General features: G+C 41.1%; 2 protein-coding genes across 3 annotated transcripts; one reads left to right on the top strand and one right to left on the bottom strand.

Annotated features, from left to right (window-relative positions):
* Nucleotides 1-4,916: 4,916 nt before the first annotated feature.
* rb1cc1 (RB1 inducible coiled-coil 1) lies at nucleotides 4,917-20,074 on the bottom strand. 2 transcript variants are annotated; one of them, XM_022757939.1, is made up of 23 exons: nucleotides 19,748-20,074; nucleotides 18,594-18,726; nucleotides 18,375-18,501; nucleotides 18,102-18,272; nucleotides 17,626-17,828; nucleotides 16,932-17,346; nucleotides 16,640-16,810; nucleotides 16,368-16,552; nucleotides 16,036-16,222; nucleotides 14,718-14,799; nucleotides 14,538-14,602; nucleotides 14,326-14,429; nucleotides 13,401-13,527; nucleotides 11,240-13,173; nucleotides 10,775-10,961; nucleotides 9,507-9,615; nucleotides 8,895-9,195; nucleotides 7,294-7,345; nucleotides 7,148-7,195; nucleotides 6,632-6,690; nucleotides 6,298-6,425; nucleotides 6,052-6,122; nucleotides 4,917-5,813 (listed from the first exon to the last, which is right to left on the bottom strand). In XM_022757939.1, exons 2-23 carry the CDS (start codon nucleotides 18,662-18,664, stop codon nucleotides 5,736-5,738), a joined length of 4,875 nt encoding a protein of 1,624 aa, XP_022613660.1. In that variant the 5' UTR covers nucleotides 18,665-18,726; nucleotides 19,748-20,074; the 3' UTR covers nucleotides 4,917-5,735. The 2 variants fall into 2 exon arrangements, with proteins under 2 accessions (XP_022613660.1, XP_022613661.1); XM_022757940.1 differs by lacking the exon at nucleotides 7,148-7,195.
* Nucleotides 20,075-27,728: 7,654 nt separating this feature from the next.
* agap3 (ArfGAP with GTPase domain, ankyrin repeat and PH domain 3) lies at nucleotides 27,729-143,635 on the top strand. Its single transcript, XM_022757857.1, has 18 exons — nucleotides 27,729-28,098; nucleotides 78,127-78,185; nucleotides 80,916-81,003; nucleotides 84,445-84,530; nucleotides 87,121-87,262; nucleotides 87,922-88,056; nucleotides 90,845-90,972; nucleotides 91,249-91,404; nucleotides 96,700-96,783; nucleotides 101,372-101,476; nucleotides 103,226-103,397; nucleotides 109,572-109,721; nucleotides 115,852-116,007; nucleotides 125,647-125,801; nucleotides 126,292-126,382; nucleotides 132,310-132,532; nucleotides 142,145-142,400; nucleotides 143,381-143,635. The coding sequence occupies exons 1-18, from the start codon at nucleotides 27,729-27,731 to the stop codon at nucleotides 143,615-143,617; spliced, it is 2,793 nt and encodes a 930-aa protein (XP_022613578.1). The 3' UTR covers nucleotides 143,618-143,635.
* Nucleotides 143,636-144,179: the final 544 nt, after the last annotated feature.

The raw sequence follows: 144,179 nt of genomic DNA, 5'->3' as shown, positions 1-144,179 counted from the left end.
TTAGCTTTGAAAAGCAGTTTGCACATTACTTTATCTTGTCAATCAGATTCCTGGAATGGAAGAGGTGACTGATAACTTGAATTAATTATTTTCTTATTGCATGCATGTGTTAATTCATGTTAATTTATGTCCCTTACAGGCCCAAGCCAGAATATCCAGAGTAAAGCGCCACCTCTGGCACCCAGATCACCACACCACTCTCTTTGCATATATTTATATCAAATGAAAGACTTTTTTTTAATCCTGTTGGAACAAGGACTGACTGCCAAATTTGATTTTTAAATGTACTTTTAAGCTGTTCATGGTTTACGTTTGCATTTTTTCTTAACAACTGAACAACACGGAGCAGTGTTTACGGCTATGATGGGATTTGAAAGTTACAGATTATTTTTTATAAGCAAATCCTACCTCTTAAAACATACCCCCTTTCTCAAAGAACACAGCTAAATAATGTAGCACAAGGTCAACACTCAGAAGGCATACCTCTTCATTCTCTAATATTGTATGTAGTAAATATAATTCAATTAGTAGTTCATCATCCAGAGGAAGGTTTGCATTCATAAATAGCTTTTCTACTGAATTTCATCACAAACAAGACGGGCAGCAATTCTGTAGAATGCACACAGCATTCTTTAAACAATTGCATTTCACTAAACATCTTTAAACATTTTGACAAATTTAACTTCCTCTGAACACAGAGGATAAGAGGAAAAACATTTCTCTGATGAGAACAGAAACAGCAAGAAGTTCTAACAAGGAAAAGCCTGCCAGGTGGCGAACTGGCTGCACCAACAGAACGCACAATCTGTCTGCTTCTCCTTCCAAACCATTGACAGCTGCCATCACCAGCCTTGCACACTCGCACTCAGTGGCTCCTCAGCTCCCTGCCCATCCCTCTTTAGTGTTTCCTGCTAACCTCAGAGACAGGGTCACCTGGCCCCCTAGTTGCCCGTCTGTGGGGCCCTGCTGGCCCCCTGGAGACCTGCCTGCATGGGGATGCATGGCTAACAGAGGTCTAGCAAAGCCTCTTTAATATGCAAACCAAGGGGCTATTCCTTTGACCCGAGACCATAGCTTTTCTAACAGTGAAATCCAAAAATATTCAAGTGATGTACAACGATGAGATCTGATTAACAGTTTTTGATCTCCTGGTTATTTGATACTGAATATTATGACAGACAGACAGTACCATATTCAGGTATTTTCTTCAACCAGGTAGGTCATTTTCAGCTTAATTAAAGTGATATGTAGCATGATTGAATCTGATCATATTCTCTTCTCTTCATCTGAAAAAATAGTCATCTACAGCTTTAACATTTTTGTTAAATTGGAACAGCATTTCTCCACTGAGTAAAACCTAAGCACACAGATGCACAGAGGCTAAACTGAGGAGTGTTCCACAAAGCTAGCATTGCAACTGGGCTAAAAATAAAACCTGGCAAAGTTATTCTGATCCCTTATTGGTCCCATAGTTTGATTTCACATTTAGCATTTGCATTCCCCTCCGCATAAACATTTCATTCTTCCCCTCCTGCAGTACAATGAGACTTGAGTGACTTTGGCAGCAGATTTTGGATCGGTGCTCCTGAATCCACCAGTGTATGTTATCAGCAGGTAAACAAGCTTTCGAACAAAGCCATAATGGAACTGCAAGCGGCATAAAGAGGCTCATCTCAAAAGCTATACAACCCATCAAAGCTGGTGTCATTTCCTCAACACTGCACTGCAGCTGGAAAATGCATGGCTGTTAGTTACAGTTTAAATCGCCTGTCTATTTTCAGACACTTCAGAACTATTTGTATTGATTATTTACTTGTCAGTAAGCAGCCAGATTACCAAAATAAGACAACAGATTTTAATGTTTACTGGATTCTTTTCCGTTTTGTTTTGTGGTAGAAAATCAAAAACTGTGTCATGCACTAAATTAATGGGATTTGCACTATAGGGTATTTGAATAATTATTTTCTACTGAAAATGAAATACTTCTATCTATATTTGGAAGGATTACTGATGGCATTGAACTTAATGTGAAAATAATTTGCCCTTTAAATACGTAGTTAAGCTATATCCTACACTTTCTGCTCACCAGATGCAATCTTGTTAACCACACGCCTGGATGCTTGTCACCAAACTTTCCACATATTTGCCTTTTGGGCACAGCTCAGATGCACAACTAAACCTACGCACTCTCCTCCCAGTGAGTGGAGAAGCCTCAAAGCTTTCCTTTCATATGCTGCATTATCTCTATGGCGGTAATTATCCATAAAACTATGCCATCAGATGTTGATGATTTCCAATATGAACCCAATAAATGTGTTTAAATTTTGAATTATCATATTTATGTGGATATGTGTTACTAATAGTGATTATGTTCGTCATGTGGGTAGAAAATCAACCATCCTTATATTGCGCATTCTCACATATTTCTCAGACATTTCATCACACATTTAATCTGCCCCTGTCTAAGATTTTCTACTGAACCTGTAGTCAAGGCAGAGAGAGGACAATAACGGATGAGATTATGAAGCATGTCTGTTAAAGCATGTCTGTTTGATCATCATTCTGTTTAGGTGAAGTTCTCCACTTGGTCTCTTCAGTCCCTGACAGCAGATATATAACCTAATCTCTTTCCCTAACCCTTTTCTTAGGCATGAATAGGGTGGAAATGTGATGGCATTAAGTCGATTTACTCCTTGGTTTGCAGTTTCAGCCTTAATGCCTCTTGGCTCTTCTTCAACACACTCGTCCCATTTAGATTTTGAAAATATAAATGTTATGTTAAGGCTTTCCTATTTATTTTCATTTATCCATCATTTGAAGTTCATGCATATATTTCCTCTACAAATAATGCTTGTTTATTTGCAGCTCCATCTATCTGGTATAGTGTCAGAGATATTGGAAAATCAAATACAACTTGTGTATTATCTTCAAATGCAGGAGATATCAGTAACAAAGGGCAAGATCTGAGACTGTATGACATGTTTGTGAGTCTTCTCTGACATCATTTTGATATTTCACATTTACTCATCTAAACCTTAATTTAGTGCCTCCAGCATATGTTGACATGCAAAGAAAAGCTATTATATTGTGTCTTTGAATTTCAGCTGATGGCATTTGAAAGCTGCATTAATGTACCTGTCCTTATACAATTACTGGAGTATATTTGTGATGAATTTATGCTTTTGTACATAAAAAAGTTCAAGTTAGTTTTTAAACTAATAGCAATAAAAGATGATAGCAATAAAAGATTTGAATTTGAATCAGCGTGTGCATGATGATATATTGTTAATGAAGTCAGTATGATGTGTTAAATTTTAAGAAGGTCTTTTCCTCATGAAACTGTTTATTCCAAGGGTTCAACGGATAGTAACAGCACTTCATTATTAAGTAATAAACATTTGTCCAAAATAAACATCAAGTCTTACAACCCTCTGCATTATCAACTCTATATATTAAAGGGGTATTTTAGTTTTTCTGTATAATTTGTTGTTGTGTTGTCCATGAGAGGAGGTTTTCATTGTAATACTGTATTGTTAGTGCACGTCAGCTCAACTCTTACGAAATGAGTTTCCTCTTTTATATCACCTTTAAAAACTAATTTTTAACTAAACAATTTTTTCTTTTTATTTAAATTTTGATAATATGTTTCCAAGTGTGTGCATATGTATGTAATACATACTGTATGTAACATATATGTTTGGATATATGACCTGATCTCGGATTTTTTTTGGCTTAGTATTTTTTGTACCTAATTGTGACGCAATTTGTAATCTTTGGATTTGAAGTGTTATATGAAAAAAACTTTATTTACTCGAAAATAGTGTTGTTAGGTTACTTTTCCTGTTGAATTAAATAAATTTCAGTTGAAATAAATATTTCAAATCAAAAACAAAAATGCAGACCACATTGTAAGTTGCTATGCTTACTGCTTAACAACAGCAAATTTTAAGCCATAGTACTGAAGATAAGTAGTCATGTGTTATAGAAATAAGTTTGACAGCAAGTCAAAGGCAGTTTTAATGATGGAACTAGCAAGAGACTGCACATGGCAATGTTAAATCCCATTCAGCCTGATGAGAGTGACTCCCAGCAGCACTGAGCTCAGTGGGGGGTTGTAAACATTTACACTAAGAGCCTGTCCAGTGCACATGGTTGGTGCTTGCCAGCCACCTCGGTATCGAATGTTGTGTTGCATATTTTGTCATTCAGGCCTGTCCCGAAATTGTAGGAATCACACCATCAATTTATGAAGGAGCCATCCAAATGTGACAACAGGCTTATGCTAAATGGAGAAAATAGAGCTAAACATTGTTAAAACACCCCTAGACCCACATGGTAGAGAGTGCTCGGCGGAGAGCTGCTATGCTCCCCGCTGTGAACTGGGAAAGTGATGTTGGTGGGCTTCCTTCTCCATGAGGGCCGCATCGTTCTTGGGCCCCGATTTGAAGCCTTTTTGAAGTCTGTTTCCTGCAGCAGTGTGCCAACATTAATGTTTCCACAAAAGCAAAAATGATAAATCAAATGAATACACTATACTGTGCTATTCCACATTGACTCCTGAATCCCCCAGAAAATTTTAAAGGCATCATTAAAAAGATATTTACTATTTACACTATGTGTATTTTGTTTCAAAATAACAAGGTATAATAAAATGGTTTTTCATTAGTTAAGTGAGAAATCTTAATTTCCAGCAGGTAAGCAATTCTTTCCAAAAATGAACAATTGTCTATTGGTGTAACTAGTGTAAATTAGTATTGTCCATGAACCGGGAAAACTTTTCACTCCCTAATGGACATTATAACGGTGATTGAAATAGACTCATTTACATTTCTTAGCATCAATTATAATATAAATAAATATAATCGCCAAATATGGAGAAGAATTGGCCATCATGAAAAAGCAGATTATGTTTGGGATCAATCCTTTATTGTTTCAAAACTCTATCTTTTACAATACAGTCATTTATTGTTACATGTGTGATTTGATGGGTAATGTACAATGTCTTCCGATAATGAAACACAGTCACAAAGTATTCCTTTCTACATATCAATATTCTATGATAGTGAGAAGTTTGTGCTGATATATTTACTTAGTTCTGACAGCTCAATTACTTCCCTTTTCAAATCAACAAAAGCATTGTTTTTGAAAGTGCATTTCAAGGATTGCAAAGCCGACTGTTTCCATCAGTCAGCCGTAATGTACATTTCAGTATTGACAGAGGGCCATACTGCTTTGTGAGTAACAAACAGCATTAACTACATTTCCAACTACAACATTTATCTGGATAAGTAAATCAAAGAAAATATATCAATATGCATGCCATGAACATTCCTCCATAAACATTTATAATAAATGTATATTTTCATTTAATTATGTTGATAATGACACAGTATTTTCCACAAAAGGACAAATGCTGATAATGAGAACTAATATTTAACATCCAAATTTTGTTCAATTTTACACACAGGTCAAATGGCATAATGCCACAGTGTATAGGGCAATGCCCTAATAAGGTTAATAGCATTTGGTCCACAATAACAAATCTGGGTTTAAAAGAAAACAAAAATGTGGTAGCAGGTGGGATTTTGAACTGAAACTCAAAATAGTATGATGATGATCTCTTAATTCTCTCCATTTTTAAAGGTCTTTCAATTTTCAAGTTATGAATTATGATGTGAAGTTTCTGTTCAAAAATTAAGCAATATAAATATACATTTTAGCTCATTACTTGGCTATTATACTTTTCTGTTCCATGGAACAGCTTTCACTCTGTAGAACTTGGTTCCTAATGGAACCTTGAACCTGTTCTGGGCCTGGTGAAGGAACAGAGACAGGGAAAAAGAGCTTTGTAAGAAGGAAGGTATAGACTGTGTATACATCAATATAACAGCATTACTGACATGGATCAAATCAACACATAAAAAAAACCCAGTGTGAAAACTGTTACTAAAAAATAAAACAAGATTTCCAGGACCACACTTCATCTATGCAAATATATTGTTTCTTAAATATTCATTAAAAACATTTCATATCTTGAGATAAATTCAATACCTTTTTTGCCTGGCAATATTCCTTCTCCATCACCTTTCCAAGTACCCACGGCCGTCTTGAGGTCCCCGATGCTAAACAACAAAACAAATCAAACGCGTTAAACAAATACCATGTACATAAAGTATACACAGTCATTGTTATATATCTATCCATTCTTGACACATATTCATTGTATTAGTAAATCACAAAATAAATTCCAACTGTACAGTTCTCATCACAATCACAAAAGGTTTGGGCGAAGCTGACCTGGTTTGAGGTCCAGTGCAGTGAGAGACTCTGAGTGGAGGAAGTAGAGGGTGGGACCGACTGTGAACAGCACGTAGTTATCATGCCTTTCATCCAGGATGATGAGAACCAAATCGCCTACCTGGAAGCTGAAACATAAAAAGATGGACAAAGAGACAAAAGGATGATGACACACACAGTTCTGCAAACTGCGAACAAAAACACAACACATTAATGGTAATTGTATAATAATATGTATAATTATACTGCACGTAATGATGGTCAGAGTTTTAGTTAAAAAAAATCACACCAGCAAGCACATGTTAAGGCCATGTGTTATGTTCTATTCACTTACTCTCTGATGGCGATTTTGTCTGAATGCCGTGACGACACAGACGACATGCTTTGAGACATCTACAAAGAAAAGGATTAGGGCGACATTACACATGTTACAGAGAAGTGTTAACAATATTGGCTGCAAATGACTTCCAAGAGGAACATCTGTCTGACTAGAGATTTGCAAGAAATAGGCTTAGCAATTAGTATCTGTACTTTTACCTCATTGACAGAATTATACAAAAACTAATCTCAGTTGTGTCCTTTTGAATCAGGTAGTGTCAGGGCTGACTAAAAAAAACTTTTCTAACCACACAAGTATATTTTTAACACTTGTATATAGAATATGTTTGTGTTTCAAGCATGCAATTTAAATACAATTCATCCCTCTACACATTCTAATGACACTCTTCCTAAAAATTCATTTGTCTTCACTGAGCTCTTTAACCTCCTAGGTCAGGATTTTATGCTTTGATGCTACTGCCACCTAGTGGAGCAGGTGTTACATAGCCCATAATGATGATAATCAACTGACCAGTCTTTGACTGAGGCGCTTGTTTTCTTCTTCCTTCATGTGTAAAGTCTGCAACATATATTATATTGATTAAACAGATAGAGTGAACGAGAAACACAGCGTCTTGCGCTTAAAATACAACGTGAAAGATAAAGGTGTCTACTTACCCTCTCAAGTAAAAGTATCCGCTGTTTCTCCTCTGACATCAGGATATTATCACTACAAAAAGAAAACATCATTATTGACAATCATCCTGTGAAAAATGTCAACAAAACTGTTTTATGTTGAAATGTAAAGAGATTAAAGTGTGAAGAAAAATCTATCATTTTCAAACTTCTAAATAGTTCTCAATCTCTATAGTGATAAATAAAACACTTACACTGTCTGATCCTAGCCTGCCTCCCTTCCACTGTCAAATGTCCTCTCTGTCCATCCACTTTTGGCTATTGTACACAATGTCATGGTCCTCTGAAATTCCTTAGTAATGCAAAGGCTTCTGTCTGTGGCTAGCAACCAGTTTCATATCATCACAACATAAAAGACTCTCTACTCTGTGTAATTGCAGCCTCCTTCAGGTCTGCTGTAACTTTGCCATGGGTATGTTGTAGAAGACTAACATGTTGAGAAAACATTAGATGAAATTAGGTTTTTCAAAATTATGTCCTTGGCAAAAAACAAAGAGCAGCTTAGTAAACAAAAAGTACAAACACATATATAAAGTACATAAAAAAGTACTGCAAACTAACTAATGTTATGTCACAAATAGGAAAAAAGTAAAATAGCTGGAACATAAATTTGTATGAAAAGTATCTGTCCAATATTTACTACTAAATACACTCGCTCTTGAGAAAGCGTTTAAAAAACAAACAAACAAAAAAAAACACAAGATATCCTGTACTCATAAAATCTTATGGGTTAAAATGAAAGGTGAGAGAATGGAATGATACTCTTACCATTATAGGAAAACTACTCTTCACTGAAGATAAAGACTGAATGATTGACTGTGATTCAGTGCCATTCATGTTTGATTGCACAAGACTAGGTTTGCACACACTTCAGTAACCTGGTAAACATCAGCTTTCTGCAGTAACTTGATCTCTTGTAGATCATGTAAACCAGGAACACGGTTTCCTCTGTCAGGCTCAGAGAAAAAGAAAAACCTAGTGCTATATTTCTACAGAAGACACTTGACATCCTGACTATGTATAGCTGTATAGTATATGTACTGAATATAATATATATAGTTCTAAAGAGATGTGCACAAAGAGGGCAACCAAGGAACTGGGAAAGTACTATAGTAACAGCAGCGCATACAAATAGAAAGAGATGAGGGATGAAGTGAATACTAGGCTATTTGTAAAATTCAGGCAAGCGCGTGCACACACGCACACAGACACACACACACAGTAAGGTAAAATTGTGCTTCCCCTCGAGACAGATTGTCCTTTCAGTGAGCTGTCAAAAACACTCCAACCTATAAAAAAAAAATCTCCTTTGGCTTCAGCATCACATAGTACTAAACAGGTTTCTTATATAGCATTTAATACACTTGTAATTCATCAATCTTGGTTCAAAAATAAGGTGTGGGGGGGGGGATGTACTGACTGGCCAAATGCATGTCATCACAGGCCTTAATCTGGTTAACAAAATGCATGTGAATGTGTTGCCTTGACCTGATTTCTTCCCAGTTACCAGGTGAGATTAACAATCATTACAATACATCTCTAACCGTCAACAGCACAATGTTTATTGGAGAGAAGATGCTTACTGGACTGTCACCATGCTGGCTTCCACTGCTGGATCCACATGTTCATCATCTCGAATGGCCGCCACAGAGGCCAGTCTGTCACATTCCGCCATGGACTCAGAAGAGCAGGCCCCAGCCACAGGCAGAGCTCTGGCTGCTGCTGCTGCTGCTCCAGCCTCTGTGACCTCCTGAGCTGACGGGTTAGAAGTGAAAAAGGCAGAGGAGACTAGTGCAGTGCTGCGCAGGCGGTTAAGCTCTTCTTCCAAGTGTTTCTTCTCCTGCATGACACTAGCCCGGTCCTCAGACAGCGTCTCTATCAGAGCTGCAATAAGAGAAGATAAATAAAATACTGACAGGCACTAATGTATAACCTAAAACTTCAAAGACTGGCTGTTCTTAAAATATGGCAGTAAGTAAAAGAGAAAAAGCTTTGTGACTATTTATTAGGTATAATAATAGCAAGATTAAATTCCCATCTTGTGTTCCATGAAAACCTCTAATTAAGAAAAACTGTTATAAATGTTAGCAGCATATCTAAAGACACATTTTGCAGCAATGAGTTTTTTTATTAGACAAATAAAAATTATTACTTATTAGCCTCCACTCAAAGCACTCAGGAAGCACAGCACTCACCTTTGTCCTTCTCCTGCTGTTGGGTAACGTTCCGCAACTTCTCTGTGAGCTCATTGATGATCTGCTCCTTCTTCAGCTTCTCTCGGGTTAGAACAGTGTTGAAATTAGTCTAGAAAAAAAAAAAAAAATCATTTAGAGTTTAAACAAGCTTAACAGCTATTTTGGTCACAAGGGAGAATTCATATCAAAGCACAAATGATTTCAAACGATGCCTTTTAATTGCAAAATTTTAAGGATTCAGCTCAGCTTGCAGCCATGGGAGTTACAGTTGTTTTGTTGATTTTTACTAATCTGTTTGAATTTCTGTATTGTTCCAAATCTGATCTTTTCTCCATTTATTATACCCGGTGAAAAACAAAATGGAATCATGCAAGCTCAACTGTTTTTTTTAAATACTTGGTAACAATGGGTGACTTACGTAATATTTTGTGCAAGACAAAAGTCCTATCAGCTTGAAGTATGGAGTGGGATGAAACATAGAGGGGTCTGATATCTCTATAACAGGGTTGCCATATATTTGTGTAACCAGTAGGCCACAAAATATATTTAAATAATAAAAAAAAAAAAAACAGAAGAGTTCAAGAGTAAAAACATCTTTCTGCTGCCCCTTTGATGTCAAGCAACCAGACAGCCCAAGATAAGCGCCAGCAAAGTAAAAGTGGATTTGCTGGACGAATGAATAAAAGCTTGATGTCAATATGTGTGAGGCTTAACTTGAAATTAAGTGCAACCTGCTGAGACTGACAGTGCCAATAACTATTCAAAATTAAAGGTTTCAGAAAGTAAGTACTAACGGCTGTATTAAAGTGTATTAGTATGTAAATGGCCACTCAGTGTAAAGTTGACAAAGCAGCCCATAAACATTGTTACGAGAGCATCAACTCTACACTTCATACATTCAGTTTATTATGAACACCTAGCTAAAACAAGTGCAGTCTTTTACAGAGAGGTTGTGATTACACTTGATTATCATTTTGGAGGCTACAGTTTGTGGCACTGCTGAACTGTATTGCATTATAACTAAAGGTTTTCAAATATTTAGTCTAACTTCATTCATATAATTTGGATGTACACAATATTTGTATCCCTGTTTTGTTTTGTTTTTAAAGTGGATCTCAGTGCATTTCAGAGTGACCAACATACATATTACATGTTTGCCATTATTAGAAATGGTACATCATCAATCATAGATGATCTATCTCATAAATTACCACTAAACATAACAAGACACAGTACTTTTCAGACCTATTAATAGCCCAAATGCAAACCTGCTGCTCTGCGATAAGTGATGTCTTGAGGTTCTGCATCTCCTCATTCTTTTTCTTCTCCAGGAGCTCCATCTGGGACTGCAGGGAGGCCCTCTCCTGCTGCAGCCGCTCTTGTAGTGCTGAGTCCAGAGACAGGGGTGCTCCGGCATCTGCACGCCCCTCGGCATGCAGTGACAACCCCTCATCACTGAAAGGCACACAGTAAACTTTCATTCTGACAGGTTAATTACATAATGTGGACATGCAAACACAACACAAAGACAAAGAATAGTTAACAGTTCGCTCTTAATCAACAGAACAGTAGCTTGTTTACATAGCTGCTCCCAGATTTTCTTTCGGTGTGTCATTTTAAATGTAAGCAGATTAAATTTAGGCAAACTAATCAGGTTTTATGACATGAAAAACACACAAAACAAAGTTAAATTTCTGTATGTGGTGTGTCTGTTTTTGTGATCAGACTTTTACCTTTTTAAGGATCGTCTCTCATGAAGCTCATTCTCAAGTTGTTTAATTTTCTCTAACAGTCTCTTTTCCATGTCTTCCTTCTCCTGCTCTAACTCTTTAAAGGCATCTGGTGATGCAACCTTGGTGGCCTCTTCTTTTTCTAAATCTTTCTCGACTGCTTGTCTGTCCTGCTCTAGTTTTTTAGAGAGCAGGTCATTTTCTGCCTGCAATTTGTTGATGACTGTCCTCAGCTCTTGCTCCAGTTCGTGGAAGCTCCTCAACTGCTTTTCTTTTTCTTCACTTAGATCCACTTGCTGGTCTAATTCCTGCTTAAGTTTCTGCTGCTGCTCAGCATGGTTCCTCTCAGCATCCTGGGCTTGCTGCTGCAGGGATGAGAGCTCGTTGCGCAACAAAATAGTCTCCTCCTCATGTCTGTCCACCAGCTCTGAGATGCAGTGGTCCTTCTCGATCCTCATGAGAGTCCTGAGCTCAGCTAGGTCCACTTCATACTCCTCATTTTTTACCTGAAGCTGTTTTTTGATACCTGCCAGCTCTTCGCTAAGGACTTTTGTCTCAGCCTCTACCTGAGACTTCACGGCCTCAGCCTGCTGAATCTTGGCCTCCTCAAATAGGAGCCTCACCTCTTCTGTCTCTGATTCTTTGAGGGCTAGCTCCACCTCTACTTTGCAGCGGAGTTCTGCGAGCTCAGTAATACGAGCCACCAAGTCCTTGATTTGGTTGTCCTTCTCTCTAAGAGCGGTGGTATGGTGATCAGCTGCCTCACTTAACTTTGCACTATTTTCAGCAGCCAGATTTGCCAGAGTGTCCTGGTTATCCTTGGTAAGGGTCTCCAGTTCAGCTTTGTGTTCCTGTTTCAGTCTGTCCTCCAGCTCCTTCAGGTGAGATTGCTCAGCAACTTCCAACTCCTGTCGAATCTTCTGCTGGCCACGTTCAATCTCAAAGTGCAGATTCTCCAGCTGGCTGGTCAGGGAGTCTTTTGAAGCTGTGAGTGTCTTGATCTCTTCAGCTTGATCGCTCATCATCTGCTCCATGTTTTTGATCCTATCCGTCTGGCTACTCTCTGTTTCAACCCATCGCTCTCTCTCGTTCTCAAGATGAGTAAGTTCTTTCTCTTTGCGCTCCATAAGACCCTCCAGCTCCAGCATTGCGCGCTGGACGTCTCTGACAATATTCTGGTTCACTTGATTTTCCTCCGTTAGTGTCTGAACCTGCTTCTCAAGCTCTTGCCGAACAGAGAGAAGCTCGCTTTGATGCTGCTCCTTCAACTCCAGTTCGTGGGTCTGGGAGAAGTTGTCAACAATGTTGCGCACCTCTGTACACATTCCCCTCAGGACAAAGCCAAAGTCATGTTGTTCTTTTAACACTAGACCTCGCAAGTGATAGAGGTCATCCTTCACACTTCTTAAGTTGGAATGGGACTCCTCTGCAGCAGACTGGTACTTGTCGATTACTTGTTTGAGGACAGTGATCCTTAAGTTCTCTCTCTCTAGTGTTGTGGTATCCTGCATTCGCTTGTTGTCAATAGCGTTGATCACTGAAGAGTACAGAGACTCCACCATCATATCAGGGCTCGTGGGGTCACTGATAGGGTTCGGAGAGTTCATGTTCTCTTCAATCACAAACTCATTGACAGCAGACATGAAGTCAGACTCAGGGCTCTCTGCTAGAGAATCCAGGTCAAGGGAGCCCTGCTGCAGGACTGGATCCATGTTCGGATGGCCAATGGTCTCGAAGTCAAATGTTTGTGCGTCAATGCTGTCTGGGGACAGGTCCTCTAGAGGGGCTGGGACAGGAACATGTAGAGGCTGGCAGCTGGGTCCCTGAAGGCTAAGAGAGGAAGGGGTTTTGGAGGACATCGGTGTGGTGGTCCCAAGTATACTTTCAGACTGTGGGGTCAGCACGGTTGATCTCTGAGCGCTCTGAGAACAGGATGCCTTAAAAATACAGACAGAAGAGAGGAAGAGAAGATACTTACTATCTAAACAAATGAGAAAAGCAAAAGTAAAATCATACTCTGTATAAAAATGATTGTGTATTGTTATACTGTGTACTGTGTAAGAACTATGTTGAAGAACTTCTTTAAATTTTAAAAAGTAACCAATCTTAATTTTTTCTAACTAAATAACACAAACAAAAAGTTGCAGATGAAGCAGGTCATTACCCTTTGTTCGCTTAACAGGTCGGTGATAGTTCGAGACATCTCATCCACACTCTGTGCCGCTTGGACCAGCTGGTGAAGCGTCTCTACGTGGTGATTTAAAGGCTCAAAGTCGCACATTGTGGGAACCCTGAGGAAAAAAATATGAGGAATAAATTTCAGGACAGAACGATAACAACCACACTGAGATTTTTCAAGGGCAGAGGTCTGCAGGTTAATGCTATAATGGCTGGGTTTCAGGCCAATTTTCACACTAGAAGATGGCCACACCAGGCTGCAAAACGATCAATAAAATTTTATATATAATTGACTTCATTTAGAGCTTCAACATCAACTTGAACGAGCCTGTATATCCTAAAGCTGTGCAGCACAGCCCTTCCTAACCCAACATATCTAGTATGATTTTACAAAATATGATATCAGACACTGGGTGTGCTAAATTGTAGTGTTCATCTAATTTGGTTTGCACATTGGTTTAACTGATTATCTACTTTGAAGATATAGTGTGGAAAAAAGGCAGGAATTAGAAATGCATTTTAAAAGGTTTTAAAATTAGCTGGATAACTCCTGCGTCAAACCTTGCGCCCCTCACAAATGAGTTGCGATTACACAGTCTTTTCTTTCACAGAAATTGATTATTTGTGAGACAGTTCATTACATAATCAGAAGTCACAACAAGTTATTTGTTCTGTTCACTGTTAAAACAAATTTGATTATTCTAAAAAAACAAACAAAAAAAACAAAAACAAACAAAAAAAAACACATTAATTTGCATTAAAGATCTCCGACCAAATTCATTTGATTTAGAAATGGACACTTCTAAATGTACCTGTTTTTATTGCCCATATCCTTGGAAAATTCTAGTAGGGTTATATAACTGACACGGTTATACCTAAAACCATTTCAATGACTGAGGACAGTGACTTACATAAGGAATGGCTGCACCTCTACAGGACAGCATGATTTCAAGTACTGCAGGTCCTCAAGTGAGATGTCTGGAAGTTCATCGTCAAACCTTCTGGGCTTTCGTGTCTGTAAACAATAACAAACAAAGCAGAAGAAGAGACCCCTTAAATTGCAGCGGAAATAATATAATTGATAATGCAAACATGGTCAAAAGACAAACACTTTCACACTTACACAGAATGATGTTGGAGGCCATGAATCGAGTCCTCTAAACAAACGATTTCTGAGGAAAGACTTCCCTGAAAAGACAAAGAATTTGATTAGATCAATGCTGACCTTGGTTCTTTCAAAAGCAAATACTGTGCTGTAAAGTGTCAACACAAATGTCATCAGTTGAGTTTTCAAGACACTTACTGAAGAGTTTCCCAAAGGATTCCCTTTTGAACTTCTCCGCCTCATACAGTCGTTTCCCATCCTTCACAAGTGCATAAGCCCACTGAAAAGATTAATTGTAAAGACTTTACTACAACAAAACAATAATTGTGTTTCTCTCTGTCCACTTCCAGGGCTTGGTGACATTCCTTCACATGGTCTTTAATATTACTGAGCTGCTATAAATAATGGAAAAGTAACACACACCATGGGTTGTAGTGAGGTGCTGATTACTGGATACAGACTTGAAAGCAGGAAAAAAAAGAGTCGCACTAGCACCTTTCAGCCCTCAGGCCTTCTTAACAATCTTTAAGAAGATCAAGATGAAAATCTTGAAGAAGGCCTCGGGGCTGAAACTTCATCTGTCTTAATAAAGGAAAATGCATACGGAGCCAGAGTGTGTGACACAGAGCTCCTGTAAAGCAACAGGTTTAATTGTCTATATTATCAGTCTTATTATCTCAATAATTCAAAAGAAAGTACCCAGGCTCTCAGGAGGAAACTTAACATACTTTCAGAAAAACAGAAAGAGAAATCAAAAAGAAATGCAATACATGTGGCTTCCGGTTGCATTAACCACTGTCAAAAACAAAATAAACAATAAAAGAGACGACAAATGTGAGCAAAATCAAGTCCCTGATTCCAACTATTTCCCTCTCTTACAGTGCATCTGGACACAGCAATAAAAACAGGAAGGATTACAGTCATTATCAGTTGAGGCTTAATATATACAAAAGTGTCAGCTCTTTAAGTTTTAGCATTACGCTAATGCCATGGGAGCAGCCGCCATCAGTATAACTCCAACACCAAAATGACACAAAAGGTCTGTCATGAGGCCGCTGAATAGCATGTGCCACATGACATGGCATGGTTCCATTTTCAGTGATCATACAGGACCAATATGCTAGCTTATCTTGCCAGCTCAGGCGTGTTTTATCATTATCATACTCAGTTACGTTCTACTATTTCAGGAATGTTACACATAGGAAGGTAAAAACATAGCAAAGTAAGTACTCCCTCCATGACATAAAAACAAACAATAAAAGACTGAAAAATAAAGTTTTAAATGAACATAATTTTCAAGCACCAGTAAACATCATAATAGGGTAGTTCTCTCTTCATCATAATAGCAAAAACAGAGAAGAAGTACCCAATTAGAGCTGAATACCGTATATAAATTATATGCTCAGCGTTAAACACCCCCAAAAGCTACAGATTCAGTGAGGCAAAAGAGCTCGCCTCTTCATATCAATATGTCTGGACACACAATTAGTGTCTAATAATGGCATTTAGCACTGACCTCTCTGTAGTGGCGCATAAACATTTTTCTCCTGACGACTTCCACCACTGCCAAGCAGTACATCTGGGGCACAGTACTGAGGGCCTCCACCACTCGCACTCTTTCGATCAGCTCTGTCAGAAGTCTAAGCAGAGCCTGAAGCTTCTCGCCATCCTGGTCTGCATGAAGCATCACGTAGCAGCACCATCTAATTCAAAATCAAGTCGCAAACACGATTCCCTTGAATTTAGCATTTTGAAAGAATAAGCCAAAATCACTAAACACACAATGTAGTGAATTATGAAACAAGAACAGGAAATAAACATTGGGGAAGAAGTGATTTTCAGTTTTACTTGAGTCGGACTTGAAGGTTGTTTGCAAGTTCTTGTTTGGCAGTGGTGCACTTCTTTTTGATGTCTAGCAGCTTTCTGTGGTTGTTCAGCATGATCATCAGCTGGTTGGTGTGACTCAGACACAAGTCAGGCAGAACAGATGTATCCTTCAGGTTTTCAGCCCGCTTCTGATTGGCCAAAAATCCCTGAAAGAGACAACATGTAAGCACAATTAATGAAAACTGGAGGACGGAGAAATTAATTAAATAGTGTTTATCTTTTACTTCTCATACCTGAGCAAGTTCTTTCTGTTCATTTACCAACTTCTTACAGCTCGCAATCATTTGGTCTAGAGCATACAACCTGTCCTCAAGCCCCTTGATGGCTTTCATGTTTTGATTATCGAGCTTGGCAATTGTGTCACGACAATCTGCCAGGAAAGGTTGAATGATCCGTGGGTCAAGCTGAAAGACATAACATTTGAATGAAGACTTCCACATACCCCCCCCACACACACACACACAATTTATAACTATATATTTATAATACTACTTTGACATGTCTATTCATGCATCACTGACTCACCCTATTGATGGAGTCAAAGCATTTCCTCACAACCGATTCCACATCATTGGGTCTGTCTTGCACATTGATCCAGTCTAATAGTGTGACATTGAAGGAGGACGGGTTGGCGAAGTCTGGAGTGTCGTCATCTAATAGCGCTGCTCTCAGTCCACCACTGTCAGTCATTTCATTTGTTTCCTGGTCAGCAGTTGGCTCACATGTGGCTGTCCCCGAAGCAGAGATGGATGCTGATAAATTGGAGGGCTTCTTTGCATCGGTAGTGCAGGGCATGGAGTCAGTGGATTTTTCTTCTTCTGTCTCATCTGAATCCTTTTCTGGGGTGGAAGTGGACTTCTCTACGCTCTCTCTGTAACTGTGTCTTGTCAAACTTTCCAGAAGAGGTATCCTAGCCATTACGGAAACCGCTGTCCCTAACCTGCAATCATAAAAAAATGTGCATTAAGAGGGAAAGTTGATCAAACTTATTTCCTTTTAGTAGAAATATATCATTGCTTGCAGTTTTTTTTTTTTTTTTTACTGTTTTTTCAGTCTTTAGATTGAACTAAGGTTGTGATTATATCGTTCAAATTTTCCAGCAAAAGCATATGCAGACATTAGTTACTAATAACTAAACAGTAGATTATATATTGATATATTTCAAATCTACTGGATAAGATTATCAAAGTACAACAAAGTTCTCCTTGGTAACACTTACTTTGTGAGTTTCACCTTAATTTCTTCCAAGTCATGTTGATAATTTGCATATGAGGTGTCAAATTTCACAAGCAACTTCTGATAAGACAGAGTGCAGTCGTCCAGATTAGCCATAATAGCAGCCCAGCCTTGGTGTTGAAGGTGTTCATCATGAACCAAACGTTCACAGAAAGAGCAAAGTTTCTTGGCAACTTCAAACATTTCCTGAAAGAGTATGAAAATAATGTCAGGCCAAATTAGGAGCATTCCACAGTTAATGGAATAGTTACAATAACTGAAACAATTCAATAGATATACATAATTTTACAAAACAAATTTAGATAATTATGAAACAATCTGATAAAGGTGGTACACAAATGACAGGCAAACATTTTAAAGCAATTCTTAGGCCTGAGATGTCCCAATGAAAGGCAACTTTAAAAAAAAAAAACAAACAACCGACCAACCACACACACAAACAAAAAAGTAGGCAATTACCAGAGCAAGTTGTGTTCGTGAGGCAACGGTGTGAAAGACAGCTGGCATCAGTAGAGACTCCTCCACCTTGACCTGAATCTCACTCTCAATGGAGAAGGTGGTTTTGGGGATCGTTGGATCCCGGTCACACAAAATCATCTCTTTGTTGAATAGGAATATGGGGTTGGTTTCCTACAATTCAAGAGTAAGACATCAGTAATCAGAACTTTGATTATGCTTCCTTTACACCTTCAAGGCAAATAAGAAAAACACTGACAAACTGTATAGACTTACAGTGCCAGCACTGTAACTGCAGACTCGTCTCTCTGCAGCCATACATTCCCCTCCATTGACAACAAGGACTTGATGTTGAATTGCAATCTTATATTTGGCTTGGATGGCATGTTTAAGCTCCAATACACTAAAACAAGGGAAGAATTTATTTAGGTCACAACAGCCAAGAAATACTGACCACAATTTCTAACTATTACTGGTAAAATGCCAATTTCTTACGTTTGGACAGCAAGATCGGTGTCAAATGTCAATGTGCTGCCATTGTTGACCTGGAACACATACAACTTCATGTTGAATCTCCCAGACTTCTTCGTAGTTGCCTATCTTGCTCATTTAGTCATTCAAGGCCACCCTGCGAAAAAGCACAAACATGAAAATGAGCTCGCTGATAATTTCAGCTTTTACATTTTATCAAGTCTCCCTTACTATCAATAAATGAGTGATGCTGCCACTCAAAGCACAAAGCCATAAAGCTACTTGAATAATACCCATGTATGGTGTTTTCTGGGCTGCAACACAGCTATAATTATGTGCAAGGATATTATTATCACTGTCTGTCTCTTTAGATAATTTATATCCTTGACGTTAAGGGCCACCATGTCACTATCATCCTTCCATGTAAACTTGTAAGGCTCTTGTAATTTATTGTCTCCTGAATAATTTAGTAGCGTAGTCACCATGTCGTCGGTTACCGGCTTCTGTCAAGTGTGTGATCTGTTCAAAGACACCTGACATGTTGGTCTAATGTGAAGTGTAGAACTGCCTTAAGAAATAGATAACGCTACTTCACATTTGTTGACGTTCATCTGTAGAGAGGCCAGTCAGGGGGCTTAACTGAAAAGCTGAGTTAAAGATATTAAAAAACAGAGTTAGCGCTACCTAACGACTCACTTTATTAGCGTGAAAATAAAAAACCCCTTATCAACTAAGTTGATATCAGAGACACAGACAATGTGAACGTTGGTTAACGTCAGTTAATTGCCATTAATAGCGGTTTGCACTTCTGCGGGCCTCATATTGTTCAGGGTTACCCGGGTACAAATGATTATGTTTGCTGTTTTTAGAACAGGGAGCACTTAACCGTTGTTATTAACCTCGAGGCCTCCAATCAACCGTGGTTACTGTGCCAAAGAAGGAGCCACCAGCAGCTGCTAGCAAGCTAACTAGTCAATAATAAACCGCTGACTGCGCTAACTGGCTATTAGCTAACACAGCTGTCAGGCTAGCGTAGGACAGCTATTTCTAACGTCGATGATTTTGACAAATGTAATAAGATTAAGCAGAATTGCTCACACCATCCACCTAGACTTATATTGGTATCAGGATGATATTCCACATTGAATTAATTAAATAAACGATTTCGCTGGCCTTACCTCACTTTGCTCGCATCTCCCTGTTCTTGGTCTCCACCTCGCCTAGGCGAGCTGGCCAGCTAACAAGCTAGCACCTAAGCTAGCTAGCTAACCTGTTTTAGCTTGGCATACATAGAGCTAGCTTAGCAAGCCACTTAGCGAACGTTAGCTAGACTAAACAACACTAGAATAACTGACAACCATGGTTAGTTGTACAGATTGACCATACTGTTGTAAAACAATTTTCTGATTTGGCAAACCCCAGCCGAGATTGTGTAACACACGGGCTGAACTACCAGTTGTTTATCTCAGGTAGCTAACTACGCTAACACCCTCTCAGTAGCTCTGTCTGTTTTGTTGTTGTCATCTGCTGATGTGCGGTCTGTGAACGATCCGTACAGCTGAGCCTCAACTCATAGACAGCTTAACAGAGCTGTTTTACAAGCTAGGTTAACTCACTGCTTCAACATTTTGTGAAGGTAAATTAGTGCTGTAAAATGTATGCTTATTTTATATGAGTAAATTAGCATATGATTTATATATATATATATGTATTAAACTAACAAATATATATCATTTTTTAAAAATTCAGAATTTCATGTTTCATGTGTTTAAATTATAATTTTAACATTTGAATGTAGCTGTCATGAATGTATTGTTAATCTTTTACTTTACTGCATCAGTCACTGTCTTCATTAAAGCTAACATGAGTCTGTTGCCATTTATTTATTTTGTTTATCTAAAATTCTTCTATTCATCCAGTTAGTCTTTTGGCTTGCCATAACTATTTTCAGCATAAAACCAAGTCCATTTCATCAGTCTCAAAAATTAAGAAAAATTTTGTCAGTCTCAAATATAATTTATACTATAACATTTTTGTTCCATATTTTGATTATTACAGTTTTACTCTTTGATTATTACATTTTGTATTGCCTACATAACCTATAAGCCCACTAGGATCAATAAAATAAACTGATTAATAAATATGTGCTTTCCACTGAATAGGTTCAAAAGATACGGCTCTGAAAACTGTCTCAAATTTCCCATCAGTGTATGCGTTCGTCACTGTACTTTTCCAGGTGTATTATGGGAAACTAAGTCGACTGTTTTGCTGCAACATGAGAAGGGGTGTGGTTAATGTAAGGCTGCAGTGTGTGGATGATCCTATTTTGCTGCAAAGAGGAGGTAGTTTGGGGTTGTCGTAAACTGTAGTGGGATTTTATTAAACGAAAACTTTTAATTGTATACTATATAGGCCTATTTTTTATTGGGCATCATTTTAGTGAGTTAATACATGGAATCCGAAGAAAAAGACTATACTCTAAAAAATGAAAATAAAAAAGCTAATAAAATAGGCCTAACTGTGTAAAGTTACAACAACTGTTTATAACTTGCCTTGGTTGATTTGTTGTTTTGTAATCTGAAAAAAAATGCGAAAATTGACGCAACTGAAAAATCTAAAAAAAAAAAAAAAAATCAGTAACCTACTGTTGATTTTTAGTGTGCAGCGCAATCAATGGTCTTGGGTTGCTGTCACTTATCCCATTTTGCATCCCAATCTGAATGTTTTTGAGAAAGACCAAATATCAACTACTGAAGAGTTGATAGATGAATACATGCCAGAGTCTCAGACTATCTCTAAGACATAAATGAAATTGGTACAGTCATAAATGTTATTATTTCAGATTGTCTACTGTGCTAACTGTACTGTGCTAAATTCAATTTATGCTTGTAAGAGGGCACAGTTTGTGTTTGCCAAACTCTAAAACAGAAATGTGTTTGGCATAGCCATGAGGTAATAAAACTGCAGGATTCTGTCAATGCTTAGTTTATTTATTAATTGTCATTTAGGTGAACTGATCCTTTAATCCATGTAACGTTTTAATAGGCCAAATTCCCTCTAGAGGTCACTGTGGCACCATAATTTGTTTCACCCAAAGACATCAAATGGAAATAAATGGGTGTTTTCTTTTTCTTTCACCCTTTATTACCTCTTGCACCATCATATATCAATTCAGTAAAAATTTTTGAAACAAAAACCTCAGATTTGCCAGCCTCAGTGACCCCTTGTACAGTATATGAAGTCACTGCACAAGAGGTCACTGTAGCTCTTAGAAAATGTTCACTCTCAAGTTGACATCTTGAGCAGCAGTGCAACAGAGTAAATAGCAAACAGATCATTAAACAGAGGATCAGGGTTGAAATCCCAGTGGTATTCCTGTTACCTAGTGTTCCGATAAACAAATACACAAATAATTTCCATGAGGGAACAATTTAACCTTTACAAACTGAGTTTGCACATTTGATGAAGGTGACAAAATACGAAAATGACCGTAAGAATTGTTATCATGCAAAAAGAAACAAATGTTTCATATATTACATGGTCAATAGGCTATGCAAGAAAAGATATTTTGCTTTGGTTGTCAAAAGCAATTCCCAGACAAAGACATGTACATTATGTCCTATATTATGATATTAGTTATAATGTTTGACATTGATTAGATCCTAGAGAGGCCTAACTCCCTGTTAGGCTTCTTCTAAATAAAGTGTTATAAGTCTCCAGATCCAAACCCCCAGACTAAAGCATCGTTTTCTGTTGTGGATCTCTGAAACAAACTCAAAAATATATTTGTACGCAATTAGATTACTATCAGTCATAACTTATCAATGCAATAAAACAAAATTATGTACATATGTGTGTATGTATGTATATATGTATGTATATATATATATATGTGTGTATATACTGTATATATATATATATATATATATATGTATATAGAACATCAGAGGTTACAATAACTTGTTTGATTTCCACCTGCATATCCATTAATGTCTCCAACCCACAGGACTTTTTTAAATTTTAAATTCTGGTTTAGACAAAGAGATTTCCAAAGGTAACAGCTTTTGCAAAAACAGGCAGAAAGGCTTCTGTAAACTGTATGTGAGACTTTGGTCATATGGAAATTGTATTTGTATTGCTACCATTTTTGTGTTGTTTTTATGTGCTGTTATATTCCCCAAATGTCCTCCCACCTCATGTTTTAGAATTCAACTGAGGACTGTTTTGAGTTTCAAAATATCAACGTGAGCTGGGAGGAAGGTCAGAGACTGGGATGGGGGGGGGGGGATGAATCAAATGGAAATGTTGAGCCAATTCTGAGTCTAAACAGCAGAGCAATAACAATTAGCTTCTTGTTCCCAAGTCTGATGAAATTACATGTTTTTCTTGCTGAAAATAAACTTCATTAAAGTGTATGGTAAAAGGATGACCTTGGAGTTTTGTTTGAAATGGTTTGACAACTTGAACCTTAACAATAGAAAAGGAGAGAGGAGCTCTGCCAAAACAACCAGAAAGGTCACTGGCCTGATCCAGGCACAGCTATCTGAAATCTCTGAGAGGCCTGTGTTCACTGTGCTGCACTAGCTACACCCTTAGATGGTAGTTTAAACTGGTGTGTCTGGATGCCACCCAAGAGTGCCTAAACATAGCTGAGAATCATATCTTCCCTCTGCAATTAGTTCAGTTTGCTCATGAAATGATGCTTCCTCTTGTGGATGCTAATATGTCAGATTTTGCCCTGAGAAACAAGTGTAGTTTTGCCCTTTATTAAGCTACTGGTTCCCTCTTTTCTCCCGCATACTCAAGTTTGAAAGGTTTATGATGTTTGTATCAAGTCAGGCACAAGCGGCACAGAGCATATTCAGGGTTTTAATTGGCTAGACTTCAATGTCTATGGGAGACAAGGGATTTTAAGGTGTGTGTGGTCGCATTTGACAGAAGCAGATAGGACAAAATAATGCTGTTCATTCTTACCTTCTGTAAAACTGAAGTTGAAATAAGAAACTGAGCTATAGCTATGTACCCTGGTATTACATTAAAGAGTATAACAGTAAAGAGGATGATATTAACATTAGCTTTGGATATTTTATCAGTATAACTAGCAAAATTACTTTGCCCTGTGTTCTGTAAAACAGACAGAACTAATTTCAATCACATACATTAAGTTATGAATATGTGTTGCTCCTGACCAATTATTAGTTAGTTAGAGACCTTTGTTTAAGAAAGAGCATGCACAGTGTAAAAGCTTAGACAGACAAAATCGATTAAAACACACATTTTACATACAAAATAGACAAATTAGATCCACATGAAACCAAATTAACTGAGCGAAAACAGATGAATAATTCGTATTTAATAATTCCTTCTCAGCTAGTGGGATGATAAATCTTCCTTTTATTTCCATTGCTCAGCTGCCTGTGTGCATTATGTGCAACTGTGGGTATATTATATAATGAATAATAATATAAGTTAATTCCATTCTGTATGTATGGTACATTGCCAGCAGATGGAGTTATCTGTGGTTGGTGGATAAATATGCCATGGTTTTCGAGTGGCTCAATCTTATCTTCAGTCAAGTAATGTCATCAGAGTTCAAGTGCAACACATCCTTCATTTGAAATGGTTTTATAGTGAGGCCTTTGTAAAGATTCACATTAAGGGTTTGGCCATTAGGACTCATGAAGACAGGAGAAATTTCTCCAGAAGATGGTGTATTCATCTCTGCAAGTTAAACTGACAACCAGTAGGACTACTTCAGACAGATTTCATCACTGAGGCTTTTTCACAGATTTTCTCCCAGAAAATGAAATGAAACTCGACTATTCTTGTATGCATGACAACTTCCAGTGTCCTGGGGCAGCTCTCTGAGGCTCTTGCAGATCACATGGAGCAAGAAGCTCAATTACTCAGCTGTGAGATAAAACACTTTACTTGCTGATGCCATTGCGCTCTGGATCAGACCTGAACTTATTATTCAACTGAAAAAAATAGAACTGTTGATCATAATTAAACGCAAACTCTTCTCTCTTTTTTTCCTATTTGTATGTATGTGTACATTTGCACTTTCACACGTATAAATGAAAATGGATTTTGTGCATATGAATAAAATGTAAAAGTCATACGATTTAATGGCCTAATAGGTATTAATAAATTATCTTTCAAGACACAACATGTATGAATATTCCACATATTCTGATATACAGTACTATGGGAAATATACATGACATACATTACATGACACTGACTCTACATTGTACAGAATAGTTGCTGTAATTACAACCTGTAAGGTTAAACATTTGTCAATAAGGAGATTCTTGTGTGTGTCATATTCCCTATAAAACAAGGTGTCTGCATGAACGATGGCCCACGATAGCAGGGCCAACATTATCATGTGCCAATACATACCGACAGAGCCAGAGAATTAACTGCATAATTCATGTAATTGCAGCAAGCATGAAGCACTACTGAATATAATCAGAAGCAGGAAGTTACTCCATAGGGTAGGAAGTCAATCATCTATGTGAATATTAAGATATTTTCAGATCCACCAAGTTTAACTTGCAGCACCCAGGCGGGACAGGTAACTGTCATTGTTATGCAAATGAGCCACAAATGGAACATTGCTATAAAATGAACTGAAGGATGACAAAATCTTTATAGCCAAAGTAAACAAACAGTGCTGCTAAAATTGTTGTTCACACTTGGAGTGTGCAACAGGATGAGCATAGTAAAGTGTTTGTAAGGAGGAGTTCCAAATTTGGTCAACAGATGGTGGCAGAAGGCTGAAGATAACACACACACACACACACACACACACATACACACACACACATACACACACACGCACATTGCAACACAAACAGAATGCGAGGTGCAGTATGTTGCAGAAGTGGTTCATTGTTACGTAAATAAAAGTATACATGTCTGCTGCTTCAGATTCTGACAATGTGTTGTAAACAGTGAGTTTACAGAAAATAATAGCTATTTAAAAAAAAGCATTGCTGATTCAGCCATATCTGTTGAGGTATCCTTCAGATTTGGTTCAGTCCCGCTCATTAGGAAGCACAATGTGACAACTCAGTCATGAAGCAAGTTGGTGACTTGGAGCAACATCATCCATCATGATATAATGACCATGAATAATGATCCTAATCTTCAAAGCAGCAGGTTCCACTGGCTGCTGAATTCACATTTGCTCAGACGTGACACTGCTGTGCCACAGAATAAAAACTTATGTGTCATAATGCAGCTGTTCAGAGATGTGCATTATCATCTTAGCTGCCACAACAGGTTTCGTTACATAATGAATCAAATAAACACAATTAGGCAAACATTGGAAAGAAAGAAATTGCGAGCATGAAAGTAATAATACCATGGCACATATTTAAATGATATCAGAAACTATGGGCAGCATTTTTTATGCTTTTAAAAAGAACAAACAATTATGGTGGGTATTTTCTGAATTATCTACCTCTGTGCCACTTGAAAATAACTGTGATAAAAGTCAATATTAATCTCCAACTGTAATGCTGGAAAGGATAATAAAAAAGTGATTATAGCTCTCGATGTTATTAATGTGTGAGAAAATTATTTCAACAACAAAACTGTTTGTTGCCAGGAAGTTCAAGGACTGAAATGCTTTATTTTTTTCTTCCATTATCTTTGAATGACTTCACATTTTCTTTTACATAATACTCTTTTCATTTTGGCCCATTTATTTTCTTTTCCATTACTGCATCACAAAGCCTGACTCTGAGAGTGTGACGTACAAATTACATGCATGCCTTTTCTTTCCAGCAAATGTTTGTGTCTGTTCATTATCTGCAGCAGCACACTGCTGCAACAGCAGTGGAGGCTTGACTGACTGTGACAGTCATGTATGGCCTTGGACAGCTGTTGTTGTAAGGCGCATTCAAACCAGCAGGTGGCTCTGTCTCCTCCTTTGTAGGGAAGAAAGATCCACTATAGGATCCACATCACACCACTTCCTATGAGATTCCTTCATGTGAGACCTTTTAGACATGTAGTGATATCTGCTAAAGTAGATGGTGTGGATGTTGGGGAGGATGCTGGCCTAAAACAAAAAAAGTGTATGTGTTCTCTGTATTAAATTCTTTACATCACTATTTACATTTTTTTTTCTTTGGGTTGCTTGAAGTAGAATTTTACAAATGGCTTTTCTTCCTTCTCTCAACGCCTAATACAAATGTGTGTTTGTGTAAGATAGGGCCACAGAAGATAAATAGTGCGAAATGTGGTTTTGAATCTGACACACTCACACATCAACAATATTGTGTTCTATCATATAAAACTGTAAATAAACATAGTGTTTTTGGATTTCTAACTTACTGCGCGTCCACGTGCGCGTGCATGTATGTGTGAAAGTGTGGGCCTATACGGGAAACGTTAGCTTTTGGGGGGGCGGGAGGGGTGATTCAAACGACACAATAGCAACTAACGATAAAATTCATTCCTAATGCAACTGTAGCATCTACTGTTGTATCGTTCAGCGGCCCATTTTTTTTTATTATTTCTTTTTGTGGTTGCATAACTGTCAGGTAGGTTATTATAATGATGTGCACGTTGCGATTCTCTCCCCCTCCACCAAATCCAATCACACCCTCCCCCATCTCAAGTACAATTACGTGATGGGTGACGTTTCAGCATGCGGAGGAGGGCGCTGGGCAGGGACCACTTGGACCAAAGAGGACTAAACGCTATTTCATTTCAGCGCAGAAACAACGCATTCAAGGCAGTGGACCAGGGCGCCTCGCTGAAGCCTAGCCCATTGTCTCCTTCAAACTGAGCAACTAAGGAAAACGGGTTTGACCAAAACAGCGGTGTAGCCCATAAAGGAGTGTCCAAGTGGTAGGCATTGCGGGTTTGTAAGCCACAGAAAAAAAAGGGGCCCTGGACAGATCTGGCCAATAACGGAAAATGAATCACAGTCAAGTTTTAATAATATGAACACGAGCCGCGTTTTGTTGCAATTGGCGACCAACTATTGATGCTTCTGCGCCGATCGTTTTCCAGACCATCAGTTCGCGCGGACTTCTTTTGTTCGCATCGCTTGAATCCCAAATTCTAGTCTGCATATTTGTGCTGCCGTTGTAGAAGAGTTAGTCGCTCCAAAAAAAAAAAAAAAAAAAAAAACCCAAGATGAATTTCCAGTCGAGCGTCCCAGTGTCCGGTATCTCGCAGCAGTCTCAGCCAGCCATGCCCACTCCAGGCACGGTCCCGGCGCCAGTTCCCGTCCCAGTGCCCCAGTCCATCCCGTCCCAGTTCGGATCCGGATCGTCTGCAAGCTCAGGGGCTGGCCAGTTCGGTTCGGGGACTGTTTCGGGCCAGGCTGCCCAACCCGGCCCAGCGGGCTCGCAGTTTGTTTTGTCCAACTCAGCGGCCATCAGAGCAGAGATCCATCGGTTCGAGTCTGTCCACCCGAACATTTACGCAATCTACGACCTGATCGAGCGCATTGATGACCTGGCCCTGCAGAACCAGATCCGAGAGCATGTAATCTCCATCGAAGGTGAGTAGGTGGGGGTGGGGGGTGGGGGGAGATCATACTGGGTTTTCACTATGGTGTGGTGCCTTTCATTCATTGAGGATTGGGGGGGGGGGGGGGGGGGGGGGGTGTCGGGGGGTCTCCTTTTCCTTCCTTTTATATACACTTGGTAACCTTGTCATGGGCTCATAGCACAGTGTCAACAATCACACTTTGAGGTTGGGGGCGTAGCCGATCTCAGAGTCCTGTTCACGGTTTGAATTGCCCTCATACACTGCAGTATTAACAACGAAATGTTCAATTGCAGTCACAAGAGGCAGCCTGGGCAGTTGTAGGCTAATTAGCTCCCCAAAAACTGATTCTGCTGCTTAAAGCCATCTGCTGGAGGAGGCATTGTTTTCAATCTCATCCACTACAATCTGACCTCCATTGAGTTTCTGAGATTTTTTTGTTTTATTTATTGTTATTTTGAAACCATGTCAGTGAAACAGAGGCTGCCAAAATTAAAATCACGTGTTACATGGAAGTAGAGATTGCCCTGAACATTGCAGAGGCACACAGTGGTTACACAGGGAGCAGGAGCGAGGAAATAATGATGTAGGCTACCACTAGAGATGGCATGATGGACATCATTTGGTTTGTTATAAAAGCCAGTCAAGCGGGCCCATTCTTTTGTCACTCTGGAAATCAAGTCGAAATGTCATTACCTTGTCCAAGGAAGGATGACAGTGACTGTAAACCAGACCACACCACCAGTGTGAGCGGAAAGCTGCAGCCGCCTGTCAAATTCAAGTGAGGATGATGCACTGACAGATGCGAGTGTCTTAAATTGTGGTAGTGGTTTCTCATGTTTTTCTCTCTGCTACTCACCCACCCATGTATCCAATCAGTGGCTGCAGTCGGGGTACAGCCCATCAAAATCAGCTGTCATGGGTCTTGAGGAGTATTATAGCAACTGTCTAGACATACACATTTCCACCACTAGTTCCAATACTAGCTATGATAGCGTTATCTCCATGTAGATATATTTCTTAGAACAACTCAAGGTGCAGGTCATCTTGAACTCAGCCATTAATAACATTACATGTGCATTTGTTTTGTTATGTTTCTAGAATCTGAGAAAGAAAATGGAAAATCATTGAGGGCAGCTTGACTGCTGTGTAATGGACAGCACAATTAGAGCAATTTGTCATTTTAACAAAGATGCATTCAAGAACAACAGTTCCCATGTAGCTTTTACAGCATGCCAGTGGCAAAGATTCATGGGAAATGTTGTTGAATGCTACCTGAATAGTCGCTTAATGCAACTTTAAGGGAGGATTTTGGCATGTGAATCAAGGATGCAATGCTTTATTAAATGTAGATTGGTAATGCCAGTATTTCAAGGTTATCAACAGACCTAAGGAACATTAGTGAGGATCTTTACAATATTTCCTCTGTATAGATAAAAAAAGAAAAAATGAACAGCACATGCAATACTTTAGGATTTATTGTGTTACCTGTCAAAAACACAGTAACAGATAACAGATCTGGTCCTTTAGCTTTTGTATGACGGGATCAGCGTTATACTGTGTGATGGGTTCAGACGGATCTGAATGAAAATGAAAGTCATCCACATGTGAAAATAAACATTCAACATGTGGGCCTGTTGTGTCTCAGTTCAACCTTTTGAGGATAGAATTTCTTTTCTGATGCCTTAGGTTGGTTGCATAATTTACTCAGTGAAGCTTTTATTCTGTGTCTTGATAGGACAACACTGGAGCCTTTTATGAGTTATCTCTTAGATGTACCTTTTGGAAACAGAAAGGTTATTGCTCGCTCCATTCACAAATCAGGTTTGATACAAACCTTTGATTTCTTCTTCCTAAAAAAATTAGCAAATACTTTACCCAAAGTCAGCGTTCTTCCACTGCAGGGTCTCCTACATTTGGAAAGCATTGTAAGAGTAATTTTGTGGTGTTGAACTTTACTCTTATTGTGGATTCATTCTGCCTCAAGCTGGTGAGTCTTCTTCAGTTAGAGGATTTCTGCATTTCCCAGCAGGCCCTTTAACAACCCTCAGAAAAAAAAGCGCACACGAAGAGCTTTAAATTTAAGATAGTATGTTAACATTAAAACATGTAGGTAGCTAGCCAACAGATTCTTGAGTTGTCATGTCTGAAGGCCGCTAGACCTTTTTACTGCACTCAAAAGATGGCATGTGGGCAACATTATTCACATCATTGTTCACTGCAGCTTCTGTCGGTACAGGAACTGGTCTCTCTGTGACATCTTCCACTGTTTTTTTTTTTTTGTTGTTCTTGTGTGATTGCTGAACATAAGCAAAAGATCAGAAATATATCTTTACTCTCTGATTCCAAAGTGCTGTGTGCCAAAGCTGAGAAATCTCCCAGTAGAATGTCACATCGTCTGTGTTTGGCCAGGTAGCCTTGGGAATAAAAACAAATTGATGTTGTGGCATTATGTCCACACCTGCAGGCTTATACGAAATGTTAAACTGGGAAGATATTTAACCCCAAAGGAAAAAATCCACTAGCAAACAACAAAACAGGCTCAGAAATGCAAGGCACACACTAACTGTTATCCAACCGTGGGTCGATTTAGCACATTGGTGACATGTATAGGCTGGAATTTGTATTTTAAGCGCATGGATTGATATTTCTAAGCATATGCTGTATGTCGAAAGGCATGACAGATTTTGATATCCTTTTCGCAGAAACACTGCCTCAGCTTTGTGCTACATTTTGGTGCTTTGTGCCGTTAAATGAGATGCAGTTTCCTTAATAACTGTAACTTCAAGAGGCTTTGAAGGGCTGCAACAGGAGACATTGGCCAACTTGTCTTCACCTGCACTGTGGAACTGCAGATCTGTTCCTCCTCAATCTTGCACCATTGCAGAGTCTGTTGCTAAGGAACCAGTAGCTCGTGCATTTAGCTGAAAATGCTGAAGAAAGAGTGAATAGAAATTAAAACCTTTACAAAATGAATTCCCTTCGTTACAAAGGTCTCACTGGTGTTTTGTCGAATAACAAGACCTTTACATGATGATGACATACCATGCTGGTTTTTGTTGTTTTTTTGTTTTTTTTTAGTTTTTTTGCCTCACATCGTTCCTTTTGCTGCAATTGATATTCAGGCTGCTGTTTGGTTTCTGTGAGCTGACTCGTATTACAATTACAGATAACATGTAAGAACAAGTGATGGCTTGTTTTTCTCTTTTGTATTTTCCTAAATAATGTTTGTGAATACAAGACAACGGATGCCTTCGTCTAAATTAAATAAGCTCTGATAATGATCGGGCCAGGAAATGTGTAAGCAAAAGGACAGGGGCAAAATATGAGAAGTGGTTGGCAAGAGTTGAAGATACTTCACTACTAATCCAAAAAACTGGGATAAGCATCTCTGTGTGAGGTGGCCTCAGGTAAGATATTTATTGCTGGGCCCCTGTTGCCCCCAATTTCCCTTCAAGTACAGGGCACACAGCACACTATAGATGGCAGATTGATTAAGTTTTACACACAGACTCAGACACCTAGCAGTCCCCCCCTACCTGGCCCCAGATTTTCTGTATATTAGTTAGTTTGTAGTAATTTGATGACACTAAACTTAATGTAGGGAAATACACTATGTGAGAATAGTGTGAATTGACATAATAAAGGTGTATGAACTAGAGTCTGGGCCACAAGATAATATGATAATGCAGGGCACAGTTGTATTTAAGTTTTGCAAAGTCTCTGACAAATTTGCTAGTAATGGATTTACCAAAAAGCAGCTGACACACGGTAAAGTTGAGACTTTGGTTGGCCACTTTACCTGGCTGGTAAAACATGCCTTGTGGATAAGTTCCCAAATGTCTATGACCTATGACCTGAATGACTGAGAACCGTCTTTGACATAAATGCTAAAATGACTCTAAAATTCTGCTGTGGTGCTGTGGTGATAAAGCAATGCTTTATCAGTCTGGCTAAAGTGAGAGGTGTAATTTCATGGACAGTGATTTGGCCTAATCCATAAGTGGCTGTGCAGGTTAAACTTTAGTCTTTAGTCTGGGAATATATCTAGGACAAGGCTTCATCTCCACATGAGCAACTAGCTCATAGATACTCTTTGTAACTTTGTCCCATGATGGAAGAGGCAGGACAGGACCGGACGGACAGGAAGAGGATCAGCAGGCTGATTTTTTGAGACTTGTCGAACAGACTGACCAACAAATTGGCTTATGCTAATGATTTGATCCTGCTAAAAATAATAAAGAGCAAATATTTTCACAGTGTCTACAAAGCAAGTCAGGACAGAACTGATCACAATTTGGATAACTGATTTATTGTGTGAAATAAGGATGGAAAAAAATGTGAACCATTAAATTAAGAAAAAAAAAGGAGTGTAATTATCTGCAATCTGATAAAAACCAAAATGTTGTTGGTCTGCCTGGAAACATGTATAATTAGTGGTAGCTCCATCGTCCTCACTGACAGCCAAACCTCTCCCTTGATATTCCAGTGCTAATCATCGCTACATTACACAGTCCAGCCCTCTTGCCAGTGGCCATCTTAAAGCTTCACTGTGAAGTAACATTGATGATGCAGCAGAAAAAGTGAAGTTTGTTGCGGATGAATGTTGAGAAGTCAGCCAAGAAAAACAGATCTAACTGAGGAGGGCACCACGGCAGGTTAAACCTCCTGTATGCATTTGAATCACAGATTGGTTCAAAGGGAGAAAAAAGAAATAAATAGCAATAGAAGGGTAAGACAGATATTGCACAATATGCACTGTGCATGGTTGGATAAAATAGTTTCCAACCTTTCATATGTAGGCATAATTATGAGGAATTTCATACTACATAGTTAAAAGATATCCTTACTTACACCGATCTAGTTCAGATATCCAACTAATGAGTATCCAACAGTCATCTGCCAAGACACTGGATACCATGCCCTTACTGCTTGAATAATTGTTTGAAATAGCATATGATTTCCGTTATATTTTTAGCCATTCATTTCAAAGTGGAGGAGCGTTCCATTAACAAGACTATGCCCTGGGAATAGTTTTCTTTGGTTCTATTTGCAATGGGAATTCTGATTTCTACCCTAATTTATATTCTTATCAAACTTGTGCGATGTTCTTTAGTTTTCTGAGGACTCTCTGTCGGTAGTTGAAAGATATGTGCACGTATGCAGTTATAGGAAGTATAAAAGCACCCATAGACAGTGTGGCATGTATTGCAATGGGCAATAACTGCACACACCAGTGATGGACAGGGCCAGCATGACATAAAGGTTTGACTCTCTTTTTGTTTTGAGCTTGAAAGTGGCATCGCACTCTCTAAACAGCAGTTGATGAGTTCAGGACACTGACCTGTGTTTACTTTGCGGGGATTTCGTTGAGCCGAGTGTCATGATGCTACATTGTTGTAATGTTATATTGTGTCTTGAGTAATAACTGTAATTCGTAAAGCGGCAAAAAGCTCAAAATGACATACATGTCTCCGACTGATAGTCCAATGTCAGAGCAAGGGCAGTCACCTAAATCCACTGCTACTCAAGAGGGGTTCTTGGGATTTCAAGACGGGACTAATAAGCCCGCACAATGGGACACTGTGTGCTCCAATAGCAATAGGGATGACACAGAGAGATACAAAAAGCATGCAGACTGAAGCCTCACAGCTCTCTGTTGGCTTTGTGTGACACCTAAGCAGCTCCCTAATACACACTGCATCCCTCTTATATTCGAATGCCAAGGATAGCATGAGCAGGGTGCTCATCTGCTAATCACAAGCAGAGAATTATTATAATGCATGTTTCCATTGCTGCTGAGGCGGGATTCATTTCCTCAGGACCACTGAGATGCAAAACACTGAAATATCTTAATTAACACTGTTTTTACTGACCACATGCTGCCATGCTATAGCAGATGTTATGTATATTACAGCTTTTGTGGTTTAATTCAAGAATCATGGTGGTATATATAGACCTGATTAATAATTATTCATTACAAATTAAATGAAGGCTGTGTTTACAAAGGTTTTCCAGTGAGTTGTAACACTATTGAGTTTGGGGTGTGTTTGTGTTTGTGTGTGTGTGTGTGTGTGTGTGTGTGTGTGTGTGTGTGTGTGTGTGTGTGTGTGTGTGTGTGTGTGTGTGTGTGTGTGTGTGTGTGTGTGTGTGTGTGTGGGGGGGTGTGTGTTGGGGGTTGTGGGGTTTGAATTTGATTTGATGAACTGGGCTTACTGTCACTGTGGGCCATCTGTGTCAGGAGAATGCCGCTGCCACTTCTGGCAAGGGAAATCTTCACAATGCGCTCATTATATTTCAAAACCGTATCTGTGAATATGGATTAGAAACTGTTATAGGGTTAGAAATGTCTGTCAATACCACCAGCTGTGTCTCTTGCATGGTATGTCAATGTAAATTGCTGTTAATGTGGAATGCTGGTGTTTATAGAGTAGCTCAGTAAGTATTTACTAGTTGTAGATCTTATGCCCAAATAAAGCCTCACATAAATACATCAGCAAAGCATGGAATAGGCCCAAGCATGGCCGATTCCTGTTTTTTCCCTTCTTTTAATTTTCTGTGTACTGATTCACATACACAGCAGAAATATGTAGATACTTGATACTTATTATTTTCCCATTATACTGATACATTCATGTAGAACATAGCACAAAGACTGGAAGCAGTCTCAATCTATACATAAATGGAAAGGTACAAATGAGAATTTGTTGTGACTGCATCTGGTAGTGTTTCACGTGGAAGAAGTTAGCCTACAACATGCAGCGTTTTACAAATCTGCTATCAGAGATGCAAGTGAGATTTAGTGTTGTTGGTGTGAATATTTTTTAAACTTAAGACAAAGCCATGCTAGCTGTGTCCCCCTGCTTCCAGTCTTTATGCCAAGCTAAGCCTCCTGACTCTGGCTGTATTCTTAACGGAGCTATTTGTGAGTTTAGCTATTGCTACAAAGCCAACGTTAACAGCGGTTTACCTCCCAGTCTAGAAGAAACGTTGCTGAGGTTAGGATCCTAACCAGCTAGCTCCAGTCCAGTCGGCCCGTCTCGTCTTTTTCCCATGGTATTGATCTTCTCTTTTAACTCCCGGAGAGAAAGTAAAATAAGCACATGTCACAAAATATCAAACTGTTCATTTAAATCAATTGTAAAAATGTAATTCTGGTATTTTTGCCTATATTGGAAAGTTTAAAACATGTGTTTGAAGTACAATGCTCGAACTGAATGCCGGTAAATATTGAATATTGAAAATTAACCGGAAAATACATAAGTCATTTCAGTTGCATCTGTGCTGGATGAAAGACTGATCCAGTTATTGAGGTGGAAAGAGCTCCTTATGCCTCAAAGGTCTACAACACCACTGTCAAGCTTCGAGTTGAGCCTGTTGATGTGATGTAACACAGATTAATCTGAGCACCTGAAATGTGCATGAAGCTCCCATGTCAGTCGCCCAAGCGGGGATTGATAAAGTGTAAGCCTCTTTTGATTTCCCATTCTCTTGAAGACATTGTCAGATAGCAACTGAACCACTTCTGTGTGGTTGCATGGCAAGTATCAGGTTTCAGCCATGTTTAATCCTTGAGTGCAGTGTTGAAAAAACACTGCACATCAATTTTACGTCACAAGTTTATTCTTGTGTAGAGTAGTAGTAACAGACTTTCCCCCTGACAGATGCACGCTAGCTAACAGGGTTTGCACATGCCTCACTCTCAAAAGACTCCCTGTTTTATGATTAGCCCGTACATTTTCTCTCAGCTGCAACTTCAGAATGCTCATTACATCCCCATTGAAATGCATTTTAACAAGGCACCTGACTCTTGACCGGGGGTCAGCAGAGATGAGCTGAACTGGCGAGCTGTAAACAGAGCTTCGGTCCGAGGGGTCTGGGAGGTCTGCGGGGCCAGAGTGTCATTTCTGCATCAACCCCGCTGTCCTCTCTCTGCTGCAGCACCATAGCATTGGCTTATTGAATGTGACGCTATCCTCCACAGCAGAATATCCTCCATTGTGCCATTGAACAAAGGCTCTCTCTTTCCCATTGATGGACAGCTAATTTTTTTCTTGTGTTCTGAATGAGGAGGGGCGGGGATGAGCTGGTCAGGGTTTTTTTTTTTTTTTAAAGGAATATTTTGAGTGTACTCATCCAAATCTCTCATGAGCAGAAAGTAGAGGGTTGTTTTGTTTTCTCTGTCATATTCTGACATTTTTAATGGGTAGTGTGGAGTAGCTCTGATCTAATGTTTTATTGAAGGGAAGAGCCATTGAATTTCTGAGCTGAGTTCATTTTGAATCAGTGCGTTTTCAATACAGAGTAAGAGATAAATGTTTATACCAGCCATACATGAATCTGTGATCCAGCATTAAGCGGCTTCATTAGATTTAGTTGAAAGAAAGAGGAAGAAAATGTGAGTTTCTGAAGATATATGGTGATATTTTCTTTGCTGCAGGGCTATTGTGAAATTGTAAGGATGTGACTTTTCCAATTAAATTTCAAACGACAGCATACTACAATATATGGGATACTGGATAGTAGTGGGATAGCATAATGCAATATTGTACAGTATATACTCTTTAATTCACCATAGTGTATGCTCTCTTTTTTTAATCCAAGTGGAACGGAAAACAATTAATCGATTGGTGGTAAAAATAATGGTATCTATTAAAAATACCAAAATTTAGATTGTTCTGCTTTTCTTTGTCTTAAGTAATAATAAGTGTTGGTAAGACAAAATAAGCAATTTGATGACATGACCTTAGACTGCAGATGTTTTTTTTTTTTAAGACAAAACAATAAGGGCTGCAGCTTCTTTTTATTATTGTTCTGCCAATTATTTTCCAGGTTAATTGTTTTATATATAAAATATCAGTCAAAAGTGAAGAAGTCACTGTTTTAATTTGTGTGTATCATGTATGACAAAGACAAGCATCATATTTTGTATCACTTCAGCAAACGTTTGGCATTTTTACTTTAAAAAATTATTTATTTGAATTATTTGATTATCAAAATAGTTACTGATGCATTTTCTGTCAATTGACTAAATGTTGCAGATCTACAAACAACTGATAAATCCAGAAAATAAGATAAGGTTGTATCGTCTTGTGATATTCATTATTTCCTCTTTTAACATAATTTTGTTTTGTTTTAGGACTGAGACAGTTGTCAATTAAATTTACCGTGGACTCTTCTTTTTTTCAATTTGTGCATCATCCATATCCTACGGTGGAAGTGCTCATGTTTCCTGCCAGTGGGGTAGGGCTGGAAACAGATGGCTGCTGACAGAGGAAGGGGTTTGGAAAGCAGTGAGTGAGCAACAGATGGAAATGCGCATATGCCTCCAAGTCCCCTCAGCCTGCCAGCAGTCCCGTGACTAACTGTGGGAAGATTCTGGCCTCGTCCAGGTTGGGGATGGATAGAGGATCATAGTGAAGAATGAAGTGTCCTTATAATAGAAATAGTTATCTGAGACCATTTTGTTTCTGGAAACTTAACTGTGGGAGGATTCAGATCTTATTTAATTGGGGATGAATGGAGAATAGTGGCAATGAATCAACCTGAACCGCAGGAGCGTTTTTACATAACGCCATGTAGAAAAGAAAGCAGTGATCTTGTTTTAGTTGTGTTGTTCTTTAGGAAGAAAAAGCTGCTTTTGCCTTTTCTCTCTGAAGAGAAATATCATACAGGGACTTTTCTGGCCCTCAGGGAGCATTTTCTTCACTGACTAGGAAAATGCCTAATAATCAAAGTGTGGCCTACAGTGTGTGAGGCCATAGTGCTGCAGAGTATGGCAGTGTACAGTATGTGGTGTTAGAAGTCAGTCATTCCTGCTCTTGGAGAACCATGTAATTGAGAACACACAGACTATTTAAAGGTTGCAGGCCTGTGGAAATTCATTGTAATTCCCTTAATAGCTCAGGGACATGTCACAGTTTTTCTGCATCAGTCAATCTTCAAGGACATGCCTTGAGTTTGTTTGTTTCCACATGAGGCCGGTGGAGTTTTTCATGAAAGTTACTGTCCTGTTCTGTACTCCTCTGAAAGGCTGTGTTGTTCCTTATCTGATAGCCTGACTGGGCGTAAAACCCCCCATAAAAGTCATATCTTTTTGAAAATGACATCGAACCAAGTTTTTTCTGAGGATAAAATCAGTTACTATTATAATAACTCCTGTGTTAGACACCCGAAGCGTAGAATCACATGGTGTATTTGTAGTACTTAAAACTAGATGTGTATGTTGTAGCTTGACATTTGCTCCTACATTTGGCTGTGAATAGAAAATCCTCACTGTATATATTAAATAACTTCTTCTCATTAGACTGAGAATAACTTAAGCGTTGCCAACACGACTTTCCTGAGGTTAGCCCTCTTGTCAGTATAGCTTGTTTAACATGTACCAGCTGAGTGTTATCACACAGGTCCTACATTCCTTTTGTAGATGTCATTGTTTTGATGGTGTTTCGACATGTCCTCCGGCCTTGTGCTCGCTAGCTTCAAAGGGCTCACTCAGGCCATATGTCAGGTGCTTGTTTTCCAGTTTATTTTTTAGCTGATTATGGGAAAATGCGTGTCATAGATGTAACAGTTAGAAGGAAAAAAAAATCTGCAGTGGACAGTTGGTTTTGATAAAGTAATAAAAAACCCCACAAAGTTTGATTCTGAGCTGACGCATCTGTTACTAAGCTTAAGTCTGGATCAACTGTGATATTTTGGTCACTGTTTTGTGAAACACTCTGGAGGAGGGTTTGTTGTGAGGAGATGTTTTATTCTGTGGGAATCATTAGAGAGGAAGTGTAATGTGACCCCCATTTACTGTTTATACCCCTGTTTCCTGCTTTCTCTGACTGGAATAACCTAAAGTTGTTCCACTGCTGAGTCCCCCTGGCCGTGACCCAGGACTGGTGGGGTATGTGAACTGCATGTGCAGCCCCTCTAAGGAACACAGTCAGAGTTCCCATTTTGGACCCGACATCTGAGGGGTTTTCAGAATGGCCGCTGTTAACTCAGGACATTGGCTCCAAGCTGTAAAGATTAACTTCCTGTAGGACTCTGGCTTAATGGTCTTCAGTCTTTTCATGTATGAATTTGTATTTGTTTCCATTGAGCTATGAATAGACCCTACTGTCAGCAGTTCATCCACCACATGCTGCCCATAACTGATAACTGCATTATTAATGAGATGATACTTAAAAACTGTGGAACAATTTAAAGTAGGGAAATGTTTTTGTTTCCATTTTGAAGCAAATAATGACTTGCAGTTAGCAAAAGCTGTGATGCTAATGCATTATACCCATGTGGTTTTAGGGTCCAAGTTGATCATTGCAGGCTACATCATCATTATTTCACTTTTCTAGAGGCAGAATGGTTAATATCTCTTTGTGTGTATGGATCTTTAGTGCTGCAGCATTTTCTATGCATATGCATAAATCATGCAAAAGAGTGTTCGGCCTATCTTATGAAAGTACAGCCAAAGTTCTTATAGGCAAGTCTTGACACTTGGCAACCATCTTGGCAACGCCCCCAGATAGTTATTTTGGGCTAATAAGACCAGGCCCTTATCTAAATGAATGGGGAGAGAGCCATAATTGCACTTTCAATGGTCAACAGGACATAAAACCACTTAAAAGGTTTGGTGACTTTCCCCCCAAAATAAGGTTTAAAATGCCTTTTTCCCACAGGTTATACTTCTACTACTCATGCAGAATGGTTTCATGACACCAACTTCTCTTATGGCTCAATCCAGAGCGACGTCACACCAGCAGCTCATTTGACCGGAGCACTTTAACAAATGCAAGAATTTGCTGTTATAATAAATAAAGGTTTTGTTTTGATATCCACCTTCTCCTGTTGCTTATTCGAAGTCCTGCTACCACATCTGTTAAAAATGTTGTGAACCTCAACTGTGCACTTATGTCGGTGCAACAACACGACTGGCTTGATATGTTTCCCGGTTAGGCTGTTATAAAGCAGTCGCCATCTTTGGTGTTACAGACTTTTGTAGTGGTTTGTCTCCTCCCTCATAACATCTCTGCTAGATTGAGAAAGACCCCATTTATCTCAGCCAAAATGATAGCAGGCCACAAAATGCCAAACGTCAAACATCAGAAGGCAAAAGTGACTAAAATCTGAGAAAGTCATTCATAGAGTCATATTTTCAATAGTTTGCCAATTAAGAGCGATGTTACCATGGAGATTTGGAAGAAAAAGGCTACCAGGAAGCTACAGTGTTCACCAAGAACACTCTTTTTTTCTCTTTTTTTTTTTTTTAATGCAGTGTTTCTGGTATGAGACAGTGCTGTAAACTGAGTGACTGTATCATCCTCTGTGTGAACGGACACTGTGGTGTGCCCATTTAATATACAGGAAGCTGCTCAGCGTCTTGCTCAGGGCTGTGTCAGTGCAGCTTCTCAACAGCCCCGGTTTGGATGATGAGATTTTCCTCATTGAGGAGCCTGGCCTGAAAAGTGCACTGTTCAGCAGCCTGACGCTGTTCTCAGATGATGAGTTCTCCCTCGATTTTGTGTTTGCGAACTGGAACGAACTGCTGGCCTCAAATGAAATACCTTGGAGTTAAAAAGGAGGAATTATGACACTTGTGTTGCCACACAGTACATCTCAGGCCCCTCTGTGCTCTTGGGCCCATTCTGTTGTGAAATTGGACCAACTGTTGTCTAGAGATGCACCCTGCTGCTGTATTAAAGCATCGAGAGCCATTTGTATCCATTTTGCAAGACATTTACAAGACATTTATTTCTTCAGAAAATTGGGTTCTTAGCAGCACTGTGGTCTTGATTTGCAGGGCTCTGTGCCATTTGTCCAGTTGCAAGTACTCGCACAAAAAAATATGTTTAAACTAAAGTGAGCGATAACTCACAGTACTAATGTTTTTGTAGCGCCTCTCTGAAGGTATTCACACTACTAAATTGTGGCTTTTCACATATTTGGCTTCAAGAGACTTCAGCTCAAAAAAATCTTTCGTGTTGTGTCAGAATTTGGCATGAAATCTGGCTTTGTCCTGAAAAATTGGCAAATAATCTAGGCCCAAGCTAATTCAAAGCTACATTTTGTCTGTTTAAACAATAAAACAAATCTTCCTGTAGTCTCTTCATGCCAATAGGGCTTTAAGCAAAAAGGACCCTACCTTTAGTGGGCTGGCGAGCGAGAGCTTGGGCATGATTAGCGGCCCACTTTGAAGACAAATCCTTTGGCCACGCTCACCCTCTCAGATTGTCAGATGTCACGTTTGGGGAAAAGTCCATTTGACTGAAATCTCAGTTTACATAGTCAGGACAGACATAGGTCATTTAGCATTAGCAGCCCAGAGGACCTCGTCCTCATGTCTGAAATGAGTCTTCTAGGCAGAGAGATTGGGTGCATTGCTTTACTTTTGCAGTGTACGAGCTCTGGTTAGTGTAGTGCAGATCTGCTGGTGGATGGGTAGGCAGTGGCATGTGTTATGTAACGCTAGTAGGTGGCTGGAGTAGCTGTGCGTGAGTGTGTTTGTGCTGTGCATGTGGTGTTTTCTGGATGTGTGAATTTCCCCACACACACAGGCTTTTGCCCCTGACCTGGATTGGTGTCTGTTGAAAGCAATAGCCTGAGGAGATAGATGCACTGGTGGTTTTGGTTGGTTTCTTTGGGGGCAGGGATGGTGGCGGTATTGCAGCAGTGATGGAGGGTCAGGAATTTAAGTTGCTTGGGTTGGCCTATTGTCTAGGAAGCCTCTTAACACTGCATGTCTGGTAGAATCAATCTATACCATTTTCTAGGATTATAACAACCTTTTAACTTATTTTTCTTTGTCCTCTCAGTATCTCTGTAGCCTCTCTGCAGATAATTGACCCCATATCACACTGACTGCTGGCTCAGACCCCTTTTGTTTGCAGCTGGTCCAGGACTAGACATCTTTCTTTCTGACAAAGAAGGGATCAGATCTCATCAGATAGAGTACCCAGAGGGCGGGTCGACCTGCAGTTGTCTGAGCTGGGGAATGATATATTTGGATAGGTGGGATATTTCAACACAGTTCACTAAAACACCTACACAGGTTTGTTTGCAGCAGTGCATTTGGTGCAAACACACGTGAGAGAAATTTTAACCTTTCAGTCAACTGCAAACATTCATTCATTCACTTGCTATATCCATTTAGTTCTGTTTAAGGTCACAAGGAGATGGAGCATGCTCTGTATGGAAGGCAGGGACATGCTGTCATTGGACGGCCTCATACTGAAGACATACACATTCACACTGACTACAGACAACTTTCAGTCTGATTGAGCTGAACGTTCAGTTAATCACTTCAGTTAATTGAATACCTTTTGGGTTTTTGGACTGAAGGTTGGATAAAACAAGGACATGAAGGTGTCATCTTGGCCTCTGGAGAATTATAATGGGGACATTTTATAGACAAATGATTAATTGACAAAGTAGTCATCAGATAAATTGTTAGTCGCTGCCCTGGAACAAGTGGATTAGGTCCACATCCAACATCGTCCACCACCTTGTGCATTACTTTTAGTTTTATTCCACAGCCTGCTGGTTTTGTGTTTGTGGTGCGTGTGTTTTGTTGGTCACAGTGTCTGAGGATGCACGTATTTGGCTGCTGGTAGAACTCAACAAACTATTATATGATGCACTGTGTGAATTAACTGGTATGCTGATGACTCATTGAAGATTGTTCTGGTTAATGACCTCGTGCTGAGCAATGCAACACCTCAGCCTGCACTGACTCAAGGACAGGGATAGCTACTGCAAAGCCAAACATGGAGCGGTTTTGGATGACTATGAGTTATTGGACGTACAGTGGAACCGAGAGGAAGCGCTACACACATAAATTTTTCCTCAACATGGAAGCAGTTTAGTTTGTTTGGTTGTTTCTACGGAGCCTTACTCGAAGATCCTGGATAATTTGTCGTCTTGTGTCCATCTGGAGAAAATAACACCCACACTAACCAATATTTTTTGGATCGCTTGATTATGAAGACCTTTATGCCGCTGATTTGAAATGTTCAGAATGTTACATAATAGTAAAAACCTTTTTGTGTGTTACCCATTATCAATCATACTCTGCAAATCACTGCAGTAGCGAAACACAGTTTTCTTTTCTACATGTGAGGCTGTACTCCTGGTGTGATTGTTTACATAAAGGTTGCCTTGAACTTGTACTGGGTTTAATATTTAGTCTGCCAGACCTGAATGACTCTGGGTGGTCAGAAAATTGCAGTTAATGCAGGGCAGTGACAAAGATAGTGTTTTCCCATACTGTCTGCTCAGTGGCATTCCTCTGAGATTTCTTGGTATGTATGTCAGGCTTCTTTCTATCAGGTTAGACAGAAGCAGCGGGGGGAGGGGGCAAGGGTAGATAGATTAGATAGATATTCATCTAACTCAGTTAAGCATCTGCGAGTCAGCAGATTTTGTGGAATGGAGATCGAACAGCTCAACCAAAGATTATCTAAACTCAATAAGGAACATCTTACTTTGATGTGATGTCACTGAACAGGAGTGTCATCTGATATCGGGTATTGTCACAAGATTAAGTGTAGCATTCTTGATTTAATGCTGCTACTCAAATCTGACACTTAACCATAAAAAGCCCACGCTGTCTGCAATGAAAAGTTTCAGTCTTTGATGTGACATCTTCGACTTATTTTTGACATCTTACAAAAATGTGAAAATGTCAACCATATGGGGGACTGGTACTGGATAAATCGTATCCTGACAACTTGTGTCTCTTTGTGATGATTTCATGAATTATTCATTTAATATTTTGAGATACATTATTCAACTCCTTTATTGAGTTCCCTTAGACAGATTGCAGTGTCATGAGCAAGTATCAACAAACTGTCAACAAAGTAAACTGTCAAGTGAACACACTGATTATTACACTAATGAAACAAAACTTATGCAGGTGGTTGGTTGAGAATTTATTCTGGAAGGTTTCAAACCTGAGATCACATTGACAAGACAAATAAGAGTAACGAGAATTAACAATGACAACAAATTTGATATATACTGACAGCATACCCCTGACTCTCCATATTTGGCAGAATATCAAGTCTGTCCACTGATTCTCTATTTTATCACAGGGGCTTTCATTTTTATACTGAAATGCTGTCAGTGATCCATAATGTTTGGATTTGATCACAGATCATTGGAATAATTTGGTGGGATTGGATATGTCAGCAAGTGGACTCAGGGGTCATGTACCACTGGATTAGGGTATAGGCAAATAGATATAACTGATTCATAATGAAGCACTCTGCCTTACTGAGTAACCCACTGAGGTCTCAACTGATTTATTTTCAACTTAACATGTATTGAACTACTAATTGATTTTTTTTCTTTCCTCCCCCTTTATGCCCTCGCTGCCATTGGACCATCTTGATGGATTCTCAACATCATGCAACTCTGCAGGTAAGCCACGCACAACACGAGCCATTAAAAACACACACTCAAGAACAGTGGCTATATTGTCAGATATTAGGATGTACAGTTACAATGCTTGTTAAATGACACAACTGGATGGATGCATACATAATTGGAGGGTCAGCTAGCCTGCCAGACTGGGCAGAGTTTCACCTTACATCCGCTCTGTGGATCCTCGAGCAGACAGAGCCCTGACTTACTGCCCTTTCACCCTCGGTATTTCAAACAGCCAGCTGTTGTTAGATTGCATTAGTACCTGTGTATCAGTAAGGCTGTTCTTTGTGGCCACGGCCATCTGGACATTGTGTGTGACAGCAGGTACCCTGAGGGTCACGGGACTCAATAAGGACTGAATAAGAAGTACCAAAATAATTGCTTTCCATGAGCTCAAATGCCGAATAAGTTTTAACGTTCTGATTTGATATAAGACCTTTTTTTTTTTCTTTTTTTTTCAACGTGAAGTCTCCCATAAGCCTTCTAATATGTTGACTTAGTTGATTTTGCATTCTGATCTGTTGAAATAAGAAAATGTACCCTTTGGTCTCTGTACTGAATAGATTTCTAGTTTGATTATTTCTGACATATGCACTGTGAAAGGAAAAGAGCATATAGCCCAGGGCAGGTTATAAGCAGGGCAGTACTGATGACATAGTAAGACGTCTTTGGAACACATCTTTCTGGATCTTCATCTGGAGCATGGGGATTGCTCATAGTGATAACCACCAGAGAGGATCCCAGATGGGTTTGCCATCCTTTCAGCTGGCCTACTTCCCTACCACTCATCACACATAGCAATTTGTCAAATCCGCCAGCTCCTCTTCTCATGCTAAGCCAGCCATGTAATTATTGTGTACATTTTGCCCTTGCTACAGTGGAAGACACTTGTCTCACTGTATGCAGAATTTCCATACAGTTGGTACACCGGTGCTGTGAGCAGCTGTGGTCGGAGCCTTGCATGGCATGGGCGACAGAATCAAGAAAGAAAGAATAGGAACATAGCAATAGAACAAATCTCCACAGAAACTACTCCACACAGGAGCTACGAGATTGCTAAAAGCTTACAGTAGCACAGTGTGGCTTTTGAAAAATGAAAATTTCTCCCCCTTTTTTCTTTCACACCTGCATGATGACACATGCTAAGCCAATCGATATTAGCTCAATAACACAGCTTCGTTGATAGCACAGACTGTGTCAGGCAGGACCACAATAATTGCAGGTGAGCGAGAGCACCTGCTGTTGTGAAGACACAGTCGACATGCATATGATCACGGGGAGCTTGGCGTGCTGTACTGAGCCAGTGGAAACGGGGCAGTGGTTTTTTTTGTAACCACTTCACACTTGAAAGGGAACCCACTGTGTGTGCTTGCTTGAATGAGTGATTCTCTCATCTGTCATACCTGAGAACTGTGAACTCACCCGTCCATTCGTATTGTTTGGTCTGTGCAGTAAAAACATATATGAATAACCTTTGACTTAATGGACAGATTTTGTTTTTGAAATGGTCAAGAAAGAATCCAGAGTGAGTGAAATTGGGAGCCAACTTATTTTTTAGTTCTAATAAATCTGGGTCCCTGCTGTGGGACGCTTTGGACTTGGTCTGATTCATGTGTTATTTAAAATGTCTTTTTATATGAGATCAAATATGATAAAACGTGATTCATCAATTTCATTTGCGATTTATCATTCAGCATCTGCACCTGCCTGAGTATTTGTCATTTCACACGTGTGCTGGCTAATGCGGTGTGTCAGTCTGAAAGCAACACCTACGACCCTTCAGCTCTGACTCAATTTTATGGACTGATAGAAATCCCCACAGTTGTGCTGCAGTCGTGGGTGAGAGGTGTAGGTTTGGAGCTCCACTTGGCACCTGCACAATGATTTGCACTTTGTTTACATCTCTTAATCACTTGCTGTCAACATATTGACATGGACTGTGTGGACTTGGCATTGGGTGTCCACACAAACAGCATCTAAAAGGGTATGCGTAATAAAAAGCTAATACATTTTAGGACTGTTAATGGCCATGATGCACGACTGACAATTTGGCTAGTGCTCATGTTATGTAATAATTGCTCTCACCAAATGTACCAAAGCATTAGTCAAACATCAAACCTGTCTTTAGTAGTGCTTCTTTTATGAAATCATTCAACTGGATCATGTATTTCTTCATCGAAACAAACACACTGAAATTTCACAAACCACTTTTTAGTTTTTGTGAATACCATCACTCATAACTCATTCAGCTACTATTATTTCCAGTTGTGCACCACATTATTACTTTAAAGATAAATATTATATTGTCTACTTAGTGTACATATTGAGCAGACAAGGAACAATATTAACATTAATTTGGAGCTCTGCTTTTGACCACTAGACAAATTTAAGTTCAACATTCAATTTGCTTTTAGCTCTGTCTTTGCTTCAGCAACCCTTTAGCTTTCTAGCTTTAGCTTTCTATGTGCTTGACTAGCTTGTCACAAATGCATTGACATTAACATTGTTATGTTCATCAGAATCTCTTTTGCTGGAAACAGATACTTGGGTTGTTGAAAGTAGCTGATGTGACAAACACAGTAAATATGCAGTACAGTAAATGTAAAATCAAAATAATCAGCTTAAAGAGGCTAAAAAAGTTTTATACAGCTGTATAGTTGGGTGCTAAATGACTGTTGGTTCGTCACTAACATCACAGATTTGATTTGATGCTAAAAGCCAGTGCTTTCCTGTTAATGAGAAACTGTGAAGCAAGAGTTGAGTTAAATGCTAATACAATGATATTGCTAACCATGCTAACATGCAGATGTTTACCTTATTCATTCAGCGTGTTAGCATGCTAACAGTTGCTGAATGGCACTAAACATAAACTACAGATGAGGCTGATGGAAGTATTCTTAGTTTTGTACATTTGGTTATCAAAATCTTGGACAAAGTGAAATTTTGACCTGATGATATGGCGTTAGATGAAAAATGATTTGTTGGGTGATGAGTGTGTAAACCTAATTTTTGCCAGTCTCATTATTATTAGTTGCTGTTAGTATGTGTATAAATTTGATACTTCGTCGACTGTCATTCATTCTTCCCATATTGCATTACCAAGTGGATTTTTTGATTCCATCTTTGCAAGAAACTTGTTTACTCCACATCTCACCATCTATAATCACATTCCAATTATAATTCTGTTTTTGCTCTTGAACTAGTATTTGTGAAAATTACATAATTTACTTAAATGCATATCGTAATACTATGCTGTGTGAGATCAAAGAGCAAAGAAAATGATTTTAAGTATGCTTCTAGGTGATTTTTGGCTGCCTTTTGTGACATCAGACACTCCATGTGCTGTAATTGACTTGAAGAGATGAGGCTTGACAACAGCATCTGGTGGTGGGAGGCTTTTGTGATGCAGACAGCTCCCGTCTTTCTTTGCTTTTACAGTCCTGTTTCTGTAATGACTATAAAAATCAAGGATTTGACAAAAGACGCATGGGCACAGGCAGCGCAGAAATCATTCATCGCCACCCTGTGGAGTGGCTCGTGGCTTCTCCAGTTGAATGGAGTTACGCAACATCTGCAACCTCGTACTTAAACAGGCAAGTCATAAATCAACCGGCACAGTCACAACAATGCAGCAACTTTTCCCTGAGTCGTTCTGAGTGCTCCTCATCTCTTATTCCTTTGTGTCTTCCACTTCGCTCTCTCTTCCTCTTTCTTTTATGTAATCTGGAGGAGATGGAAATGAGGGAGATGATTGTAGCATTTTCATAAGACTTCCAGCCTTAATGATTCATTACTGTTCTCAGGCTGTGAGTGTATGAATATTGGTAATGATAGCAATTTGGCTAAAAATTACAACAAAAAAAAAACGTTGTCTTTTCCTTTGTCACATCACCACTTCTCCTCACATTTCTTTACTGCAGTTTGCACTGAGCCCATAATTTGTAGACACAGTCCTTTTTTTTTTATTTTTTATAAGAGTTGCCACTTTTCCTTGTCTCATCAACTTTTCCGAATGAAGGGGGAAGCCTCCGATTCTGTGTTTCCTACTGTTTTCAAGCATTCTTTCAGCATCACATAGTAAGATTTTGGCGAGAGCATCTCTTGAAAGTCTTCCAAAACTTTGAGAAAATAGAAGCTGATGCAACTCTTTCCATGCTAGTTGAATTTAGCGTTTTTGGCCAGATGATTCGCTCTGCCGGTCTTGGAGTGTGAAATTTGCTGTGACGCGCTCACTCTCTCTCTCTCCCGTGGTCTTCCGCTGTATCTTTTCTCTCATTCATTCTGCCTCACAGTCTGCATCACTTTTTCTTGTCTCCTTCTTTGCCTTTTTCTTGTTCTCACGCACAGATTTACTCATACCCGAGGGCCTAAATTATTTCAAGGTTTAGTTTTCACTTCTGTTTCAGAATAAGTATCTACAACAAAACTCAAATCGAATGTGTTTTCAGCTTTCAGGGGAATGTTTTTGTAAAAAGATCTCCATGCTATTAATCTGTTCTAATAGAATTTTATTTTAATTATAGCTGTACAAGTTTTCGGTCTGGTTTTACTTTCACCATTTGTCATTTATCGAATAAAACAAAACTATGCCAGTGCAGAAGTAAACAAATCATTTTTTCCACTTTGTTGTAATTTGTTTAATGGCCTCTCTTAATTTGTTTTGCATTGACTTTATAGCACTCCCATAGCATCATGTCGTGTTACTAATAAACAGCTTAACACCTTGCTGAAGCGCAGAGACAGGGGAGCATCCGGCCTCTGTGGCCATGCCTGGCATATGACGGGAGGATGAGGAGAAGAATGGGACTCAGCCACCGGATGTGTAGTCAGGAACCAGTCATCACTCTCTTCCTAATCTCCCTGTTCACCCCCCTGTTCAACCACCATCTGGAGAGGATGCCAGGGACTGGCCCGGTGGCAGAATTAGACTCACAGGCTCGGAGCGCTGCCAGGCTCGAGAGGAAAATCCTGGAGGGAAAAGGCCTTTTTGCAGTTCACGCTTGTCTGTCCTGCGTCCTTGCTCTGCGGTGTTGGACAGCAGCCTGCAGTGCTGACGTACGCTGCCCTGCCTCTCAACAAGACAACATCTAGCTCATCTGGCATCCAAAACATGCCCATAAGACCAAATCCCCTGATCGTGGATTAGTCACAGGCTGTAGAGAAGCATCAGTTTAGGGCGCATTGCAATCAAGCTGCACCCCAGATCAATGCAGTTATTCTGTAATCTTTGCCTTTTATATTCTCTGCTTTGCAGGTTTCATTCAACATGATAAAAAGCCCCCCCCCCCTTCCCCATCCCACCCCACCCCCTCCCTTTTTTTTGCGGTAACCACCTAATTTAAAGCAGTTAAGGTCAAATTTGAGGCAGAGGTGCGTGCTCTCTTTCTAAGCTCTATTCCCCTGGAGAGCACTGAACTGCAGAGAGCCGTCTCTCTCCAGGTAATGAGAGTGCTAGCTACCTAATAGCTGGCTGCAAAAATAATGAGCCCAAAGACCCACTGAGCATGTGTTCATATCATGTGCTGTACTTTTATATTGGCTGCCATGTGCTACACTCTTTACTAATAATACTGTTCTTGCTGCAGATAATGGAGAGTGCATCAGATGCTGTCAGCTTTGACCCTCTTGTCATTTGATTCAACACAGGTTTACTAATTGGTGATGTGAGCGGTGATGGAGAATGAAGTAATCCCCTCTCCATGGTTACCCAGGTTTTATGCTTACAGCAAGCTACAGTAAGGAACATTTTGTCTCTGACGGTGCGGTTGGTAAGCCAGATGGAATTCAGGCTGTATGGAGAAATAATTTTAGTTCACTCAGTGGACTGCGGATGCCAAAGCGTCTGATTATCTCCTTTTCTGCACCTCTTTTTACTTCATCACTACTAGCGAGTCAAACTATCTGTAATAATCTGGAGGCCACTGCTTTGCCCTCACCTTTTTTATGTCCTGTCAGCTCAGCGCTCTGCAGGGAGAGGAGACGGAGACAGGAAGTTGTAATAGTAGGGGTGGGGTTTGCCAGTGTTTTGTGTGTGTGTGTGTGTGTGTGTGTGTGTGTGTGTGTGTGTGTGTGTGTGTGTGCGCAAATGAATGGCCTTGAATATGAGCCATGACTCTCATCCCATGAGAGGCGCTCATCCTCACTGATGAACTGCCTCTGATGGATCCCCCACCCCCCTGCAGTAATATGGGTCACGGTCATGAGGGATCTTCAGATGATAACACAGATCAGTCGAATCCAACATGACTTCCAGTTTACTCAGTGCTGGTATAATTTTGTTGTAAGCAGCCTGTACAGACGGAGCTGAAGCCAGGATTTTGGAAATACTGAGTCCCGCCACCATAATCTTCTCCATCCTCAGAAAACTTTGACAAGAGTATTTTATTTATTGAGTTAACTGTTCATTTACACTTCATATTCCATTATCAAGTTCTAAATGGTGATCTAAAGCCATTTCCACACTGATGGGGAGCACTGCTGAACCCTTATTTATGTATTATCTTGTTGGCCAGAGAAATGTCAAATTCAAATATAGTTATTACAAAAAAATAATAATAAGCTCATGAGATGCGCAAGTCGCTAACAGATAAAATACAGTCTTCTCAGTGGTAGCTAACGTAGCAACACTTCTATGCAGTGCTCGTCTCCACCTCTGCCGTCATATCATTTTAAGATCTTACAGGTTTTAGGATGGAAAATTGTTGGTCTTACATAACATGGCTGCACTTTGTTTTTCTTTTCTTTTTCTTTTTTTCCTTTGCTCCTTAATTATGAAAACTGTGTTTCAGATGCACGGTTTTTATAATTATGCTGCAGTATTCAGGATTTGAAGTCTTTGAGCCTTGTCTAGACAGAAAAGCAGTCGTTTTTTTGGAGGGAGGATTCATATGTGTCACAAAAACATGGAGGCAGAAGTTGTTCTTTTCCCGCACAGAAATCAATGTTGCTCTGACCTGAGGGATAAACAGTAACTGAGTTGGCTTCTCAAACACAAGGAGGTTTTTGTCATTTAAATTAATTTTACCAGGAAATTGCTGGAAGTTTAGGAAGGGCGAACATGTTCCCATTATATAAAGAACATAAACACAACATATTGGTGTTTTCTTTCAGCTCTATTCAGCTGTGCAACCAGGGCTATAGCAATCAAGACCTGGCATGCCACCTTGGATTTGTACAATACGCACGCGTATTGTTTGGTCGTGTAGTGGTTTGTAAGAAAAACAGCATGGAGCAATATGGTTTGTCCTCCCATAATGCATCGTTGGTCTCTCACTGTGAGAGCAAGGCTTTCTCTTCTACCACTTTCTCTCTCTCTCTCTCTCCCTCTCCCTCTCTCTCTCGCATTCTGCAAGGGTGAACGTGGGCGGCTGAGCAGAGCATGACAGCAGTGCTCTGTTGAATGTAGACTAGAAATGAGGAAAAAAGAAATACACCCATGGAAACACCGAGACAGTTTGAAGGTGCTTGTTTGTCTTCAGGGCCGTGGATGTGCAATTGTTGAGCCTATAGTTGTGATGCACCACCATTTTGTGGCGTGTTTGTGTGCGACACTCCCACATTTAGGAAAAGGTTGACATTTTTTAATTGGAAGTGAATATCTCTCATTGATGCAGATATTTTGTTGATGGTTGTCTCTATCATGCTGGATGTTTTGTCTGCGTTTATGCCAGAGGATGTTTGCATCCCATAATGCCTTTGTTTCTACACTCGCCTTTATGTAAGCATCCTTTTCCTTCCATCGTCTGCACTCCTGCTGTGATTTGTGCAGCGAGGGGCTCGGCAACAGTGACACTGATGAGCACAGCATCAGCCTCCATGCGTGCGTGTGTGTGTGTGTGTGTGTGGCTGTGTATGCATGTGCTTCATAGTGAGTTTGCCTGTGCATGTCACGCCCCCTTTGACAGAGCGCTGGCATTGATGAATGCAACAGCAGCTGGGTTGAACTGAATGTTATTTGTGATTCTGCCTCACTCCGTCTGTTTTTTTCTTCTTCTTCTTCTCTCTCTCTCTCTCTCTCTCTCTCTCTCTCTCTCTGATACAAAACCCAACAACAGATAGACATTTTTTCAATTTCCTAACCCGTGTTTCTGATAGACAGAGAAAAATGGTGTTGGTTAGTCGGATGGCTGCGCAGCAGTCAAACAGCGTGTGGAGTTGAGGCTGCCATGGCTTGCTGGGTGATGGGTGACTGTGCAAAAATCAGTGGAGAGTGGATTAATATGTGACTGGTTCCATGAGATACTTCTAAAACGAGCTGTTACTGAATAGATTTAATGTGCCTGCAGGTCCTTTTTAATATTAAATACTAAAAACTTTGTCACTTTGGATAACAATAGCCTCATTAATCCAATGTATAGGTTTATGAAAAAGTGATATAATCTGCCATGAACATTTGATTTAAGTTCATTTATTACCATGACTGAACAGGTAAGTTGTACAACAAGACAACCTCCTAAAAAAATCTGTCTCCTGTTATGTAACTGAAATGATGCCGTGTGCTGATATTACGCTTACGTAGTTGTTCGTGTTTGATAATTGATTTTGATTATGCCTTTGGCTTTTTATCTACACATATAGATCGCTGTGGTGGAAACAGCACATACTAATTGGGATTCAAATGATACTTATCTATCAGAGCTATTTGAAGATGATCTCCTCATGGCCTACTTTGTGAAGATAGAGGACTGGCAGTTTTATTACTTCTTGTCATCTGTAAGACTGATTGAAAGCAGTCTCCTAATGGCTGTTTCCCTAATTTTCCAAATGTCCCTAATGTGAGACTCCACGTTTATCAGTATGTAGAGTTAAAATGTGAGCCTCAGGTTTGCTCACAGGCAGATGTGGAAGTAAATTAATGAATGGATGAATGAAAAAGGAACTGTTGTGCAAATAAAATGTAAAATAAAATTTGTCTTGACACTTAAACAGGCGCGAGGGTTTTGAGGTTGCCTAGGCAACTGGTTGCCTGTGAGATGGATGGGCAAGTGGGCGTGGAGTCAACAGGGGTTTGTGGGCCGGTGAGAGCGGAGGCAGGCGATTGGCACACAGCGCATGCCGCACGGGGGCCTGTTGCTGATGATCTGACAGCGGTGCTGACCCTCGTCCATCTGCTGGGAAATGAAGAGGGTCACAACAATGTGGCATGTTGGGAGTACACACACCCCTGCCTTGGTGCCGCGCCGCAGCAGGAAACCGACAGCAGTTTGTGAAAACATCACAATCAGGGAACACCTGGTGGAGCAGGATCTGTCCTTTTCTTCAGCCACTGTTGATTTTTAGATTACAGTCTGCGGTGGATGTTGTGTAGAGGGGCACGGGTGCCACATCAGGCTTGTTGTCATAAACCTGAGAGCTTTGATGGCACTAAATTCAGCACTGGAACAATCAGTTGATTCATCTGTTAGTCGATACTACTTTGACAATTGATTTATTAAGTCATGATTTTAGCAGAAATGCAATCCCCTAGTTAGAGCTTCTCAAATGTGAAGATTTGCAGCTTTTCTTTATCTCATGTAATGGCTGCATCTTATGTTTATTTCAGCGATTATATCTTTATTAATGATTAATCATTTCAAAATGTCAGAATAGTGAAAAATTGCCTAAAGCCCAATTGCTTGTTTTGTCTGCAAAGTGACAGAAAATTGTGAAAAATTCAATTTATAATTCACGACAGCCCAAGACGAAGTATTAAAAATTCTTTTTTTATTTAACCAACAATCCCAAAACCTCCAAATATTCAGTTATGAAAAAAAAAGCAGCAAATCCTCATTGGAGGAGCTGGAATCAGAGAATCTATGGCATTTTATCGTGACATACTGATGAACTGATTAATGAATTATGAAAATAGTTACTGATTTGGGTTTTGGACTATTGGTTGGGCAAAACAAGTCATTTGAATATGTTGACCTGGACTGCAGGATATTGTGGTTTACATTTTTACTATTTTCTGCCATTTTATTGGCAAAATAATAAATCAATCATCCAAGAAGATAATCGGCGCATTATTAATTATGAGAGTAATCGTTGCAGTTGCAGTCCTACTTATAATACTCTTGAAATGTTCTGCAAAATAATGTAATGCAAAATAATGCTTGTAATTTGAACTGTCACGGCAGGGGATGACATTTGCATGTAAACAAAATTTCCATCCCAGTATTCCAGTTGACGCTTCCTCTTTCTGACACAAACCAATAGATGTTAGAAGCTCTGAATCCTCTGGAAACTGCTGTATAGAAAAAAAAATGCAGCCTGCTGTTAAAGGTCAAGGATCCTGAGGTTTGTACATTAATACACACTGAAACCACAGTGACGACCCCACAGACCACACTCTGCTGTCTGTTTACAGTTTGTGCTGTGAAATGACACCCTTGGCTATAAAGACAGGCAGTGGGTTAACGTGGAAACAGCAGCCACTGCCATAGGTACATTTATTAATGCAATGCATGAATAATGTTTGTTTTGCTGTAAGAGTCTAATTAGCATTCCCTATAAACCTGAAGCCGCCCAGTTCATTTGCACTGAGTAGCGTCTCTTTTAATGGCTAATTATTTACATAAATTTGCAGCCTCCCTGCTGCATTTTTCTACTCAGCCAGTCACCTCAGCCATTTTGTTCTTACTTTGAGTGAGAGGCCGATCAACAGTGAGAGATTCCACAGAGGATGCGGAGTGCGTGGGCCACTACCCCACTGATGAGCTTCTTATGTAATATCCGTCTTCCAACCTCTCTGTGCACGCTGGTGGTGGATTGTCCACAGTGAGCACAGGCTGGCAGAGCGTGCTCTTGTATGAGCCTGGTTTACAGTTCAACAACCGTGTTTAATAGATACTGATAGGCGCATTAATCTTAAAATAGGATTTGAAAACATCTTAAGATATCTTTTAGGTCTTTTGACAGGAATTTAGAATAGATGTTGGATGGTTACACGCAGAAAGTCATGTATTATATACCAGAGTTTGTCTTTGACTGTTGCTACATCATCTTTCAGTGGTAGTAGTAAAAGAGGCCTGTAGCTACAAATGTTTTTGTTTTTTTTGTGATTGTCTAAAAGTATTTAGCATTTTCATACAGCAACAGTGACCCCCTGTGGTGATGCTCTGCCACCACATAGACACCAGCAGAGTTTTTCTTATTGACCTCTGAGGTGGAACTCTGTTTATGCATCTCAGCTGACAGAGGAACAAAGTAGGTACACCCCATCAAATTGAAGAGGGACTACAACGGAGCCACCGCAACAAATGGTATTACCCATGAGCACCGGGGGGATGCAGAAATAGAGGGTGTCTGTTGTCTTTTGCCCGTCTCTGCGCAGTACGTGGGCAGAGCTTATGTTGGGATTTAGATGAATCTTCTCCGTTTATTGTGTCAAGGCAGTGCTCAGTTGTTGGCTAAAGTCAGATTAGCTATTTGTTTACTCTCTGCAGCTGTCCCTTCTCCAGGGGCTGTGCACAGAGGCTATTATGTTTTGGTTATTATCTGTGGATCTAGCAGTCTATCCGGAGTATCCGAAAAAGGCCAGTGTGTCAGAATAATTCAATGTCCTTATCACCTGAGTGACTATATTTCTCATTTACACTGCATCTTTGCTTGAGTGAACCCGGAACAGCTGAGTCAGTTTTTCCCCAAGTGACCTGTATATTTAATTGAAGATTTTTGAAGACTTTTTTTTTTTTCTTACATACAGTTTTTCCTCTGCAGTGACGTTATTACAGTCACAAGGCAAGTTTATGACAGAAGTTTTAGATTTCACTGGCTGCGCTGTGACTTTGCCTCCAGCTACTATATGTTTGATGACACAGATGCTCATTGAGAGGTGGAAAGCACGACACACAGTGAACACATCAATTAAAACGACAGCTGACGGGACCAAATCTAAACATTCAAGTAGCACTTCTGATGGTCTTCACATTTGCCATATCTGCTTTGATGGTTCCCTCCAATAATAACTAGTTAGGGCTTTCTGACTTTGTAATGCTAACATCCATAAAGGCGCCTAGCGACATTACTCGTGAGTGAGTAAGGCTTGCCTTATGAATAGAATACCTTGATAGATGGATTCATCTTTCCCTAGGCTTTAGTTCCTTTGCGGCATGAGTCATTGCTGGACCATTAGGAGATATGGAGACACCAACAGAATTACAGCAGACCAAGCAGCTATTTACATGTGAAGTGGATAATTAGCAATCTGTCTCCCACATATTTTTATTATTAGAATAGACATTAGAATAGCCAAGAGAGTTTATTCATGGTCAGTGCCCCACAGGATCCTGGCAAGTATGACCTCGGTGTAAGTTATGCATTCTCAGTGGTGTTTGTTTCATACCGAATGTGCATGTGTCATGACTTTTTCAGTGTGTGCTTTCAAAGCAGAGACTACTTAGCTCTGAGGAAGTGAAAGCCAGCGCAAATCAGGCTGAATCCCGAGAGCAGCTGCTTATCTGTCGACTATTTCACAAGCAAACATGTATTTACCTCCTTTACACAGTTTACACGGGAAGTAAATTTGCCATTGGAGTAGCAGGAAATTACCACTGAGATTGACACCATACACAATCACTTGTTTCTTCTGAATATTATCTGGGTGGCTGCTTGTCTCACACACTTAACCCTGCTGGGTTTTCATTTATGGTAAATCATCAAAATGTAGTTTTATACCTTTCCAACTTAGATGCCCATAAAATCCTTGAATCAAATAACTTTTATTTGCAACTGTGGCGGACTGTAAAAGAACATTTCCATTACTGACTGACTCACTGTCTCCTGCATTTACAATGAGCAGTGAATTCATATCTTCCAGTTTGAGAGCTTCCACCATCGCCACTTTAATTTATGCATTTTGATCTCATCACCGCTCTGCTGCAGTATATTGGGTAAAGATGGTGATCTTTAAAGTGATCACTCATCATTCGGCAGGCTTTGTCTTCCAGCACACATCAGGTGAGAGATTATCACTCGACGTCGGTACAAGATTACAGGAGTGATGTCACCTGAGTACACGCATCTGGATGTTCAGGTGGCGGATAGCTGATAATGAAATATGCTGCAGTGAGAATGATTTGTGCTGAATGAAATGAGCATCATCTAATAATTGATACGAAAAGAACATGTTTCAGCTTGTTTACAATGTCAACTCTGGCTGTTTTATTAGCTTTCAAGGACTGGAATCTTCTGTTTGATGGTGTTTAATGGTACCCACTGCATCAGTGCTTCTGACTGCATACCAACACAAAGGAATAACATCAAAGGACATGGACTTGTTGGTTACACAGTCCTTGGGAAAACCTGTCTTTGTGCTGCTGCTGCTTCTAATAATTTCAGTGGAGCTCATTCAGTTTTGATTATGTGTTTTTTTTTTTTCCTGTTCCATCATTTCCCAAAATGTCCCAAATTCAAAGACTGCAGGATTTTTTTATTCTGAATGTGCCTTGGACAGGGATTTACCACAAAGAAACAAATAGTCTCTCCTTTATATCCTTGCACTTTACACTTAAATTAACATTATCTGACCTTGACCTTTATGCATTTGGTTTGCATGAGGCTTTTTCCGCTGAGAGATTTGTGATTATTCAACCGAGCACTTTTCTTTCGACAAGAAAAGGCAGTTTCATGCTCTACAACAGTTGCAGGATATTTCTAAGGCGCCATGAAATGATTACAAGGATGGAACAACAGAAAAAAAACATATTTTGGCTGCATAGAATTTTTTCAGACTTTCCTCAAATCTTTGCTTCTTATATTTGAAATTACTGGGTAATTGTACCTCCTCAGGCCTTTAAATTTGATATTTGGTTGAACTGATCACAACCATTAAGCAACAACTGGTCACAACAAGGATTCACAGGCAGACATTGCTTCTTTTTAAGGGGTCTTTAGCCAAAAATGTGTGCATCCTCTGCCCTAAAACATTACACAACATCAGTGCACTGTGTGTCAGATGTTGTTTTCTGCTTCACAAGATACACACTTTGTGCGTTCAGGGCTTAGTTGGCATTCAGACTGTGTACGGCTGAGATATTGGATTCCTTTCTTGTTCAGAAAAACACACTATGAGATGGCGTTTTTGATATCCTTTATCATGAAAGTCTCCTCAGTTATCAAGTACTCTCTGGCTTTTTGTACTGTCATTCATTAAGTTATTTATCAGCCCTCTGAATGCAGCAGCACTGTGTTTCGATAGATAACCCGGGCTTGGGTTATGAGAGAGGGAGACTGATGTCGACATAATGCTAGCCATCCTGCAGCTGTCACTATGATGAGGCGCAAAACTGACACTGCTGCTATGCTGAACTCATTGGCATGCAGCAGCAGCGGCGGCGGTGGCCAGGCAGCCGCTTCAGACTCACCACAGACAAAGGGCCTATCAGTCAAAAATAACAGCAGGTTACACGAACCTTTACCTTTTGACCCCCAAACACTGACCTTGACTCACAACTGTTTAAACTGCCTCCATCACACGAGGTGAACGCAGTGGGAGGGTTGGGATCCCAGTTATTTTTTGGCACCTTTGTGGTATCTTTCCACCAATCGGCCATGAAGCAGCAGAGTGCTATAGCACCTTTCAGCAGGTTTCTCCCTCCACAAGCGCTCACACCTGTCTCCTCCTGCCAGGAGCCCAGAAATAGTGCACTGCAGCAGAGTGCTTCTCCAAAGGGGTGGGCAACCATGTGACCTCAGAAACTATAGTACCTATGGAGATGCCTGGGTAAAAATAGCAGAACCGTCATCTTCTCCTAGAACCGTAGATCAGGCACTGTGTGGGGGGGTGGGGGGGCTTCCCCTGAATTTCATTAATCTTGGAGAGTGTCTACAGTTATTTATCACGCAGGATTACGTAAAAGAGAATCACATTATACAATCGCATCTTCCCAGAAGGTGTGGGTGCAGATGAAGGCGGTGCATCTTGGCTTTTTTTTTTTTTGAAGTGGCAGTTATTCGTAACGGTCTAGTTAAAGAACAGGTCCTCCTTTCTCCTGGGGATGCTGCTGATGCAGTATTCAGCAAGCAAAGGGGGGGGGGTTGGAGCATGGAGGGCTGTGGGCGGATAGGATCGAGTTAAGGATGAAGAGACGCAGAAGGAGAACCTGGAGGAGATCACGTTCTTGTGTCAGTTCTGCTGCTAAGGATTGTTTTCCAGTAGCCTAAACCTAAATTCTCAGCTCATTAGGCTGCTTATTTCACTTTGGATTACACAAGGGAAAGACATGGGATGCGTGTGTGTGTGTGTGTGTGTGTGTGTCTCAGTCAAACACCATCCACCTCAGTGGCAAAGGGGGGAAAAATCAATTGCTGAAAAGTTGGCATGGATTAGAGGTGTAGGAGGTTATGACACTTCAAATCTCAATGAGGCAGTAATGTTGAATAATGTACACTCTACATGCTCTGCATACAAGATACTTGCCATTAAGTGCATTCAAGAGGTCTCTGATAAATGAAATATATAACCTGGGGGCACATCAGCATCTCAAGTTCAGCATATTTCATTCCTGCTTATTACATGCCCATTTATTGCAATTTAGATGCGGTTTTCTTTATAATAATTAGTTTCATGTGGAAAGGTGCTGCATATTGCCTGAAATGAGTGCTTTATAAGTCTAGCATCAGCATTGTTCTGGCTCTGTGATGCACAGAAATATAACATTTCCTCAGTAAAAACATCAGAGATGATGACTGCATCATTCCCATGGATGTTTGCTTCAAGGTCTTCACTGTGCGTGCGGGGCAGCTGCATGCTTGGACACTCTCCACAGAGCTGCAGAAGTTATTAAATGAATCTCTTTGGTACGGAAGATATGTGACTCCATTAAATTGACTAGATTCTGACACTTCCCGAAGGGAGAACCCCCCCCCCCTTGTCTAATAAAGATGGCTTGTCAGCATTTGGAAGAATTCAATCTCCAGTCTGGATGTAAGTCTGAACAAGTTGAGATGATCTTTTGTGGTGATTCTCTGGAAAAGGAGAGAGTGTTTAGATGGATATCAGTTAATATAAAGTCTGAGTACATTTTTTATTTTCCCTTCAGGTTGAATACGCGGCGCTCGTCTCTTCACATGATGTCTCACACAGGCTTTTTCCCTCCGTGTGTCGTCAAACTGACGTAATCGTTTTGTGTATTTTTCGTTTTTTTTTTTTTTTTCTAATTTTGTGCGATTAAAAAGCGTTTGTTTTGTCAGAGAGGATTTGATAGCCAATCTCGCTGTGTAATACTTTACATATTTCAGTTGTCAAAACCTGACGAAGACTCTGCGGTAAGAATTTCAGACGGAGGCACAGAAACTGTGTGTTCAGCACACTGTGGTGCCCTGCAGAGAATCGGATCTTCTGATCAGCAGTTTTGATATCCTCACATTTAACATTAAAGATGACTAGAGGAAAAAAAGTGACAACGGCGAGCATAGGTTTTTGTTTTGTTTTTTTTTAATATCACCATCATGTTTGTGAGTGTGTTAAGCTGTTGTGTTTGTATCTTCATGTCCCATCAAGTCCATTTTACTGCTGCCATTTTCAGACTTGACACTTTATCAAAAGCCCTCCAGCAGGACTCATTTCTCAAAAGCCAAATTGCAGAAAATACCGGCTGAGCACCATCAGTCACAGTATATTTTCCATGTCCTTCTTTGTAATCATATTCAGGTTTTTCCGGCTCACCTCGACCTGCTGCTCCTGCACACATCATATTGGACTGAAACAACGAGCATGATGAAATGCTTGCTCCTCTGGAGTAGCTGGGAGATACAGGATGATCTGTCATTATGTTAAGGGCACCTAAAAATGTCACAATGAGCGTGTAATGTAACAGCACCATGCTGACTTTGACAAATAGAGCTGTCATGACACTTTACCAATTAGGATCCAGATGTTTGCGCTGGCCTCCCCAGCCCCCATGTCTCCGTCATTCAGCCACTGTAGACGACAACTGAGCTGGAACTAAGCCTCTGTGTCTGGCTGTCTGACTGGGGACATGCTCTCATCCAGAATACTGATGGCATGTCATTTCTGATAGAGCTTTACTATAAATGATTTTAAAGTTATTCAATTTCATGCCAAAGCCCCGCTTTTGAAGCTTCAGGGAGATTTCAGGCCTGTGGAAGCTGCGGGAGGGAATCCGAATCTGTCAATTCAGTGTTTTTCGATCGATAAATAAAAAGATTTGTTTTTCCAAAGATTTTCTTTCTTTTTACCTTTCTGACTTCCCCTTCGAGCCCACACTCCAGCACTGCGTGCCACGCTAATTGTTAGTAACCACGTTACCACGGTGCCCGTTCTACAGCCCGCCACTTAACTTGGACTGGTGGAGCGTGGCTTAATTGTCAGTCACCTGTGGAGCTAAATCTCCCAGAGCTATTTCACAGGCTGAGGATCTGAGATTTTCATCAGTCACAGATATGCTAGTTAAATGAACATAACAACAATTAATCCCACATTGAATACAGAATCTGTGATGCGTCACTATCCTGGAGCCATTATCTGGTGAAAACTGATTGCATAACAGTTTGCAGTAAGCCAACGGCGCCGTATCAAGGGAGGAACACTGACTCTTTTCACACCGTTTTTTTTATTTTCTAAACCTGAGGTTCATGAACTGCATCAGCTCCATAGAAACAAATAAAGACTGTGTCAGATCCGTGAGCAGCTGCTCCCGGTTTGCATGTTATTAGCACTGGTGGGGGTGGGTAGGTGGGTAGTGGGGGGGTGGGGTGGCATCGGTTGGAACGATGGTATTCCTCCTGACTTCTTTGTAAAATGGCGTTGTCAACTTCATAACGAAGCTCCCAGCTTATTGTCTCAGCGTGCATGGGCGGCACAGGAACGGAGACAAAAGGCGTGGGAAATTACATGGGAGCTTGTGCCCAAATGTGTCGCTATTCTTGGCCCTCTTTTTGGAACAGCACAGAATGAAGAACCTTGAAAAGGACTGAACAGAATTAAACAATGTACTGTAGATGTATTGCTTCTACTATAGGAAACACAACAGACAGTGGTTTTATGGGTTAAACCAGAGCAAGAACCGGTGATAATGGGCCGTTTTATGACCATCATCTCAAGAGCATCATTGCAACCTAATGAAGCAAGGGTATCTTAAAAAAAAAAAAAAAAAACGAGCTAATGTAAAGTTAGCTTAATAGTTGAAGATACTTTACCATGTTGTAGCGAGGTGACATCTGTTCGTGGTGGACTTATGCCGTGATTGGCAGTTCCATTTATTTTAACAACTGCGGCAACTGAAACTCAGATGGGACGTGACAGATTACATGGTCCTGTTTGAAGAATGACATTGGGAGGACGAAGACGATCCAGGTAGCGTGATCGCATGACGGCTACATGATAGATAGTGAAATATGTGAAACCAGATCTAGTCTTTTCAGTACTCGAGGCTCTTCTCCTAAATGATGCTGATGAAAGGGATTTCTTTCCGTTTCAATTGCATTTCACAAATCTGCGCCCTACCCCTGACCTCTCTTAGTTTAACAATTTTCTGGTGCTTTACAGAGACGTCAACAAATTTTAGCACATTATAGCAATCATTGGCCATTATTGTCAGTGAATTGATTCTCTGAAATCAAGTATATCTCATCCCTGCTCCCTGAAGATGATGTTTGAGGAGGCTTTTCTGTGTTGCACTGTAATAATACCCAAAATAAGACTGATATTGCAGCTACTCCTACATTGAAATAAAGATTACAGAATGCAATACCACATCAAAGCTATTGCATAAAAGTGAGTTCGAAGGCAAGTTTGAAAAGATGACACCAGAAGTAAGCGGGGGTTTGCAAACTAATATGTAGAGGAGGAGGACTGGGAGCCACCAGCCCACACAAACCTGCCTGTAAAAACTGTGCATCTTCTCTACAGCTTCCTCCTACGTCCTCTCACTGGTCATTTTGTCATCTTCTACAAACCAGGATGTTGCCTCCATGTTTCCCTGCCCCCATTCCAAGTCACTGAAATTCACACTGTCCTTTTCTGTGGTTATTTGCTCCATTCTCTCCAGCCAGAATCTGCGAACGTCACCCCACCGTTTCCTGCACCTCGAACTTCCTCAGGCTGAGACATCAAACGAATAGTAACATATTGGCTGGCGGGGTGGTTGTGATAGTTGCAAGAAGGAAAAGTCAAAAAGTCAAGACTCCCGCCAAACCGTGCCTGTAGGTACAAATACACAGACGGAAAAAAAACAAAAAAAAACACTGATCCTTGGCACTTCATGTTTTATTTTCTGTCAAAGGGAACAGGAAAATTAGCAGTGAGCATCTTGAATGTCAAACATTTTAACAAGGGGATTTCATGCTTTATACACAGCTTAGATTACACAACTAATACACACTGTCTCTCCCATTCAATCTGATACGTTCTCTGTTTCCGTCTTTCTCTCTCTCACACACACACAAGAAATGCACAAGCTCTCTCAAAACCTGAATTTTAGAGACAGAAGCGTCTGGAATTTTTTCACAGCCTCCCACAGACGTCCTCGAACCTATCATTTTCTCTGCAGTGGAGCAATGGTGACGTATGCTTGTAGCTAGTGCAGCTGAATTTTAAAAAGCTCTACACCCACGCTCAATACCACTACTGCAAGCCTAATTATCATAAACTTTCCGTGCTGTCTGTAGCCCCTCTGTCTCTTCCTGTCTTATTTAGTTGCAGACGTTAATTCAGTGTTGATGCGGAGAGGGGAGGGTGGAAAGGGGTGGGGGGGTCTGCTAAATTTATGTCTTTTTGAAAACTGGCAGGTCACCGTGTAATCAGTGGTGCTGTGTGTAATCACCTGTGTGTGTGTGTGTGTGTGTGTGGGGGGGGGGGGTGAGTGTTTGAGTGTAGCAGTACATGCGTTCCTGCATGCACAGATGCACAGATTGGCTTGTATCACACCCAAACTGCAGTTTGTTTACATTATGTCTCCAAGCCATTTTCATAGGGGCATTTAGGAGTAAATATTGTCGTTTGTTAATTTAGAAACACCTTCCTTTCAGTTTTCAGCTATAACAATCATTCCTGTGTTCGTTTCCTAATCAAAATATTCCGCTGTGTCTAGGGAATTCACTGTTTGACAGACCTGTTTGTAATTATTGTGGGAAGCCACACTAAGTGTTAATTGTGCCACGGAGAGCTGAATAGTCGCACAGAGGAAAACATTAGTGTAGTGTTCCAGAGAAACTTAGAATTAGCTGTGATAATTTATTCACCCCTTTTTTGTCTTTAAGATGTAGTGACAGATTTTTAATTTCACTTATTTTTTACTCTGTTTTGGTTGTCAGTGCCGCGGCGGCATGATCAGTCAGGGAAACTTCATGGGAAGGTGGTAAACGAAATGAATGTGTGGCTGTAACCATGCACCGAAGAAGTAACAATAGCAAGTAACGAACACAACTTGCACTATAATTACAAATACTTTTTCAGACAGCTTCAACAATCCCATTATAGTATGCTAATGAATTTATTCATTACACGACTGTAGAGCCGCAAGTAACAATTCTTTTCTTTACCAATTTATCGGCCATTTATTTACTTTATTGAAAGATGTCTGTCACAATTTACGCCCAGGCTGTTGTTTTATCAGAGCAACACTTTATACCTAAAGATATTCAGTTCACATCCCACATCTGTCTATTTCTCAGAGTGCTCAGGGACAGTTCTGCTTCTCTGCATTTACTTGAACAAAGTCTCATCATATTTTTCCTGCTTGGAAGCATTTTTTGCTAGCAACCAGCTAACATAAAAAAAACAAAAAAAAACAGAAGGTTGTATCAGGAGTCATTTGGTATGACCGAGGCCTCAGGCAGAATCTCATACAGGGTCTGTTAGCAATTCATAGCCCATGTGTCTGATGATGCTAATTTCTGACTCTGTCCAGTGAGGTCAGACATCTCTTCCATCAAGAACTTTTCTGAAAGGTGTGAATAATGTCCTCTGCTTTCTCCATGTCGTGCAGAACACTGTTCTACATTCACATGTTCGCATGAGGCTATATTTACGAGCATGACATCAACACCTATGGAAACTCAAGAACATTTTTTGTTCTCATTAGACCTTTTGAGTCACTGCCGCAAGCTTTGACACTGATTTGTCATGCAAAGCTCTCGCCGAACACTTCTGAATGATGCGGATGACACGTGTGTTTGTGCTCGCAGAAAGTAGATAACACCAGAGGTTTTGTCTGTCTACATGATACTGGAGAATGCCGGGCGCTTGTCAGATGTGAGTCGTGCTGCTGTTGTTGTGTATGTGTGAATGAGGTCAGCAGCACCTTATTGACAGAAAAAAAAAATCAGGCAGTGTTCTGACTACAACCATGCACCCCTCCGCCTCCCGCCTACTGCTGTTTATCCCAAGTCAGGGAGCCGCCTTCCTCCACTGTTCCTGTCACCGCGTTTGCCCGTGGAAGCAAACTTGTCATTGTGAAAGAGCGCACATATGTGCACGGCCGTCTTCCTCACACTGACTCATGTTCTAATACCGACGAGGGGTTAGTAAGGTTTACTCATGTGGCTCGGATGCATCATGCAATCTGCTAGACAACACCAGCGTTTGTCGCGCATGGTGTCTGTGTCCTTATATAAACACACCAGTGCTGCCTGTCTGTCATGTCTGCTGTTCGCACATATCTGCCCTGTGGTCTCTGCTAATAGGTATTCATTAGGTATCACAACCCCTGAAATTGCTTAGGCCCTGAAGGTAATTGATGATGCTGTGAAAACCGTTCCCAACCTCTTACTATCTCCAGGCGTACAGTAGGTGAGTGCAGCGTGGAGGCATCTGAGGGAGGTGGTTTCATTTCAAAAGTTTGGCCCAAACTTTCACAGGAGTGTGTTTTGATTTTTGAAAATACTTAAAAACCTAATCTTTGAATCAGGATGCAGCTCCTTAGTGATGTGACTGCCCCCCTCTGGAAGTGACAAGTATATTGCGTGGAATGATGTCAACTGAAAATGCAAATACTGTTGAATAACATGAGCTCTAATTGAATTCAATTAAGAAGATGAGGCACAAATACAGACAGTCTAATTAGGGATTGTAATAAGTTTTTCCAACAGACCTAAATGATGATTCCTATTCCGCATTAAATGTGGGTGTTATTTCCCATTAGATAACAAAAACAAAAATGTATTCTAATTTATTTTTGATACGCTATATGCATGTGTGGTGGATTCAATGTAATGCTTTATTCCCAGGAAAGTAGAAAGGGCCTTTGGGATATTCTGAGAAAATCCTTTTTCTGTTTCTTTTTGTTTATGTCATTTACTCACAGGGAATGATGACTAATAGAGGTGACAGTGATAAGTATATGATAGAGAGATGTGAAAAGTAAAAGCAAAATCTTAAAGGACATAGGAAAGTAAAGGTCAAAGTCCGGTCAGAGCCGTGTTGGCAAAACGACAACAGTACAGTCACAGTGACGAATACAGATGAGATAAATGGCCAACACACATAGTATGGCATCCGCCGCACAATCAGGCAGATGTGTACACACACGCAGATACAGACAAGGAGGAGGCGGAGGGTAATTCAGGAACCTCAAAACACGCTAATCCTGTTTTTCTGAGAAACCCTCCTAGCTGCCATCAAGATACGGTTACAACAGGGAGAAGCATTTAGCCGTGGGGCAGAGGAGGAGAGAGGGGAAGACAAGAGAAGCTCTGTTACCTGGTCAGCACTTTGAAATCCCAGGATTTACCACAGCGCAGGTTTCCCCCGGACCGGACCGCAACAAAGACAAGAGGATAGTGGATTAAATTTAATCCTATCAGTGTTTCTTATGTAGGACCCTGCTAACCACTACCTGCATTATGAATCACCAGGAGGGAACGACTACGAGTGGTGCATGACACATGGCCTCTCTGAGCCGCTTCCTCAGACTGTCCAGTAACCGGTCAGGCTTCTGCTGGTAACCACATTATCAGGTCTGCATGGAAGGCACATCACGACCACAGCGGGATGCAACTGCCAAAAGAGAGTTTTTATGTCGCCATGCTGGACAAAAGCTACAGACGACCAACATGTTGGAGCTGAGAGGAGATTTTCACAGCAATTCTTGAAAGAAGACAAAACCCAGGAGGAGAGGACAATGAAAATATAACCAATCATATGGACTGACACGTGATATTTCAAGCTCCCTGATGGGTTTTTTTTTTGTTTGTTTTCTTTCCTTTGAGTGGTTATTCTGTGAGTCATGGAGAAGTCCTTTAGATTATAGGTAGACTATGTTGCTGTGCTTCGGGAGTCGTCGAAGAAATCGACACCATCAGGTCCAATGGAGCGAAGAGGACTGTTTGCTTGACGATGAGCCTCAGATCATTACAAACCCCTGTTACCTCGACAAAGGTAAAAATCCAGCACAGTGAGCTTTGTGCAGCTTAATACAGGATCTAACTTCACTATCAAGTCTTTTTACTGCCACTATTCAACACCCTCTCTCTCTCTCTGATAAGAAACATCAAGATTTCCCTGATTGTGTGTACGTGTGCTTACAGAATATGCTAAAAAGTAAAGCAGCGGGTTTCCTGGAACAATACCTCAAATGTTTTCAGTTCTTTTCATTCTAACACCACCCAGTCTGCTGATAAGAGCACAAAAGGTACAGAAGGTATGAAATGGCAAAGGCCTTGCTTCTGCCAGTTTAAAGTGATGTTTTTTTTTGAGTGGAAATGATCAGCGTTTCAGCCAGTTAGAGCGCTTTGGGGTGTTTTTATGACAAAAAAAAAAAAGGTTTTGCAATCAACTGCTGGTAAGAATCAGTTTTTGGAACAAAGCTGCTGTGATGCTTGGGCTGCAACTTGCAGCTTCATGCTTACACTGGATTTCCCATAGTGACACAGTCATGCTGATATACTGGATTGCCCACAGTGACGCACTCCCATAATGGCCAGTCAGTTTTGTTCTGTGTTTCCTCTGCCAAAAACCGTCATAAGCGGTGATACTATATTATAACCATGCACCTGTTTCAGGGTTTATATGCAACATGGGAAATGGTGCATTTAGAAGTTTCAGTATAATATCCAAATATGAATAAATAGAGTGTTGTTCTGATCTTGTGTCATAAAAACATCATTCAGATAAATTACACCAATGTCCATGTTTGCTAAATTGGTATCAATGTGACCTCGGGGAACATTTTTCCCCCGGTTTTCTGTTTCCTGTACCAGTATTTATCTCTTGTTGACCACAAGGGGGCAGTGTTCCAACCCTAACAACACATCAACGAGAGTGCTGCAGAGCTGAGCAGGTAAATATGGCTTACCTCAGGTGGTGCTCTCTCTGGTACATAGGCCTATGTTTGGCATCATAAAGCACTGAAAGAGAGGAAATGGAACAGGAAAAATATAAAAGCTGTTTGGTCTTATCATTCTAAACATGTCAGCTGATTAGAGTTCACATTAGGATTTTTCTCACTGGCTCATTGTGCCAGTTTTCTTAATGAAGTGAGATGGTGAATAGCCTGAGCGGTAAATGTGCAGAGAATGCTATTTTAATTTATGTCCAATGTGCTGTTTTCTTCCACTGTAACTACCAGCGCTTTAAAAAGAATACAATTTCAACACCATAAATAGCTGTCAGCCAATCTTGGAATTAAGCTTAAGTTCCCCCACAGTGTGTAGGCTGTGTAGTGGGAGCCACTGGAAGCGTGATGTGTAGTTGTGTGGATACTCCATGTTACTAACACAGGTTACGTTTGTATTCGTGTTCTCTCAGGTCCTGTGGTGAGAGGCAGGCTTTTTTTATTTTTTATTTTTATTTTTTATACGTATATTGAAATTTTTTCCCATGAAAGATATCAGACCAAAGTGTGTACAACCTAAGCAGTGTAGCTATGTTAGATCCTTCAATTTAATAACATTTGGTGGTCACTAAAATGTGGATTGGTGAATAGAATACTCGGTCATTGCTCTGCTCTCTCTTCTTCCTTTAAACATGAAAAAGAATCTCCCCCCTTTAGTGTTCTGCCAATGGTCAGAGGAGAAAACAATGTGTCCATTCATGGCTGTTTGTTGTGGATTGTAGTCATTGTTGATTACAGCAGTGTGTAATCAGCTCTGTCTTCTCTCAAACTTGTGCTCACTTTTGTCAGTCTATGTCTCTGGGGGCTGCTAGCAACTCTGGAGAAATGAGGAGGGCGTGTTTAATGCCCGTGGGATCCACTCCTTGTTTTCCGTGTATCCCGGGGGTTGGAAGGCAGCTGAAAGTTCAAACACAGACACACTCCCTCATGCTCTGCATGGAAAGAGCTCAGAGATTAAGGGGTTTGTCTGCACCGCCAACAACAAGGATTGCTCACAGTTCGTAACTTGCCAAAGAGGAAGGATGATTCAGTTTTTTTTTTAAACTGCAACTTTTGCAGCTATTACAGATTTGACTTTGTTGCAAAACAAGCTGTGGATAACCTGTTTTTCTTTTGTTCATCTGCTGGTGCAGGACAGGTAGAACAAAGTGTGGGGAGAAAGCAGCTGTGTGAGTCTGCTGAGTGAAGGAGCCAGAGGATGCAGGTGGCAGCAAGGCTTGGCTTTAACTTGTTTGAAGTTTTTTCCCAAGTCAAAGGTGAAGGATTATTCCTGGCATAGGAATTTAGTCTTCAAATGAATGACTGCTTGAGCTGAATCTCATCAACTCCCGGGCAGAATGTGAACATTTGCCCATGCTACGCACTTGTATCGGTGTGTGAATAAGGATGTATGTGTGAATCAGTTTGAGTGAAGTGCCATGCTATTCCTCAGCAGTGGGGCGGTGGATGCGACCCCAAGGAGTACAGCTATTGGCCAACTGCAGCAGGGGAAAACCGTTTACCACATCTCTGTAATCCTGAAAGAAACACAGGGAGATGCCCCAGTGTCAATGCTGGGAATGGGCCGGGTCACCCACACCCAGGTGGACCATTGCCAGCCAGGAGGAGACATAATTAGCCTAGTGCCAATGGAGAGCAGCCCCAGGCTGGGCAGGGCACGGCAGGAGCTCAACAGGTGGCCCTCCCTCAGCCGTACAGGTAGAGCTGGGAGGCAAAAAGAGGAGGTAGTTGTGGAGGAGAATGAGGAGGAGTTGGAGGAGGTGGGGGGAAAAATGAAGACGGACAGGTTTTTGACACAACCCTCCAAGAACTCAGGTAACTCCTCACAGCAAGGCAGAGACGCGGCGGAGTTAGCTGCTCAGACAAACACCCAGGAGAAACACATTCGGAGCTCAACATTACGCTCCGTCACTGTCCATTCTAAAGGGCTTGTCTTTGGGGAACATGGCACTTTGACAAGACACAGCTCTCTGCCACGGGCCGTGTTGCGAAGGCCGCGTCAGGATGAAGCCCCGCTCGGCAGGAGGACGGTGAGCATGTATGGCGACCCACTCAAGCAGCAAAGAGATTCTCAACCTGAACAAGAAAGACCACTGCGGAGGCCCAGGAGTGTGTGCATGCTGGCAGGCCCAGGCCCAGTCCTGTCAGAGACCCAGACCCAGCAACCCTTCAGGAGGGCAGGCATTTTAGAAAACAGCCAGCAGCAAAGAAGCAGGAGGGCTGAGCTGAGAGCAGTGGATGGCCTCAATCCTATCGTGGCTCAGCGGCCTCCAGTCCCTGCAGAGGTGACCCCCAGGGTCCGCCAGAGGAGCTGGAGGCCCAGGCCTGTCAGTATGACAGTATTGGAGCTAAGAAAGAGGGGTTCTGATGATGAGATAGACAGCCAGAAGAGCAGCCACACAGGCAGTGATGGAGGTTTTCTCAAAGGGAGCTTCCGTTGGAGGCTATTTAGCAAAGCCCCTCAAGATAAGAGCAAGGAGATGGACGGTGACAATGATGCTAAACCTTCTCCCAAACTCAGCAAACCCGATGCTCCAAAAAGTACACTGAGTAATTTAAGACGGAGCCTCAGTCTGCGAATCAGGAGGACTCGGCCCCGGGACAAAGTTTCTTTAGGGTCAGAGGGGGAGTCAAAGGAGGGCTCTCGGACTAAAAGTACTGCTGAGGAGATAACAATGCCTCCGCGGCCTTTCTCGTACCTCACAGGGAGAACGCTTCCAACTTCCAGTGAGCAGATAGAGGATGGGGGCATGCAGTACATTCAGTACCACAGCAGGGGGAAGGTCAAGGTCATGGAAGTACCCCTCTGTCCAACAAAACTGTCCTCCAAACCAGTTCAGGAAGAACCAAGCATATGGCAGCTCATAGCCAATCGTTTCAGGAGAAAAGAGCAGCCATACAGTGGCAAATGTGAATCCCAGCAGTCCCAGAGCAAAGACACTGGCCAATATCCCCTGGCTGGGGATAATAAGTCAGAGCCAGTCTCCATAGAGACTCTGGCAGACACTGACTCCCACAAAGGTCAAGGTAAGACCTGCAAGATTGCTGAATTTATTTTGCAGCTCAGTTCTCCATTTTAGCCCCTCGTTCACTGCACAGAAAGTTACAGCTCAAGAGCAACACGGAAGTGTGTTTTTTTTTTTTCTTTTTTTTCTCAAGGAAAGACAGGCAAATGAAAAACACATGGGGAATTGTGAGTTTGGATGGCATTCAAAAAACGTCTGGTTCGAGAGTCCTTTTGGAATTTCTATTTTGGGTGCTTTATTTCTCCAGTGTTTTTGTGAACTGCCTGTTTATATGAACTTACACAGCACAATTACTTTGCTTTACGTAAGATTTTTGAAGTTGGGTAAATGAGTAGGCGCGTGCGGTAAACTTAAATCTGCAGTGATTGATAAAAACACATTATTATGGATTGTTTTACAGTGGTGCAACTGTGGTGAAACCCAGTCCCAGTTCTGTCTCTGTGTCACCCAGACACAGGACATGGGAGTCTTGATAATGCTGTCTGTTGGCCTCACAGAGAGACACAGCTTAAAGCAGTAGCATTAAAGCAGTTAGTGGCTGTAATGGGGATGCGTTTGGCAGCCTAGGAAGGCTAAATTAAGAGGGCTTACATGCTATAATGATGGGGAGAAGAGAAGACGACTTAAGCACTGTGTTTAAAGGTTAACTCTGACAGTGGAGGGTGTTTGTCCGGTTGCCTGGAAGAGCAGGGAGAGAGAGGCAAATATTTGCAACTCTTTGAATTAATAGCTGTGATTTGCTACATTTTTTTTTTTTTTTTTGCGTCAAGCACCAATTTCACACGTTTACACAAAGACCTAATTAGTCGTCCATGACAACTTAACAGCTTCTTCCAGTGTCAGGTCGCACATATGCTGTATTCATTCTCATTAAGACAACCTTTGAACCAGCAGAGCGTATATGTAATTCTCTAGCCAACATAAACCTCGTAATAGGTTCTGAGGTCAACTTTGTTGATCGCTCGGTCTATTTGTATTTGCACATGACATGTTACCAGGGATACCTAGTCCTTTGTGGTGGAGTGTGAAGTCGTATCTGTCCATTTATTCCACTGCAGAGTCAGTCAGTCAGTCAGTCAGTCAGTCAGGCATTAGGAATGTAGGTGTGCCGATCAGCCTGAGTAAAGCTAGGTGTTCAGTGCCCTGGGCGGGACCCGGTGCCTGTTGCTACCTGCTTAAGTGTTTGCTTCTAAATTAAATCCAGGAAAGCTGAGGCCCAGCCGTCCCACACAACTAAACAAACACACATGTGCGCACACACACACACACACACACACACACACACACTCAGTGTAAGTGTGTCCTGATGATAGCTTCTACGTTTAGTGTGTTAGTGAGGATTGGGGGGGAGGTAACAGGATGAGGGGTTTGAGGTACGCACTGTGTCCCCCACCCCCACCTGTGGATGAACAAAGCCACCCTGTCGTGCCCGTGGATGCATGAGTGATCAGTGGGCTGTGTGCTGTGACGGTGGGGGGGGGCTCTCTGGGGGTCTTTGAGTTTGAGGAAGGGTCACTAGTCATGAGTTATAGGTGGTCAGCAGTGCACTTATCTAGTGAGGGTTGAAATGGTGGAAACGGGGCTGTGGATAGAGCTCTGTGATAAGCCTCATTGTAGGGTGTCAACTGGATCAGGCAGATAGAAGAATTCTCGCTGATGTATATTTATTCTGACTTGCCCTAACTTGCCATTATGACAATTTGAAGAAAATCCCCCATGTGTGTGATCCATCCTCCTTTATCTTGAATCAGATTATAAAATTTATTCATGAATTCCCTATGCTTCTTCTTTCTTTTTTCTTTTTTTTTTTTGCTACGTCTCATTTGATACCATTTCCTGTGGATCCCTGCCAACAGCATTTCCTGTGTCAACTTTACCTTGCAGTTGGAATCAGTCTGGCGGCCTCAAAATCTGCAGATTGGGAATTAATTTGAGAGATGCATTTGTTTGTGTGTTTCATAGCAGCAGGGGTGGGTGAGCCAAACTCCCAGCATGTAATCACGTTCAAGATAAACAGACACTTTCAAGAAAATTTGGACAAACAGTGACACTGTGATAATGCCCTCTCACCTGCTGCAGGAGACACGAGGAGACAGTGAGATATTGTACTGTGTGATACACAGTCTGGGCATGAGCGGAGAGAAATCTGTTAATATCCGAATATAATTTGTATTTGAGCATCTGCCACCGCAAATCTCCTCTCGGGTACATTTTGTTCTTCAGGATTGTGGTTCAGTAGGTGAGCAGCATCCTGCTGTTCTCCCGTCTAGAAACTCTTAGCTTTTAGCAACAAGTCTACAAACTGTTGAATTCGTTGGGGGTCTGAGTAGAGGGTCCACAATTTGTAGGTGCACGCAGCTTCTCTCTCTAATTCATGGTTGATTGTTTCCATCAGTTTGTTCTCTTGGATTGTTTTGTGTAGCAAAAAAATAAAAAGGAAAAAAAAAAAGATTAGCTAAGTCTGACACATTCCTCTCCTAGCTCTACAAATTGAGTCAATCAACCTGGGTAATGTTCTGCAAGACTTCTTGAAAACCCAATTTACAGAGCTCATGTTTAAAAGGGAATCCTGCTTGAACCAGGATGTTCAATTTATTTCCAGGGAAGTGATCAATGCTTGTCTGCAGACAACACACTGCTTTAAGAGCTCTAAGTAGGGCAGGCCATGCAGACCGCATTACCCTGGCATGGCATGAATATTTTTTACCTTTTTCTCTGCTGATCGTCTTTCTGACTTAGCTCCTCTTGATAGAAATAACAGAGTGGTGTTTGGGAGCTCAGCAGAACAAAGACACAAGCTCTTGCTGGGTTGTTCGCTGTGAATATGGCTTTGTAGATCAGCACATAAAAGGAAGATGCTACTGGACCATTTTGTCAAGACGCGCACGATAAAAGTAGTCGGACAGGGACTGTTGGTTGGTCATGAGGTTGCCAAATCAGGGAAGTAGAATTACTAATTGGTAGCTAAATTCACGCACTGTAATTTATGATGGTGGGAAAGCAGGGTTGGAAAGTCAGTCAGAGCTAGAGTGGAAGTTTCAACTTCAAGGTTTTTCCTCCCTCATTCCAAAAACCACTTCAGATTCACTGCACATAGAAATCCATGCATGTGCCCGCATGCACCCACACTCAAATAACCATATGCACACAGGGTTTCTGCTCACATTGCTTTTTTTTTTCTTTTTTTTTTGCTCCTCATGAAACGGAATAAGTGGGAGAGGATTGGGGGAGGGGGAGTGGGGGCTTGAGTGATTGTGCTTCGCTAACCTCAGACTGAATGGTCATTTTTATCCGAGTGGACATGAGCAGTGAAGTGAAAAACCTGACAAACAAGCTAACAACACAGTTTTGCCCTCGCAGAGACAAAGACACCGGTGTCCTCTGAAAGAATCACAAATGCTGGGTCTTTATGTTTCCACAGGCATTCTGGGACACAGTGAAGTGGGGATGCTCATATTTAAAGAATGACGTAACACAGAGCACATGGATTCAATTTGGGCTTTTTTTTTTTTTTTTTTTTTTTTTTTTTTTTTTTTTTCTTTTATTTTCTTTTTTCTTTTTAGCAGGCGACCAAACTGGTTGTTCTGTAGCTGCTCCAAGGATGGCAAAAGTTGGTCTTGTTTCCCGTGTGACAGTTTGTTAAGGGTTTGTTTGTGAGAGGAAAATGATGATTTCCTAAAAAGATTTTTAATGTTGGAAAAAAAAGCATGTGTGTGTGTGTGTCTGTGTGTTAGGTCAGGGCCAATTTAGTTTAAAAATATGCTGTACCAGAGATGCAGCGCTTGTCAGCTGCAGCCAAAAAAACTAAATTTCTGTGTTGGCATTTGATGACATGTAATTTCCCTGCATGGTTATCTATGGATTGGGATTGGCCCTTTGTTTGAATGTGTCCCTCTTTGAAAAGTCTGATTATGTGAACTAGGCAAATGTGAGAAAAACATCAGGGCATCTGGCTGCTTTTTTTTTTTTTTCCTGTTTATTTTCTAAATATGACTTTTTGTTGTTTCTGTTTAATTTCTCTGTTCATTGACTCTGTGTTAATGTTGGGTTTACCACAGCAAGTGCTAAAGACCGGAACCTTTCAATGTGTTTGTCTAATTGCTAGTGAGTGTTACATTTTTATCCACCCTCCAATTATGTAAAAAAAAAAAAGAAAAAAAAAAAAGACATAATTTAAATGAAAATCATCATATAAAGCAGATGAACACACACATGGAAATAACGGCAGTGTAGAAAATGACAGGATATCCAAGGAGATGAGACAACAGCCTCGTCTGGTATCATCTCAGAGCGCTGTGACCTGCACTCGGTTTCCTGCACTTAAAAACTGAGTCAGATGGGTGTCCTCGCTCGTGTCCCGACATGTCAAACCCACACTGAGAGGGCTTAACATGGGGCGTGCTGTTTAAAGACTACTCTGCCCCACACAATGCTTGGTGAAAGGCCCTTCTGTTTGGGATTCACTCCTCTCCTCTCCCACAACAAGTGAAGCATCCAGAGCAGCACAAGGCTCTTTGTAAATGGAGGTCAGAGATAAGTAAACATTTTAGCCGAGGGTTTCTTTTTACTTACTATAATTGTAGTATGTAAAGGTTTTTTTTTTTTTCGGCTCAGGTCTGCTCAGTTATTAGTCATATGTGCTTTTAGCATACATTTTGGAGAGAAAATAGAAACATGTCTTATAGTGACAGTGGTTACCTTACTGTTTATGCTGTCATTCTTTTCACACTAGCATCACCTGGGGCACAAAGGGAAACCACTATTACTGCAACAAACAGGCTTACAGTTATAATGACTCCCTGTTTGGTGGATGAACAATTTAATTGTTATGGTTTAGACATGGGGAGGGGTTGGTTTTGCACACCTTGTCGTCTGGAGACAGGAAGTCTACACTCCCATATTAGAGATGTTATCTTCTTGTTGGGGGGGGGGGGGGCATGATCCAAAACAGGAAGGTGGCTTTCGTTCTAATAGTTGTTATGACACATAACTGTGTATTCTGGCTCAGTGGGAAACAGGCACAGCTTGTGGAGTTGTCATTTGTGTTTTTACTTCTCAGGGTTTTGTATTGTTCTTTATAGTGCTCTTTCCCGCTGCCCTTTTTCAAAGCATTACGATCTAGTCAAAGTCTCCAAATGTCACTGGAAAACCAAACAAGTTGAATCAAGCCCGTTCATAGCTGCCTTTTTAAAATGGATTTGCTTAATCCCCTTCAGAAATTGCACTGTGTAGAAACCTTATATTGACAAGGCCTGTATAGATTGTACTTACCAGAGGTGTCTCACAGCTGCCTCTTGGCAGCTGTGTGTTTTAGTTGTAAAGTTGTAAAGACACAAACAAAATTAGACCTGAGCAAATTAGTTGGGGAGATAGAGAAATCTGTATGGACTGGTTGTTTCTTTGAATATGCTTTAGGTCTACAGCCAATGATTGATTTCATTGTTAATTCGTCTGCAGAATATTTTCTCTCTTAATCATTTTATTGATAAAAATGTCAGATAAAATGTTCCAAAAGCCAAATGAGTTCCGAATATTTTGGCTTATTAAAATTGCTTGTTGTGTCTGAGCAAAAGCTCAAACCCATAGTTATTCAATATACTGTAAGAAAACCATCCAATATTCCCATTTCACAAGTGGAAACCTGTTTAGGTTCTCAAAGAATGACTCTAATAATTAATTTATTATTAAAATTGTTGCAGATTAATTTTCTGTTGATGGATGAATTGGCTAATCAGTACAGCACTAATGTGTTCAGCTGTTTTGGCTTCTGTTCACACTGATCTTCAGGGGGAATAATGTGCAAAGAAAAATATGAATATAAAAATGGCTTCTCATGGAACAGAGAATCCGTCATGGCAGAAATAAAAGTCGAGGTTTGCCAGATTCAAAGTCTCTGTCTTCCTAACCATTTTACCCTTTGACTTAAATAAGCCTGGTTTTGCAAATGACTGCAAATCTACACTTCAGTCCATAAAGATACTGGTTAACTTGCGTTTGTGTGCAGGACAAAAACTAGGTGAAATGACACTGAGCATTCTGTGACAAAAATCAACCCCCCAATCATTTAAAATGCACTAGATACCCGAGCAGACTGTGGGTACACTTATCTATTCCGTCATATCTTTTTGACAGCTGAACAGTCCATCATTAAACTTGTTGCACACAGCGCAGGCAGTCTATACACTACAGCTGTAAAGACACTTTGCCATCATCCAGCGGGAAATACTGTTAATGCCATATTATCTGTAGCTGGGGTCAAACGGGACACAAACGCATGGGTTAGCTTTCACTGCTGCTTGACTTCATTTCTTTTTTTGCCCTTTTCCTTTTTAGACTCTTTCGTCAACAGCCAGGAATGGACATTGAGTCGGTCAGTGCCAGAGCTGAAAGTGGTGAGTAACTTTAAAAAAAAAATAAATAAAAATTTTTCTACCAGCCCCTCTGTCGATTCGCCCTCAGAGGCTTCATCTCACTGATCGATTTAAATGTCAGTGGGAGAGCATGTTCTGTCCATGTCACACTGCTTTTTGCATTTTACACAAGAGAGAGGGAGAACAGTTGAGAAATTGGCTGAACTTTTCCCTGGCTCGTAGTGGGTGATTTTTAATGAGATGCGTTGGCATGGAGATTGCAGGGTGGTTTGCAGCAGGACACGAGTTGAGTGACAGTTTTGGGCTAGACTCGTGACACGTCCTGGGTCTGATCCCACACTGCCACTGGAGCACACACACACACACACACACACACAGCCACTGCCAAATGCCCAGCTAACATCCTCACATGATTTAATGTCTTCCACCCATAAAGACAAGCAACCTTGAAAAACTCCACTCCACCATCCTGCCAGTCGACATCATATTTGCATGTGAGGGGAATTCATTGTTGTAGCACCTTGCAAATGATAAAATCTTCAATGGAACAAACGGGGGGGGGGATTCACAGGGAGCTCAAAAAACAAACTTGCCTTTTTTTTTTTTTCTCTTCAAGCACTTTAAATGCGTCTGTTTCCTTTTATACTTCTAAGGTGTTAATTGGCAGCCTCCACACAGGGGTTTGTTAAATGGACCTGGAAAGGCTGAATTAAGTGTTGCAAAATAGCGATCATTCCTTACACAATATTCACAGACTTACTGTTGAGTGACAAGGTCATACTGAAAAGAAGCTGGTCATATGTTTGGGAAGCTTTTCAATATGATGGCAACGTCAGTTCCTTCTCTTTCATGCCGCAGTGATTATGATCGGAACTGGGGTCAAAACATTTCCTGCAGATTAGTTGAAATGATGATCATAATCGCGTGAGAATACCTCTGAAACATCCGCTACCACTGTGAGCTGCACCCTGCTATTGTAGTTTCCTGATGGCAGCTTAACTGTGGTCAAGCCTTGTTTTATTGTCACCCTTTGATAATCGAACCCACGCTCTTTAATATTTCCAGATCAGGGCTAAACATCTGCAAAGAGGAGTAAAATAGGATAGTGCTGATACGGCAATTTGATTTCATGAAGCCTATATACCAGCAGGTCACAAAGCTGAGCAGTTAAAGCAGCAGGAACGCTGGGGCTGTGGTACGTTCAAAGTCGATTTCTGTTGACTCATAGCTTTCACCTCACACAGCCTACAACTTCTGCTAACTTAAAGCTTATTCATAGTTTATTCTGCCGGGGTACCTCCTGATATATATACTTCAATTACAGAGTGGACAGGCTTGGAAAGACCTTCAACAGATCTTTTCTCTTGTGCCTCAAACTTCCCTATAATTAGAACCATACCTGACTTTAACACCCACTAATGATCTGAAGAAGAAGAGGGCGATGGGTAGAGGAGGAGGAGGAGGAGGAGGAGGAGGTGAGGGAGGAGATGAGGCATGTTGCAGCCTTTGTTCTTCCCAGACATGCAGGCATCATCAGCCCACCCTCCGCCATGCATCACCCTGAAGGCGCTGTAGTTAGGCCTGGTCTAGACACCAGGGACAGGAAGCAGGGGAAAGATTGCAACCAAACCAATGAATGCTAGAGGACTTTCCTCCATAATGTTTCAACCTCACGCAGCCTGCATGAAGGACCAAGCCGTTTTTTTTTTTTGGGGGGGGGGGGGGGGGTTGTTGGTTTATTGGTTTCAAAATACATTTAACATTTCATCTTTGTACAGCTACTTGTTACCTAGACTCTTTTAAGGGTCAGTTGCAGTATTGACCGTGATATTTAAAAAATGAAGTATTGATATTGTGTTAATAATACATATATGATAATATCGTGACGGCACATGTTAGGCATGGTGGGTCTTTTGTTTATCAGTTCATGTGGTTGCATTTTCACTTTGCATTAAGTGTAATTGCTCTTTTTGTGCACTTTTGTACAGTCATTGTTACAGACTCTCTCTCCATCTCCCTACACTTGTATTTGAGTCTAAATCATTTGCCAAAAAAGAGACAAAACACACAATAAACAAAGTTAAAGATGAATTTGACAGATAGCATTATCTATGTGTTTATTTCAAGTTTTCTATATATACCACAATAATATTGTTATCATAAATTCTTTTGGCTATAATAATTGTGAAGGGAAAATCTGATATTGTGACAGGCCTTTCATAAACTAATGCCTCAGCCTTTGATTTGTCAGTCGGGCTCTAATCATAATGCTGCCTTTCCTTGGTGGTGCATTCAGTACATTCTTTTGAATGAAAGAAACTATCAAAGAAACTAGCAGATTTCTGTCATTCTTTTCACCCTGTCCATAAGAAAATGGCTTTATTTCCGATCATATAACTCCTGATGCAATGTTTTGTTGTTGGCTGTGATAAAAAAATAAATGCATTTTGCAAATAATGGGCTAAAACCTGTGGAACCACCATTATGATTGATCTTAAAGGTTCACCCTTGACCTGAGGAAAAGGAAAAGAGCATTTTGACCAAAAAAGGAAGAAAAAGAAAAGTCCACTTACTTTGTATTTCTGAACCTGTAAGACACATTTTGTGGCATTACTCAAATTGAAAGCCTCAGAAATATCTTGTGTTGAGAAGTTTTTTTTTTGTTATGTCACCATTATGGTCTTTTACCACATACTCTAGTGGTTTGTACCTGTCAGTAATAATCACTGCACTTTGTTCTTGGCCTTGCAGGGCATCGTGGGAAATCTGTCCAGTGGGAAGTCTGCCTTGGTTCACCGGTACTTGACAGGCACATATGTGCAGGAGGAGTCTCCTGAAGGTAAGAGTCCGTTGGAGGTCACTATAAACATGTCAGATACTCAGACACGAAGGTTCGGATTAATGTGGCATGTGTACTGTGTGTCCTGTAGCCTAATGTCACGCTGCTGATTCACCTCACAACTTGTTATATAAAACACATTGTTGCTGGAGAGCGAAAACTAACTTGCAAATGAGGAGTAGCCTTGTTATTAGCTTGATGATGCTTCTCAAAAGCATCAAAGTGTAATTATGCAGAAACCTGCTGGCTGCTAAATTAGTTTTCTCTTGTTTTTCACAAGAAGAAAGTCAAGCATGTTGGCACTGATTGCTGCGCTTTACAGAGGGATAGCTGTATTAGGATGGGTGTATTAGGATATTTACATGAAGCATGGCGCTGGTTTGCCTCGTGAGTATTTTTCTAATTAGTTCATATCGAAATGTTGTGTGTCGGGTCGTGTCAAGCTTCAGGATGCCAAGATTAATAATTGGTTCGGTTGAGTTTAAAAATCTCCTTTTTAATTCCTCCGCTAAAACTGGTGAGATAATAACAAAGCGTGACATTTCCAGTAAATTAGAGCTGTGAAGATTATTCATTGTTAAAACATGAAGGTAAATCTAAACTCTGTTCTCTGGGAAAGTTTTTATCACAGTCGTAAACCGTTTACTTCCTGGATGTCCCGAGCCAGTTGAACGTGTTTAAGAGGTCCTATCTCCAGAGACGGACCCCCTGCCAGTTTAATTCACTCGCTCAAATTTGAAAATCTGATATCCTTCAGTTTATCAGCGAGATCATAATGAGAATGCCCCCTTCTGGCCTGAAAGGTAAGTCCTCCTCTCAGACATCCATAAAGTTGTTGGCAAACCCAGAGTTAACTGATGATCTTTGAGGGGTTTGCAGTGTTTCATTTTAGTGTAATTATAGTGAGGATGAGACATGAAGCGCATAATTAGTTTCTGGCATTTTGCTGCACCAAGGGAGAAAAATCCTCATAGCTTAATTAGTCCTTGAGAAATCAATGGTGGAAATGCTGGAAAAACAGAACGAGTGTTGTTGCTGTAATCAGGGAAACATGTCAGCTCAGATATGTGCCTGTGTCCCTTTTACATTGCCGCGCGTTGTGTGCGTCTCATGATTGGCAGCTGCTCAGGCTCTCCTGTTGTATGTGCTTTAACACTGGCCTTACTCCAGATTGGGTATTTACATTGCAGAGGCATTGCCCGGCAGAGGAAGGTTCAGCTGTGGCTGTTTCTTCAGTGTTTTGTTCCTGGGCTTTTGCTATGATATCTGAAAAAAGGTACTGGGCTGTGTTGCCATGGCAACACCGGATGGAGCTCTGTTGGATTGTGGCTCTGTGTCAAGGTCTAAGCCTCCTTGTAAGCAGAGTATGCTTACTGCGTGTTAACCATGCCTACCAACTTACCGTCTCTCCGTAGGCTGTCTGCAGGGTTATTAGTCACGTCCTTTCATGTGAGGTTGAACAACACATTTAAAAAATTCATACTTACTTTCTGTCATGCCAAAGAAAGAGAAGAGTGTGGTAGTCTGCTTCATTTATTCTCAGCACCGGCTCTCTTTTTACATGTATTGCATTGGCTCGGCTCTAACTGGAGACAACAGCATCCTGGATGATTATGTAACTGAAATGTTTAGTTCAAATTCCTTGCATGTTTTCACTGCAGCCGTATGCTCTTATTGCAGATGCTAGTTTTAGAGAGTCTCTCCATAATCAGTTCTGGCGTATGTACATGCTGCCAGCTTCCATACAAACTCCGTATTCTGATAAATCTTTGGTTTTCTTTATCGTTCTGATCCACTCTCTCACAGTGTGTAATGAGATCCTCCTCCCCCCCCCCCCCCTTCCCTTTTTAAGCAGGATTCAGAGACGCACAGACACATAGTTTCTCAGTCCTTTGTTAGAATCTCCAAAGCTCTGTGAGTTCAGTAAAAGAAAAAAAAAGCTGGCTGGTGATACATGAATCTCTCTCTCTCTCTCTCTCTCTCTCTCTGTGTTACACAACCAGCATCCACCAGGGCTTGAGAGCCTGTGCAAAAGGCTGGGAGAGTCCTCTATTTGCCAAGCGGGCTAAAGTGGACTTAACAGGGTGGAAGTGTGGCTCAAGTGGATATGTATTGCTTTCTGAGACAGGAATACTTTCCGCCTTTTAAAAATTACAGGGCCTGGCTACTGTACTGTCCCTGCACCTCCTCCTCTGTGATGTGAGATGTGTAGTTATTAATATGCTGGTTGAACAGCGAGGTCTCTGACACTTTATTATCTAATCATAGGAAAATCTTTGCTAACATGCCTGCTTATGAAATTCCTGGAAAAGTGTAACAGGTGTAATCTTATTTGGCCTGCATATCCACTGTCTTTGGCACGCTCTTCTTTTTTTTTTTTTTCCATACATTTCACGATCATTCCTAGGCCTTTAAGTTTATGCGTTATTCAATTTTGTCAAATTGCTTTCAGCATATTTTTGAATTCATAAAGCACTGTTTTCACTCCCAGGGACATCTCTAGCCTTACAGCTTTCTCATTTGAATGTTTTTAATCTCCAAAGAATCGCAAACCACTCAAATGATATGCAAAATCTAATTTATTGCGTTGTTCTCCCATTGGTTTCTTCTTTATCTGCAGCCAGCTTCGCCAGCGGCAAGGAATATGAATTTGTATTAGAAAGGAAATGAAGAAAAGGGGAGAGAAACTCAAGGCTACATAAAACTTAGCCCCCGCTAAATGTTAACTTCTCACTACTATCCTGTGGCCATGACCTGAGGCACACCAGTTCAGAATTTTTTTTTTTTTTTTTTTTGCCTCTGATATTATCTCCCATCGTTTCCTTCCCTCTCTTTTAGTCTCAGCGTTAAACTTACTCCATTAGTCTTATCATTTCATAGCAAAGTGTAATGAGTTATGTTGTTAGGACTGTGAAAATCTTCGAACACAACCAAGAAGCGCTCACGGTGAAGTGATGGAGAGCGAGTACGCAGCCGGATAATGAAGTGAAAGTCGGGTCTTTCCAGGACTTGTGGCGGTTGCAGTGACGGTGGCACTGAACTGGTTCCCTCAGCAGCTGTGCATTAGACATGCTAAATGGCAATTTCTCGCCCACATAATTGGCTCCAGAGAGACCAGGTTTCCTGTTGGCATGTGATTGTAACAGCAACACATTCTAGGCGGCCTAAATTGAGAAGCTGCACTTAAACCCGTACACATCTCAACAAACTTTTATGAGCCATGTCAAGCTGTGTTTTTATATTGAATTTTGGTTTATTTGGTGCATTATCATTGTTTTTACTGAGTGTGAAATGTGTCTGCAGTCTTTTTTCTCCTTCAGAAACCCCTGCTGGTTAGTTATCATATCTCAAGAAAGACATTATTTTTGTGCTAGCAACTAGGCCAGACTCGATTCAGAATGACCTTGGAATAAACTCTTGAAATAAATGTCTCTTCCTCAGGTGGACGGTTCAAGAAAGAAATTGTTGTGGATGGACAGAGCTACCTTCTCCTGATCAGAGATGAAGGAGGGCCTCCAGAGTTGCAGGTAAGAGTGTCAATCTGGAAAAAAAATGTCTCTTTTCTCCAAAGTTGCGAGATGTGTCAAACAGAGACTGTCTGCAAACTGTCATTCAGACGGGAACTGTTCAGAGACTGGCTATTACTTCACTGCAGGACTGTGACTGGAGCAGTGTGACAGCACTCTGTGGTTGCTCTACCAAAAGCACTTAAGGGGCAGCAACAGATCAATGAGTAAGCCGAGCCAAAATCATTTTTGTGGTCAAAGAGACAATGCAGCACCTAATTGTTCTATTAGTATGTGAAATATGAAGAGTAATGGAGCCAGTGATTCATCCAGAGTGGGTTTTTACTAAGTCTTCATAAGAGAACATATTGGTATTGATCATGCGATGTGACACTGTTTTATGCTTTTTCAAAGGGGGTAAATTGATGAAGGGCTTCCCGGTAATCCAGCCTTGTTTAATGACAGAGCAGCCATCAGACTCTCATACTCAGTTATGCTTGAACCATGGGTCTTACCTCCCGCTTACAGATCTGACAGGACTTTAATGGAGTTACCTCTGGGTGTCTGTGTTTGATGATACTTTACCCGCCTGGGCTTTCGGGAAGCCCAAAAGAGAATGAGATGGATTTATTCTAACATTTGCTTTTGCATGGTTACACAGTATCTGGATTATCTCACTGTATACTAATGTGTGGAGGAAAAAATACAATATTATCCTCTCAAATGTGGCGAGAGTAGAGAAAGTAGTATGAAATAGGAAATATCCTAGTAAAGCACAAGTATCTCAAAATTGCACTTAAAGCTGCTAAAATCCAAATTTTTATATTAACAATGGACAAAATTACTACGTGTTATGTGAACATCGGTACTCGTAGTGACAAACCCACACGAGTATCTCTGAACTCTACAGTTCCCCCTCAGCTCCATGTATTTTAGCATCTTTTAGCGCATTGTTCTGATTTTACAGTTCATTAATTTAGACGCAGCAGACAGCTGTTTTCAGCAAACTCTGGTGAAAGCGCTAAATGGAGTCTGAATATTGGACTTTTGTCAGGTGGTCAGAAACAGGGATCCAAATGAATGCTATATGTTCTTTATCATATGTGTAAATAAGCAACTGCTTGCTAACAAGTTTGCCATATCATAACTTGTTCGAGAGTCTTTTATCTTTTCCCAATTTTTTATTATCAAAGAACAATGTATATCACATTCCTTTATTTCGCTAACTAGTAGGGGTGTAATGATTCTCCAAATCCACGGTTCGAACCTTGATTTTTCAACCATGTTTCATCTTCCGATATTGCTATACATCGCTCAATCATTGACACACTATCATGGTTTCGGTATTGATTTCAGAATTGTTTTACCCTTGCTAACTAGCAAATATGTAGTATATGTGGCAAAACATGACTATTAGAATGTATTGAGTATTTTTTAACATCACTTTTGTTGGAGTTTTAGCTCTTAAAAAAGTAATTCAGTACAGCCTAAAGCTGTTTAAAGCTATATCAAAATAGATTTGATAAGGATTTAATTAGCAGATTCAATAAAACGGTAACGATTCACAACACTAGAGAATACACACAGACTTGCTTGAGGCTTCATTCACTAGATTCAATGTTTCTTCTCACATGTGAAGCTGGTGTGAATTTATTATGCATTTTCTATGAGCAGCTTACAGATACCTGGCCTGGCAAAGCTCCGACTTACACTTGCATTATGGTCAGTGAGGGAATGGGAATGAGTTCGGCTCAGTTGTCAGCTGCCTGTATAATTAGTGGCATAATTAAAGGCCTCCATTATGTTCCCACTCGCAGGAGGCTGAGCAGAGTCCCCACTTGGAGGCTTGATTTCCCATTCATTCCCTATGGGGTACTGAGCGAGTTGTGAGAGCTGAATGAAAGAAGAGGGCAACATCGGGGAATAGTTATCACTTGATTGTCACTGTTAGTACTACTCTGGGTTCTGCTTAGCCTCTTTCTTATACAATGGATGGTGATTAGGGCTGATTTCCTCCGCTCAGGGGAAACCTCTCTCTGCCATTTGATCATAAAGTATGCAAAGATTATCAATGTACATGACGCAGCAAATACAAAGACTCCAAGATTATGATAGCAGCGGGAATACAGAAAACAGATAGAGATTCAGTTGTAATGTTTAATCATTCACTGTCAATCCACGTAGCACTGGTACAATGCCTCAAAACAAGACTTTCAGTGTACTTTAGCTGTTGCTACACTGCCCCCCTCTGTCTGTATATATGAACTTCCATTAAAAGATGGCCTGCATCACATGAAAATCAGTAGTGAATGTCTTCAACAACAATACTTATTTTTAATTATTAGAGCAACTGGTATTCATAAGAGATTTACGGACATGTTTTAAGACATAAAAATACTGAAATTAATTTGCGTTTCATATCATTTCACAATAAATCTTTGCTTATTGGCTACAAACTAGATGTGATGTCACAAAACCGTGCTCGTACAGCCACAAACCACATTGCTGAGTGCAGCAGTGGCTCTAACGCAAACTGTTAATTCGTGTGAATGTTCTTGTGTTGTAATGAGGCAGGTTTTACTTCACAGTACCTCCTCTGCTCTGTCCTCAGTTTGCTGCCTGGGTGGATGCGGTGGTTTTCGTCTTTAGCCTGGAGGATGAGATCAGCTTCCAGACAGTCTACAATTACTTTCTGCGCCTCTCCAGCTACAGGAACACAGCTGAGGTCCCCATGGTCCTCGTTGGAACACAAGGTGTTTGCCCTTCACCTTTTATATTTTTATGTTTCGTTTAAGATATTGTTTCCCCCATAATGGAGCAGTACACTCTTTACACAGGAAGGATGTTCTTACACTGTCTTTGCGCTAATGTTAAAGGATAAGTCTGGCATATCCTAAATTTTTCCTATTGTCTATGAATGCAATTAAAAGACCAAAACTAATAATGAATTGATCCAACTAACAAGTGTTATCTGTGAAGCCAAAGCCTGATATTCTCTAGCCTTTTTCTGTGAGCAGTAGAACTTCATATTCGACCAAAACTAAACTTAAAAACACAAAAGTGTGGCCAACGTTTGCACTGGGTGACATGTTCCTTTATTACAGTGAACATGGGCACTGTAGTTTATCTTGATTAGATCCAATACACCATCCATGTGTATTAATCCATAGCTGAAAATAGTCCCATAGCATATAATTGTGACCCAAGATTCACATCTCCATTAGGGATGAATGTGCTTCAGGCTGAGACCCACAGATAGTGTAGGACAATCTTAAGGTACCAATAGATGACCTAACACCCTGTTGGATTTGCTCTTTCCATAGACTTTGTTGACACTAACAGAAATATCTCCCTCCTTATCCTTCAAATGAAATATTGTAATATCTTTTCTATTCTTACCCTGTTCTCTTAGATGCAATCAGTGCTGCCAACCCCAGAGTGATCGATGACTCGCGGGCCAGAAAGTTGTCAAACGACCTGAAGCGCTGCACATACTATGAGACCTGCTCCACCTATGGCCTGAATGTGGAGAGAGTCTTCCAGGACGGTGAGAGGGGCGATTTTAATAAGGTGGAAGGAAAAGGTGCAGCTTGAACACGATAATAGTTGAGGTTACAGCAGTTACACTCCTAGTTTTGCCCTTATCGCCTTATTCTCAGGCCTCGCTCACCGCAAAACCGAAGGCTACGACATCTAGACCAGTCACATTTCAGACGGCTTGGAAAGACTATAGGGTTTTTCTTTCTCAATTTCTTGATAAAACACAGAAGCCAAAGCTTTTAATGAGCAACATTTTGTACGAATGATGTGAACACGACGAGGGTACAGGTTCTCTTCTGCTTCCTCCCATCTCAAGAATTTAAGTCTTGCTTAGGTGAGTGAAAAACTAAAGAGCTAAATTAACTCAATCAGTTGCGTCCTCTGACAACAGATTAGATCAACTCGATAATCTTCAATCAACATTTTTCCTCGTCATCCTCTGTGTGTCGCTCTGTTAAACATGAGGAGAACTGCTATTAAAATATAATACTAATTATGACTTTCCCTCTCCACCCTGGGCGAACTGTAAAGTGCTTCAAGCTGTTTGAGTTATTGCTAGCAACATGCGTAAATGCCTGTACATGCTTGTCTCACATGGAGTGGTTTACGTAGATACTAATGCCCCTTATGCTGCGTGCTCAGCAGCTGTGATTGGAAGTGTGAGGAACATTAACAGGCTCTCTTCAATTAATGATGCAGCAGGTATTTTAAATTCAATTTATTACAATTGTCAAACACTACAGTAAGTAATTATGGAAGCGGAAATCATGACGTAGGATTGCATACAAATGTGGAGCTCTAAGCGAGAGACAAGTTAACATTCAGTTGTGTATAAATGATGAAATATACTTTTAATGTGTCTTAAAAGTGTCTGGAAACTCTTGAGTTTTCCCTGAATCCATAATTGAAGTCATGAAACTGTCATTTGGAAAGTCGACTGCTTCAACTCTGGCACATTATCCCCTAAGGCTGCAGCTCCTTTTGAAAGCCTGTCACCCCTTCACAAAACATCTGAATATGTAACACAACTTTCACTTTGCATTTCTTTGACTGTTGATGCACAGGCACGTTGTCTTCCCTCCTTGCCTTAATTGCTTCCTGAAGCCCAATTTGAAATAATTAAAAGAGATGAAGGAGTGTTGGCTGTCTGGAGAAGTCGCTCTGTATCATGGGCCTTCTTTCTGTATTTGCCATGCTGCAGCAGGCAGCCAGGCGTTATGGTCCCAGCTGTCAGCACAACTTCAAATCATCTCTCTTTCCCTCAGTGCTAATTCACATCACGCAGCCTCGAACATCAGCTCCCTCCCTCCCTCTCGCTCCACCCAGTCCCTCACTCGAGTGTGCCATGAATTAAATGACGGGTTGCACCAACTGCACGGCAAATCAGGTTGTTCAGATGGAGACAACAGTCTCATTTGGCTAACGTCACACTGCAAAGCTCAGTGAATGACGGGAAAAAATTGCAAGTATCATTTTGTGTGATTACCTTTCTTGAAATTGAAAATAGAGGTACCTTTTTTTCCCCCCCTGGAGATGTGCATGAGCCACTTAGCAGTATGTTGCTTATTACCTTACTGGAAAACAAATGGCCTGAGGTGGTTTAGATAATGCGCTCATATGCCTCTGACTGGAATTAGCTTTGCTTACTTTGTTGAGCCTTAATGCCAGTGTTGTGTTTAGGAAAACAGAAAATAGTGGCACGCTCTAAACACATTACTGACATTTTCCGAACACTTTGTATTCCTGTAAACCTGCAGACAAACTGTCCCCTCAGTTACCCTTTGTTGTGTCTGCTCAGACCTGCAGCTGTGCAAAATGAAATGCGCTGTGGCCGCGTTTACAATATTTTCCTTGTGTGCAGGGAAAACTAAGTGAAAATCTTTCATGATATTGTAATGGCACAGGGAAAAAAATCTCATCCCTGAAATTTAGCATGTCAGCTAAACATCAGGCAGACGTGTCCATCAGAACTTACCCATGAGAACTCCTGTGCTATTAATATGTATCTGTTGATGCTAATGGTTTATGCTAGTGCCCCAGACACTTATCATATGCAGTGGTGGGAGATAACAGGTGACCAACATTATCAGAAAATAACGAGAATGGACTTTCATCAAGCACTTATTTAGTATATGACATACATATTCATTAATTTAATAAATAAACCATTCCTCTGTCTTAGCTGAACAAACCACTTGCTGATCCGCTGCCTTTTATACAAGTTTTATATCATACAAGTCTATCTAGTAGCAGTCTTCTAAAAGATATTCCTTCATTTGGTATTTTGATGATGCTGCCTGGTGGAGCGCACTGTTGGCCCAAAATCTCCCACAGTTATTATTCGATTGGGTTGAGATCTGGTAACTGCGAGGGCGTATGATTCACATCGTTTTCATACTCATCACACCATCCAGTGACCCCCCCCCCCACCATCATATGGGAGCATCTGCATTCATTTGGTTTTCTCATTTATTCTCTTTTGTTTTTTTCTCCTCCTCTGTTTTTTTTTTCTCCATCCTCCCGTGTATGTATATTTAAAATTGCTGACTGTGTAGGTTTATAAATGCCTCAAGCTCTTACATTCTCTCTTTTTGAAATAGTGCAAGCTGCCTATATGTCACCACAGTATGTAGCCCATGCTGAATTGTGAGAGGGGAGCACCATAACACAGCCATCTACAGAAGCAGTTGGATTATTGTGGTCGCTAGATTCTCACCGCTTGATTCACCAGAATCAAGAATTTGAACGGATTAATGAACAGTCTGTTACTGTGTCTTTGCCACTCTCTCCTCCAGTTGCCCAGAAGGTTGTGGCCATGAGGAAAAAGCAGCAGCTCTCAATTGGTCCATGCAAATCTCTCCCTAACTCTCCCAGCCATTCATCAGTCCCCGCTGCATCTATCCCCTCTGTTCATATTAACCAGGTAAGTTTCACAGACAGCGGCGCTCTGTTTTACTTACTGATCATTTCACTTTACTCTAAGCTTTAGACTGTTACGTTAAGTCTCCAACACACTCAGTTTATGAAATTATTGTTATTATAATTGTGTGCATTAAATTTATCCTACAGTGACCTGCTATTGTTTTTATTCCCTCTCCATTTTCTCATTTTCTCATTTTCAATCTCTTGCCCCCCGTCCCCCTGGCATTTTCCCTTCTTCTTTCTGTCGTTTCCTCTTAATCTCTCTCTCTCTCCCCAGGCGGCCAATGGTGGGGGTGCATTCAGTGACTACTCCTCCTCTGTTCCCTCCACCCCCAGCATAAGTCAGCGGGAGATGCGCATTGAGACCATCGCTGCCTCCAACACACCCACGCCCATCCGGAAGCAGTCAAAGCGCCGCTCCAACATTTTCACAGTAAGTATGCGACAGCTGATGCAAAGCAACACCCACTCACACTACTAGGAGGCATGTTGCCAAGCACACTTTGTCCACCAGAGGGAGACAGGTAGCTCGAAATGCATCAAAGCCACCTCTCCTGCCTCCGATGCAGGCAAAGAAAGCGTCTTGTTCACACAGCACAATGGGCAAAGGAGAAAAAGACTAAATAGAAATTACATTAGCTCCCTAAAACGCTCCAAAAAAAAGAATACTAATAAAAATAAAACCTTAAAGCAAATATCAAAGATAAACACTGTGGAAAAAAAATCGTCAACTCTTTTCATGTTTCATGCCTTTTTCTTTTCTAATTGGATGTAGTAAGTGCACATGGATTAAGTTTCTCATCTCACCCATAACAAACTGGGCCCTCTGCGCTGTCTAAATCTTTGACCTCCCTCCCCCCACCCCTCTTATTTTTACTAGATCCTTTCTTTGCAGTGACTTCCCTTTTGGGAAGAGACAGCAGCAACAAATCGCCAATGCCACTTTGTCCTGCTTGACCGAGCTAAACTAAAAGTCCCAGCCAGCCTATGGCCTATTTACACGCTGCTAAGAACGCATGCCAGCACCGTCTAACACCACAGCTCCACATAAGAAACGCTCTAACTGCCCACTAACCATCTCGCTGAGTCTAGATTACTCCCCAATCCTCACTCCAGTCACATCTATTCTGGCCCGAATCCGATATCGACCACCGAGATTAGATTCACTACCACACCAGTATCCCGACCCCTGTCTGCCTGCTCTTTACCCCGTGTCCTGTCGTATTTTCCCTTTGCTCTAACCAAAAGCATATGTGTGCACTAACCACTCTAATTTCCTTAGCTGTCCTAAGCTTGTCTTTCACTTGTAGCCTCTGCCCTCTTCTTCTACCCAGCCTGCACCCCTCTTTCCTCCTTTCTTCTTCTCTCCAGCCTCCTTCTTTGCTGCTAAGCCTTTCCTAATCTCACATAGCCAGACCTCGGCCTCTTCAAGCTCAGGGAGCTCTGTGGAAAACCTACCAAATATGGTCTTGTTATTCTTCAAATCAATGATATAATTCTATAGAGAGCTTGTTTGTACCTCCAAAAATGGCCAAAATGCATTTTTAAATTCCCAACTAATTGAATGGCTGACTCAGGTTTTCCAAAAGTTAAGATGTCCCCAATTTTTTTCTCATTTTTAAAAAAAATTTCTTTCCAGAACTTTGTGAGCTTTATGAGACAGAGATCAGGCTACATGAGATTTCTTCTTTCCTAACTCCTCCCTCGTAAATATACCACGCCCCTACCTCTAAAATGTCCCTTCTCCTCCACCTGTCTTGCTCCCCCTCACCTATTTCCTGTTGCCCTCTGACCCCATCTCCCATCTCCTGCTTTCTTCTCTCCCCCATCTCTTTCAAACTAACTCCTTCTCTAACCTCCCTATCTACTCCCCCCCTTCCTCTATGTCTCCTACCGCCTTCACCCTGTTACCCCTAGCTGCTGTGGGAGCCGCAGGCTTTGTGGCCTCCGAGCAGTACAGGCTGTGTGCTAGCTCCCCTTGTTGTCTCCCTTCCCCCCCTGCTAGGTAGTGACTAACCATGTCCACCAGAGAAATGAGCCTCTCCCCGTCCGCATCATGGAGATGCCGAAGCACGCCACCTACCCAGTGTGGGTGCCGGAGTGGCAAGCCGAGCGGGAGTTTCAGCTCATGACCTTCTGAGGAGCGGCGAGCCGAGGGTGGGAGGAGGGAGGGTGAGGGAGGAAAGGAGGAGGAGGAGGAGGAGGAGGAAGCGGAGGAGGATGAGGAGGAGGGGACGGAAAGTAAACGGGGCGATGTCGACATTTCTTCAGTGACACTTGAAGAGTGCGATGGGCTAAGGAGAGGAAGACGTACAATGCCAACCTTTTTGCCATTTTCCAAAACAACCGAAAGAGAAAATATTTCATCAACACAGCAACGGTGTCGAGGATGTCCCTTTCCTAGCTTTGTCCGTTTTAAAAATAAATTGACCTATGTGTTACAAAATACAAGTTCTCAAAAAGTCCTGCTAGTCACCGATAGAGTGCCGGTTGCCATTCATGTTTTCTAGCCACACTTGTAAGTAGTTCACTTTCTGTTAATTTTGGGAGTTTGAAGAGAAGTACCCAATGAAAGAAAATATGCCTTAATGTCATCAGGAGATGAGCTTTGTCAGATCAATAACAGACTCACTTCAATCATTACATACAAGGTATTTTGTTCTAATGGTACAGAGGAGAAAATTGCTGCAAGAACTTTTTCCAGTCCAGTTGTAATCAGATATAAAAGTAATATTTGTCACTTTCATGGCACAGGCATTGGGACTCTTGGAATTAAGAAAAATATCCTTTGCAACGTGCAGTTTATTGAGTTAACAGTGTTGGAGAGTAAAGATAATTACTTTTGGGTTCAGATCTTTGGCCCAAATTTAATCTGACGACAAAAACATCAGATGTCGTTTATTAGAAAAGCCCCTTGAAATAGTTGAGGAATTTTTAAAAGTACATTAGTTTTGCTGTTTTTTTCGTAATGAAAACTCAAAGCTTTACTACAGAAAGTCTTATCACTCCGTCTTCTCACCGCCCTCACAAATCAATCTCACCAACCACAATCATTTCAAGCCAGTTTTTACCATAACTGTCCTCGGCCACTAGGTGTCAGCACAGTACACATTATTCTTTCCTAGTGCTTCCATGGTCTAAAACTCTAAACAATCTGTTTTGTAATCTGTCTGTGGTTTCCTGACGTCTTCAGGCTGTCTGTCCCTTTTTCGTGTTGAAAAGCACACTGTTTAGGAGTTTAGAAGAATATTAAGACATTTTTTATACCTAATTCCATCCCACTCATCCGTTCATATTCATTCAGTCCATTTATTAATGTCTGCCATTCGACGTTTCCCATTTCATGTTTTTAGTCCCTTGACTTGTTGCTGGATCTCCACGTATGAAACAAAACGACAACAAAAAATAAATAACCATTTGACACTGTTTTTCAATATTTGCAGATATGTGCTTCTGTTTCCAACCTTTCTTCAACAAAAAGGGCTTTCCAACTCCTTCCGAATTAGAAGAGCATGATGGTTAGAAAAAAGAGTCCCCCTGCTTTGCCAATCCTGATAGAGAGAGGAGATTATTGATTGAGGACTTAAAGCTTGTCACTGCTTTACCCTTGGTGCTTTATGGCATTTAGGGTAATGCATAGAACTCGCACTATACGGAAACCATAGGACTTTTGCGTCTAACGCAGGCTTAAGTCGAGTCCATTTGAGTGTCTGAGCGCACTCAAAGTAGACTGTCGAATATCACGAAGTGAGACAGACTGTAGGGACTCTTCTGGAAATGCCCCGTCCACCCCTGCCCGCGCGCCCCCCACTCTCATTCAGACATCCCATACAAAAACACGCTGTACAGTCAAGTCACTCTTGGAACTGTTATCCAGCCACCCAAAGGACACAACTTTTCCTTACATGACATCACACTGCCTTTTTGCCATAAATGAGGACTCAAGGACTAGAGGTGCCAAGTTTTTTTTTGTTCTTCCTTTTAGACTTTCCTACATTCATTTGGTCTGTTTTTTTATTTGATTCCTGCTTATTTTCCAGGGAGTATTGAAGTATTGAATGGAAAAAATGTGGTATAAATGTGTTATCATAGAGGTATTTTAGATTAGAGTAATTTGGGGTAATTTTATGAAGGCCTTCATAAAAAATCAGGGTAGTGTGTCAGGGTGTTGAGGTATTACAGAGATATTATACTGAAAGTTGCCAACAAATGAAACTGGGTTGCACCGACTTGTATGAATGTAGTTAAACTTAACATTTGTTTTTCTTTTATTTATTTATTTATTTATTTATTTATTTATTTTGAGTTATTTATTTTTGCACATTCAATTGTTTCCTATTCATTTATTTATTTTCATTTTTCTCAGTTTAGGTTTGGTACAGAGATTATGAACTCTTGCATAATCGCTTTTCTATCATGAACGGATTGACGAAAATATAGACTGCTGTATATCTTGTATTGTATTTTATTTACAATGGTACTCTATAAAAAGTACATACATATAAGGAATATATGAAATAATGCCTTTATTGTCCATCCTATATTTTGTGGGAACTGCAATGTTTGGCTCAATCTGTTGAATATTTTGAAGTGAATTTGTGACTTGCTTTGTATGGTGTCTGTATAGAAGCTAAACAAGTCATCATAAAAAAATAAAATGTTGGAAAAAATACAAACACCAGAGTTGGTTTACTTGAACTCAGACTCTACCTCTTCTCCATTGGTGACTGGACATTTCTCATGTTCTGAGTGAGACCATACACACTCATGTCTGTCCCTGCCTGTACCTCATCTCTTTATTTGTGTTGGGGTGGGAAGGTTATTTTTTACATGATTTATTTCCATGTAAAGTTATATTAACTGTCTAACCTTTTTTCCTACCGCAGACACGAACCGGAACTTGAAATGCTCATGTATTTCTTGCATTTTTTTTTTTTTGACACTTCAATTGTTTTGACAGTTGCAAAATAAGTTTTATGTCCCAGCAGGTTTTGCAGGTCAAAGGTCAGAGGAACCAACGTGTACTGAAGTCTTCTTCTTAAAATAACCATTTTCCCTTCTCTCCCTTTAACCTGTTATGAACTTTAACTCATGTACCTACAAAAGCCCTTATCAGTGCATCAGTGCAACTATGCTAAAGGTACAGCTGAAGCTACACTGGGTGTAGCAGCAGTTGGCCTGCAGGTCCACTAAGGGCCCGCTCTGGGTCTCAAACAGAGGGAAGGATCCCCCCTCCCCCTTCCCAAAGGGTTTCAGGGCTGAGTCATGACTCAATGTGTGATCGTCCTTGGTCTCCTCTGTGTTGAGATGTGTCTAGTGTGGTCTTGGTTTGGTCTCTTTTTTAATTTTTTCTTTTGAACTTGCACGTCGATGTTACTGCTGTTTGTTCCGCTGGTCTGCTTGTCTGTTAATTTCAAGCTTCTTTTTGAGACTTTTATTTTGCAACGTCGAGTTTCTCCACAAATACTGCAAACGCTCAAAACAAAAAACCCTCACCTCCCTCCTCTGACCCCCAGTCTCTCTCTCTCTCTCCCTCTTTCTCTCTCTCTCTCTCTCCCTCTCCCTCTCCCTCTCTCTACCTCCCTCACACACCCACACCCACACACACATGCTCACCCCAACATACATAAGCACACCCAAAAACTCACCTCACACCCCACGACTCCCACTGCGCCTCGTCGTTAGTGTGTCGCTTCAGTTGCTGACTGACTTTCTTGTTTTCTTGCAGTCACGGAAAGCCAGTGAGCAAGCAAAGAGCGTTGACAGTAAAACAGACAGCATAGGCAGTGGAAGGGCCATACCTATCAAACAGGTAAGCAGTTTTACTCGTATTTTATTTTATTTATTTATTTATTTTCTCCTACATTTCCCATAGTTCCCTAGGTAAGTATGATCCCTTTTTGTGTCAGTGGATGTCTGTTTAACACTGATATGCTGTGCTTTGAAGATTTAATCACAGTGGATAGTTCATGGAGTTTTAACCAGTGTGATTTGGGCAAAGCCATGTGGCGCTGTAACCACTAGATGGCGACATAATACAACATAACAAATGACTTCAATGCCAGCACAAGTGTAGCTGAAGAGAGAAGAAGGCTGGGGGCTCAGACATAACATCAGATCACTTATTAGCAAAGAAATGTCCCTGTTTGTGTAAATCACACACCTATCAAACTGAAAATATACAGCTGTGATATTTTAAAGGCACAGTCGTTTCATTTCTGACATCATGAATTGCATAAATTTACATGCGTCATTGAAGAGTTATTTTACAGCTAATGAAAATAATCATTTTGTCTACATGACCATAACTGATATTATAGGCCTGTTTTAATCTCGTTAATAAACACTGCCAGTCTAAATATACTTATCACAGCATGACAAACGTACACATTTTATAGACTTGAGTTAATCTGTGTATTTAAACTTATTAATGTGGGAGAGAATCCAATTCCGTGATCAATTTTGATAATAAACTTAAATCTGGAACATGGATTGTACCTTTTTAGTATAAAAGCATTTGGTCCAAGTGGTAATGTTATTATTGCTGATAATCGTCTGTGGGTAGAATTTTCTCATGAAAGTTAATTCATGCATAGCCATATAATCAACTTAGATGGCTATTAATTAGCTGAGAATTTCATTAGATCATTAGCCTGACAATTTGTTTTTTTTAAAAGGTGGTTTCATATTCTGTTACTCTGCACTAAATTAAATAATCAGTCGTTTTCTGTTTTGAAATAGTTCACATTTTTTCCCATCTGAGTTTTTGCTTCTGTCTTTTCATTTCATTATGATTTCCTTCATTATTTCCCTAGTTTTATTTCTTTTCATATATTCATGCATTGGTTTAAAGGACCAGACGGGTAGTAGTGAACACCGAATTACACACTTTTGAGGGAGGATCATTTCCAAAGGTCCGAGTGTAACTGAAGGAGACGTAATTGACACATTGATTAGTAATCACTCATGATTATATGAGGGCTTTTGAAAATGGGTCAGCATCCTTATATTATCCTCTTTACCTGCAGATGATAGAAGGTAATGTCCTTTTTTTTTCTTTTTTCTTTGAAAACGTGGGGCCAAGAACGAAAAAAAGAAAATTGCCAAGGCTTTGGTCCATCTGAAATAATGACAGGGTGACACTTCCAAGCCCCCTCACTCAATCAGAAAATAACGCTTTGGGGAAACCACTGTTAAAACAGATACAGTATCTATCAGTCCATCTGTCTGTCAGTAATAGTAGATGTGCGTGTAATAGATACACTTCATGATACTGAAATTTTTTTTGACAATGAAGACGTGTTGTATCTCTTTTATATCAGACTCATACAGATTAAGATGACAGAAGTTTAATTTGTGGATTTATTTGTGCCCAACCTCAGGAAAAATTGCCATAAATGTCCTAAAAGAAAAAAAACAATATGGTGATTTAAAACTTTTAGGTGGCCATTCCGAAAACATCGTTTCTGTTTGATCTCAGTGCAGCTCTTGGTTTTTATGTAGATTAGTGTAATTCCCTGCAGAACCTGGCTAATCTGCAGGTGAGCTGTGGGTTGATTGTCACAGATTAAACAGAATCACCCTCTGAGCAATCTTTACTGTAAACTCTCCCACTTATCCAATACAGTATAGGAGTCCAGGGCCAACTGCCCTCAGTATCATGGCAACTTTTGACAAGATAAACCATCTCCCTCTTTATCTCCAAAGAACTTTTTTAGGAGGGAGGGGGGGGGTTACAGATGTGGTGGTGGTGGTGGTGGGGGGGGGGTACTGGTGTGATCTCCAGGCCAGTCAAATGCACAATCAAGGGAGATCAAAGTGGTCAATGTGAAGCTTAATTACCACTCCCTTACCCCCTCCTCACCCCATAGAGGCCAAATTTACAACCCCAGCCCGCCCCGTCCCGCCCGGTCCCCCTGCTCCCCCCCCCCACCCATCTATAAAAATAGTGAGTGAGGATAATAATGCTGCAGTGAGTGCATTCCTGCTCCATCACCGACCCCCTCACCCCCAGCACAGACACACACACACACACACACACACACACACACACACACCACACACACACACACTTTTTCGCCCCCTCTCCTTGGTCTGTTACAAAGGGCCGGCCTATCAGTCAGCCACAGTGGCAGGATGCAGCTTTTCTCCTGGTCGTCTGACAAAAGAAGGGAAAGACACTATCTCCTCTGTGTAGATATGACAATTGTGTGGACACAGAGAGCGCGTCTGACTATCGGCCTGTTTCCTTATGTCACACAGGATGAACACACTCATCTTTTTGTGAGTGTGTGTTTGCGTGTGTGTGTGTGTGTGTGTGTGTGTGTGTGTGTGTGTGTGTGTGTGTGTGTGTGTGTGTGTGTCAGTGTAGAGGGGAAGCACACTTGTTACCTTTCGATGTCAAACTATCACATAGAGACCAATCCAAAGTGCCAAACAAGAGAACAATTATGATAAATAATTTCAAATCATCTGTCCAGCTTCCAGTTACTGAAAGTGACAAGCTTTATGAAAGATACATCACAGCCATAATGGGCTACTGTTCAAAGAAAGCAGAAAAATTTGTCTGCACGTGTAAAGATTTTCACATAAATGTCTTTGTATCTTTATTGATCTGCTTCACAGCTCTGATAAATATATGGAACTCCACACTGATTGCGTGTATAGATTTATGTATGCTTCAGTAAGACCATGAGATGAGGAACATACTGTATATGCTTGTAAAACATGCATTATAAAGTCGCCAGAGGCCCTGTGACTGGATCATTTACTCTGTATGATTAGAGAGCCATTTAAAAAGTGTTTACAGTTCTTTTATTGACTAAATTGAGAGCAGGAGTCCGGGCAGTAAGCAACTTATTGATTGAAGGACACAGTGTTTCTTCCTGTCAAATCATCAAAAGTATCAATAGTTACAAAAGAGTTAACTGAGGCGTTCTGATATTAATAATAACATTTATACTTAAGTCAAACGTATGATTCTTACTTTTGATCAAGGTCTTTTTATTAAACAGCAATTAAATTAATTAATATATACAAAATATGAAATGTTGAATTTTTTTCCCTTTTATTCCTTTTTTGTTTCTTTGATTTTTTTTTTTTTAATTTGATTGAAATTTGCTAATAATTGGTTCAGTACTAATAAATAAAATAAAAAGGCCGAATTTATTGAGTTTCAGCAACACACAGACAACACTGATGCTGATCTGTTTTGTCAGTAATTTTTTTCCATTGTAGGATAAGACACATTGGAAAATATTGTCCTATACTTTATAATTGAATGATTTCAGTAGATTTAAAGAACACGTTTGTGACATGTTTGAAAGTTCTGCTCCAGGGAGAAGCTATGAAAGGAAAGGTTTACTGATAAGATATGAAGAAGCCAAAACTCTTGAGTCCCAGCATGCAGCCAACAGTCAGCACTTGCCCCCCCCCCTTCCTCCTTGGATGAATCAGGGTTCGGATTAGGATGATTGTCGGCAAACAGCCTGGTGCCCAGGTCACCGAGGGTCAGCTCTTCCTGATGTGTTAATCAGGATTAAAGCCTGCAGGATGGGCCTGCCTAGCAAAACACAACTCCTTTAACCCCACCCACCCACCTTCAACTCACACACACACACACACACACACACACACACACAGCACACACACACACACAAACACTACACTCGGGCTCTGGCTGTAAAAGCACAAACATTGCCCCCGTCTTAATCCCCTAATTAAGCGCGCCCCTCCTCACTATTTAACCCCAGAGAGCCTCCTGGCCCTTACACTCAGCAGCATTTGGTCACCTCCAGCAGAGGAACTGCATTGTTTACCAGTGGATTTACTCAACAGATAAGGAAAACCATGTGAGGCCCTAAAAGGCCCCAGAAGATAAAGTAGAATAGAATAAGACCTGAGTGGGCTTTGAAGAGGGGAGATCACACTCCCTAATCCCAGGATTGAGAGGTCTTCCAGAGTTCAGCATGTTATGTGTATGAATGCAGGGAGGAGGTCTGGCAAATTGGATTGTCTCCCTTTCTGAATGGCCTCTCAGCCAGAGGAACTTGGCCAGTTTTGGAGTTTCAGCTGTTCATAGTAGGAAAAACCCATGTATCATTAAACCTGTCACCCAAACAAATTATAATAAAGACGGAACGTTTAAGGGGATTTAATTACAAATGACTGTTCATTTTCTACATTTTCACCTCCATGCTGTTTTATAATTGTCTTTTACATTGATGTATGTTTGCTTTTTGACTTACCACAACCAAAGTGCTCAATGTAACCACCATAACAAATCTGTAATATCAATAATAATGCTGCTTTATGGTATTTAACATCCAAAATGGCTCCTATCATCCACCACGCTGCTTTGGGAAGAGCATAAGCTCACCGTGATGTCTTGTCTCTTACAGGGAATCCTTCTGAAGCGAAGTGGCAAATCCCTCAACAAGGAGTGGAAAAAGAAATATGTCACACTGTGTGATAATGGCGTCCTCACTTACCACCCCAGTTTACATGTGAGTTTCAAACCCCCCCCCCTCCCCCCTCCCTTCCCTTCCCATTTCTTTTCCAATCGGCTTTATGTTGTTTGTTAGACTACTGTTTGTACTCGAGGGTGCTGCTGGAGGTTTTAATGTAGGGGTTTTTCAACCACCGCGCACGATTCTCTTGATGCAATCCTATTTAACACCACTGCTATAGAGAATTATCGCTGTATATAACGTCTATATTAGCTAACCCTGTGACTTCAAGCTCAGCATTAAGAAACAGGGTGTTCTAGTGGTCATCTCTGACCCCCCCCCCTCTGCAGTGCCCATCCCCAGTGCTGGCTAATGGAGACATGGCTGTGCTGCTGCGTGCCCGCTGTGCCCGGACTCCACGCTGGCTTGTATTTATAATGGTTCCCACCGCATGGCAGCAGAGCCTGACCAGCCTCCCACATCCATCTTTGTCAGAATCCCGCTGGGCCGCTAATACCTCTTAAACACTCGGCTGGCTGGCAGCAGACAGCTCAGGAGCCCCGTGTCACACTCAGAAATGCCAATCCCTCTGAAAAAATCCCTTTGATTCCTCCCGTCACTCGCCAGTGTTTGGTGTGTTTACATCCTCTGGCCAGGTCGGATGGAAGATATTAGCAGCATCTTGTGTCTAATGAGACAGCTTGAACTTTGAACGCAAGCCCAACAGTTAGACGTGAACCTTGTGTGTGGCCTTGTTGCACTGACAGTGTGTTAGTGGTTTAATTTACAAGCAGTTATTAGTAGAGCAGCGCTGTGCTACAGTGATGTATGTAATTGACTGAACAGGCTATCTCTTGATCATTACAGCTATTACAGGTCATCGGGGCAATCTATGAATCTATGAGTCTGTTGACTTACGGAGGGAGGTGAAATAAGGGAGACAGTTACATTAGCACGGTAACAGCTCAAGCTCATTTTGAGCAGTGGAGCAGAGCCGGAGTAAGAAAGAGAAAAGGGGAAGAGAGAGATTGAGGAGAGGAGAGAGGGAAGAAGAAAAGAGGGAGGGAGACAGACTGAGAGTGGAAGAGGGGAACCTTTAATTTCGCAGTCAGCCAAGCCATCCACACAATCACCTTCTGTTAATTCTATCTGCTACATCAATTAAATTGTTTGTAGAAACTAATTGAATGTGGCTTAATCACACATCTTAATAGCTTTGCACGCTTCGATCTGGCTGTTAATTCCAGCAATAAAATGAAATGAGAGCGCTCACTGGGTAATTAGCGAGGAGGCTTGGGAAAGAAATGAGTGCTTTATGACACGGTAATAAAACAGAGGAGCCGGTGGGGGGACGGCAAAGGCCGAGCTCGCCACTATCTGGGTCTTTTTCTGCTGAGCCCAATGATTTTCACCTTGGCTTCCCACATTTGGGGCGGTAGTCGCGTTAAACCAAATCAAATGGCCAAATTGAAAGAGAATGAGACTGTTTGCATTCATTAAGCCTAACATCTCGCTGTTTGGATAGACGGCGTGGGCACAGGTGATGTATAATGGCTCTACAATCATTTTTCCACTATCACACACCCTTAGTGGAAGGTCTGAAGATGGGTTGTGACTAATGGGGATGGAAATTGAATAGTCTTTTAATTTGTTTTTCTTCCATAATTCCTGGATTCTTGTTGGTCCACTGTGTATAATCAGTTCCCTGAACTGAGGAAAATATTTTGGAAATATTTGGACTCTAACTTGTGTAGAGTGCAGACCACTTTCTGATGTCAAGCTCTTCTTATTTTTTACTTTATTCAGGACTACATGCAGAATGTGCATGGGAAAGAGATTGACTTGCTGAGGACCACAGTCAAGGTTCCTGGGAAGCGACCGCCCAGAGCGGTGGCCACCGTCGCTCCCACTGCAAGTCCCAAAACCAACGGGCTCACCAAGGACCGCAGCACCTTGCAGCTGGGCATAGGAAACACAGGTATGAGCCCCTGCCTCATTACAAGGCTAAAGGACAGATTAATGGGTACAACTGTGGATTTTCATATGTAAGATGCATTATTTTATGTTTAATTGTTTAACAGATTAGTCAGTTGAAAGAATTCTGATAATCAGTCAATTATTTTAAGACAAACATTTGATAGTTCCAGTTTTTCAAGTGTGAGGATTTCCCACTTTTCTGTGTTTTATACCATTGTAAATTTTTGGGTTTTATACTGTTTATCACCAAAACAGGCAATTTGAATACATCACCTCAGACTTTAGGAAACGGTGACCATATTTGTTCAATATATTCCTAATAAAACGATCAATCAGTCGAGAGAACAAGAGACAGATGAAACGTTGATGAAGTATTCCTTTGTTGCAGACATAGTTCAGAGACTTTGTGAAAGTATCCTGAAGGTTAATTATCTACTTTCTATATGCTTCATTCATGTAAATTAGCTGCCTCATAGTAAACTGTACAAAATGATGACTTAATGAGCTTCTATGAGAAATCTACTAATCCTCTAAATGACCAGACAGGGAATTAGAAATTGTGTTTAAACAACATGCCCATATAAAGAAAATATCACTTTAAGGTGTGTTTTTACTGGACGATTACACCGTTATGAGACTGACCTAGTTATTTTTCATCCTCTGTGGTAGAGGGGTCGCAGCATCAAATAACAGTTTGGTCCTGAGCATCGTGTCAGGGTTTCTCCACCTCACAAGTTTAAAAATAGTTGCTCTTCTCCCAGCGCGCTGTGCCACCGGAGGCTGCAGAGAGTCTGGCAGGCATAAAGAGTGGAAGTCAGTGATTGGATTTAGGATTAAGAGTAATTAATACTAATTAGCAAAGTGATCCCCAGAGGGAGGCGGGGTCCTTCATCAGCTGTGAAATGGGCACAGTGTTTCCATCACCCGGGCTAAAGCTAAACCGGCCGAGAGCGGGTGCAGAGCCAAGGATGGGTCATCAGGGAACATTAGCGCCGTCCAGGCCGGTCACTGTTAAACTTGGCCAAAGTGCTGCCACCGCTGAACGGGTTAATCAGTCAAAAGCAGGAAGATGTAGGAGTTTACACAGCAGAGGACACTGGATCCAGGTTGTTTCATCCCACAGACTGTTAACCTTGAGTGTGAGGTTGAGGGGAGTCATTCAAAGGGCCACCAAAAGCAGGCCAGAGAAGGTTTTGGGGAAAACGGCGCCAACTGGTTTGTTTTCGCCTTTAGTTTTTTTGTTTTTTTTCTCACCCAACAATGTTATTTTCTCCTCATATTCATTTCTTTGGAAAAGACGCATCAATGGCAAATTCCCAAGATTTTCAGTTGCCATCCATTTGTACGTCAGGGAACAATGTGAGGGAGATTTGCCTTAATCTCCACTTAGGAGAAGAAAGGTTACAAATCACATCAGGTCTCTCTCCGGGTGGAGGACCCTCTTCTGATTATGCGATCGGGATTTTGATTTCATTAGACATGCAATTGATGAAGGGAACAAAGGGGTAATTTTTCATTCACGGCGCCCAAATCACAAGCCTTGTCTTTGCCTTTGGTAATTCATTCATTCCTTAGATCTAAAGACCTTTATAATCACTGGAAGAAGAGGGATAGCGACAGAGAGAAGGAGGGGCAGAGTGGATGGGGGAGATGGGAAGATGAAGAGGAGAGGTTGAGAAGACAGAGAGTAAATGAGAGAACGCATGCGCCCAGGAGTTTGCCAAGCGGCCAGGTTTAATTCCTTTGGTGGGTGCGGAGCGGAACCATTTTAAATATGATCCTCCCTGTTAACACGCATCCTGCCGTGTCACTGGCGACAGATACATTGTATCAAAGTATTAATGGGCCCAGTCACTTTTAATCAATCCTGTGAGGGGCGGGGGGGTGGGGGTACATGTGGAAGAGGTGGAGATTTCAGGAAAGTGTTTAGCTCAGTCCCTCCTCACTCTGCACCACAGTTTGTCTCCAGCTCTGATCTTCAGCAGTCTATAACCAGTAGACACATACATACTGCCCAGCAGGCCACAGCCGGCGCCAACACGACTGTTCTCTGTCCGACGCTGGTGCAAGTCTGGCCTGGTGTGGGTACTATAAATCAGAGGGTCCCAACCTTTTTGTTAAACACACTCAACCCTGTTGGATGAACTCAAGTATGAACACCACACATCATTGTTTCAAATGCGTTCATTTGAACTGAATCCGTTAGTTTTTTTAAACAGTTATTAGTTGTATAAAAGTGGATGTAGTCTCATACAATGAGCGTGCACTTGTCAATGGGCTCTTTCAAGGCTTGGCTTTGATCTATTGTGGCTTGGATTGTGTTTCATTTGTACGTCAGTTTGGACAAAAGTCTCTGCCAAATGAACAAGTGTAATGCAAATGTGAACAAAAATCTACATTTGTACAACTGCCGCTTATAGTGGCAGAAGCTGGATGTTACAGCCATAATCCAGCACTTCTCCACTGGCCTGCTAACTAGCTTTCACGCACTCTCTATTAAAGTGTGGTGCCAGGCGTGCCCTGTGCATTCACCTTATCTTCTTTAATTGGTTACTGTGACAATAAGTATACTAAGGATAAGTCTCACACCAATTTGGAATCCAATTTGTGTGCTATATATCCACATAAAATATGTATATACAGAGAGACTTTACCAACGCATGAGGACTATCTGTGGTAATCGCCTCAAAATTCTGTCATACTCATATTGACAGTGTGGCATAAGAGCAGCTGTGAGCTGGAATTTATCCTTTGACAATTCAAAACCACATTATTACAATATTACATTACATTAAGCTTAAATGAAGGGGGAAAAGGAAGATAAGTATGTATTTAAATAAGTAAAGAAATCAGGGTGGTATGCCCTACACAAGTGTTAAGTAAGTATTTAAAGTTATTTTGATGTATATATTATGTGAGATGACAGTATATAATAGATAAGTTTGACTATGACTATATCTGAGTGACTTGTGTGGAGACTGGCAGCAGCAGCAGTATCAGGGGTGGAGGGAGGGGGTGGGGGGATGGGGGGTCTGGGCGTTGGTCGGGATGATGGTGGTGGATTACACACAGCCGCAGATGATGTGCTGCCCGGCCCACATTAGCATGAATGCTTCATTATCCCACTACTTGTACATAATGGCAACAACTCCACGGAGGGGTCAGGCCTCGTCACGGCTCATCAGCCCACTGACGGCCCGGTCTAAAGAGAAATGAGAGGCAAGGCAGCGCTGCTCCCCGCTAATCCATCGCCTCTACTTAACACCCGAGCCCTGGATAGCCTGCAGTACACACTGTATGGCTTTTGTTATCTCTTTATACACATGACGATACAGGCAGCCAGAAATACTCATTATGGGGCTTTTGTACTTTGCGAGTTTTCATTAATTTTGACAAGAAATGTGCAGGAGTTCACTATGAAATATTTACTTTTTTAGAAGTATACAGTGGTGGAAGAAGTATTCAGATCTATTAATGAAGTAAAAGTACTAATACTACAATGTAAAAATACTCCAGATCTCCATTCAGTAGAAGTACAGATCAAACACACTCGTTATGTAATAGCAGGGCTGCTCTGTGTCATATTATTAAATATTATATCATTATGTCATCACGTTATTATTACTTATGCATCAAAGAGGAAGAGGTATTTTAAAGTTGTATCTATAGGTGAATGAGGTGGAGCTCATTTTTAATATTTTATGCTGTTGGGCAGTTTAATCTATAAAAAATACATCCTATTTTATTAACGACTCATAAATTTTGTTTAAAAAATCTTAATTTTCAAAGTAACTCATAGCTACAGCTGTCAAATAAATTAAATGATGTAAAATGGTAGTCATTGAAAGGTGGCGGGATAGAAGTGTAAAGTAACAGAAAATGTAAATACTCACATAGAATAGAACCATAGATTTATTCTATAGGACAGTACTTCTTTACTTCAACCATTGTCTAGATTTCATGCAACTTCACAGTTTGCAAAATATATAGATAATATATTGATCTTGCCTCCAATTCAGCTTTGATTTATTCTATACATAATAATGTTAATTATAGTGGCTTATTACTTCTTAATACCTAAAATGATCTGCTGTACCCTAGTGTTATTTTTGTATTCATTAAAATTAAATAATACTTGGTGTATTTGTATTTGACCCTCACATCACTCTTGTGGTCACTGAAGTTGGCGACATCCAGCATTAAATCTTTAGATCCCAAATTGCAGTTCGTCACCGTCAGTCCACTACGTGCCAGTGTTAAAGCTGTAAAACGTGCTGGCGTCAGGCCTGGCTGGAGCTGCGCGTACAGTGCGCTTTTAATGCCACAGGCTGATTATTTCTCCACTGTAATTACATTATCCTCCCCTTTATGCAGGAGTGGTCTCTGGGGACTAATGGATACAGCCATGTATAATTCATTAATCATTAGCATCCAATTTGACAATTAGACGTGATTGTTGAATTTTAAATATCAATCGAAGTTGCCTTGTAGTTACCTGAGTTTTGTTTTTTTTTTTTTCTCTTCTTTAAGGCGTCAAAGAGTCAAACTTTGGGAATAAAGAATGTAAATCCTTTAATAGCAGAAAATAAATTTTGTTTAAGGAATTAGTGTATCTTTAAACAGTGATGATGGTGATTAAACATTTATTTGTGTAGTATCGGGTCTTGGCAACATGGTACCCTCGGTGATTTATAGATCATATTATTAAATACTCTTAATTCAGTAATGATACAAGCAATCAGAGGCCTTTTTATAGAAGTCATGAGCTTCTTTTATGTATCATTCATCCATCATTTTTCCATAAACAAAGTTTCAAATTTTTCTTTTCAGTATCCCCAACTCCTCGGCTCTGCCCCCCCCCCTGCCCCCCCCCCCCCCCCTCCTCCTCCTCCTCCCCCCTCCTCCTCCTCCGCTCTGATTTCAGCATGCTAATTTAGTCAGTGCTCCTCAGCATGATTCCCTCGCTCTCTCGCCCATTCTTGCTGCGATTCTGCTCCTTCCCCTCTGGGACCTGAAGATTAATATTCCTGGGCCCAACAAGATAATTACTGATACTAATTAGACATGATTATGTGAATTTGATACACTTATTACTCTAGATAATGAGTAGGACATATTATCCTAACAAGCACCCGTGCCGCTTAGTTTACTTTACACACGACCCACACACTATATTTTCTGTTATTGTCACCTCAATCAGAAACTGATATTCTCTTGTAATTATTGAATGAAAGGGCTTGATGTGTGATACCTGTAAGATGAGAAAAGCATTGTTGAGAAAATCAGAGATGGCTTTTTTATTTTGTTGCCTAAAACAAAACCGTGGAAATTTTAACCTTCCAGTGTCAGAGCGATATCTGTTTACCTCATTAAAATCTGATTATGGAGTTATTGTGTCAACTTTTCGAGAATAAATACAGTGGAAAATTTTATTCATAAACAACCCATCTTCTCTTTTAGATCCAATAAAATATGTTCTTATTAGTGTAACGTCATCTTAAATTCTTTTTAATGTTTTTTTTTTTTTTAAACAAAATCACACAAGTTTGCAACAAATGATTGTATTTCATGACACAGTTTGATGCATTTTAAAGCTTTAAGCTGTTAATCTGATTCCCCTCATATGACTGGAAGTGTATGGATGAGTTTTTCAGAGTAGTTAGGATGTGTTGTAGCGGCTGCTCGCGAAACAGGAGGGAAGGACCTCACATGGTGCAGCCTAGCCCATGAATTAGTAAAGAGAGCCAGGCGTCTGTGGCATGCCTGATTGGAAGTTAGGGGGAGAACGCCTGCTGACGCCAGTGGAGATCGATGTGGCAGTCAGAGGGATGAGGCGAGATAATTAGCGTTCAGAGTGTATCTTGTTAATTAAGGGCTAATTAGAGGCAGAGGCGGAGGGAGAGGGGTTCTGTGTGTGTCTGTGTGAGGGTGATGGTGGTGTTTGGGGGGGGTTGTTTGACAGAGAGATGTGCACAAATAAGGCGGCGGCAGCATTGAAGTGCTGTAGAAACAACCGAAAAACTCTGAACTCAATTACACCGTTACCACTTCTTTACAGGACTTTTTTGCATTCAAAGAAAACGGTCCTACCAGGCCGAGTTAAGAATTCAAACGGCTGCAGAGGACGTGAGGAATCAGGGTTCATTTTTTCTTGTGTCTGTCACTTGTTTTCCAGGCGCCCCTCACTCCAACAGCAGTACATCCCTCCAGACGGGCGCGTCAGTGTTTGCCGGCAGTAAAGATGGCATGCACCAGCGCTCCTTCTCCGTGTCCAGCGCCGACCAGTGGAATGAAGCCATCAACACCAGCACAAGCAGCGGAGCCCGTAAGACCTCCGACCTTCTACACTCCTACAGCCCCTCCCACAGCCCTCATCATGCATAGTGCAATTGAAATATTCACATCTTACGACCACAAGGACAAGAGGTTCAGTGAATTAAAACAGGTTGGATGGATCTGAACTAAAGGTGTGGTTTGATGGCGATGCCATTTCCTGGGTTCCTCAAACAGGTGAAACAAGCCTCATTTTCATGATTAGCTGATCAGGGCTGTGATCGCTGTGACCTTTTAGGCTGCTGCTGCTCTTTGATAGAAGCGGCGTGTTCGGAGGAGAGGAACAGTGAAGGTTAACTTTCTGCCAGCGATGCATCTCCACTTACCGCCTCCGTGTCACATTGCACCTTGTCACTGTACTTGAGTAAAGTAAGATAATATATTCACCATGCATGTCTGCCCCCACACACCCCCCCATCCTGTCTTTACCTTCCATCTTACTCTCTGCCCCCCCACCCCCCACTCACCTCCCCTCCTCCTCTGTTTTCCTCTCTTTTCTTCCGAAGAGGAAAATGAATGCTTTTCGGGGGTACCATTCATCACCAGTTATTTCCCTCTCTTTGTGGTTGGCAGTAAAAAAGCACTTAAATGCACATCAACAGAATAACAGTCATTTCCATGCATGTTTGCACTCTGGTAGTTCTCATTAGCACGGCGGCGGCTCCCCCCCTCCCCATGGGCTCCCAGGGGCCCCGGCAGTTTAAAGAGCGCACTTTATGAGCGCTGCTGGAGTCCAACTGCATGGCCCTCGTGGTTCCGCAGACAAGCCTGTCTCTCATTTGGAGCTGCCAAACGATCAATTCTGCCTGGACGCAGGCACTTCCATCACCCCCTACCCCTGTCTCCCATCAGCAGCATGCCCAAAGCAGAATTACTTAGATTCGTGGGGTCCTCAAATAAATGAGCGCGTGTGTGTGTGTGTGTGTGTGTGTTCTTGCTGAAAATTTTTGTGTCGCTGTTTGTATGTGAGTTTTTTCCACGGAGCGTGTTTGCGTCCGTATTATAATATGTGTGTGGGAGAAAAAAAGAGGCTTCATACTGGATGTTTGTGAACGTGTGTCTGGCGGCCGGTCTGCAGCGGACAAATAGGAACTCCTAAACGTTGCGCGCAGTGGAAATAAGGTGGCTAGAATTTCCCATTTTCATCTTTGGTAAACTGAAAAGCCCTTAATATTAACATAGCTCATTAACCAACACCCAGTCTTCAACTAAATCAAATCCACAATTTGCTCCATTATTCTATTTTCTTCAATTATTTTCATGCTACTCTTAAGGTAACCACAAATGAGCTTGAATGAGGCAAATGAGCTGAAAATAATAGTAGAAACACTGCGTCAAATGATAGATATGTTGTTCGTCCTTGGGAAGGCGTGTCTCTGTAATCAGTGCATACTCGGTGCAGACAGTTAAAGGCTTGTAATGTGCACTGGGACGTCGTTGCAGCTCAAAAACTTTCTCAGAACATCTTGTTTTTCTGTCTCCGCACAACTGAAGAATCTGAATAAAAACAGGAGGATATGTCTGTGGTGTGACTGGACTATCAGAACACATAAACTTGATTGAAACGCGACCCTCTTATCTTCCATCCTAATGTGCCTTCAATAATCAATAGAGGGTGTTCCACAGTGAAGGGTGCTCATGTTTTGCCAGTTGAATTGACTTGAACCAAGCCCAATCACTCCATTATCCTTGGTGAAGGTTGCAGGTTAACACAAAATGTGATTCTGAGATGCAAAAACAGCAGATTGATGATTCACTGGAGGATGAATGCATCTTAGCCAGGTAACCATTTCCATATTATTTAAAGAATGTCCTCATTTGTAAACCTATTGAGCAAAGGCAGAAGCAGAGGTAGTAACGTCTCTTGAATATTGAGCGCAGATTTTTGATTAAATCCCGGCCCAATTTTTCTATTGCTTGCATTCATAAAGACACCCATTCTTAATGCACCGGATGCTTGTTTAGATCCTGCTCTCCTTGGTACACTTCAATCTTTGAACCTGAATTAAAAGCAAGAGGTTCAAACAGTTGTCTGAGCAATGTAAGAGCGCTGATGACAATAACAGAAGTCATGGTCAAAGTGTGAGTAATGTCACATTCCCAGAGTCAACGGATTACTGCAAATCAGTGCCCTCCATAGATAATCATTCAATAATGAATTCAATATTATCTGTTTGTTAGATGAGATATTTTTCTCATGGTCAAAAAATGAAATAAAATAGATGATAATGATAATAATAATAATAAGTGAAATTATGCTACGATTTGTCTTATTGGGTGATTTTTTACTTTTACCTAAAAATGTACTATTACAAATTTTTGTTCTGGTAAAACACAAAAAATGACGCTGGAGACTAGATCTGAAATGATAAGGTAATAATAGATAAGTTGATTTAAGAGAAAATTAATCAGCATCCGCTCTGACACAGTGGTTTTTCATTCTCTGGTTCAAGCTTCTCAGATGTGATGATTTGTTGCTTTTCTTTGTCATTTATGATAGCAAACTGAATATCTTGTGGGTTTTATTTAGACAGTTGGTCTCACTAAACAAACAGTCAGAATATGTCACCTTGATCTCTGGTCATTTTTCACTATTTTGATACATTTTATGGAAAAAAATCAATCTGTAACATAATCAAGAAATTAATTCCTAATGAAAATAATTGTGAGAAAAGTTTTAAAAACAGATTATCATTACATCTCGATAAATCTGCGTTTATTGTCACAGTTTTGTATGGCTTAAGTTTACCTCACTTTTCATTTTCTCCTTCGTCTCTGTTCTGCTCTGTGCTAATTTATATATAAGTGCCTTTTCTCCACTAATTTTGCATATCAGGACACAGGTAGTTAATGCACAGATAGCCTTTTCCTGTGGCACTGTGTTTTATACCTTGGCCTCCCGATGCGAGGGTGATAGCATGTGGGGCGTTTGATTTCTACGCCAGGCCGTAATGAAGTTTGACATTTAGTTTGGAGAGAGCAGCAGAGCGCGATCAGGCCTTGATTAGTACGCTCTAATTGAGGATAATAAGGGGGAGGCGGTGATTGTTTCTAATTTTTGCCATTAATTGCAGCCGTTGGTTTTGATTGAGGACAGGCAGGGCTGCCATGTCAAGGGGCCTGGCAGAATCATAGTGCTCCTCACCCGAAGCCTCTTGAATAACAATGAAATGACCCCCCCCCCCTCTCTCTTCATTCCCCCCTTCTGCCTCTCTCCCTCTCTCTCACCCTTTTTTCATTCTCATTCATTTTCAGTGTGGCATTGGTAAAGACAGGAAGCTGTTAGCAGCTCCCTCTTTGTCTCACCCACAGCCTTCATCCTGAAGCATGTTTAAACTGTCATCTCCGTGGTGGGAGTGCAGGCAATACACTGTAATCACAGGTTAGGCTGATACCTATTCTGCTGCCCAGGTGATCTTGGTTGAGTAGGAGAGAGACTCCTGATCCCCCAGTGTGCTTCATTACCCAGCTTGGTCCTGATGGCCCTCATACACACTAACAGCTAGCTAATAACGCCACAGTGAATTCTCGACTTGCAAGATCAGTCGAGTTCCAACTTTATAATTCTCAACTTAAGAAATAAAATCTAGCAATCATGCATAGCTTTGAGGTGAGAACCACTTAAAGGCAGGAAACTTTACATTATATAAAACCATTAGATCTCAGGTGCTTAGATGTTGTTGCTCACTGGTGTGTCCTGTAGTTTTATACATTTCCTGCTCCTCTAACTTCATGTTACACACTTCTTAAAGGCTGACTGGTACAAACAAAGGGAGGTATATCACCCAGTATATGTTTCAGGTGCAGGATGAGCAGGGCCAGGGTCATTTTCCACAACATTAGGGGCAGAAATTGATAATTAGAGGTGTTTATGACACGGTTGGGGCCCCTGAGGGGCAGCCCTCCCCTTTAACCCCAAGCGACATTAAACAAATGCTGGCTGTCACGTCGGAGGCAGGTTGGAGCTCAAGTCTTCCCCCCGCCATACGGAGCTGTGCTGACGGGACAGACGCTGGGATGGGGAGGGAGGAGAAGGCAGAGGGTGGGAGGTAGGGGGTGGGGGTGGGGGGCCACATTGAGGACCCCTGTGCCCCCAGCTGTCTGAGCCAGCTAATGACTCGTCTCAGGGGGGCTGTTGTAAGAGAGCAGGGAAATTGAAACAGACGCCTCGACTAGGAGCTGCTACATGTGTGGCTGTGTGCTGCCATTCAAAACACCAGAGAGCTTAATGCATGTGGTCCAAGCACCAATGTTATGTTTATTAATCTGATGGCATATAATCAACATTATTATTTTTCAACACATTGCTATATATATACAGAAATATTGATACTACTTTTAAGGATGGTCTCTTACATTTAACAAATTAGAGATAGTTTTAATGAATTTGACTGTAATGACATTCTTATATACATCAACTCTCATCATGATGAATCTCTGAAGTTGAGTACGGACACAGCAGTGTGTGTCTCAGGTGTTGTCTCCTATATTTTGCCCACGCTCAAACAATGCGTCCCCGGGCCCTCTGAGCTCCACTCTTCCCCCATGTTGCCATCTTCAGTCTCCTGCTGCGCCCATCTTACTCCTCCAAGACAGCCCCATCTCCCTAAAGGTAATGACCGAATTAGGCCTAATGTTGTACACTGGCTAATGGCACAGTGCCGCACATTATAGCATGTGCAACTGGCAACGACAACAGCAATAATCCCTGAGTCCCTTGTCCTCCTGCACTCCACCCCTGGGGCTGGGACGGTGCACAGGGAAATGAATGGAGTTTGCCACACTACAATGAGCTTTTGATGGGAGACAATGGAGGAGGCTGCCAGCACCACACAGGGTGGTAAGAGGAGAGCAATATGGGGCCCATCTACTGGCCCTCCCTCCCTCCTTCCCCCAGGCCCCTGGCCCCCACTCCCAGATTCATAATGGCATCCGGAGGGGGAAAGAAGGGAAAGTGATGTCAAATGTCAGGAAATCAGAAAGATGGCAAGCTGACAACCCCCTGCTATCGTCCCATGCCTCCTATCCCTTTGCCCAACGGTAGCACAGGTTAATATCACATTTATAAAATCACTTACAAGAAACAAAACCGGCTCTTAGCCCCCTGTCACTCTCAGACAGTCATATAGAGAGCTTTGCTGCAGGCTAACGTAGGTAACCATTTGTTCACTGATAGCCCCATACCTGTCCTTCACTCCATCTAAAGCCGGAGTCACACTGTTACTTTTGGAGCACTCAAAGCCATTTCCAACTCTCACTACTCTGTGGACACATTTCTGTGACAAGTCTGCCCCTGCTTTGCATGAAGCTTTCAACAATATCATTCATTATTCATTACTCAGTGTCATTTCACAATGATACATAATAGTGCGTACCATTCCTCACTTACTGACTTGAATAAGTTACACTGCAGCTGCCGGCTTAGTGTATCTTTAAAGGAAGTTTCACATTTTTCAAATCTACTCCATTTCACACTATGCCCATGACCAGTTAATGCAATAATGAGAAAGAAGTCATTTTTATTTTTAAATTTGACACTTGCTCTTCATCCATCTCCTTCAGTTCCTCATCTATATATTACAAATATAATAGATATGACCTAATTCACTTTAATTTTCTTAATTTCAGTGTTTAATTTTTACCCCTAACAGTTTAGTGCACTTTGTTTAACACAAACAATTTATATTCTTTACTTGTTTGTTTCATTACTGTCAAGTTAAATTGTCAGATCCATGGGGTAATTTCTGTGACTCATAACATTTGAAAATGTTATATTCCTGTGTGTAATTTTTTCTTTGTAATGTAAATCAGTGTTTTGAAACTTTTGAAATGATCTGAACAAGAATTTAGTGGCTTCAACCAAAGCTTAGTACCCTTGTAATTATGACCCTCCAATGGGGCAGGTGCATTATAAGATTTCACGAGAGACTCTTATGCAAAGACTGTGGAGTTGTACCTGGTTAGTATAGCATGGAACTGTAGATACAAGCCGAAGCTGTGACAGTGAATCCTAAACCACATGGGCACTGAGTATAAAACAAAGATAACCTTAAAAAAACTGCAAAAAATGTTATTAAACATAAAAGAAATAATGATTTTTTTCCCCATCTTTCTCTTTTCAGCCAACGGGACGAGTGATCCTGCAAATTCCAGTGTGGGCAGTGCGACGAGTCCTAAACTTGAGCCACCTCCTTCACCTCACGCCAACCGCAAGAAACACAGACGGAAAAAGAGCACGGGCATCACAAAGCCAGACGGCTTATCTGGAGGCAATGAAGGTACAAAAAATTGCATCACTGCATTAGTTCTGAAATGACCAAAACTTCTGAAACAAAAAAAAAATGTCCATGGGTTGCGCAGGTTCCTAACAGGCCAAATATTCACATATCAATGTAGAGACCCAGGTTCATTTACCTGTTACCGAACAACACAATTAGCACTTTTTAGTGTTGGGAAGCCAGTGAGGGATCATTTCCAGGCAGGTGCGGGAGATGGGGCAAACCTGAGTATTACGCCCTCCCAGTGAAGCTCCCAACTGGCAGGTGACAGGAAATGGTAAATTACTGTGTGTGTATCAGAGGAGTCAAGGGAACTGCCCACACTAAATTACGTCGGAAAGTGGAAAAATATTTACATAAAACTTAATCGAAACTTGTCATGTTCATTTCTATGCATTTATCACTTCTTTTTATTTAATCATGATGTACCAGTCGTAAAGCAGCCTCGCAGTGATTCACTGATTGTCTTTGAATTCAGCAACTTCTACATACTGATCAGATTTTTCCACTCATTGTAAAAAAAAAAGAAAAAAAAAAAAAGAGCATGTAATCTCGTCTACTCTGATTGAATACGCCCATGAAGTACATAAAGGTATGTAGTTTTGTAACTCTACGTGGCCCCCTGCACCGTGCACCCTCGCAGCCCCTCATTTCTTTTACCGGCGAATGAATGGCCCGATCTCCAGAAGCCGCTGCCCTCCTCGGCAGGGGAGTGGCAGTCGGCTCTCCACCCAATTAATAATGATTCTCCAGCCCAATGATGAATGGAATACCCTAATTGGATGGCATTGTGAAAACACTGAGACGCATTTCAGAGGCCATAAAACTGATGTCACCAGAGCGCGATGATCAATCAACAAGATTGATACGCTGGATAACAACAACAATGGCATTGACGCCTCCTAAATGGGGCTTAGCATTTATAATCATTATACTTTTTTATCATGGTCTCTGACAGCTCCTCTTTAAAGTCTGAATGGGTCTGTTGACCACATTGTTGTTTAGAGTGAACATCATCAGCATCTCGGAGATAAGTGGTGCTGTTTTTATTGTTGGAGTAGTATGTGGTCACAACAGCGTCAGTAGTAGCAGGTATACTGAGCATCATCATCTATATTTAGACAATATATAATGAGTTGCTGTGTGTATACAGAAGCAGTCTGCAGCTCCCTACATCTCCTCAAGCCTGGTCTTTTTTGAAGATGTCCACTACTTCAGTTTTATTGACATTACTTACTCTTTATGGGTGTCTCCTGACAGAATTACGGTCGTATACGTTTGCATAATTGAAGTCAGATTAGTCCTGGACTTCCTGAGGAGGAAGTCTAAGAGTAATCAGACTGTAGGAGGCAGATTCTGAATGTTCCTCACGTCATCAAACATGCACATTGTTTTCTATCTTTCTCATTGTTCTCTGCGAGGTTTTCTATTAGCATCAACTTGTCTGTTCTGCTGAGTGCTCTGGAATACAGACGTATCACTTAGATATTGGATTCACCCAAGTCTGGTGATGTGAGTTGTGTCTCCTGTTGAAAGAAGAGGCGAGAGAGAGAGAGAGGAGAGGAAAGGAAAGGAGAGGAGAGGAGAGGAGAGGTGGGATCCTTGAATAAATTGCTATCAGTTTGTCTCATTTACGGGGCAATCAGAAGCGTGCAATGCAGGCTGAAATTGAATTTTAGTAGTTGTGAAGCATCATAAATCAAAACAGCGTGAGCGTCTTAAGGTGAGAAATCATTTTGGTCAACATGGAATGTGTAAGGATGTACAAGGGAGCCTGGAGAAACTGTTGCTGCACCGTCATTTCCAAATATGGAACTACAGTACTTAGCAAGACTCTTGTACATGGCCGCTGAAGCTGCAGAAAATCCTAGACACTATGATTATGAAAGGCTAAATGACAAACAATAATTGCAAACAAACTTTCAAATAGGTTTGATCCGCCCCTTATAAAGTCCAGCTGATGGCCTTAAAATCACATTTAATCTCTTGTATTGGTTTTCAATTTAATGCTTTATTTGGATTGTCCATGAATTCTCTGTTGTGTCTACAGTGCTACACCTCCACCAAGGATATGCACAATGGACACAGTCCCTAATATCCTATGCACTGTCAGAGCTGTGTGGTGTAATGAACTTCTCATGTGCTTAAAGAATGATGCAGGATGCATGGCGAGACAACTGACAGCCCCGTAATGTGTTTCCCAGCAGCCACCCGGCGACGAGCTCTCTCGGTGTGTCGCTCGCCATAAACCCACTGGAAAATCGATGGCCGATAAAGAGTTGTGTTCAGGGGGAGCCCCCTCTGATTAATGCAGACTGTCAGGGAGCATCATTAATGTATTTCTCTTTTAAAGAAAGTGTATCAAATGCTCATTGTTTTGGGGGTTTTAGCTTGTCCACTGTGAGCAGAGAGGGAGGTGCAGGGATGAAGGGAGATTGCGGTTGTGCGAGGCTCCTTCCTGATTCTCAGAGTTTTATGGATGAAGATATTTACTCGTGCGAAGGTCACAGAAATCAGGGAGGAAACAAGAGCCAAGTGTTTGCCTGAACGCTTTTAATGTAAAGGAGGTGTTAAGGTCTTCATTTACATCTCCACCGCAGGATTTGATTTGGTGCAATTTTAGCGAAAGACATCAAATTAAACCAAGTCTCATCAAACTTAACGTGCATTCTTGCACATTTTGAGCACAAGTGCAAAAGTCCTACAGTTCTAAGAGAAGATATGTTTAAAGGAGGCATCACTCATACTGCCAGACATACACTCAAGACTTGCAATAATGACTGAGGTCAGTTCACTTTATTTTCACAAACTCCAGTTTTTAATCTTAAATTGGTTAATAAACCGTATTTGATTAAAGATTCAATAATAGATTTTGATTAACAACTTGTTTTATTTTACAATTTGAGCTGATTATTTAAAGTGATTGAAAGTACTCCTCCACTCCTCCAAAATAATTTTGATGTTTGGAGAAAGTGGATCCCTAAGCTTAAAACAGAATTTTACAAGGATGGTGATAACGGGAGTCTTGTGTCCCATAAGTATCTGAGGATTAAACAACCTGCCCTCATGAAATCAGTTTAAATAATATGGATCACTGGTGGAAAGTAACCAGAAAATATCCATATACTGTATATGTGCATGTTTTCACAAATGTATGATGGGATACCACTTAAACCATTAAATTAATTCTCATGCCATTCTACTAACTAAAACTAAGATGCTGAAAAGCAGTTAGGATTAAATAGTAAGAGGTCAAAACTCCAGCAACATTTCCAGTATACAGAAGAACTTTATTAGACCATCGTGTGTCGGCTTGTGGCCTTGTGACCCTATCAGGGTCATCGGGCTTTAATAGTTTCAGCTCGCAGTCTTCATCAGGGTTACAGAATAAGGAAGCTGTTGACACATATCATGTAGTTTTGGCTGAGAATGAGGAGCATCACGCACAGAGTGATGTGAATCCATGGGGATTAATGACAAAGTTGCTGCCAACTGGAGAGTGAAGAACTGGGATGAATTGACTGCAATGACCAGAAATGACCTTGATATGTACTTGAAAGACTTTCTTTACAACAATGTTCATTTCACCATTTGTCTTTTTTTTCCCCTCTTCTTTCATTCCTCGTTGTTTGAGCTTTTATTAGTCGCTGTCTGCTCTCAGATTTCTTTCATGTTCTTTGACTGTCTTACACTGCAGAAGTTCTAGATCAGAAGAAAACACTGTTAGGCAACATCCTGATGCTTCGGACTCATCTACAGATAGCCTGGAACAAGAGATCATGTTCCCCCTCCGCTCTGCGCCACAAAATAACCTGCGCCGACCGTCGATCATTAATAATGTTAATTTTGCACTGCGAGGCCAACTTAATCCAGTATCCTATTGTCCTGTACCTTAGTAAACTAAGGGTTAATATCCTCTGGAGTCCAGCTGAGGATTAGGAAATGGAGGTTTAACTGCCTGTGCTAATGGTGGGTGTTTATCTCAATACTTTGTTTTGTCACTCCCCGACTCGCTCTCATTTCCGAAAGCTGTCCCTGGAGCCTCCACTCTTGTAATGGCTTAGCTTTCTGAGCGCCACAGTATGGAGGGAAAGGAATAACAAGATTCTCATTTGGGCTCTATACACACTGCCCACAGATACATGTATAATTGGCCCTGTTTTCATTCTGCTCTGTTGTTAAATGCACTAGCTATTAGGGTAGTGGTGTTGGTGCTGATTTCATGTGTTTGTTTATTGTTGGAAGGTGTGCTCCTTGTTTGTTTGAGCGTGTGCGTGTGCATGTATGAGTGTGCGGAAGAGAGTGTGTGTGTGTGTGTGTGTGTGTCAGATTGATAGAGAGTGTGCTCTATCTCTCTCTCTCTCCCTCCCTGCTCTCTTCTTTCTGAGTTTGGTCGTGGTTCCCCTGGGGCCCCTGTCGCAGTAATGGCCTGCTCCTGATTGCTCTGATACAGGTTAGGAATATTGGCTTTAATGATGTGTAAAATGAGCAAGCAGTGCCTGTGACATTTACAGATGGCACCGCCTTGGCCTGTTCTTCCCAACTGCTCGTTAATTCACGGGAACGGCGAGCACTTCTTTAAGTGACTGCCTGATGCATGCATACGACACAACAAAACACATCCTACACACCACAACAATAGCTCACCTCGTGCACCTCTGCACCTTGTCATCATTTCAGCCGGGTTCTCACACAAATGGGTGAAAAAAAAAAAAAAAGGGGGGGAGTCCCTCAAGGCTACGAGCTGTTTGTTAAGTCCTTTCCGAGGGTTCGTCACACTGGTCTCCAGAGGATCTTTGAGAGGCTTAGACAGAATAGATGCTGTGTTGCTGCCTGCTGTGTAGACAGCGCAGCTGGGCTCAGCACCAAACCCCCCGAGGTGGTAATCTGGTCCACAGGTCCTCGGTGGTGCACATACACTGCGACAGAGGGATCACCGTCCTCAGGTCACCTCCTTTTTTTTCAGGCTCCAGTTTGTTTTTCAGGTCAAACGTATACCTTTATGATTTACAGCACCTAAACAGTTTTGGAAAGGGGAAGATTTTCCTTTAATGGCAGCCAGTCAGTGGTGGAGGAAGTACTCAAGGTGTAACAGTAACAGTTCATCTAAATGTAAAGTGTCATATATACGACATCATTCGATTCTTATTTATCATGCAGCACTTTACAGTTGTAGCTCATTGAAGTGGAACTAAAATACAGTGAGGTGGTGTAGTTCAACCCCTCCCAACCTAGGTGGCGGGGCCCCTGGTCACAAGATAAATATCAGGGGTCATGGGATGTTTAACAGAGAAGGAAAGGAAAAAAATTCAAGTATTGCTTGGACCTTTTCTGTAATCTTTTTGACCTTTTTGAGCAGTATATTCCACTAGTTGAAATCACTAAACTAACAACTCAAAGCTCATTATATGTTTTTTAAGTAAAATTCTCATCTGAAAAGTCGGCAGTAACTACAGCTGTCATGTGACTTCAGTCGTGTAAAAATTACAACATCTCTCTACAAAGAAGCATGACATGTAAATACCCCAAAGTAAAGTACAAGTACCTCAAAACTACTTAACTACGGTACTTGGAGTAAATGTACTTACTTTCTACCACTGCAGCCAGTAAATATTAAAAATGCATTCACAATCTATCTTTCTATTTTGAAGCAGTCATCTGCTATTGAAACGTTGGGCTTATTAAAGAGCTGTTGTGTTGCTGCTAGAAGCCATCGGGTATCTGATGAACGTCTGTAACTGAGAGGTTCCCAAACAGTTTTATGATCCATGTAAATGGTGGACGATGAGTATCTTTATCTGCTCCTTCCTCTTTGTAGCTCCATGGCCATTACACTCTAATTTCCTTTTTATTACGCCATGTTAATTAAGGAAAATCATATTTCGCTCATTCTTCACAGTTGGCTCCTCCATTGCCTTTAAATTGTGTTCTTCCTTGTCCGCCCACTGGCAGAGCTTTGTTAATTTATTTGTAATTGGCGAGAACTTGTTGATTGTCGGCTCGCAGATAGATATGGTCAGGAGGTTAATGCTCATGTTAATGTGACCAGGTGATCGTTCCTCTGCTAGCCATGTTCCAACTGTGACCACTGAGTAATGACAGAGGCACTAATGACCCTTTTACAAGCTCATCATGGCAGGTGCCTGTAAGGTAGCAGTGCTAACTTTGAGACATTGTTCATGCTCAGATTTACTGTCTGTGAGATCAAGACTTTGACCCTCAGCATCATGCTTACATGGAGCAGAATCACTTTGGCTTTGGGAGCTGAATTGCCACACTGCGGACGGCATTAAAAAGTAATATCAGTGTGCCGGAGCTGCATGTAATGACAATACCTGTGTCACCCCGTAAAGATTCCTGCTGCACATGGCCCTCTGTCTCTTTAGTGGCTACTGTATGTCTCGCATGTGCATTACTATGCATGGAGAATTAGATTTGTTTTCCCTCGTATACTCATCAGTTTAAGAAATCAGTCATCCATTGCTTTTTTAATCTCCATAATGAAAGTGTTTTAATGCCTCCAATTTATTGCCTGGGCAGCCAACAGAATAATTAGCTTTGTTCAGGTTTTTTAAAAAGATGAAAACACAAGTATAACAACATTTGAGTCTGGGAACCACAAATTCTAATCAAATGCATTAGTTATTGTACCTGAAGGTATATTGGACTAGAAAAAAATTGATTTCTTCTCTATGTATTCCAATTAATCAAGGTTTTTTTTTTTTTTAATTTTCAGATTTAATTTCTTTCCATATTATTTTTTTGCTTTTATTCTGTATCACCTTTTAGGTTCCTTCTAATAGACCATTTTTATTCCATCAAATGAAGAATTTTAATCCCTGCTACTGCTCTAAAACATTACACACAACCAAAAGACTTTTTTCACTTTAAGTCTAAATAAAGAGGCTCCCAGGTCTTTATTGATTCTCTGTGACCTGTAGTCAATTCCACAAACTAAATCAGATAATTGAAGTCGGTGTCGAGCTAATTGGATTATTGCTTTCCCCCTGAAGAGATCGCCCTCCACCACGGCACAGGGATCGCTACATTAGTGGCGTCCGTCAGACATCTGTCAGTTAACTGCACAGGGCTGTGTCTCGCACCAAGGAGGGTGAATTGATTATAAATATAAAGTGTAGTTATTTATTTAGTTATATCATTCGTCTGATGATCTTATTATCGCGAGACTACCATCATTTTATAACAGAGTTGATTTAAGTTTGAGCATTTCCTCGCTCGTCAAATGTCAGAAAGGATAACGGTAGAAGTCTACATGTGTATGGATGCAATGAAAAAACTTTGCTTTGTAATGTGACTTCTGGTAATGATAAATGATATCAACACTGTGGGTAATTAATACAGCACATTAATAGCATATCAGCAGAACTATTTCCAGGACCTGGTGGATCAAAGCTACACAGGAAAAAACATTCCCCTTGTGTCTACTTGCCTCCAGTCCTCCAAACATGGTTTATGCAAATGAGACGACTATTTGCATAGACATAATTAGGTAATTACAAATCATTTGGCTATGAGCTCAAGCATGTGCAGAGACCAGAGATGTTACACGAGTCACATTGTACAGTACGGAGTTAATGAATTGCTTCTGAACAGCAGAGGCATTACAGCATGTGTTGGAACATATGTTGTGTCAGACCTCTTGTTTGAAAACGACAGGTGACATTTTCATAAATCTTAGTTAAACACAAAGGAGGGATGCAAAGAACCATGGTCGATTCACAATTTTCTAAGCCTGTTTGGAGATAAATGAGTTTGCGCTATATCAAAAAATATCAAATGCATTTAAGAAAAAAGAAAAAGTATAAAGTATTCTAGTTGAGTGTGGAGATAGAAGCTAATCTGTACACCAGTATTATTAGAAAACGTTATTGGACTCATTATTGTCTTGTTTTCAGACACTAAAATATGACCAAGTAATGAAAATCAAATCTACCCTTCATTATACCATGGCCTGGAAAAATAGCTGTCAACGCACTTGACATGGGAGAATTCATGGGAGAATTTCAAGGAAATAACATTGAGTCATGGTTAGTTGAAATAAAATAGTTCTAAAAAAAGATCTCAAAACAGATACCCAGTCTCTAGCTTTGTCCGTTTATGCTGAAAGACGAGATATCAAATGGCCAGTGCGGTTCACTTTTAAAAAGCATTCGGCCAAGAAATTAGAGGACGCTTCAGTCACTACTCTAATTTCTTCAAAATGTCAATGAAATCTTGAAATCTAGTTTTGAGATTGTGTAAGCGGTGGTAAAAATAATTAGATTTGTCTTTAAAAACGCAATAAGATTGGCTCTGGTCACTTATCATCCCAGGAGTGTTATCAAAAGTCATTCTTGGAAATGTGGAGAGTTACAAAGCCTAAACTATGATTTCAGGATCCAAAATGGGATTTAGTTTTTTTTTTTTTGTTGTTGTTGTTTTTATGCCTGTGTTCATGTCGTATTAAATGGTATCTGACAAAACCTTCATCTGGTGTGGCCAAACTGAGACAGACTGAGGGGGGGTTGACATACCAAGAACGTCAGCATACATTATGTAACCAGCAGCGAGAATAGAAGCAAAGATTCCAAATGAGAGAAAGTCTTGGAGCCTCTGTAATAAACAGGGCAGGCAGGATAAAACACAGATTTTGTGATTTAAAAACAACAACAAAATGGATTTCCTGAGACAGTAGACTGACTGAATGTGAAAGAAATTTAATTATGAAGCAGGAAAAACTGCTGTAACACTTAACAGTTGTTCTTTGTGTCACAGAAGTAACGGGGTGACACACGGGTGAATGGGATAATACTGACAGCGGAGTTGGCTAGCTGAGTGGTTGTGGTTGTCCACCAGTGGGAATGCTGGCGGATACAGTAGGTCTCCTGACGCCTTCATAATATACAGTTGTAAAATGTGTTCACACTGAACACAAAGAGAGTTTTAGACTTGGATTTATGAGCAGAAATTTGACCGCTATAGCGTCTTCGCAGTCCATGTTTATTTTCTACGAGAAGCCAATTCATCAACAGAACAGACACTGGCTGTGTATTTAGTAGATGATACGCAATGACTTGTCTGAGTATGTGTCCGTTGTGTCCGTTAGGATATGTCTGAATTAAATGTTAAAGGCATCAAAAAAAAGTTAAATCACAAAAAAAAAACATATCAGTATGTGTTGCTGGTGAATCGCAATGCTCTCTAAAGTGGAATTAAAACGTGCACTGGTGTTTATGTGTTGGAGGTTTTGAGGCATCATCAAACCAAACAGCGGTGCCAGGGAGTACAGGAGGTGCCAAGAAATCACTTGGATGTTGCTGAGTTTAACAGAAGCCCATTCCACAGTGCACTCGTGCATAGATGGGCCTCAATCACTGAGCTGTGCCGCTGATTTGCAGAGTCAGATTGCACAACCGACATGCGTGTTGCTCCAGCTAACGTGTTCCCCCTTCAATGTGCTGACAGGTGATTTTTCTACCATACGGATGCAAAGCAGAAAGGAAGCCCTAAAAACTTGTGCATGAGTGATGGCTCAGAATCCAAGAAAACTTGTATTTGGTGTATGTATGACATTTGTTTTTGATTAAGTACTAATTTATTGTTCATTTGTGTGTGTTTCTTTTCTTCTTTTTTTTTCAGAGCAAGAGGATTCCTTTGAGTTCATCATTGTGTCGTTGACGGGTCAGACGTGGAACTTTGAAGCGTCCACATATGAGGAGAGGGAACTGTGGGTCCAAGCGATCGAGAGCCAGATCTTCGCCAGCCTGCAGTCTTGTGAGAGCATAAAAAATAAGGTACAGTAGGTCACGGAAGATAAGAAATACCAGAAGAACTGGACAGGGATTGGCGATTATCGTCTAATCACAACATCGTCATCATCCTACAATTCTGCTGCTTCATTTACATCCCCCCTGCCCCCCCCACCCCTCCTTCTCTCCAACCTTTATTCTGCCCTCCCCCCTCGCCCCCCACCCCCTCACCCACTTCAAGCTGTCACATGTGGGAGGTTGTCAGACAGGTGCACCGCAGTGTGGGGGATCTCTTATTAGAACTGACAGACATCAGAGATAGAACACGGCTTGTGTCAGCATACTGGGGAGACACGGCCTCATTTTCATATTCATATTTTCTCTGCCTCAGTCTTTTCCCAAGACTTTGAAACACCTCTTCCCTCCCACCCATCACTGGTTGTCTATGATTTGAGTCCAGCTATAATTGTTTGCCTTCTCTTACTCTCGCAGTGATTAGTTCCCGCTGACTTACTCTTTCCCTCGTTCCTCACAGTCTCGGTTAGGTAGCCAAAGTGATGCAATGGCCATTCAGTCCATACGAAACGTGAGGGGGAACAGCTTCTGTGTGGACTGTGACGCACCCAGTGAGTATAATCCTTCACCTCAAAAGCTGATACATTATGGATAAAGGTTCTGTACCGTAAGAGACCAAGACTTTCTGTAAATCAATATATATATATATATATATATATGTTCAACAATATTCAANTGTTGTTGTTGTTTTTATGCCTGTGTTCATGTCGTATTAAATGGTATCTGACAAAACCTTCATCTGGTGTGGCCAAACTGAGACAGACTGAGGGGGGGTTGACATACCAAGAACGTCAGCATACATTATGTAACCAGCAACGAGAATAGAAGCAAAGATTCCAAATGAGAGAAAGTCTTGGAGCCTCTGTAATAAACAGGGCAGGCAGGATAAAACACAGATTTTGTGATTTAAAAACAACAACAAAATGGATTTCCTGAGACAGTAGACTGACTGAATGTGAAAGAAATTTAATTATGAAGCAGGAAAAACTGCTGTAACACTTAACAGTTGTTCTTTGTGTCACAGAAGTAACGGGGTGACACACGGGTGAATGGGATAATACTGACAGCGGAGTTGGCTAGCTGAGTGGTTGTGGTTGTCCACCAGTGGGAATGCTGGCGGATACAGTAGGTCTCCTGACGCCTTCATAATATACAGTTGTAAAATGTGTTCACACTGAACACAAAGAGAGTTTTAGACTTGGATTTATGAGCAGAAATTTGACCGCTATAGCGTCTTCGCAGTCCATGTTTATTTTCTACGAGAAGCCAATTCATCAACAGAACAGACACTGGCTGTGTATTTAGTAGATGATACGCAATGACTTGTCTGAGTATGTGTCCGTTGTGTCCGTTAGGATATGTCTGAATTAAATGTTAAAGGCATCAAAAAAAAGTTAAATCACAAAAAAAAAACATATCAGTATGTGTTGCTGGTGAATCGCAATGCTCTCTAAAGTGGAATTAAAACGTGCACTGGTGTTTATGTGTTGGAGGTTTTGAGGCATCATCAAACCAAACAGCGGTGCCAGGGAGTACAGGAGGTGCCAAGAAATCACTTGGATGTTGCTGAGTTTAACAGAAGCCCATTCCACAGTGCACTCGTGCATAGATGGGCCTCAATCACTGAGCTGTGCCGCTGATTTGCAGAGTCAGATTGCACAACCGACATGCGTGTTGCTCCAGCTAACGTGTTCCCCCTTCAATGTGCTGACAGGTGATTTTTCTACCATACGGATGCAAAGCAGAAAGGAAGCCCTAAAAACTTGTGCATGAGTGATGGCTCAGAATCCAAGAAAACTTGTATTTGGTGTATGTATGACATTTGTTTTTGATTAAGTACTAATTTATTGTTCATTTGTGTGTGTTTCTTTTCTTCTTTTTTTTTCAGAGCAAGAGGATTCCTTTGAGTTCATCATTGTGTCGTTGACGGGTCAGACGTGGAACTTTGAAGCGTCCACATATGAGGAGAGGGAACTGTGGGTCCAAGCGATCGAGAGCCAGATCTTCGCCAGCCTGCAGTCTTGTGAGAGCATAAAAAATAAGGTACAGTAGGTCACGGAAGATAAGAAATACCAGAAGAACTGGACAGGGATTGGCGATTATCGTCTAATCACAACATCGTCATCATCCTACAATTCTGCTGCTTCATTTACATCCCCCCTGCCCCCCCCACCCCTCCTTCTCTCCAACCTTTATTCTGCCCTCCCCCCTCGCCCCCCACCCCCTCACCCACTTCAAGCTGTCACATGTGGGAGGTTGTCAGACAGGTGCACCGCAGTGTGGGGGATCTCTTATTAGAACTGACAGACATCAGAGATAGAACACGGCTTGTGTCAGCATACTGGGGAGACACGGCCTCATTTTCATATTCATATTTTCTCTGCCTCAGTCTTTTCCCAAGACTTTGAAACACCTCTTCCCTCCCACCCATCACTGGTTGTCTATGATTTGAGTCCAGCTATAATTGTTTGCCTTCTCTTACTCTCGCAGTGATTAGTTCCCGCTGACTTACTCTTTCCCTCGTTCCTCACAGTCTCGGTTAGGTAGCCAAAGTGATGCAATGGCCATTCAGTCCATACGAAACGTGAGGGGGAACAGCTTCTGTGTGGACTGTGACGCACCCAGTGAGTATAATCCTTCACCTCAAAAGCTGATACATTATGGATAAAGGTTCTGTACCGTAAGAGACCAAGACTTTCTGTAAATCAATATATATATATATATATATATATGTTCAACAATATTCAAACATTTGAATTGAGTGGTTGAAATGATTATTGCATTGCAGTATCTGTATCCAGGCTAGTTTTCAGAGCTTTATTCAGAGCTCGATAGCCTATTATTGTTACCATGGTATAATGCAACCTACTGTAACTTATTGTATTGACAGTCTTTGACACTGTGTGTTTTGTTTCCTAAAATTCTGTTAGTATAATTGCAAATTTTTGGTGTTCTGGTTAAGATTGTATTTTATTTTGCCAACTCAGGGCCTGATTTACTAAAGCTTTGCGTGCATAAAAACGTGNATGCTCTCTAAAGTGGAATTAAAACGTGCACTGGTGTTTATGTGTTGGAGGTTTTGAGGCATCATCAAACCAAACAGCGGTGCCAGGGAGTACAGGAGGTGCCAAGAAATCACTTGGATGTTGCTGAGTTTAACAGAAGCCCATTCCACAGTGCACTCGTGCATAGATGGGCCTCAATCACTGAGCTGTGCCGCTGATTTGCAGAGTCAGATTGCACAACCGACATGCGTGTTGCTCCAGCTAACGTGTTCCCCCTTCAATGTGCTGACAGGTGATTTTTCTACCATACGGATGCAAAGCAGAAAGGAAGCCCTAAAAACTTGTGCATGAGTGATGGCTCAGAATCCAAGAAAACTTGTATTTGGTGTATGTATGACATTTGTTTTTGATTAAGTACTAATTTATTGTTCATTTGTGTGTGTTTCTTTTCTTCTTTTTTTTTCAGAGCAAGAGGATTCCTTTGAGTTCATCATTGTGTCGTTGACGGGTCAGACGTGGAACTTTGAAGCGTCCACATATGAGGAGAGGGAACTGTGGGTCCAAGCGATCGAGAGCCAGATCTTCGCCAGCCTGCAGTCTTGTGAGAGCATAAAAAATAAGGTACAGTAGGTCACGGAAGATAAGAAATACCAGAAGAACTGGACAGGGATTGGCGATTATCGTCTAATCACAACATCGTCATCATCCTACAATTCTGCTGCTTCATTTACATCCCCCCTGCCCCCCCCACCCCTCCTTCTCTCCAACCTTTATTCTGCCCTCCCCCCTCGCCCCCCACCCCCTCACCCACTTCAAGCTGTCACATGTGGGAGGTTGTCAGACAGGTGCACCGCAGTGTGGGGGATCTCTTATTAGAACTGACAGACATCAGAGATAGAACACGGCTTGTGTCAGCATACTGGGGAGACACGGCCTCATTTTCATATTCATATTTTCTCTGCCTCAGTCTTTTCCCAAGACTTTGAAACACCTCTTCCCTCCCACCCATCACTGGTTGTCTATGATTTGAGTCCAGCTATAATTGTTTGCCTTCTCTTACTCTCGCAGTGATTAGTTCCCGCTGACTTACTCTTTCCCTCGTTCCTCACAGTCTCGGTTAGGTAGCCAAAGTGATGCAATGGCCATTCAGTCCATACGAAACGTGAGGGGGAACAGCTTCTGTGTGGACTGTGACGCACCCAGTGAGTATAATCCTTCACCTCAAAAGCTGATACATTATGGATAAAGGTTCTGTACCGTAAGAGACCAAGACTTTCTGTAAATCAATATATATATATATATATATATATGTTCAACAATATTCAAACATTTGAATTGAGTGGTTGAAATGATTATTGCATTGCAGTATCTGTATCCAGGCTAGTTTTCAGAGCTTTATTCAGAGCTCGATAGCCTATTATTGTTACCATGGTATAATGCAACCTACTGTAACTTATTGTATTGACAGTCTTTGACACTGTGTGTTTTGTTTCCTAAAATTCTGTTAGTATAATTGCAAATTTTTGGTGTTCTGGTTAAGATTGTATTTTATTTTGCCAACTCAGGGCCTGATTTACTAAAGCTTTGCGTGCATAAAAACGTGCGCAAACGCGACAGCACGCGCAAACACATGTTGATGCTGATCTACCAACCGGGTGCACCAAGGATTGCGTCTGTCAGTCGGGCAAAATAACACACGCTATCCATTTTGCACTTCTGCCTTCATGAATATGCAATATAGGCGTGCCTGCCAGAACGCGCAAAATATTGGGAGGAGTAGATGCAAATAGAATCATTTTGCGCACGCAATGTGATTTACCAAACCTCAAACTAATTGCGCTGATTATTTTTGCGTCTATATTTAGCACGTTTGAAAGTCAAGTCTTAGGCTACCTGGCACAGCCGTGCGCACAGATGGCCGCGGTCATTGTTGCAAGGAGGCGGCGTAGGCACGACAGGCAACGGAGAGAAAGCATCTTTTCTGTTCGTGTCACTCTTTTTGGAATGGCAGAAGAAAAAATAATCGAGACATATCGGTTATCCGGCGATGCAAAACAAAAAAAGTCATTCGTTCAGAGTTCAGAAAATCCTTAAATAATAAATGTTGCATCATAATGTCAAGTGTTTCTTGTTTGTGCTATTTTGACAAAACCAAAAACTCACATTTTTATGTACTAAAGCCCACTTTCTTTTAGACATAGGAAACATTTAGTTCGGCCTAGTTCCTATCATTTTTTCCTGAAACTTAAAACAAATTAAAACACACACACTTCTGCGCCCCTGCTGGAAAGCACAAACAAAAAAAACCCTTTTGGCAATTACGCTTTTCCATTGCACAGCTAAAGAACGTTCATGACGCACGTTCATGTCTTATGTGGTGTACCTGAATGAATTAAAAATATTCCCTCTATCCCAGTAATCTGCTCATCACAGAACATCAGCTGCACCTGCTGTTCAATGGGAGACAGAGGGTCCTCCTCCACCAGTCCCCCACCTGTTTTATTTGCCGATTTGTTATTCTGCGCGTTTTTTTTCCTTTGTTCTTCTACGAATGTCTTGCCACCTTTTCTTCATTTCATCCGGTGTTCTTTTGGTTTCCCCCACAGCATTAACCTTGTCACAGATTGCCTCCCATATTGCGTTCCTCCTAATAACGGTTAAATTCCTTTGCTATAACTCAGAAATGTGCTTGTTTGCCTCTTGTACCAGCACCTCCAATTCCGGTCCAATTGGATCTGCTCATTTGCATTCGCCACGGTGAACACCCTTAACTCGCGCAAAATCCTCATTTAAATAGTGCCGGCTCAATCACTTTTGCGCCTGTAGTCAATTGCGCTTGTAATCTAAGTAAATCACTCGCAAGGCCCAAACAGGCAGCGCGCGCAATCTATCCGTGTGCGCACGCAATTTAGCGCTCTTTATTTGGGATCTTAGTAAATCAGGCCCTCAGTCTTTGTTTGCCATCTTAGATTGAATATGGTTGTCACTGGTAACACATTAGTCAAACTTGCACATTAAGAGTGGAACATCAGGAATACCACACGGTAACAGTATAAAACCTCTCGTGACCTTTAGAGGAGCTTCATCTTAAAGCAAATCCTTGTTGGCTTCACGACTCAGCCGTAATGGATCCTGCTTGTTCTTTTCTTGCCCATCAAAGCCTTGAAAACTGAAGGGTGTTAAGATGTGTAAAACTCATGTGATCAGTGCAGATGCCGAATGTATTCAAGTTTATACCTGCAATCATTCAAGTAAAATTAAAATAAAGTTAAAAACTCCTGCTTCTCTTATAACTCGAGGATATTTTTTGGAATGTATGAATGCAGTGTAATATGTAGAAAACCATTCTTACGAAAAAGATGAAAACTGTTCGAGGAGATCATCATAAATCCATTTCAGACTAATAAATAAAGCTTCTCTTGTGACTTCTCCTGTTCCATCATCATGATCATGTTCTGTTCCCTCTCATGCAGACCCAGACTGGGCAAGTTTGAACCTGGGTGCCTTGATGTGCATCGAGTGCTCGGGCATCCACAGGAACCTGGGCACCCACCTGTCCCGTGTCCGCTCGCTGGACCTGGACGACTGGCCGGTGGAGCTCAGCATGGTGATGACCGCCATCGGAAACACGATGGCCAACAGCGTGTGGGAGGGCGCTCTGGAGGGCTACACCAAGCCGGGGAGCGACAGCACCAGGTTAGCATCCTTCTGCAAATAAAAGGTGCTGCTTAATGAAGCATACAGAGATTATAGAACGGGAAGCCAGCACCGTCTTCTCTCCATTAGCTGCCATTTATTAGCCACCCACATTTCAGCACCGGCACTTCACACCACAAAATGCTCCATAAGAAGCACCAGGGGTCCATAAATGTCAGTCTATTGAGCCAAGAACACAGTATTTTATGTTTCAGTACGAGTCCATTCTGTACATAGTGATCACAATGCTTCTGTTTTATTTGAGTCAGTAGCTTGTTGGCGTCTGCATCCCTCTGTCTCTTCATTTGAGGATGTAATATCTAATATTTCCACCACAGGATCTGTTGTCCCTCCACTAACTCGACGTGGAACTCATAATTCATGAAAGGAGTGTTGTGTGTGACATTTTGCACTTACCTGGTAAATGCCCTGACTAGCTCCAAATCCATCAAGTTTGTCACTTGACATGTAAGCGCTAATCAAGAAAAGATCATATAATCTAAACCACATATGAAACCAGCCCAAGCCCTTTGTTCCCGTTCAGTCCCAGTGGATACAGATGGGAGTTTAATAGTAAACATGAATGAGGATTTCAGAGATTTAACAAAAAACTCAACCAAAGTTTTTTTTTCTATTCAAGTAGCTTTCAATTTTTGTGATATGCATCTCTTAAAAAAAATCTATTTTGCCAATCACTCCGTGCTACCCTGCTCCAACTTACCTCGACGACTATCTGCTCCCTTTCCTCTGAGGTACCCAGATCTGGTAGGAGGATTGTTTATCTCTTGGTGACAGGTGAGACCTAGCGTCCCAGTCTGACTAATGACCTGCTGTGTGGCTGTGCAGGTAATTAAGCACACCATTATGGCTAAACCCCACCCCAAGAGCCGGGCCCTCGGGCCCCAAGCTGCCCTGTCACATATCCATCACAAAGGGCCGGGTCATCACTCTGTCTGTCGCAGCGAAGACTGTCTGTAGGGTCTCCCTGCTGGCTTTAGACTGTTTTAACATCACAGCTTTATAACTTTGTTAGGAAAAGTGATACCAACACGGAGACATAGATGTTTTCTTTTTTATTATGACTCCTGCTGCTATAACAGTTGATATTACTCAGGGTTTAATAAAATCCAGTGTTAAAGCCTTACAAAGGACCACGATGTGTATTATGCTGTCATCTAATTACATATTAATGACACCACATGGAGTAATTTGATGTATTTTGGTAACAAGAATCTACTTATTATTCAGTGGAGGTTCTGTATGAGTACTTCCTTTTGTTATATATTAAATTTCAGCCAGTACTGAACATAAATTTTGATAACTGATCAATCATTTTAGTCATTTTCAAGCAAAATTGCTAAACATGATCTGTATCTAGCTTTTCTTTGGTTGTTATAATTGTAAAGTGAAGACCTTTGAGTTTTACAGTGATGGTTGTAAAAAAAAAAAACCTAATAATGTGAAGCTTTCACTTCAGGCTCTGGGAACTTTTTTCAGTTTTCTAACATTATGTAGAGTGAGCAGTTAAATCAGTTAAAAATGGTACGAGAAGAAAATCATTGTATTAATCAATAATAAAAAGAATCATTGTTACAGATATGCAGGGATTTTTCCAGGAATTTGAGATTTGAGTGTTGCACTAAAAAGACTCAAACTCTGGAAAATCCTGCACTTGACTTGACTGACTCAGGCTGTTGAAGCGTCGCATCAGCTTCAGCTGAGTGGACGAACTGATCTTCTCACAGTGTGGGCAGGAGGAACAACTACAGTGACTAGTATCTGTTTCCATGAACATATGGACATGTCAGTCTTGTTTTAAGAGCGACTTGAAATATTGTGAACAGATCCTTCAAGGGTTTGCAGCTTACTGTCTTACTGAGTCTTACTGATGCTGGTGTATTATTAAAGGTATAGCACTTTTTATATGCAGTCTTTAGCAACAGTATATAGGCCTATATCTTAAAACAAGACTGAGCAATTTAATGTTATGTGTACAAAGACAATTAAATGGGCAGCTTTTATGTAGTGGAAGAAGACCATCATATATCAGCAGTGGAGACACATGACCATTAAAGACCTTAATTCACATCACATCAAGTTTGGCCTGATGTCACATTCATGTGTGTGTTTTTTTGCTGAGAGTCATTTAGAAAATTTGAATAAAAGGGGCAATGACAGTATAGTATCCATTTTCCCAGGAACACATAACATTTAATGGTTTTGAACCTATAGCACTACCATATAAATAACATGAAGCTGCTCACTTCACTGTGAGGTAGTCCAAGCAATGTGCAGTAAGTGAGTACCCTCAAATCTAGTTTAACATGCACATACTGGGACCGTTCGAACACATAGTCATCTTGAAGAAATGTTAACTAAAAGGAAGTTTGCAAATGAACAGTCTTTCATTGTTTTTTTCTGTCCTGTGGAAGTCTCGGGCCCTTTCCTCTTGAATCCATCCTCCATTCTCCGGCCAGTTCAGAACTGAATGATGGCCTACAGTTATTTATTGAATGGTATCTGTGCTAAAGTGCTCCACTGTGGACTTGATGAAAGATTATTGATGTTGATTCCTCTCCCTCCCACTGTCAGTCCCACGTCGCCTCGAGCAGGAAGGTTCTTCATTGTCTTAAAAATCCGATCTTATCCCGCAGCAGCGTCTCCATTAGTTTTCACTGTCAAACAATAAATCTCATTTGCAGCATAACTAATCCTCAGACAAAAAACAGCTGTTGTAAATATCACATATGGCCACTGGATATTGAGGTGCTTCTGATGCTGATAGAATAATGTAGCCTTGTGGGGTAAACATTAGTATCAAATTATTTTTTGCTTTATCATGAAAGATGAATTATGACCAACTTAATGGGATGTAGTGTGTTTTTTGTTTTTTTTTCTCTTCTTTCTACACAATAGATCCTCACCTGACTCTCCTTCTGCGTGTGCTGCTCTTATGTAGAGTGGAGCACCTATGAGAGGATTTTAATTGTGTCACATCGGTGACATGAAGCAGCTTTGTGATGGCACTTAGGCAGGCAGTATATGGCTCCCGACTCCCCGCTAAACATTAGTGACACCTAATCTAAACGATTCAGTAACTACCTGAATATCAACTCAGCGTCTGATTGAATGTCGCCTGCAAGACTAGTTTTATCCCTTGCATTTTTGAGATTTAACTTAAAAGCATTCATCCACAAGATTGGTTTAGCTTATGATATTCAGGATCGAACGAACACAATATATAGATTTGTCGTACGCGGAGCCGCACAGCAACAATGAAATTACCGGTGTACATCAGACTGATTACATGCACTTTAATTGGAAACATGTTTACATCCATGCATATGTACATGTATGTCACCTGATCACCTGTTCTAGTCCTTGAAGAAGAAGAATGCATGGCACCACTTTCTAATGAGTCAGCTGTTATAAAGCTTGTTTAAGTTGTAACTGATGGCTTCATGAAAGATTAATAAATAACTTGCTAATGCTTTTAAGATCTATAAACAATTTATAGGAACACACTTCGGTTGGTGTTGGGCCTTCCTATTTGGTAATAATACAGTTATAAAGGTTGGTAATAAATGCTCATGGGCTTCACTTTCTAATAAGCCATTAATTCCATGATTTTTTTTTTCAACCCCAAAGTTGTTCCTATTAATGGCTTATAACCTATCTATAAATAATGAATGATTTATTAACCATTAATGAAGCCATTTGTTACACTTTATCATTCATTTATGAAGGATGCCTCATTAGAGACTGGTACTAACTGCATTAAATGCAGAAATCAAATCTGGCCAGGCCACAGCTAAATCTGTGATAATAAATGTGTGGAAGATGTGCATTGTGGCTGATCTCTGCAGTCAGCATATCGGAGGGGAGTTGTTCTTTTAATTAGCACCTGGGAGTCATTGTGTTTTACATGTCACCTCTAATTGCTTGGCATGCTCGTGATAGAAAACACCGCAGACTATTTTGACGGATACTGTGGGGGAGGTCCTGCGACTAACTTTACCCTTATCTTCTACAAGCACGCACACACACTCACACACACACACACACACACACACTCACAGTAACACACACACACACATACACAGACAGCAGTTCTCATGCTGCGGCGTTTACTGTGTCTGGAGCGTGGACGGATGTGGACGGCTATCCCTCACTGACGCGGGCCTCTCACTGTCACCCTCTGTAGGCTCCGCGCCGCCCTCGGCCACAGGCAGGTAATAGCTCTGATGAGAGCCCTCCACTTTGTTTCAGAAATAATTTGCCACTCCTGCCGCCTGCAGGGGCTGCGTGGTAATAAAAATGAATCACACCGCTAACCTCTCCAAACCTGGCCCCGCTGCCTGCTTTAACCCCTTCTGCCCCGGCAGTGGCATCCTGGCTCGTGCTCCCGAAGCCGTTTTTGTTGCATTTACAACATCAGCGCAGAGGCCATAAGACTCCTGTTTTAGGAATTTACCCACATTGGCCTGTGTCCTCTATGTTAGTCCCCAAAACACAGAGCAAAGCTTCCAGGCTACTCACAGGTTAGGAGTGCTGGAACGCCATCTCTCAGAAGAGCTTTTAGAATAGCCGGCCTTGCCAGGAGCCCTGGTGGAGGAAAGAGTAATTAATTAAGACAAATGAATGACTGGGTCTTCCCATGTCCTCCTGTCCTCTCTCTCTTTCTCTCTCTCTAAATGAAACCCACAGGTCAGTAATTAGCCCTGTGTGGGAGAAGTGGTACCACAGTCACTAATTGCCCACATGCCACCGGGTTTCAGAGCCAGGTACACATAGAGGAAGTGACTGATTCATTATGGTAAAGACCACTCAGTCGTGCGATTTAGTTTCAATATTGTAAGCATTACAAAATCCTTACAAAGAGTTCTTGCCCGATGACGTGAACAAGGAAATGTGTAGGTCTGTGAAGCAGGCTGCATACATAAGCAAGGGCATGTGTTATCGTCCCCTCAGCTTTGTATGTGAGGCGAGGGTTCAGCAGGGGTTAACAGCATGAGCATTTAAAGGTATTAGTTTTGCTGGCACAAAAACACAGCCACTCCATCATGAGGAGTCTGACAACCTCATTAATGTCACAATATATTCAACACATCCCTCCGCCATGCCTACGGCACCCAGATGCTCTCCTGCTGGCCTCTCTATCTATAGAGCTCCAACACAACAACCTTTTGAGTCCCAGTCATCTGGTCGGACGGCGCTCTGCAAGCAAGAAAAGTGGCATCGATTCCACTTGTAAAAATATTTGCATTCATTCTTTTGCAGCCGTTATTCTCAGAGCAGAGCATACCATGTCAACACTGTACCCGCTGGACCATAGGGGGCCTTATTTAGCACTTTTTTTTTTTTTGCTGCGGCGTTTACTGTGTTGCTCCTTCATTTCTCTCCCATAGCAACCTTTGATGCTTTGGGGCCCAGCTTTCTTTCCCTGTTGTGTGCGCTTTTTTTCATCTCTGTCGTTTTCCCTCTCAGCCCCCTCTCCGTCTTTCTGCTGCTGTCCCTCTTCCTCACTCCCTGTCTCTTCCCTCCCCTCGGTTTGTGGAAGTGAAGCTGCTGGCTGCATGGGAATCGGTCCCATACAAGCTGCCCGCCCCCCACTGTGAGGTCTGTTCAGGCTGCTCAGACCCAAAGCCCCCCCCCCCAACACCCACCACAACCCCCTCAAACCCTTCAACACCACCATTTCTCCCCTTCAGTGCGTCTATTTGATGTGACCGCAGTGAATTTGGATGCTCGGGGAGGAGTAGGAGGAGCTCGAGAAGCTTTGATTGTTTAGGAGGACTCAGTGTGTGTTTGAAAGATGGGCTGGTGGTGGGACGGACATCCTCCTCTTCCTATGGACCAATGCACCTTTATTGCAGGCGGTCAGATTGGACATTCTGTGGCTACTCCACCGCTGGCTCCACCCCCTCTGTCTCAGTTTCCCTTCCTATAAATTCCCGTTCGCCTTTGTCTTTCAGGCTTGACTAATTATCCTTGTTTGTACCTCTTTATTTGAATTCAGTCATGTGTTCTTGACTCCGTGGGCTGGGTTTAGGAGAATCATTCCGCCATTTGCCACTTAATTAAGTCAGGGTCAGGATCCATTGCTCAACAGAGCTGAAGGGACAGAGCTCTAATAGAATTATAAAAGAGGCCTTTCTCCACTGTTAAGGCTGCCTTTATCTAGGTGGGCTCTGCATAGGCAAATGAAAGGGGACACCAGGAATCCCATTTCCACTTAAGACTCAGCAAGCATTTTGATGTTTGCCCGGAGATTTCTTTCAAATAAAACTCAATGAAAGAAAGTTCAACAATGATGGTCGTCTGCGAGATAACTCTGAATGATGGAGGACGTTCGCGGCGAAGCAAACACCGCTTGTTTTTTAGTTGAGAGAGACTCAGGCATTTTTATTGGGAACTTTGAGCTCCCCTCTGTCCCCCAAGCAACAGAGAAATTTAGAACAAGTATGCGCTCGAGCCAGGGTGGTGTCTGCTAACCCATGCCCGTGTATATGCGTGTATATAAGAGTAACCATCAGTTCAATTTCCTTAATATCCCCCCATGCTGTGAAAATTCACTCTGCTCTCCCTCTCCAACCCCCCCCCTCCCACTCTGACCAGGCGTTTTGACATGCTAAATCTGCTGATTTTATTTTTCTTCCTCCTGTGGTGAGGAAGTGTCCTTTTCAAGGGTCTCAGTTTTCCCCCTGACTGTCTAAACCCTACCTCTGTTTGGATTGTTTTTCTATTTCAAACAAAAGACAGAGGGGGGATTACCATTTCACTTCCTTTCACACTCTTTCTTTCAAGTGGCAGCAGCTGGGGAATTTTTAAAAACCACTGCCTTGCTGATTTTTTTTTTTTTTTTGGTTAAAGTGGACCATCTAAAAAAGAACCGTGGTTGAATTTAGAGCTCAGCATCAGCAGTGAGTGAGGCCTTTTCCTGCAGGTTTCCAGGGCTGGTTTTGTAGCAGAGGCTAACAAAGTGTCCTCAGGGCTCCTTTCTGAGACGTTGACGTCTTCTTAATGGCTCTCCTCAGCCTTTTTGTTTCACATCTTGGTGCTAACTTTCTGCCTCATTTAGCTCATATCAATTCACTGGGCTCTACAGATTCAGCATCTCATTCATGGTGTAGCTTTCTGAAACAAACTTTTGGACAACAGCTCTTAGCGATTGATTTGTTTGGGTTTTTTTTTTTTTTTTTTTTTTTTTTTTTTAAACATGCTTCGAAATTTTTTGTGAAAGGTTGTAGATTTTGCGGCGAGGATGACTTCATTGGCTGTAGTGTTTTCAGACATACTTTATCCTCTTTGGCAAAGAAAAAGACTTGTTTTCAAAGGGTTCACCGGAAATAAGAGGGGAGGGCAGGACAGCCCCTTCCTGCTCTGAGCAGTCCACTGGTTCTAAGGCCAATTGATTTGCTAACAGGCTTGTCCACACATAATGACTGAGTAGGGATTGATGGAGGTCTTACACCATAAAACTCTGAGCCACTGCAATTGCCTGCCATTAGGGCTGTATTGTTGTTCACATAATACCCTCACCCTTAAGAAAAGATTTGCTTATGGTGGAGCAGGGTAACAGACTTTCTCCTCCACATTTTCCTCCAGGCCATAACAAAAATGTTCCCGTCTGCTTATAGAATCAATAGCTTTAAGACAATTTTAGGTTGTGGGTGAAGTTGCTTTATGAGCTTCCAGTTGTGTTTTGCAGTTAATCAGTTTGTGCTTGGTTCGCTGATAAAGGCTTCACATCCTTAACTCCTGTAGTTAGGGCCGGTGCCAGGCTCCTCTGTGTAAGACGAACTGCTCTGTGAAGTGAGTCTGGCAGCTGACATATGAGTCTGAAAACGGTTGCTGTCTGTGGCGAGTTGGCAGCCCTGACACCTAGCCGCTAAGGTCGTAATCAAGGAGAGTGACTAATTCTGAACTGGTCACAGTTGTTAAAATGGCTGCTGTTAATTGAAAATTGAAAAATTATTTGGGGATATACTTAAAGGACTGTTTGGACCCATATAAAAAAAAATTCTTACTTACCTCCCATGGTGTTAAGCCATGCAGATTACTTCAATACAAAGTATTTCCAGCTAAACTAAGCTAAGATAAGATATGTTCCGTTAATATGACGCACAGTAATTTATTTTGACATACAGCTGTAAATTCACTAGTGTTTCAAATGTGTATTAATCCGCTGCTGAAAATAGTCCCAGACAAATAGACTTCTTACTCTTATTAGAGTAAAATCTGGATAAAACTACTAAACTTCAATAGAAACCAGAGGGTGTGAGGCTGGTTTGCGGGCAATAAGAAAAACATAGAATAACAGAATTCTGATATTTCAAAGTACCACAAACACAATTGCATTCAAAACCTGGGCAAATAAAACCAAATATATCTGCATGGCACAATACTACTTTTGTAATTTGGGTGAAACAACCCTTTAATACATGATGATAAATGAACAGTTTAATGTGTACATGTGATGTCCCATTGCTCATCTAAAAGGTTAATTAAGTTGTACTGTTTGAGTTTGTTTTTGCTGTGATTATGATGAAATAGAATTGAAGTGAATTAGATTGTCAGTTAGTACTTGCTGCTGAGCCTCTGCCCGTTGATAGAGAATCCCATGAGAGCCTTGTCACTCTAGCTAGCGTCGCCGCTTTAACTTATCCGTACGAACCTTCTCCTCTCTGTCACTCACCCACAAATCCAAACAACAGCCTCTTTCTGCTCCCCTTATCACACCGGCTGACAGGGTCACAGGGTTAGTGCCACACTGGGCATGCTCAGTCATTCACGTATTGATATTGATTTTTTTTTTTTTTTTTTTTTTTTTTTTTTTTTTTTTTCTTTCTTATTTGGACAGTTTGTATGTGGGCAGAGAAAGAAACGGGGGTCAAGATGGAGAGCAATAGATAGAATTCTGCTTTGCAATAGAGGATGGAGTCTTCCCTCAGTCTCTATTCTCTGCTGCAGGCTGGAGGGAAGGAGCCCCGCATCCCGCCGTCCCTCTCTGGCTGCCATTCAGCCCCATCGATCTGACTCAGGGCCCAGCCACCCCAAGGGATACTGGGGCCCGGAGACACACTGCCTCTTTTGTGGAGGGGATCCATCAGTTCAGACTGACAGCCGACAGCGCTGATAAAAAAAAAAAAAAAGTCCCCCTCCTTCCTGTATTGTCCGCAGCAGACATGCTGTTCGAGATATGTAACCTTTAGAAAGCTGGCCAGGCTCTAACCGTCTTGCTGTCGACTGTAATCACTAGAAAGTGGAATATTGCCCAAAGCGTCACACCCTTTGGCATTCTCTCATCTCTGCAGCCCATCTCACTGTATTATTTCCCACTGCGATAGTAGAGGCTAGTGGCTTTCCTGTGCTCTAATAATTTAGAAATGTCACTTCTCACCAGTGAGTCTCTTAGGCCAATTACTGTAATGTTTCCCTCGTGTGTCTACATTCTTCCTTTTATACGTGTATTTGCCTTTAAATCACTGCCTCCGAATTATGAGATATGCATTGGAAGTTCTCTAACTTAGGTGCTAAATTGCACATAGCGCGTTCATCATGTTTTACCCGGCCTGAACTATAGCGTCCCTGTCATTTCCTTCTCTCCAGGGAGGAGAAGGAGCGCTGGATCCGAGCCAAGTATGAGCAGAAGCTGTTCGTGGTGGGGCTGCCCCAGTCGGACGTGCCCCTGGGGCAGCAGCTGCTTCGGGCGGTGGTGGAGGATGACCTGAGGTTGGTGGTGGTGCTGTTGGCCCACGGCACCAAGGAGGAGGTTAACGAGACCTACGGGGACGGAGACGGACGCACCGCTCTGCACCTATCCTGTGCCATGGCGAACGTGGTCATCACACAGCTACTCATCTGGGTGAGTGGCCTCCTCTGACTCTGCAGGGAACAGTCAGAGGTGGATGAACATTGTTATTGTTTGCATTTATATTTGGGCACGTGAGCTAGTGTGAAAGGAAAGATTGCCCAACAGCTAGTTAACCTCTTTAATCTTGCCAGATGTGCCAGCCCTTCATTATAAACAGGGCAGGTCTGTAGCCAGGATTTTAGAAATACTGAGGTTATAGATCCAAGTCATCCCACATAATGCAAAAGAAAGTGTCTAAATGTTTTAATTAACTAACTAAAATAAATGTCACAGACATTTGTCTCTATTTTCCTTAAAATTAGTACCAGATTACTTAGATCTTTCCGACAAACTTCCAATGAAATGATTAGGAAATCACAGACTCGTGTAGCTTTACCATTTACATTTTATTGATTTATCTCTTTAACCTGCTCGAAGTAAAAGTCTTGTGGAGAAATTCAGAATCCTTTGTTTAGAAAGTAGTCAAATTTAGATATACTGAGTCTGAAAATAATAGAATTGGCCTAAATACCCCAAATTTGTATGTTTTTTTTAGTTTCAACTTCGTGGAAAACTCCAAAGAAAAACTCCCAGAAAAAATACAGAAGGCTGAAATATAGCTAATTGTCATGTAATGTGTGTAATTTATAATGAGTCATGTTATGGTTGGGCCATAAAGGGTTTCAATATTTCACAAACTTAAGCATCAAAAACATACTGCAGTTCTAATGCAGTGTTGGCACAGGCAGATACAGACTACACTGAGCATGTTGTATTATCATACTATGTGGTAAAAATCTTTATTTTTCCAAATCTAATGGAAAAGGATAATGTAAAGAGAAAATCATGGTAACATTGCTTTTAATAGAACTAAGTTTTAATTCCAATTTTTGCCTGTTTTTAATAATAGAAAACAAATACTGATAAAAAAAAACTTTGTGAAATCTAAATCTGTCCGCTCTAACTTTTCAACCTTTGGTTTTCTGCTACAGTACGGTGTGGATGTGAAGAGTCGGGATGCTCGTGGTCAGACACCGCTGTCCTACGCTCGGCGAGCTGGCAGCCAGGAGTGTGCAGACATCTTACTTCAGCACGGTTGCCCCAACGATACGAGCACCTTGACCTCGGTGCCCACGCCCAACATGAGCCGCCGCAACCCAAACCCCAACCCCAACATCAACAACAACAACGCCCAGTGTGAGCTCAACCGCAGTATCAGCATCATGTAGGAGCCAGAGAGCAGCCGCAGACGGACATTGGAAAAGAAAAAAAAAAAAAAAAAAGAAAACCTGCACCCACCCTTGTCTCTTCCCAGTACTTCCTCCTCTGTTTCACACTGTGTAACCCAGAATCAGTACCAATGGAGAGATATCAGGAGTGACGGACTCATTGTTGATATTCCACTATGCTGAAAGAAGTGGGTGTGTGGGGTTCGGACATTGTACATTGTTTGTTTTATATTATTATTTTTTAATTGTTTTGTTAGTTAAATTCATTCAATCTTGGTCTGAAATGATCATGATCAGCTTTAAGCTTTATGTTTTTTAAGCGTCAACCAAACAAATGACTTACTTTGGCATTCATACCTACCCTACGAAAAGCATTTCCTTAATGCTTGAACATTTCCTTTTTATGTCTTCCCCCCTCTGCGGTGTGAACTGATTTTATAATGAGCGTGAATGAGAAACTTCTTTCAAATTTTCAAGCCAAGGCATAATAACACAAAACTGTGAGGAATAGTTTTCGAAGTGACAAAACACTGATGTGGGAAAGAAACTAAATCTTCCATGA

The sequence above is a fragment of the Seriola dumerili genome, unplaced genomic scaffold (genome assembly GCF_002260705.1).
Source record: "Seriola dumerili isolate Sdu_G_001 unplaced genomic scaffold, Sdu_1.0 BDQW01000291.1, whole genome shotgun sequence".
Lineage (NCBI taxonomy): Eukaryota > Metazoa > Chordata > Actinopteri > Carangiformes > Carangidae > Seriola > Seriola dumerili.
Note: the sequence above shows the minus strand (reverse complement) of the source record. Positions and strands in the feature narration are given on the sequence as shown.

Excerpts from the sequence above, each read along its gene's own strand:
- rb1cc1 (XM_022757939.1), bottom strand. The coding sequence starts at position 18,664 with ATGAAGTTGTATGTGTTCCAGGTCAACAATGGCAGCACATTGACATTT. Across the intron at positions 7,346-8,894 it reads GCCAGCATGGTGACAGTCCA|TGATAATATCCTGATGTCAG; the intron begins GTAAGCATCTTC and ends TTCTTTTTGTAG. Across the intron at positions 6,123-6,297 it reads TGCACTGGACCTCAAACCAG|CATCGGGGACCTCAAGACGG; the intron begins GTCAGCTTCGCC and ends TTTGTTGTTTAG.
- agap3 (XM_022757857.1), top strand. The coding sequence starts at position 27,729 with ATGAATTTCCAGTCGAGCGTCCCAGTGTCCGGTATCTCGCAGCAGTCT. Across the intron at positions 101,477-103,225 it reads CTTACCACCCCAGTTTACAT|GACTACATGCAGAATGTGCA; the intron begins GTGAGTTTCAAA and ends TACTTTATTCAG. Across the intron at positions 142,401-143,380 it reads TCACACAGCTACTCATCTGG|TACGGTGTGGATGTGAAGAG; the intron begins GTGAGTGGCCTC and ends TTTCTGCTACAG.